General features: G+C 46.0%; 1 protein-coding gene across 1 annotated transcript; it reads left to right on the plus strand.

Moving 5' to 3' along the window:
• The first annotated feature begins 24,612 nt into the window (after positions 1 to 24,612).
• Positions 24,613 to 79,622, plus strand: LOC146830202 (lymphocyte antigen 6E-like). Its single transcript, XM_085604032.1, has 4 exons — positions 24,613 to 25,000; positions 47,290 to 47,406; positions 65,635 to 65,826; positions 78,067 to 79,622. Exons 1-3 carry the CDS (start codon positions 24,949 to 24,951, stop codon positions 65,823 to 65,825), a joined length of 360 nt encoding a protein of 119 aa, XP_085460158.1. The 5' UTR covers positions 24,613 to 24,948; the 3' UTR covers position 65,826; positions 78,067 to 79,622.
• The last annotated feature ends 64,557 nt before the right edge of the window (positions 79,623 to 144,179 follow it).

Raw genomic sequence — 144,179 nt, forward strand, 5'->3', positions numbered from 1 at the left:
TGGACATTGTTGGAGTTGCGTCATACTTGCGACACTACTCCAGCAAAGCACCCCCCTAATGCCATCAGATGCAACACACATCTGTCTATCCCTGCGCCACAGTGCACCGCATTGTAAATGTGACGCATCCGCGGTTGCACAAGAGTTGGATTGCGTGTCGCATTGTTACTGGCGCATCTCTGCTGATATTTGTCAATTGCTACTTAGCAGGCTTGTGTATTACTGCAACAGTACAGTGCCCATGTTTTCTAAAGTGGGGGAGGGATTTGCCATTTCCATTGCTAAGGATTGTGGGACTTGTGGTGCTACATACAGAGGGTGACACATGAGTCTCTGACTGACTATAATTTTTATATACACTTTGGACTACTTCCTTATTCACAATGACAGTGCAACACAGACAATCTTTTCATGCACTTTTTCTTTTCATCCCACTTACCTGGTACCACGTAGCAGATGCCACTAACAGGCAGCCCATGGACCAAGTGGGGGTGTATTGTGGTCAGGATATCCTCCTCCAGTGGGGTGAGGCGGATGCGGGGTCCAGAGTACGCAGCAGGGAGGATCCGATTTAATTCGATTCTGGAGTATTTCTCCTTCATCCTCTGCCTCTCATCCTGCCACATTTTCTTGATGTCCTGGACTGTGCACCTCTCCTCCCCCAATGCTGTGACAGCAGTGGCTAATTGCTGCCATAGGGCTGCCTTCTGTGCCCCACTGGGGCAGTAGGGTGGGAGTCCATAGAGGCGTTTGTGGTGCCTCACTATAAACTCCACAAGCATGGTGGTCTCCTCTGCAGTGAAATTCCTCTTCCTCCTTAATAGCTCCATTGTTCTCTGCCAGTGTCAGCGTTGTGAACACAAACTCTCTGTGGCCAAACCTGTTCCTTCACTGTGTGCTGCTTTTAAATGTTTTTTGCTGCTGGTCAATTAGTGTTAATTGGCTTCAGCTGGAGCATGGTGGGGGATCGTAAGCACTTGCAACATCATGGCAAACTGGAGCTGTTGGCTGGGATTGGCTGGAGTGTGTCAGCTGATGCATGGAGGGACTTTGACAAGTTTTTACCCTTGGCTCAAATGATCAATGGCCACAGTTAATGTATTCTGGCCCTAAATCTGAGCTTCTGGCCCGAGAGAGGACTTTCCGGCCCGAGAGCGGAGTTTCCAGCCCAAAATCAGAGCTTCCGGCCACCAAGCGGAATTTCCGCTTTGGAGGTGGAAATTCCGGCCCGAGTGCGGACGTAAAGTTAGTAGTCGTAAATCCATTCTGTGAATAGAAAAAGTAGTAAGTTCATTCTGTGAATGCCAAAAGTAGTAAGTGCATTCTGTGAATACCAGAAGTAGTAAGTGCATTCTGTGAATACCAAAATGGTAGTAAGTTTAGGATTTTGTCTTTAGTTAGTTCTGTGAATTGGGCCCTTAGCCTGAAGGCTGCTCTCCATCGCTACCACTAGGATAGCTTTCAATAAAGGTTGTCTTTAAGCTATCATCAATAAGGGGTTGTTTGGACTGGTACAAGGTGCCCACTATAACTAGTGGACATCATATACCAGGCCAACTTCTCACAACAAGGGTCAAGGATACATCCATAGAATTACAACAGAAACTAGAGAGATGGCAGAGACTGCAGACAACATAGCGGATACTTTTCGGACTCTTTGGAGCACCTGTATAGTTCCCAAAATCGAGCTCTTCACAAGGATGCACAGAAAGTTTTGCAGGTATTCTGACACCAGTATTGGATATGGCAGATAGGACCTCACTGGAGGCCCCCAAATAGACAAAGGAGTTTCTAGACAACATGAACCAGATTGACAGTGGGAAGACCCCAGACATTGTGGAATATTTTGCACCACTTAAAGGTCGGAGACCTCCCAACAGACACTAGCTTGTTGGTATCTCCGATACCTTTCATGCACTATGTAGTGTCACCTGATTAGGTGTGCTGGGACCCTTGTGCTCCTGGGTTGAGTCAACAGAGGAAGTACGTAACTGACTGGGAGGTGTTAAGGTGTGACTATTAATGGTTATGATGTAATCAGAGAACAGAAAGTGATTGTATGCTGAGGAATAAAGACATACTTCACTTTAAATTCTCCCTGGCTGGGGAGAAAGCACCTGCCAGCTCTGCCAAAGTCAATATCGATATTGGCAGTCTAAAAACCGTCAGTGACAATTTCCAGCCACTGGTAGCATCACTTTACTGTGTTTGAAAATAAATTGGTTAATTAAACTTTCTAATTCTCATCGATGCAAGAAAGGAGAGCAGTGAACTATACTGTAAAGAATGGGCCCCAGCGTGGCCTAGAGGATGGCAAATATACATATCACAAGGAAAATATCTCACAGTCGAATTAAAGAGAGCTAATGTGAAAGAAGTCTCACTGACAATACTCAATCATTCTGAACAAACCCACCATTTTATAATAGAGAAAATCATTTGATAGAAAGACTGACAGGCTTAGTTCTTTATTTAAGCCTGACAGTTTTATAGTCTGCAGAAATTAGATTTATTTACACTCCTTCTTTCTTAATGCTTTTTCTCACTTGGAAGGTCAATGCACTGGCATTGCCATTATGTTTTTCATGATTGAGTGTGGCCACTGCATATTTGAAATCTTTGTTTTCAATGGCTCGAATATTTCAACAAACCTCATTTTTAACTGACAGATCGTGCTCCCAACATACAATTTGGAGCATGCACATTTGAACATATAAACCACAAATGTTGAAATACAAATAATAAATGAGTTTGCTCAGCTTTTTCATCATTGTCAAAATCAAAATATTTCAGAGTTTTTGAGCCATGCTTAAATACTTGCGATGGGCACAAGAAATAATCCCTTGTAGTAGTATTGGTAGCCACAAAGGGCCCGCTTTTCTATGGTTTAAATTTACAAAATGTTATTTTGTAAGTAGATCAGAAAGAGTGGGTACTTTACTGTAAGTGATCTGTGGTGTTTTCAGTGTATCCAAGGGTTTGATTATTATGATTCTTAGTTGCCTGTGACTTGTCCAGTATGTAGTGATAAGTGTACAATTATTAGATCCAGCAGTTTTAAGTTTCACTTTTCTCCAATTATTAAGTCAGTCCATCTCATTCCAAGGCTACAGCTCTAGGTTTACCCTGTGCTAATGCACCATGTCTGTATCCTCTTACCACAAATGTTTGCGTTACTTTATACATTTTCAATAAAAATAATTCCATTGTGCTGCAATCCTGCCTTCCTTGTACACACTCCATGAAAGGTGTACTTTTAATTAATGGGTAGGGTGACCAGAGTTAGCATACACTGGGGCATTTGCTGCTGTTGGCTTACAATGTGTGGTAGGAACAAAAGGATCCTCATGCACTTTAGCAGTGATATCCAGAAACACAGTTTCCTTCAGGCTGAATCTGACAGGATTATCTTTAAGAAATGTAGGATATTGGAGCAAATTTCTCCTGATCATCTTCCAAACAAAAAAGATCTCATCAATCAATCTGAGCTAGAGACAGACATGTTTATAATGTTGTACTCATGTTCTTCCTTTCACCATCTGATCATTACACAGGCGTACAAAGGCACAAATATACAGTCCATCGCCGTTCCACACTTCTGCAAAAAATATTTTTCATTGACTGTATCAAAGTTATGCTCAAGAACAAATGTAATCACATTAAGCACAAGTTGAGAATGCTCAGTAAAGCTACCTGATCTATCTGTGATAGCTCTTTGGTCATCTGAGTGGTTAATCAAGGTATACAAAGAGATGACATCTAGTGCCACCAGCCACATATTCTTCTCCCAAATCAAATCATTCATTTATTCTATTTAGAAAAGCAGTGACGTCTTTCAGATAAGATGTCAATTTCTGTAGATGAAGAGATTTACAGTTAAATTTCCACTCACCAAGACTAATGGTCTTCCATCGTTATGTGAATTCTTGCTATTTTCGGAGATTCACACTAAAGGAAATCGAATTCTCCTATCTCAGTCTAAATAGTGAGTACCTGCACTTCTATATTTCCATTTAAAGCACTGGTTTTGTCCAAGGTACATTTCAAAAGAGGCCACAATTCCTTTTGTAACTCTAAGATAGGATAATTTTCCAATTATAAATAAGTGTCCTTGTGAAGTAGTTATCTGTTTACTTCTTTTATATAGTCAATGGTATTTAAAATTAATATATTGATTTACTTATCTTGTCATATTTACTGTTCTTCGAATCCATAGGTCAAATGTCAGGCTATGTCTTCTGACAAATTGTTGCTTATTTTTTAGGTCTCGCTGAGCCCAGCGCATGCACTGGCTCGGAGAGACATTTTGTATGTGAGTTTTCAAAGTGCTGCTGGCTGGCCTAGCGCTTACGTTCACGCGACCGTGCACGCGCGAATCGCTAGCCTTCAGCAGCACTTTGAAAACACGTGCGCGATCACTTTCGCTTTCAGAGCGATCGCGATGACGCACGCTTTCAATGCTTGCTTAGACTTAACTTTTGAGTCTCTTTCCCCGTACAGCGGTACTGACGGAGGTAGTGTCAGAGACACAGTAACTTGTACGTTTTTCCTGTACTTTTTTACCTCCAGCTTGGATATTTTTAGTAACTGTCTACATTCAAAAAGTAGTTGTATTGAATTAGCGACAAAGACTTATTTTTCCTTGGCCGGACTCAAACCCAAGACGCTCATTAACGAATAAAGAGTATTTAAGACATTTCCCTCTGTGCGCGGAGGATGTGTAATAACTTCTTCCACACACAGGCATGAAAGCTCATGCTAACAGTTCAGAGATAGGTTCAAGTCTCCTCCTCAAGGTGAACCTGTTGATAAGGACAACCCTGCGCTATCTGCCTTTTGCCACAAGATTGGAATCAACCCGCTACACCGCTCTCTGTTGTACACACAATCATATTGTTTCCTTCCTTTTCCTGACAGTCTGTAGGCCCCTCTCCCTGCTCTGTGCAATGTGTTGTGGCTTCCAAGCTAGTTGTACCCTACAGAAATATCAATACCTCGAATATGTAAATACATGCACGTGACATCACAAGAACAGAGGCCGAGATGACATCACAAGGAGTGACATCACTCAGACCTCAACCCCAATAACATCAGAGGAAAGGTTTAAATAAGGCATTTCAAGTATTAAGGCATTAGATAACCACATCTCGCAGTATCACCCAAAAGAGGCATGGCAGGCTCAAGCAGGGGTGAGGGCTGACAGCAGGGGCCCTTGGTGGCCCCTACAAGGAGGTTACTGCATCAGTTACTGTGCCATGGAATGCTTGGCCATCATTTTCTTGCTGGCTCGAGTGAGGGTCGTGGTGGTGCACAAACAGGCTTTTTCGGTATATATTTTTGTAAAGTTTTAATATGCGTCAACTAATCTGCGGCTACGACTATGTTCACTCCACGGTGAGGGTCCAAGGCAGCGCGGGGTCTTCAGTTTCCTCGTCATAAGTCGTGTAAGAGATAGTGTATACAACCCTGTACAGTGTACACAGACCCTTTGACACCAAAGAGCCGTGTTTTCATGCAGCGCTGTGTTTTGATACCTCTGAGAGTGGCGTCACACACCCACGCTTTACCATGGTACCGGAAGCGTGTTCACAAATGAGTTTTTGTTTTTATTATTTCGTACGGTGTCCGCCTCTCTGAGCACCACGGGGGTAGGGGTGGGGGTGAGGATTTGCCACAGGCCCCCCTGCCAAGCCCAAAAGCAATTTCCTGTCTCCGTCAGCTCTAATCAATGCCCCTTCTATAAATAGCGCCGCAGCCTCGCCCGACACCCCCTGTGGAATCTTAACCGGGCGCTTTCCTCCTCCGCCCCGAGATCAATGCCTTGGCACAGACTGGCAGTGCACCGCGAGAAGAGGGCGGAGGTGGGTGGGCAGGCATGGCACCGTGACATAAACCTGACACTAGAAAACATAACCATCTGTCGTCGTCCTTCGTTCAACAGAGAAACGGGACCCAACACCAGCGGTCGAAGCGCATTAAACAAAGTTTGGAAACTGTGATACTGTGCGCAAAGGGGGCGGGATGAGTGAGAGTGTGGGGGGCGGGTCAAAGGTCAAGTTAATCAGTGGGAAATTCACCATTGTGCATCATGAAACTCTACTAGTTAATGCACTGCAGAGGTCTGTTTCTGTAACCAGAAAGCCATAGAACTGCACCCTGGTTGGTGCAATGGAGAACAGTGACTTGTGTATGGTTAGTGCTGCCAGGTCGCAATCTGTGACATAATGCACTGTGAATATGCAAGTCATTCTTTTAACAAGCATTGGCATAGCCAATAGGTCTCGCCTTTGTGACCTTATAAGTGTTTAGCCATGCAACACTTAATGTTGTTGCACCAAGGATATTGTGCTGAATAACTAAACACTTATAAGGTCCCAAAGGCGAGACCTATTGGGTATGCCAATGCTTGTTTAATGTGGTGATGGTGTTCACAAACTCCTCTCACATTGCAGCCAGAGAAAGAATAGTAAAATGAATTATATGACAGGTTTGCTAGAGTACTGGGAGTGTGAAAGGGAAGGTTGAGGGATGTCATGTTTTGCAGCACACAGGAAAAGGTAAATATGTGTAATAGAACTGTACATATTCAGCAGTTATGAAAACAAAAATCAAGCAATTTTTAGGGTAATTCGGAAGTGTGGTTAAAAGAAAGTTTTCAATACCATTAAAAAAAAAATCAAGGCACTTTATTTGATGATGCACAACTGATAAATATTCACTTAAGCCCAATTTCCACACATTATCATTTGTGTGCAGTATAGTTTTCTCAGTAAAACTGGATGTCTGTGCAAATGTAGTGGCAATTTCAATGGAAAAAGGGGTCTGTAAATGACCGTGCGCTACCACACACTGCTTTAGTTACGTTAGAAAATCACCCACATCATGTCCTATAAAGCAAGGTGAGTTGTGAAAGTTTCTTGTTCTAAAAAGTGAACCTTAATTCTAAAACGTTTGGGAAGCACCACTTTTTCCTTTCACAGTCAGCTGACTTCCTCTTCATGCATAGCAAACGACCTCAAATTAAAATGACTGAGCCACTGTATTTTAGTGTTTGGGATGTTTTCGGCCTTTAGATTTCTGGGGCCAGTTGTAATAGTTCAGGGAATGCAAAAGATTTCCAAAAAGGAAAGGTCCGCGTTTTCTGTGAGTGCCATTTTTTAAAACTTGGGCCTCATTTACAAGTGGCCTGCACCGCTGTTGTGTCAAAACGTTTGACGCGCCGGAGGTGTAAGCCATACTCCATATTTACAAGTAGACGCATGTGGCCAAATGCGTTAGTTGTTCTAGGCCTGCGTTGGAATACACTTGCGCCAGAACCAGCTGCACCACGCTGAAAATAATATAAACAAGTTATGCATTCCCACCTAATATCCACTGCAAAAGTGATGCATTGTCGGCAAGCGCTGCATTCAGCCTGACATGCCTCAAAATTCCAGCACGTCTGTAACCCAGGCTTAGGAAATGACGCATTGTGTGTTGTAAATGCAGACAAGGCACACAAAACACTTTGTCCAACTCAACTCCACAGTGAAGGTGCTCATTTTGCAGCTGGGAGTTGGAAAAAAGACAACCGCCCCCAATCCTCCACATCCTCTACTCCCCACTATGTCGGAAGCCCCAAGAAGGGAAAGCATTTACCATCTGCGGACTTCCATCATTATTCTCAGGGAGGAGGAGGTCATCACCTACTACCTGCTCAGGAGGAAGTCCATAGGCCAACTGCTACACCAGATAGCACCAAGGCTTCAGGCACAAACTCCCAGGGCCACCGACACTCCTCCCTAGGTGAAGCTCATGGCTGCTCTCCACATGATGGCATCCGGCTAATTCCAGATCACAACAGGCAGAGTGGCAAAAACCACGAAGGCCATTTTTCTCAGCCTCTCTACCCTCTGACTTGGATGCCATCATCCGCCTAACACCCCAGAACGTCCTCTTCCCTAACACGTAACGGCAGCTGGGGACCAAGCAAAGGTTCCATGCCATCACTGGTCTCCCATACGTACTGGGTGTCATGCACTGCACCCATGTGCAACTGGTTCCCCCTGCATCAACAATCCATCTCTAGAAGACCTAGAATTACACATACTCCATCAATGTCTAGACCATCGTTGACAGTCTGTGATGTTCATCAACACACTGGTCAAATACCCCAGGAGTGTGCAGGACGCATAGATCTTCAGGCATTCCATCATCAATGAGCACTTCCAGAATGGCAGCTATGGGAATGGCCTACTTGTTCGTAAGCAAAGCTTAAGTACCTAACAGACCTACTAACAGTCAGAAATGTATGACATAATAGCCATCTCTGTGCCTGTTGACACAGATAGGATCATATGTATGAGGTGTGTGCATTAGACAGGATCCATGCAGCATGGTATATGTGTGATGCAAACCCCCAAATAACACATGTTTACACATGCAGTGCCACTTTGTCTGCCTGTGAATGGCGTAAAGATACAGAGCAATGCATGGCTGGCCAAAATGCAGTGTAGCATCACCGTGTGCAAGGGAGGAGTTACATGAGCGGGTATGGGGGTGACTCCATGCCACTCCCATGGATCATGAGTCATGTCATGTATCCCTCCCCCGGAAAACTGTAACATGTGACATGTCAATTGGTCTCCCCAGGTGATTTGTAATGATCAATAAGAACTGAAGCCATCCAAGTCACACCCACTGGCACACATACACAGAAGATTATGTCTCTGAGACTGCACTCATGCACAAACACAATCCTGCATGCAATGCTCACCCCTAGCACATGTGGTGCAAGTGTGTATCTGTTTCTGCAATACAGCACATTGTGTATGAGTGTAGGCTGGATATTCCAGAAAGTATTGTATGGCCTAAATTCTCTGAACTACTGCCCTTAATCAGTGACACACTTCAAAATATCTGGGCCCATGTGTCATGTGTACATAGTGGGAGCAATTCACTGTTTACAATGAACTAATCTGTCAATGTCAGTAACTGTACAACGTCACTGAGTTGCAATGTGTCTGTTCACTCTGTGTGGATGGATTGAACCACTTTAACTGCACTGGCTAACAAATATAAACTTTAATCATGTGAAATGACATACAAGTCAATTATGAGTACTAACACAACACCACAGAAAGGTCTGAGCTGAGCGTCTCCTCAATGATATACCAACTCTTCATAACAGTCACAGGTCAACAAGATCAGTGAGGTGAGAACAGGTACTGTGTAAATCAGCAAGCGCATTACACATGGCAGTATGGTTGTATGTTGACCAAAGTTACAGGAGCAACACAAGAAGAAGTAAGTTGAAATGCCTGGTGTGGCATGCCTTGTCACTGTAGGGTCCAGATGAATCTCTATCTCAATCATGTATAACAGTGTGAAACCAACAGTACCAAACACATATATGTCCCAGCAAAACTGACTGTGTTCATTCCCAAATACAGGTTAGCGGACAGAGGCATTGATGGATGTCAGCAATGTGATGGTTCACCTTTACTACTTAGGCAGTAGCCCAAATAAAAAAAATATTAAACCAGCACTGTCCAACTCATAAAGTCTAGCAGATTGTTGCCAAACATGTCATACATCAGGCATCCACATAGAAAATATCCAACCTGGACAAGGCTACACAGTGTAGTCAGGATACCAAAATTATGAATCCTTGTCCACAGCAATGAGGTTAAATCAAGGCATACAACTACACAATCCCCTACAAGTGACACTCCTACACATTCATGTTAAAAAAGAGACAATATGTGCCACATGAACGGGACCCTCATTGCAATATATATGTGTAAAGCAAATTGCACCATGATAACTTATCTGCCCAAAACAAATGTGGAAGGATGCCAATGTATCGCAATATAATTTATGTAAAATGTGTGAACTACTGCAAATGTATGAGCCCAATTTGCATGGTCAAGTAAGTGTACTATGCAACGGCTGTGCCTATGTTATGTAGCCCACCAACCATATCTGTGGTTTACCATGAACATATGCATGTGTGAGTGCATTACATGTTGACTATGTCAGAACCTACCGCGGGAAGAGCAACTAGTCAATTATCTGATCACCAATCTGTCAGTTTACTCATATAGTGAGAACACATAACATAGAGAGGTTAGGACCATCTCCAAATAGCCATCACAGAAAGCTCCTGGATCAACATTGAAGTCAAGCTGTAGCAGTGTAAAAATTATCAGGCCATGCTCAGCATTTTCCATTACACAGAGTAATGGAAGAGACATGTGTAAAACGATTGCCAACTGTATGAGTAACACATATTGTGGTATACCATAAGAAATGTGCATGACTAATTCACTACATATAACACATGTGTACAGGAATTACTCTGTAACAGTGAGCATAAGCATTGACAGTTCTCCTTGTCTGTTTTTTACTTTCAGCGGACTAAGAATATGGGGCTCGATTCACAGAACTAACTTAAGAAAAAATCCTAAACTTACTACCATTTTGGTATTCACAGAAGGCACTTACTCATTTTGGTATTCACAGAAGGCACTTACTCATTTCGGTATTCACAGAAGTTAGGACTCTTAACTTTAGGACTCCTAAATGCCTTCTGTGAATACCGAAAGTCTTAAAATTTGGATTTTTCTCAGTTTAGTAGTAGTAAAGTTAGGACTCCTAACTTTAGGACTTCTAAATGCCTTCTGTGAATACCGAAAGTCTTAAAATTAGGATTTTTCTCAGTTTAGGAGTAGTAAAGTTAGGAGTCCTAACTTTACTACTCCTAAACTGAAAAAAATCCTAATTTTGAGACTTTCGGTATTCACAGAAGGCATTTAGGAGTCCTAAAGTTAGGAGTCCTAACTTTACTACTCCTAAACTGAGAAAAATCCTAAATTTAAGACTTTCAGTATTCACAGAAGGCATTTAGGGGTCCTAAAGTTAGTTAGGAGTCCTAACTTTACTACTCCTAAACTGAGAAAAATCCTAATTTTAAGACTTTCGGTATTCACAGAAGGCATTTAGGAGTCCTAAAGTTAGGACTCCTAACTTCTGTGAATACCGAAATGAGTTAAGTGCCTTCTGTGAATACCAAAATGGGTAAGTGCCTTCTGTGAATACCAAAATGGTAGTAAATTTAGGATTTTGTCTTAAGTTAGTTCTGTGAATCTGGCCCATGGTCTCCAGCCATGGGTCATGACCCCATATGCACATTCCCACACTGAGCCGGAGAGAAACTACAATCATGAACTCTGCAAGATCCACAATATTGTCGAGAGAACCTTCAGTCTGCCCAAGGTCAGGTTCAGATGTCTGGACATGTAAGGGGGTAGATTGCTCTACTCCCTCCCTATAGTATGCAAGATGATACCTGTCTGTGCCATCACACACAACATCTGTTTGTATGATTAATGTCCCATAGGATGGGGAACATCAAGAGCAAGACCCAATGGAGAAGGAGGATGATGAGGATGGTGGTGACATCCAGACTACAGTGTCTGACACTAGGCGACGCACACACATTGCCCAACATGTCTTCGCCTGACACACATGTACTGTGATAGAGCATGAACTAACATAATATAAAGGTTCAACATACAAATAAAAGTGTGACTCCAGCATTTGTTTTTGCATTTATGTAACAATCTGAGTAAACATCAATTCACCCACATCTTGCCAACTAAAAGTAGGCCTTAAAATGTAATAATCATGTCATCAGACCAGTTGAGCAACATGGGGCCATGCCTGATATCTAGCAATTTCACAAATGCAAAAATGGTGTGTGAAGCTGAGTAATGCATTTAAGGGATAGGCCAGCTCTGCAAAATGACAATATCCATTTTGTTCCTCACTCTTACCTTGCACGTGAGCAGTGCAGAGCTGCACAACTAGCAGCCTTGATGTGCTGTGAATCAGCAAAGTGTACAACACATGGCACTCAGTGGATTTTGTGCAACTCAACAAAACAACCGACAGACCTGAGAATAAGCACACCATATAGTGTGTCTTACAAAGGAAGGAGCATGGTGAATCACAGCATGTTGCTGGAACTAACGTAGGTGCTGATACTATCTTTGACATTGAGTGAAAGTTGTCATGGACTGAGGCCTACTGTCATGCAGGATCTTCCAGATGGCCCTCCCAGCCTTGGATTGCCAGATCCTCACACTTCTTAATAATTCCCTGGCCACCGGCCAGGTACCATCCAATTTGAAGGAGGCTAGAGTCATCCCCTTTTTGAAAAAGCCAGGAGCTGACAGGGCTGAGCTGAAAAACTATCGGCCTATCTCGCAACTCCCTTTCTTAGCTAAGGTCATGGAGCAGCATTTCTTGAAAGTACTATCCGGTTTTCTTGAAAATTCTGAGCTACTCCACCCACGCCAGGCCGGCTTCAGAGCCCACCACAGCACGGAGCTAGTTATGTTATCTGTTCTTGATGACCTCAGATTAAAGGCTGATAACAGAGAGCCGAACGCCCTGATACTCTTAGACCTCTCCGCAGCATTCGACACGGTCAGTCATTCTATTCTACTGACTCGCCTGAGGAAATATGAATTTTATGATCAGTTATGTCCCCTATCTTAGACCCCAACGGCTCCATGTACATGCTACAAGTACATGTATGTTCCCTCCAGTTCCAGCTATGAAGACGCAAATCCATGTGCGTCCACCGTCAACATGTCCTCTTTCAGATCCGCCATGAATGGGTCGGATATTCCGTTCCTAAGTATGATTGGCCACCGACTTTGTGTGGTTCACTTTCCACGTTTTACAGTTCAGGCAAGTAGGCCCCGAATTCTGCCATCAAGCCTTTTCCTGCCTTCTGCCTCTGAAAGCTCCAGCCTGAGCTCGCATCTGTATCCATGAACTCTGTCCTACTCCCTGCGCGGCTAACGGTGCCTGACACGGCCTGTTGCCTGCCAAAAACTGTATTCAGCCTTCAAGTTATCTGCTCCGCTCCTCATCTAATGCATTCCTGTCTAGCAGTTTAGGTAAACATCCTTCCAGCTACCGAGCAAAGGGCCCGGCTTCACTGTCTTCATGCAAGTAATTCATAGCCCCTGTTACCATGGAAGATTCCTGCCCCTTCGCATCTCATGTAGACACTTAGACGCTTGTACACGCACTAACAGTCAGTATAGAATAGATTCTGTCCGAGAGACCTTTCCTTTTGGATAATACAGTTCCTTAAACATAAGATATTAGATATGATTTGGGATTAGGTTGACCTGACCCCCCAGACTTCTGTCTCCACATGTAGAGCTAAATGTCAAGTTCCCTTCACCCTCTAGTTGCACGTCAATCACACATCATGCGGCTACGCGCGCATCTCTGCCAAGTATTTCTGCTGACATTGCAGGATTCTCTTATGGATCCACCCATTTGTGACATCATTTTCAATGACGTTTCTAGTATACGCCTATTGTTACGCCTTTTTTCATTACGTATGTGTATTCTTATCTGTATTATCAGCTGTTACGCCTCCTGCATCTGTCTCAATGTAATGCTTTTCTTATATATGTCTTTACTTGTCAATAATGTATTGCCTATCCCTTCCTGAACCTTCGTGGTGATGGAATAAGATGCCATGGTTCGAACCATTAAGCCTTTCAGAACCTCTAATACCACGGATTCTGCCTCTTATTTTTACTGAGTTATTCTTACTAGACTTTACCGCATAAAAAATAGTACAGGTAATTTAAATATTTACCACATAAATTGGCGCCCGAACAGGGACACTTTCCCATCTCACGCGCCGGAGGTGCGTTGCAGGCCCGGTCTCCTGCCACAGCTGGACGGACAACTACGCGTACCCGCAGGATTTCCTGTATCTCCCTCCGGCCAAGCGGGGGTGACTGAGGCTGCGATCAACACCCAGACGAGGCGGTGAGAAGTGCGAAGTATCCCGACCAGAGCCTAGCTGAGAGAGCAAGATCCGAGGTATATAGAGGCCCACCAGGTTCCGAAGTTCCGAGTCGAGTCGAGTCCAGTCCGGTCCAGTCCAGTTCAGCTCCGTTCCGAGGCCTTCCGTTCCGTGCTACCCGGTGAGTACCGTTGCTGGGGAGGCGTTTAGACGTGCACATTAGTTTGTGCCGGTCAAGACGGGTTTGGGTACACAGATCCGGTCTGCACTGTTTCAGCAGTGTATCTGTACTGTTTAGCAGTATATCTAGTAAGTCTTGTGTATAAACCAGTATTATCTAGTATTAGGGTTATGTCAGTAACTAGTTTTCTTCTAATTATCATTGTTCGTTAAATGTTAAATGTTAAATGTTTTAAAATGTTCTAGAATTTGTGGTATGAATGAGTGTTCATTATTGTGTTTATTGTATTAATTGTGTTCAACATCAAGTAGCAAGATTTAAAGATGCCGCTCTTTTCAAAATTAAGACAGATCAAGACTAGAAAAGGGGTACTCGAAGAAGCTGTTCCCATTCCACCTAGGGACACCCCAGGGTACTTTATGTACCATAAGCATGGCCTAGATGCCGTATTATTTCTTGATTTATGGGTGGACTACACCAAAGATCTAGCAGAAAGTCAGAGGTGGCCCGCAGCTGGGACATGGGATGCAGATTGCATCATGAGAGTAGAAGAAGAATTATGGAAAAAGAAAGCCAGGCAGTCACAGAAAGATGCCATTGAATTATGGCGTAAAGAATCGCATAGACGCACAGAGAAAGCGCTCAGACAAGAAGAGAAAAGTAGGGAGAATTCAAATAAAGCCCGAGAAAATCTATTAATTGAGGAAGGTACCCGAGTAAAAGCAGAACAAGTAGACAGACAACGAAACACTCTTATGAATGGTATGTATCCTCTTCTGGCCGAAGGTTTACCTAAGGCCACCCCGGAAATACCGAAAGACCTGCCACCTCCATTACTCCCGATAAAAGCACATCCCAAGACCGCAAAAGATGTTTTCCTTTCTTCCTATCTAGACGATGTAGCTCCCGAATATGTTAATGTTCCACCACACGCACCACCCGTCGATGGTGCTCAACGCCAAGATCATCCGTCCCTACCTCCGCAACAACAAACTCCTCCGCATATTCCCACAGGCCCATCTGTTTCTACCGCTTTTCCTGCATCTACAGTTTCTATCTTACATCCAACAAATCCTTTCGTGCCTAGCACCCCAGACGGTGCGACAGGAGGTGCGACAGCAATTTTTGCCACGCCACCGCGAGGAAATAAATTGTCCCTTAGAGATTTAGCATGCCAACGTACACCCCAACTAGCAACTTCCGACATGTTTAAAGAACATCTTGTGGATTGTAGATATGATCCAGTGCCCGGTAAACAGGACAGAATGCTACTGTCATCACTACGTATACGACGAGCTACGATGTATTTAACGACGCTACCAGGAATGGTTGAGCATCTAGACAATATATATCACTTTGTCCAATCAGGGCGAGGCCCTGAAAGTATTGACGAAGCCATGGAATACCAGAAAGTGGATGTACAGAGACAACTGTTACGCTTCTTCATAAACTGCGTGATCAGAAACCAAGACAGACCTGGGGTAGATCAGGATGAAATGCAAATACTTACCAGATGGGGTCAGAATATATCAGAAGGGAAACATGATAAACAGACGTGTATAGTAGTTATGAACCGAAAGATCCGCAAAGAAGTAGAACGAACACATAAAGACAGATTAGAGACAGACAAACCGGAATCAGAGGGAGAGGAGGAGGAAGAATCAGAAATGCCCACAGGACAATTAGAAACGATGGCTTATGTAGGTAGAGGAAGATCTTTTAATAATACCAGATGCTTTAATGATCCAATACGTCCGATACGTCCAGAATGTAACAGAAATTTCCAAGCCCCTATGTTAAATACAAGGTCTCCTGAACACTTATTCCAGGCTGCTGATAAATTACTCCGAGACCGAAGGGGGTATCATATGCTCGATTCCATGGATGAACAAGAATTAGCCAGGTCAGCAGTACAATGGGCGGACAGTCCGGGAAAATACAGTGATGATGCACTAGCACATACGTTTTTAAATCTTACCCCAGACGAACAGCGATTAGCTGGTATATACATGATTCAACACCTCCTTATATTATATAAAAGCCAACACTCCGATCCTGGTCCCCTACCTGACATATTGACAGAATTACTCACGAATAGATGGAGAGGTTCAGGTACTGATTTAATTAAAGAAATTCTAGAATTTCGAAACCAATATATTGTTTTCGTATGCCCAGAACATGTTTCAGTTCCCATCAAGGAAAGAACAACGTATTACATAGACAGACAGAATCCCTTACGCGAAGTACACCCAATCAAAGGGGATGACAATAATTTTAAACGCGTGTTTGTGTACACGCCCATAACTAAAATTGAATTATTAGAAATGAAGAAAGTAGTACCTAGCCATGACAAAGACCCAGCAGGTTTCCACCGTGAGATAAAAGATATGTTACTCATGGGAGAGTATACCTACCCCGACATTATGAAAATATTAAAAGTATTATTGCCTGCCGGTATTTACGAGAAACTCAAGGAAAAGGAATGGGAGGTGGGAGAGCAAAAGATAGATTGGACAGCATTGGAAAACGAAGAGAAGGCCCGAGCTCCAGGTTCAGGGCTTGGGGAAAGGACTACAGCATTACCAGGATTACTAGTGCAAGTACTGCCACGTTTATTAACTACGAAAAAGGAAGACTGGGGTGCAATCTCAGCCTGTAAACAAAAACAAGATGAAGACACTAGTGATTTCTATTCCCGATTTGAAAAATGTTTTGGTATTAATAGTGGCATAAAAGCAAGTAGCGAGTCGTATCCACATCTGTTTGTGACAAAATTAGTTGAAAATTCCTTGCCCCAAGTTAAGAATAGAGTATTAAAATTTGAGAGTACCTGGCAAGGTAACACCCCGTCACAAATGTTACAAATGTTACAATATCACCACAATAGAATTAGAGAAGAACAAGAACACGAACAAAGACGTATGAAAGACACGAAAATGAAAATGCTTGTTGCCCAGTCAGTTCCAGCTGACGGTCATAGAAAGGGTATGCCACAGTCCAATGATTCAGCGGGTCCTGTAAAAGGGACATGCAACTATTGTAAACAGCCAAGTCAATATATACACAGATTCACGTTATGCATTCGGAGTCGTTCATGACTTCGGCGTGCTATGGCGAGAGAGAGGTTATTTAACTTCTCACGGTGCCCACATCCAACACGGACCCCTCATTCAAGCTTTATTAGATGCAATTCATCTACCTACTACAATATCGATTATGAAGTGCAAGGCCCATACGAAAGTGACTGACATTATTTCCCAGGGTAACGACCTAGCTGACAGAACTGCTAAACAGACTGCTCAGAATCAGACTCATACAACTGACACGACAAAGACAATAGTTCCGACACCAACACATTGCATGACAGTTAAGGATCCCGCTCTTGATGTAATTGACATACAGACACATGCTACACCAGAAGAAATAAAGAAATGGACTGAATTAGGAGGGATCCAAACGGATCAAGGATGGATGACGAAGGGAAAATCTATATGGTTTCTCCCCGACTCCATGGTTCAAGTCATCATTAACACAATACATAGTCCAGCGCACCTAGGAGAGAAATCTATGCTAGATAGTATTCAACACATTTGGTTCAACAAACACTTGCGAGCAGCAGCTAAACAAAAAGTACGTACCTGTATGATATGTTGTCAGTTCAATCCAGGTAAAAGCATTCCCGTAGAGCAAGGTGGATTTCAACCTCCCGATCACCCTTTTGAAGTCCTCCAGATGGATTATATCCAGATGGAACGATGTCGAGGATTCAAATATGTTCTCGTAGTTGTCTGTGCTCTTTCCCGTTGGACAGAAGCCTACCCGGTGTCAGATTACACTGCCCCGACTACTGCCAAACAGTTAGTTCGAGAATTCTTCCCACGGTACGGTTTGCCCCGTGTTGTGTACTCAGATAACGGCCAGCCATTCTCATCCGAGCTAATGAAACACGTTTCACTTCTGTTAGGTTATCAATGGAAATTCCACTGTGTCCGACATCCCGAGGCAGCAGGTCTCGTGGAACGCCATAATCAAACTCTGAAAATTAGATTGTCCAAAGTATGTAGAGAAAAAGGTGTCGACTGGATAGTAGCTTTACCAGTTGCGCTCTTTTACATGAGAATGGTAGCGCACTCTCGAACAGGGCTATCCCCGTATGAGGTGATATTCGGTAGACCACCAAATATGTGGGGGACGCCTATACCTCGTAAAATCACTGATGTTGATTGTAATATGCTGACAGATTACCTGGCTTCCTTGATGTCTGCACTACAATCTTGTCGTTCACAGGTAGCTGCAGCTTTTCCCGATAACACTGAGGTGAAGCCGCATGAAGTGGTTCCCGGAGATCTCGTGCTTGTCAGGAACTTCGACAGAAGGAGCCAGCTGGAGCCTAGGTGGCAGTCGTCCAAGCTCGTCTTACTGACCACGAGGACAGCCGTGAAGATTGAGGGACGTAAAGGGTGGTTGCACTCGAGCCATATCAAAAAATTTTATGGACTACCGTCCGATGTGAACACTCAGCCCTGCATTCCCTCACAGACTGACTCAAAACTCCCCCTGGTTGAAAAGACAGAGAGTGAACTTTATAAACTGAAATTAAGGTCTAGCAAGTCAGACAATTTGATTGTTTAAGTCCTCTCCAAGGTGAATCGGTTGAATTTGTCTCTGACATGTATCCTCTAGACCGAAATAGAGAGAGAAATAGACAGAAACAGCTCAAGAAACATGCGTATTGTAAATCACTTCGTAGTCATTGCATAGTGACATTATTAATTATGTTTTTTCTAAGTCTTCTAATCATCGCTGCAAGTATACTGTTACACATGTATTACCCTATTTCCAAGCGTGCTTTCAATGCTACTGCCGAACATTCTTTTAGCGAATTACCCCCGCATGAGTATGTTACATCATTCCCATCAGACCAGCAATGCTACAAATTGTTGGATATGTGGCCGACTCCCTCCCTATCAGAACTACAAGGGAGTTCTGCCTCTCTTTCCGTATCCATTCACACACAATGGCTCCTGTGGAGCATGGTTTAGTTTGATTAATTCCCTAGATTCAAATTCAGTAGTTTATCAAGACAACTGGGTATGGGGAAACCTGAACCTAGTTTTACTTAAAGTCTGCTACCCTAACAAGGAGGGACTTCCCAAAAGAACAGGAACTGATCTAGAAAATGAAGTATATGGATTAGGTAACTTTACACTTAACCTCATGATTCTGAATGTTGAATCCGAAACTGTACCAGTCTTGCCCGCTATGTCAGTATTTCCAGTTAAAGGTGAATTATGTGTAAGAAAGAATGGTTCATTACACATGGGCCATAGTAAATGTACCACTGTAATCGAATTCAGTGATCAAGGCAAGTCTACATTTAGAGCTTCGCGCCATTCCTACTTCATATGTGGCCAGACCGCATATATACGTTTACCTCTAGATTGGGATGGTACCTGTTACATTGCATTCCTTTTGCCACCTGTTTTCCTAGCCCCTCCTGATTATCACAGAAATACCCATTTAGTACACAATAGACAGCAGAGAGATCTCCCAATTGTCGACTATACTGAAACGGCATGGGAACAATACACAGATTTCAATAAAGGTTTCTTTCCCTATATAGGTACAGTCACTAATAGTAAGCTGATACATAGATTAACTAGAACCCTTGAAGCAGTAGTGAATGAAACTACTTCCGCCTTAGGCAACTTAACAGAGGAGCAGTCTGCCATGCGGATTGTTGTTCTTCAAAATCGTCTTGTCCTTGACGTCATCCTGGCCGATAGGGGCGGAGCTTGTAGGGTCATCGGATCAAGTTGCTGCGTTTTCATACCAGAAAACTCGCCGTCAGTATATAAAGCCATAACTCGCCTTCATAAGATTGTAAGCCAGATACACCAGAATCCAGGCACCTGGACTTGGTCCGGTTGGTTCTGGAGCGTGTTGTCAGCCTGGGGATGGAGAATCCTATCCTTCCTAGGTATTGGCTTTCTCATACTATTCAGTTGCTGCTTGTGTCTACAATGTGGGCCAGCGATTTGTGGTCTGTGTGCCACATCGTGTATTCCGCCTTCAAGTTTTCACTCAAGATCCCGGAAGAAGAAAGAAGAACAGATGATGCTATATGAACAGATTGATGGATTGCTAAAGATCGATATTTCATGAAGGGTCCGTAGGGGACAAGGAGGGAATGAGGAAATATGAATTTTATGATCAGTTATGTCCCCTATCTTAGACCCCAACGGCTCCATGTACATGCTACAAGTACATGTATGTTCCCTCCAGTTCCAGCTATGAAGACGCAAATACATGTGCGTCCACCGTCAACATGTCCTCTTTCAGATCCGCCATGAATGGGTCGGATATTCCGTTCCTAAGTATGATTGGCCACCGACTTTGTGTGGTTCACTTTCCACGTTTTACAGTTCAGGCAAGTAGGCCCCGAATTCTGCCATCAAGCCTTTTCCTGCCTTCTGCCTCTGAAAGCTCCAGCCTGAGCTCGCATCTGTATCCATGAACTCTGTCCTACTCCCTGCGCGGCTAACGGTGCCTGACACGGCCTGTTGCCTGCCAAAAACTGTATTCAGCCTTCAAGTTATCTGCTCCGCTCCTCATCTAATGCATTCCTGTCTAGCAGTTTAGGTAAACATCCTTCCAGCTACCGAGCAAAGGGCCCGGCTTCACTGTCTTCATGCAAGTAATTCATAGCCCCTGTTACCATGGAAGATTCCTGCCCCTTCGCATCTCATGTAGACACTTAGACGCTTGTACACGCACTAACAGTCAGTATAGAATAGATTCTGTCCGAGAGACCTTTCCTTTTGGATAATACAGTTCCTTAAACATAAGATATTAGATATGATTTGGGATTAGGTTGACCTGACCCCCCAGACTTCTGTCTCCACATGTAGAGCTAAATGTCAAGTTCCCTTCACCCTCTAGTTGCACGTCAATCACACGTCATGCGGCTACGCGCGCATCTCTGCCAAGTATTTCTGCTGACATTGCAGGATTCTCTTATGGATCCACCCATGTGTGACATCATTTTCAATGACGTTTCTAGTATACGCCTATTGTTACGCCTTTTTTCATTACGTATGTGTATTCTTATCTGTATTATCAGCTGTTACGCCTCCTGCATCTGTCTCAATGTAATGCTTTTCTTATATATGTCTTTACTTGTCAATAATGTATTGCCTATCCCTTCCTGAACCTTCGTGGTGATGGAATAAGATGCCATGGTTCGAACCATAATTCCTTGTAAGGAATAAAGCCTTTCAGAACCTCTAATACCACGGATTCTGCCTCTTATTTTTACTGAGTTATTCTTACTAGACTTTACCGCATAAAAAATAGTACAGGTAATTTAAATATTTACCACACGCCTGGCGGATTTGGGATTTAGGGGTGCTGTCTAAAATTGGCTAAAGTCCTTCTTATCGGGACGATCGCAAAGGGTTCAACTCGGCGATTATAATTCAAACAGGGGTGATATTCCCTGTGGCGTGCCTCAGGGCTCTGCATTATCCCCTCTGCTTTTCAATATATACTTGCAGCCCCTAGTGACTGCACTGTCCAATCTGGATTGCCGAGTTTTTAACTATGCAGACGACACTCAACTTATCCTGAGTATTGACAACTCGGCCCAAGCTCAAGAGACAGTTCAAAATATCCTAAGATTCACCACTAACTGGATGACGGTTAATTCCTTGAAAATTAACCCTGACAAAACGGAGGTCCTCGTCATTCCAGCAAATAACAACCTCTGGAGTGGCTTGTTTTGGCCCAAAGAACTCGGGGCCCCTCCATGTCCGTCACCAGTCGTGAAAAGTCTGGGAATCAAGATCGATTCGGAACTCTCCTTGAGTTACCAGGTCTACTCAGTGGTGGGCATCTGCACCGGCGTCCTGAGACAACTGAGAAACTGGTCCCCCTCCTATCAGTTTCCTTTATGAAATCTATAGTCTCAGCTACTGTTCTATCGCGCCTCGATTATGGGAATGCGCTCTATCTAGGACTCCGTCTGAAACTTATGAATCGACTGCAGGTTGTACAGAACGACGCCGCCAGGCTGATTTTTAGCCTTCCTAGGAGGACCCATGCTTCACCCTTGCTGCACAAGCTACACTGGTTGCCTGTCAGACAGCGCGCAAAATTCAAAGGCCTGTGCATTGCTCACAAAACCCTCTATGGCCACGCCCCCGGCTACATAAGGGAACGTTTAGTTAAATACGTGCCAGGGCGAGTACTTCGCTCTACAGATGCCTCCCAGTTAGTCTGCCCTCAGAGCAATTTGGCTACCAAGGGTGGACGAGCTATCTCAGTTATTCTGCCACGACTCTGGAACCAACTGCCGGATACTTTACGAAAGGAACCGGGTTTGCTTCCTTTCCGGAAGCTGCTATAAACTCTGTTATTTAAAGACACCTTTTAACCTAATTCACCACCAGGACTGTCCGTACCGGCTTGAATGCAACCTCTTTTCTGTCAAGCGCTAAGAGACCTGTTGGTATATATGCGCTATATAAATAAACATACAAATACAAATACAAACATGTTAAAGCTGTCACGTGTACCAAGCATATACATGCATGTGTGGGTCTCCACAAAACACACTACATGTAATAAATTATTTGGCTACATACTCATAACCCACATCATGCAACAGTAGATAAAGGACACATTTCTCATGCATAGCAATCAATCAATCAATCACTGCATTTGTAAAGCGCGCTATATACCCGAGAGGGTCTCAAGGCGCTGGGGAGGGTGCTACAACAATGCAATGAGGCCCACAGGCATGTGAAATCCAATTATGAGCAAATGTACAGTCAATAACTAGGCAGAGTGGTATTCATTTACATTATACAATTGCAGTCATTTATGGTTACACTCACGATCAATGAATGTGCTACTGAGGGCTCTCAGTAGCACAGGAACGCATTGACATGACATATACCAGTTTACATATCTACACCATTTGTCAGTTCACACATGAACAAAATCACTTTGTCATTACAGCTTCCAAGGTGTGGCACTGTACTTCAAGATCCTACAGTGGCATCGATTTGAGGCTATAAAGGTGGAATCTGGGCATTCATGTTGGCCTTTTCTCAGTGGATGCCTTATGATGGCACTCACACGTAAACCTCTGTTTGAGCTTTATTAAGTCTGGCATATATGCACGATGACAATGTCATGATATCTACAGATGTGTGAGCATGCGTTGGTGCGTCACAGGCACAATTAATCCAGTTCAGTTATTGTGTGATTAGTTGGCTTATTTTGCTGTGTGGCACTGAAGGTAGCTAAGCTCAGTGTCACCATGCAAGCGATGGGGTGATGTGGTCGAAGCATCTAGCCCCTGTTACCAGTCTCGCTGCCGCATTAAAGGTTGTTTTGAGTGGAGCTGTTCTCGCTTTGGGTAGCCCTGACAGGGTCGCGGAGCCATATTCTAGTCTGGAGACCACAAGTGCTTGTACTGCTTGTTTGAAGTCCGAAGGTGGAAGAAATGGTCTCAATGTATTCAGTATGCTGAGTTGGAATGTCGCACTGCGTGTGGTCGCACTGATGTGAACTTTCATATTTAAATTCTTGTCCAGTGTTATGCCAAGGGATTTAGTGAGGTTAATGATGGCAGGTCTATGATGTCACTTCCTGTGATGTCACGCAAGGTGATGTCACGCGTGGTGATGTCCCACCCATTTTGCCTAACTTGAGGAGTCCCAGCACTTCTGTTTTTTACGACTTGTGCTCTGTGCTCTGCATGCACTGATGCAGTAAACTTGTGCAAAAAGGATGTTGGTATTGCTGTGCTTGCATGGCTCCCCACATTAAACCCAGACCTATCACGTTGAAAATGCTTGTTTTCTCTTTTTCACTTTTAATTTAGTGTTATATCGTGGGTGGTCGCATGTGCACACATCACAGTCAGGCATACACACATATCAATGCACCCATCTCAACATGCATAATCTTCACGACACGTGCATTTCAGCCATCTTGTCGGAATTCGTTTTCTTTAAAAAATTCATATTTGCCGTCAATGCAGGTCCACATTTGTTTGGTAACAGGGATTACCTAAATTAAAGATGGAACCTATTGACTTTGCCAAAGCTTGTTTATCTAGGTAGGCAGTAGCATGGATTTATCCAATGTGTGAACCCTTCGAATGATATAGGAACAGTGGCAAGAGCTTGGTGAGATGGTAATCGGCGACACTCTCACACAATTGTTTCTGCGTTATCGCTTACATGCAGTGTGATCCTCTGCATGTCAGCCATTATCATACTATGGCAGGGTGGACCCCACCAAGCTCTCGAGGGATGAATGCGAGAAAGCATGTGTGTGGACCCAAGCGCGCATGATGCTGGTCCGAGCCTAACTGAGGGGAAAACAGGAGCTTCTGACTTCGAATTGGTGTTTAATGTGTAAAATCTTCTAGCTAAATGAATGCTGAGGCGAGCAGTAATACATTAAAAGTGCTTGGAGTCCTGTAAATTCCTGTGTGAAGTAGTGGCGCGAGCTGCATTGCTGGAATAGCTGGGCAAGCCCGCCCTCTATGGGAAATGCGTCTTCCGAGCAAAGGGATTGCAGCTGAAAAACCGGACTCTCTGGTCCCAGCGCCTGTCAACAAAAGAAGCAGGAAACACACACTGAGAGGCTCAAAACCCGGCAGACAGGCATCGAGCTCAAGCAGTCACACTAGCGGATACACAACATCACACACCGAGGCTGCAGCCTCGCGATACATCACCATTTCACAAAGACGTCACACGCAGGAGTCACAAACAGACTTCACACACAGGCATCACACACAAGCATCACACCAAAGGTCAAATAGACACTGTCACATACAGATATCACACACACACGTCACACACAGGCATCACACACAGACACACACATATCTCTCATAATTCCACAGCTCCATCAGGCTGCAGAGATGACGGCTGCTTTGGTCTCCCTCCTGGCTGCTGCCCTCCTCGTTGACACAGGTGAGACTTTCATTATATTGTATAGTGTGTGTGTGTGTGTGTGTGTGTTCATCAGTGCAGGGCTTGTCTCTGTGACAGTGCACTGTGGAGTAGCTGTGTGTCTGTCATTGCGGGGCTAATCTCCCTGACAGTGCACTGTGGTGTAGCTGTGTGTGTGTGTCAGTGTGGGGCTTTTCTCTGTGATGGTGCAATGTGGGTGTAGCTGTGTGTGTATCAGTGCAGGGCTTGTCTCCAGGACAGTGCACTGTGGTGTGTCAGTGCCGGCCACTGTAGTGTAGCTGTGTGTGTCAGTGCATTGATTGCCTCTATAATGGTGCACTGTGGTGTAGTTGTGTATGTGTCAGTTCAGGGCTTGTCTCTGTGACAGTTCACTGTGGGTGTAGCTGTGTGTGTGTGTGTATGTGAGTGTGGGGCTTGTCTCTGTGACAGTGCACTGTGGTGTAGGTATGTGTGTGTCAGTGCAGGGCTTATCTCCATAACAGTGCACTGTGGTGTAGTTGTGTGTGTGTATATGTGTCAATGAGGGGCTTGCCTCTGTGACAGTACACTGTGGTGTAGCTGTATGTGTGTCAATGGGGGGCTTGTCTATAAGACAGTGTACTGTGGTGTACCTGTATGTGTGTGTCTGTGGGGGGGCTTGTCTCTGTGACAGTGCACTGTGGGTGTAGCTGTGTGTGTGTCAATGCGGGGCTTGTCTACATGACAGTGTACTGTGGTGTACCTGTATGTGTGTGTCTGTGGGGGGCTTGTCTCCGTGACAGTGCACTGTGGGTGTAGCTGTGTGTGTGTCAATGCAGGGCATGTCTCTGTGACAGTGCACTGTGGAGTAGCTGTGTGTGTGTCAATGCAGGGCATGTCTCTGTGACAGTGCACTGTGGTGTAGCTGTATGCGTGTGTCAGTGTGGGGGTTGTATTTGTAACAGTGCACTGTGGTGTAGCTGTATGTGTGTGTCAGTGCGGGACGTGTCTCTGTAACAGTGCACTGTGGATGTAGCTGTGTATCAATGTGGGGCTTGTTTCCATGAGAGTGCACTGTGGTGTAGCTGTGTGTGTGTGTCAAGTCAAAACCACTTTATTCGATTTGTTAAAATCATAAAAGTATGCTAAAACAGATATATATAAAATTTCACAAATCACAGTTACACAGTTAAAAATATTTCCATAAAATTTCATCGCCGACCATAATCAACTTGGTTACTTAAAGCAGAAATAGTTTCCTAGTGTTGGATGAGATCCACGTCTTGTGATAGTTTTAGTCTAGCCCTTCTATCTCTAACAGCGGCTACTAAAAAACTAGCAACACAAAACATAATTAATGGACATTCAAGCAGGCTTAAAAACAGTAAAGCTGGCTTATACTGAGTAAAATTCCTACTTTTTAACAAAGGAATGATAAACTTTTTCCTGGCAGATTTGAAAAACGGACAAAAAAGCATAAAGTGCGTAGTGTCTTGTGGCGAAAGATCGTCACACTTACAAGGGGCAACATCTTCTAATCTATGCCAACCAACCACATCCCAGAGAACTAAATGTAGCTGTTTGAACCGCAATTTGGTCAACAACCATCTATGAAACGGGTTGGATACTATTGAAAGATATGGTGACAACCCTGAGGACTGGGAAAACAGGACGTGTTCCCTTACTGAGGATTTATGGAGTTCATCTTCCTCACGTTTGGCCTCCCTGAGTTTCATAAAATTGGTTTTTACCCACTCAAGATCTGCCTTACATAGCGTTTCAGGGTTTAAAAAGATTTCTGGTCTCCCAATGTAGGCAGATAACGACTCTATATTAGACAACCAAGGAATTTTGTTCATGTTGTCAAGTCGAGTACAGTCCTTTAAGATTTTTTGATTTAGAGTAAGATTTGGGTTTAGCCATATTTTAATCCATAGCAGCAGAGGGGCTAATTTGATCATGTCTGCTATATAGCCAATCCCAAGTTCCAAATGGACTGAGTAAGAAGCGGTTGATTGGGGGAGGCCAAGGAGGGAGCGCAAGAATTTGTTTTCCTCCGTTTGGATCACGTCATGTTTAATATAACCCCAGATTGACGCCCCGTACCTTGCAATAGAAATAGTTTTAGCTTTATAGATAGTTAGTATTGCCTCTATCGGCTTTCCTCCCAGCCTTTTAGCAAAGCCAAGTACTGCCGCAGAAGAATTTCTCACGGAGTTTACCTTAATGGAGAGCTGGGGGGCCCATGAGCCTTTGTCATCAAAGACAACTCCCATGTAAGTGAAAACCTTCACTCTTGAGATTACAGCTCCCCTACAGAAAAAAGGCTTTACTTTATTTTTTGCTTGTCCTAACGACATAACATGGGATTTGCCGTTATTAACCACCAAATCCAAGCTATGCATGAAGTCCCCAAATGAGTCCAGCAATCGTTGCAAAGCCAGGGGGGTCCTGGCCAACAAGACAGCATCATCCGCGTTAAGGAGGACCGTGATCGGGGTACCTCCCATACGCGGAACATCCCGTGTTGCTGTCAGCAAGTCTTGCTCCAAGGCATTTATGTATAGGGAAAACAGCATGGGAGCTAGGATGCATCCCTGACGTACCCCTCTACTAGACTTAAAGCTGGACGTACACTTTCCTTCGGTCGTCATCCTTATCGAGGCATTCAGATCTTTGTGGAGCTCTGAGAGAAAATACACGAGGGGTGGGTCAAGTCCCATCTCTAGGAGCATTGACCACAGCTTTGACCTGTTTACAAGATCAAAAGCCGTGGACAAATCCATGAATCCCAGATAGATGGACCCCCCAGTCGCCCCGGTGTATTTAGCTATTGTTAAGAGGAGGTTCAAACATTGATCCTCCGTGCTCCGACCGGCTCTAAACCCATATTGTACGTCTGACAGAATGTTATTATCAGAAGCCCAGTTCGTAATCCGAGCTAGTACAACCTTCCCCAAGATTTTTACGGAGGAATCTATCAGAGATATGGGCCTGTAGCATCTGGGGTCAGCTCGTTGACCTTTCTTGAATACCGGGATTATAGTAGAGCGAGACCAGGATTTAGGAAAACCCACGCATGCCGAGGTGTTAAATACATTAGTCAATATGTTGGCCCAGAACACCGGATTGGCCTTGTACAAATCGGTGGGAACTCCGTCAGGGCCAGGAGCCTTCTTTCCAGCCGAGTCTTCAATTGCTTTAGTAACCTCTCCTATGTGAAACTTAACTGGAGACAGGGAGGAGACCAAGGCTTGCCCAGGAAAAGTTTCTAGATCGAGGTGGCTACCATATATATTTTTAAAATGACTCAACCAGTCCTCCTCTGCAATATTAGTTTCCAACACATTATTATTAACGTTGGAAAAAAGAGGAGTATTAATAATTGACCAGAATTTCGCACTGTCTTTTAAGGTTGCTTTGTCCATAAGATCGGCCCAGGCGTTTTGTTTAATTTCTTTTTTCCGGGACAGCAGTGCTTTTTTGTAATTACTTCTTAACTGCGATACCTGGGTTTTATTCCTCGGGTAGGCCAGAAGCGCCTTTTTAAGATTATTATGGGCTTTGCTACAATTATGGTCAAACCAGCCAGTAGCTACATTCTTAGGAGCTGGTCTACTTTTGCTAGTCAGGTCCTTAGCCACTATAGTGCAAATAGCTTCAAACGAGGAAATAACTTTCTTCCCCGTGGAATGTTGGTCGCCACAGATTTCCAGATCCAGGGCCGCCTTTAGCCTAATTAATTCAAAAAACTCCTCCGGAATTACCTTAGACCAGTTTAGCCTCCTCCCCTGGTCCTTTGCCTTAACTTCAATGTCCGTCATATGTGGGGTTGAGATGTTTAGGAAGGAAAAACCATCCAACAATTCAATTACCACTGGATTATGATCGCTAAATAAAGACTCTATAGCATTATAAAAACATACATATTTTAAAAGACCAGAAGAAAGAAATATGTAGTCAATTATTGTGTTACTGTCCCTTCCTGTAAATGTGGGAACCCGTGAATTTAGATCATAGAAGCCTGGATCATACAATTGATTTTCGGATAAAAGTTGTTCCAGTGCTTCCCCCTTACTTGAGTGCTCAAAATGTTGGGGGGATGTTAGATCTGGACCATCAATATCATTTAGGCAACAGTCATGACTACATAAGTGTACATTAAAATCACCTAACAGTATAATATGGCAAAAAGTGGTTTGCTTCAAATTATAAGTTCTTAAAAAGTCCGTCAGCCATAACAAATGTACATTCGGCGAATCACCTTGCTGAGAATTATAACAATTTACCATTAGTAATTTCGTATTATTGGTAAGTTTAAATTCCAAAATTAGGAAGTTGTTACTTTGGCAGGTTATCCTGCTAACTGATCCATTTAGTGTCACCGAAAGCAAGATCATTAAACCTCCTATAGCCCTTCCAGAAGGTGATTTTAGAGCTGGCACAAAAAAGGACGTATAACCGTCTAACCAAAAGTCACAATCAATTTCCCAGGTCTCTTGAAAAGCCAGAATGTCATAATCTTTCAAAAAAGTTAACCAGGATGTGTTGTCTCTCTTGGAGCGTAAGCCGGCAATGTTCCACGTTAACATTTTAATAGAAACCCCCTTGCAGTTGTCAACAATCAAGTGATTTACATTAGTACATACGGGGGGATCTAGAGGTTGTTTATCCTCATTAGAGTCCTGAACGCGTCCCCCCCACAACTACCCACCTCCTGTCAATCACACGTATCCAATAGAGAGAGTGCCTCAAATCGATTACGCGTAGGGATATGAAACCCACCCATGAACTGATAGTCAACACCTGCACCCTGATGGGGAAACGGAGCCAATTCTGTCACTGGAAAGTGGTTCCTCCGGTTTATCAGGTGAAAGCTATCTCTAGATGGGGGGTGGGGGTAAAAATAGCCCAGAGGACGCGCCTGGATGTTATTTACCTCTTGTGGCAAGGATGCAGCCCTCAGTAGGACAGTAGCCGCATGTTGAGTGTGTCTAAAATTGACTATGACACACTCACCAATAGATGTTTTTATGGAAGGCCCGATCCAATTTACTCTTCGAGTACTTAGGATATCATTAGCAAAATTAAGAGGGAACCCACACTTCCTATGTAACCACGAGACTGCTTTTAGCTTGAGGGAGTCATGCGATTCCTTTTGCAAAGGGACTAAATGCCTGTCCTGGGGTGGTACATTGGTTAGAATCACGACATAAGGGGAACATGCCGGAGGTAGATTTATAGTTCTTCTTTTCATTTCCACCTCATCTTTATGCACCAGGACCGACTCCTTTACTACGGGGATTACTGGTTTTGGGGCTAAAGTGGTCACTGGGAAAGTTGACGTAACTATATCATTGGTATTAGAGGGCTGAGATGGTGACTGTTGAAAATCAACTCTATCTGTGTTCAATTGTCCAACTACACTCTGGGCCTTCCTTTTATTATAGTCTACCCAGTTAGAATGATTTGATAATAATCCACCCAACCTCTTAACCTCATCAGCGACCTTATCTAATTTCTGTACTAGAGGTTGCATTAGTAGTTCCAATTTAGTGTCAAGTAAAACCTCAAAGGAGCTGAGTAATAGAGAGAGTTGGTCAGGGGGTAATAGGGTCTTTGCAACGCAGCTGCTGTTTAGAGGCTCGTCTAAATCAATCTGTACATTTTCCAGAGTCTTGACCCTTTTTTTATCCTTTGTATAAGCCCCCCCCTTTTTACATTGTTGCTTTCTACAATTCCTGACGGGTCTTGAAACAGGAAAAACCTCGTCAATATCTTCACCCGCCATATTTGAGTCTGAGGCCAAAGGATCCATGTGAATCTGCACGGAGGCCTTGACCGTTGCATTGACAGGGGGGGGGGGTCACAAGTACCTTCGACCGTCGTACCCATCACTGCATTAGAGGGGTTTAGGAGACTATCTTGGGGGCTATCCATCCCCAAAGAGGCCCTTCGATCGCTATTGATTTTGTTGATCTTTTTCACAAGATAATTATCGAGAGGTCCAATCCCCGAAACACTTAGTTCCTTCTAGCTTGTGGACATTTTTAAAAGCAATCACAGAATTACAACTCTCGATACCAACGGGTTAATCACTAGTTTGGTAACAGTACTGTGCAAAATACCAAAATTTCAAATTTACCAGTGTAGATGGCTTCGCGGCCCTAGTAATCCCGAACACGGTTGTAAGGGGTATGGCCCAGCCCAGCCTCAGACAGTCCCGGACTGTCACAGACTGTCCGCCCTTTGTCCGGGCTTCGTCCGGCGCGTCCCGCTCGCGTACCGCGTAGCGGGTGGCGCTATCGGTTAAGTAGGGCGTTTTTCACCGGTCAGGGGCTGGTGGGCGGGACGAAGCACAGGTGCAGCTCCACACGGACTCCTGGGATACGGAGTCCCGTGTAGTTCCTTTGACCCGCGGTGGCGCCTCCAGGCGCAGCAGGGATACAGACGACCCCCTCCTTAGGTGGTGACAGGCGAGGAAACCAACGAGAAATCACCAGGCAGGACTTGCGGCGATGCGGGACCCGCGCCAGCGGGTTCCGCGAGGTCTTTTCACCGGTCAGGGGCTGGTGGGCGGGACGAAGCACAGGTGCAGCTCCACACGGACTCCTGGGATACGGAGTCCCGTGTAGTTCCTTTGACCCGCGGTGGCGCCTCCAGGCGCAGCAGGGATACAGACGACCCCCTCCTTAGGTGGTGACAGGCGAGGAAACCAACGAGAAATCACCAGGCAGGACTTGCGGCGATGCGGGACCCGCGCCAGCGGGTTCCGCGAGGTCTTTTCACCGGTCAGGGGCTGGTGGGCGGGACGAAGCACAGGTGCAGCTCCACACGGACTCCTGGGATACGGAGTCCCGTGTAGTTCCTTTGACCCGCGGTGGCGCCTCCAGGCGCAGCAGGGATACAGACGACCCCCTCCTTAGGTGGTGACAGGCGAGGAAACCAACGAGAAATCACCAGGCAGGACTTGCGGCGATGCGGTGTGTGTGTGTCAGTGTGGGGCTTTTCTCTGTGATGGTGCAATGTGGGTGTAGCTGTGTGTGTATCAGTGCAGGGCTTGTCTCCAGGACAGTGCACTGTGGTGTGTCAGTGCCGGCCTTGTTTCTGTGAGAGTGCACTGTAGTGTAGCTGTGTGTGTCAGTGCATTGATTGCCTCTATAATGGTGCACTGTGGTGTAGTTGTGTATGTGTCAGTTCAGGGCTTGTCTCTGTGACAGTTCACTGTGGGTGTAGCTGTGTGTGTGTGTATGTGAGTGTGGGGCTTGTCTCTGTGACAGTGCACTGTGGTGTAGGTATGTGTGTTTCAGTGCAGGGCTTATCTCCATAACAGTGCACTGTGGTGTAGTTGTGTGTGTGTATATGTGTCAATGAGGGGCTTGCCTCTGTGACAGTACACTGTGGTGTAGCTGTATGTGTGTCAATGGGGGGCTTGTCTATATGACAGTGTACTGTGGTGTACCTGTATGTGTGTGTCTGTGGGGGGCTTGTCTCTGTGACAGTGCACTGTGGGTGTAGCTGTGTGTGTGTCAATGCGGGGCTTGTCTACATGACAGTGTACTGTGGTGTACCTGTATGTGTGTGTCTGTGGGGGGCTTGTCTCCGTGACAGTGCACTGTGGGTGTAGCTGTGTGTGTGTCAATGCAGGGCATGTCTCTATGACAGTGCACTGTGGAGTAGCTGTGTGTGTGTCAATGCAGGGCATGTCTCTGTGACAGTGCACGGTAGTGTAGCTGTGTGTGTGTTTGTGTCAATGCGGGGCTTGTCTCTGTGACAGTGCACTGTGGTGTAGCTGTATGCGTGTGTCAGTGTGGGGCTTGTATTTGTGACAGTGCTCTGTGGTGTAGCTGTATGTGTGTGTCAGTGCGGGACGTGTCTCTGTAACAGTGCACTGTGGATGTAGCTGTGTATCAATGTAGGGCTTGTTTCCATGAGAGTGCACTGTGGAGTAGCTGTGTGTGTGTGTCAATGCAGGGCTTGTCTCTGTGACAGTGCACTGTAGTGTATCTGTGTGTGTATGTGTGTGTGTGTCAATGCAGGGCTTGTCTCTGTGGCAGTGCACTGTGGTGTAGCTGTGTGTGTGTCAGTTCAGGGCTTGTCTCTGTGACAGTGCACTGTAGTGTAGCTGTGTGTGTGTGTGTGTGTCAATGCAGGGATTGTCTCTGTGGCAGTGCACTGTGGATGTAGCTGTGTATCAATGTGGGGCTTGTTTCCATGAGACTGCACTGTGGAGTAGCTGTGTGTGTGTGTCAATGCAGGGCTTGTTTCTGTGACAGTGCACTGTAGTGTATCTGTGTGTGTATGTGTGTGTGTGTCAATGCAGGGCTTGTCTCTGTGGCAGTGCACTGTGGAGTAGCTGTGTGTGTGTCAGTTCAGGGCTTGTCTCTGTGACAGTGCACTGTAGTGTAGCTGTGTGTGTGTGTGTCAATTCAGGGCTTGTCTCTGTGGCAGTGCACTGTGGATGTAGCTGTGTATCAATGTGGGGCTTGTTTCCATGAGAGTGCAAGGTGGAGTAGCTGTGTGTGTGTGTCAATGCAGGGCTTGTTTCTGTGACAGTGCACTGTAGTGTAGCTGTGTGTGTGTGTGTGTGTCAATGCAGGACTTGTCTCTGTGGCAGTGCACTGTGGATGTAGCTGTGTATCAATGTGTGGCTTGTTTCCATGAGACTGCACTGTGGAGTAGCTGTGTGTGTGTGTCAATGCAAGGCTTGTCTCTGTGACAGTGCACTGTAGTGTAGCTGTGTGTGTGTGTCAATGCAGGGCTTGTCTCTGTGGCAGTGCACTGTGGTGTAGCGGTGTGTGTGTCAATGCAGGGCTTGTCTCTGTGACAGTGCACTGTAGTGTAGCTGTGTGTGTGTGTGTGTCAATGTAGGGCTTGTCTCCGTGACAGTGCACTGTGGGTGTAGCTGTGTGTGTGTCAATGCAGGGCATGTCTCTGTGACAGTGCACTGTGGAGTAGCTGTGTGTGTGTCAATGCAGGGCATGTCTCTGTGACAGTGCACTGTGGTGTAGCTGTATGCGTGTGTCAGTGTGGGGGTTGTATTTGTAACAGTGCACTGTGGTGTAGCTGTATGTGTGTGTCAGTGCGGGACGTGTCTCTGTAACAGTGCACTGTGGATGTAGCTGTGTATCAATGTGGGGCTTGTTTCCATGAGAGTGCACTGTGGAGTAGCTGTGTTTGCGTGTCAATGCAGGGCTTGTCTCTGTGACAGTGCACTGTGTGTAGCTGTGTGTGTGTCAGTTCAGGGGATGGCTCTGTGGCAGTGCACTGTGGGTGTAGCTGTGTGTGTGTCAATTCAGGGCTTGTCTCTGTGACAGTGCACTGTAGTGTAGCTGTGTGTGTGTGTCAATGCAGGGCTTGTCTCTGTGGCAGTGCACTGTGGATGTAGCTGTGTATCAATGTGGGGCTTGTTTCCATGAGAGTGCACTGTGGAGTAGCTGTGTGTGCGTGTCAATGCAGGGCTGGTCTCTGTGGCAGTGCACTGTGTGTAGCTGTGTGTGTGTCAGTTCAGGGGATGGCTCTGTGGCAGTGCACTGTGGGTGTAGCTGTGTGTGTGTCAGTTCAGGGCATGGCTCTGTGGCAGTGCACTGTGGGTGTAGCTGTGTGTGTGTTACTCCAGGGCTTGTCTCCGTGAGAGTGCACTGCGGATGTAGCTGTGTGTCTGTGAAAATCCATTAATTTACAGAAATAATGTTTTAGTCATGTAGAGTACTTTCTGCAGCAGCAAAGCTATGATGGACAAATACCCATAACCAAGTCTATTTTGAAAAATGCGTACATGTGTAAAATGCTATAAAAATATTTCTAAAGCAGCTATAGATCTCATTTTAGTACACATTATTGTTTTGTCTTTTGTGTTTATATTGTAAAGTAAAATTATTATATATTTTTAAAAATTACATTTTCACGACAAATGTCATTTCGCCCTTTGTTCCCTAAACACACAAAATAGAGTTCAACTCAATTAGTAACTATGAAAAAGTTAAGAATAACTTAACACACCTGGGGCCAGATGTAGGTGGCTAAATACCGGTCGGTAACGGCGAAATTCTGTAAATTTCAGAGTTACCGACCGGTATTTAGCCATGTGCGATGTAGGTAAGGAATCGGTAAATAAGGAATCGGTAAATACCGATTCCTTAAAAGCAGTGTAGGAAGAACTGAAAACAGTGCACCTCAGCCTTAAGGAATCGCTATTTACCACCAACTTCAAGTTGGCCGTAAGTAGAAATTTCCTTACAAAAAGCACTTTTTTGCTTTTTTTTAATGTGCCATGTGGCACACATCCATGCCCTTAGGGCATGTATGTGCGCCACATGTGCACACATTCACATTTCAGGGGTGCAACAGGGTGTCCCTTGGACACCCTGGCCCCCTTGAAATACCTCCCGCTAATAATGATTCGGTAATACCGAATCGCTAATAGTGAATGTCTTCACATTCATTACTATGGGCCTCCAATCCCATAGAAATGAATGGGTAGGTATTCCTTATTACCGGATCTCAATTACCGGTTCGGTAATAAGGAATATTAAGGATTCAGTATTTTTTACTGAATCTTTACCTACATAGGAAATACCGATTTCTTAATATCGAATCGGTAAAATTCGGTATTAAGGAATCGGTATTTCACATTTACCTACATCTGGCCCCTGATCTCCTTCCTGATAGAGTCCGGATGACCTCCCAAGCCAATTTACCAAAGGAATGTTTAGAAGCGCTTTGTATACAAACAACTGAACACATTTACACAAAATTTGGCAGAAAGATATATCTTTACATAGAAAGCGTAATCTTGGTGATTTTGTGTAAATCTTGTCAGCAGTGTTTGAGGAAATTATGGTTCAAAAGTTAGTGATACCTCGATGGTTGGTGCCACAGTATGCCCCCGATACTGTAAATTTAATAACTAGAGTAGTCTGATTGTCTGAAAGGGCATTTTATCCTGTCGGTCATCTTGGTATCACGGGACCGGTTCCGGGCCCACAATACTGGTCCAGTGGTACAGGGTAATCAATTTGGCTCTAAGCAATATCTAAGGAAAGTTTGCGGCCGCCACTGCAGAATAAAGGAAATTGGTGCCCATGTCTTGAGGGCCTTATTTATGAGGCCTTGCGACAGTTTTGCGCTTCGTTGCATCACTTTTTGTGATGCATCAGCGGCGTAAAACATGCCTCCTGTTGCGCCCTATTTACAAAGTGACGCATCTAAGCAGATGCGTCACTTTATAAACCCCAGTGCTACATTATACCTGGGTCAGGTATAATGTATGCAGGGTGGGCGTTCCCACGTAAGTAAGCCTTGTAGAAGTGATGCAGTGAAATCTACGAGATTTCACTGTGCCACTTCTAGGGTGCAAATGAGTCAATATCTTACGCCTGCCTCACAGCAGGAGTAAGACTGACGCAGGCTCTTTCACATGGGGCTTGCCCCATGTGTGAGGACACATTGCTGGAGTTGCGTCACTTTTGTGACACATTGCTGGAGTTGCGTCACTTTTGTCTTTTGTGACACACTCCAGCAATGCGTCACTTTTGCGCCTACAGATACGTCCGAAATACGGCCGTAACAGTAACTCCTTACAACATGATGCGTCATACAATAAATATGATGCAGCCATCATGTCGCAAGGAGGGCACACTGAGAAGTGACGCATCGCTGCTTTCACGCAGTGATGCGTCACTTCTCATAAATGAGGCCCTGAATTTTCAAAAAGGAAAGATAGAAGGGGGTAGGTTTGTGGTACCCTGGCTCTTGCAGGGTGGACCAGAGGGATCCCTCTGATGCCAAAACATTATTTTTCTTTCCTTGTGTTCACGTAAGGCTCCCATGACTTTTAGCAGGACTCCTGCTTGACACAATGTGACCCTCCTCTATGAGCCCACTTGAGTAACTAGAAGCAGAAAATACCTAGGCAATTAACTGGACATACAAAGACCTATGTTATACTCATTGATATATGAAACGACTCCGTGTACTACTCATTTATATTTAAAATATAAATGTTATTGTTATAAATTCATGATAAGAACAATCTGAGCCCACTTGAGTACCCTGGTGCTATAAATAAAAAAAAAGTAAGAGGTATATGTCTGTGGAGAGTTGCACAACTGTGGTGTGTTGTCCAACATTGGGATGTTTGCCACTTGTGGGGGAAGGAACTGGGTGCCCATTAAGGACTTTGCCTGGATGCAAGACCCACATCACTCACTGCAAAAGGCTGTGCGCTGTTGAGGGTTGGACTCAGATGCTGGCTACAGGCCAGGCACTGCATGTATCCCTCTACTGCGCATGGTAAAAAGGTATGCTCAGTGAAGGAGCTGTATGAATATGAAAAAAATCAAAGGTTAAGTATGATAATAAGATCTCACTTCACTTTAAAAGAAAACCTTGGAAATTCACTGACACCAAATGTTAAATTTGCATTATAGTTAGACCTTGGATTAATATAAAAAACTATTATTTTATAACAAAAAACACTGAAATTTGCGAATTATAGTATACTGGGCTAACTATAACTTTTTATCTGCCATGTAATGCTTATGACCTTACGCATTACTTCGCTCATGACATGTTCAATAACATCAATGATGATATCAGATATGAAATTAGAACAATAATTTTTTGTTCTAAAATTTTAAAACAGTTGTATATTATTGCAAGGCTTACTTGTAAACCGAGATTTTTGATGTTATTATCTTTGCTCCCGTTTGACGAAACCCCATGAAACTTTGGAGATATATAGCTTTTTCTACATTGGCAGTAGATGGAATATTTTGTGGTGATTGGTTAAGGGTGTTCAATGAAAAAGGAGGGTCCAAAAGGCATTTTAACTCCAATGCATTTTTTATAGACATTTGTGTCGGACGTAGCGGCCAAACGCCCAGTGAAATTGAGATAAATTTGGCAGGATCTTAGAGGAGGATGTTTAGATGATCCTTTTTGTAATAGACATAAGTAGGGTAAGTATTTTAAACTTTAAAAGGCAATAAAACCCTGTGGGCCCAATTCACAGAACAAACTTAAGACAAAATCCTAAACTTAGTACCATTTTGGTATTCACAGAATGCACTTACTACTTCTGGTATTCACAGAATGAACTTACTACTTTTGCGATTCACAGAATAAACTTACTACTTTTGCTATTCACAGAATGGATTTAAGACTACTAACTTTACGTCCGCACTCGGGCCGGAAATTCCGGCCCGGAGGCGGAGCTTCCGGCCCGGAGGCGGAGCTTCCGGCCCGGAGGCGGGGCTTCCGGGCCGGAGGTGGAGCTTCCGGCCCAGAGGTGGAGTTAAATCTCCACCACTGGCCGGAATACCCGCCTCCGGCCCGGAAGCTCCGCCTCCGGCCCGGAAGCCCCGCCTCTGGGCCAGAAGCTCCGCCTCCGGGCCGGAATTTCCGGCCCGAGTGCGGACGTAAAGTTAGTAGTCTTAAATCCATTCTGTGAATAGCAAAAGTAGTAAGTTTATTCTGTGAATCGCAAAAGTAGTAAGTTCATTCTGTGAATACCAGAAGTAGTAAGTGCATTCTGTGAATACCAAAATGGTACTAAGTTTAGGATTTTGTCTTAAGTTTGTTCTGTGAATCGGGCCCTCAGATATCTCGTCACTAAGGGGCATATTATCAAGAAACGGTGTTAACATTATCACCGCTTTAGCAGCAGAAAACTGCCGCTAAAGCGGCGATAATGGGCTTGATAATATGCCCTTGAGATTTCGCATAGAAGCCCATGTTCTGGTGTCAACATGGGCTTCTATTGGAATTCTCTGCTGCATATTATCAAGCCCATTATCGCCGCTTTAGCTGCAGTTTTCTGCCGCTAAAGCGGCGATAATGTTAACGCCGTGCTCGATAATATGCCCCTAAGTTTTGCGAAAGTGAAGTGGTACATGGCGATGACTAATCATTATGCGATTGGCTAATGATTGCCTTTACAAAAGTTAAAGGCAGCTGTGGTATTTTAAGCACACGTTGGCTGTGTTCTGAGTTAGGGTTTAACATGATTTGCCTACATATTACCACTTTGTTAAAGTGGTAAGAGGTTTGGAAAATTACAAACATGTTTAAATATATTTAAATAATCATTACAGAGTACCACGATAGTACGTGGAAAGTATTGTGGTACTTAAATAACAAAAGTAACATTTTTACACTATTATGTTTCACAAAAGTAGTTTACTACAGTGTATTTTCAAGCTTTTATCCTATTTATTTCTTCACAAAAAAGTCTATGAAGTACCACTGAAACCCCTACAAAATGCCACACTACTTAAAAACACTTATTATAAATATTACCTTTGTTAAAGTAACACGGTATTTGCTAGTTACTAGAGCAGACGTCTGTAAACTTGTAAAAAATATATATAAAAATATAAATACATTTTCTTACTTCAATATAAAGTGGTAACATGCAGGGAACAACAATAAAAACTACTACCTACCTCTAATCTAGGGGCCTAACTCAGAACACAGTCAAAGTGTAGTAAAAACCACGGTATACCGCAGAGTTAGAGAGGTATACCAAAGCCTAATTTTTAACTAATTGCCATATTTCTCACTGTATTGCGTTACAATTTCATCATGCATGGAGACACATGGGCAAAACAATACTTTATTAAGATTTACCGAGCAACGCAAGGTCACAATGCCTGGGCCTGTGTTGCTTAGAAGATATGGAAAAATTCAAGGGAGGGCAAGTCCCTGCTTTACGTTACTCTGCCATCCTTCGAGGTTTGAGTTGTCCTCTCATCGAGTTGAGGCCAGCATCCCTTGTACAATGCGCTGCAACCAAACCCCTGTGCACCTTGTCTCTGTATCCCTTCATCACCCGGTAACCGCATCGGTTACCATGACAGACTCGTATCAATGGAGTCAGACGCATCAAAAGGTTCTGTTGATGAGTCAGTCCCCTCTACCGTACCGACTCGGTTGGTTGGACGGACAGATTCTGTTCTCTTCAGCATCACGGTGGCTCGGGCAGAGCTACCGATTCAGTGTACCGGCACTTGAAGCCTCTTTATTAAATGACCTTTTCATTGAACTTGAGTGGCCTTCATCCTTCATGCCTCCTGGATGTCCCAGAGTGGCATAGACTCCGTCCCCTCTGCTTCCAGGTACTGTTCGACACAAACCTGCGTCCGGGTTCCAACAGTCTCGTTCATCCTTTCATCCTTCTGCAACAGAGGTCTCATCCTGAAGTCCTCGATTGTGCTCAACAGTGGTTGTAGGTTTCATGATTCCGAGGGTATCCACAGATGGGGTGGCTCCTCAACCTTCTGTCTTCCATGGGGTCCACTGGGAAGTGTTGTGTTTATATGGCTGGTCTCCCCTTGGGGACAACTGTGTATTGGTGCTACTGACTGTTCTATGATCAAAGTATTCTGTGCATGGTGTATATCTCCGGGTAGGAGATACCGTAAAGTATTAGTGAGTGATTGTAATAAGTATCTATTTTTATAAGTGCACTGTGTGGTTCTTTTTCATTTAGCCTATACTAAATGATTAGAGACTAGTAAACCAAGCTGCTTTGCACTCCTCCTAGTTTAAGCCTGAAGGGTGATTTTCAAAGCTACCACTTATAGAGCTTTCTATGGTTATCTAAACCCCTAAAATCACCATTAGGGTCGCCTGGGTTAGTGTAGGGTGCTACACTTACATAAGTGAGCGCTGCATACTGACCCGGCATCTCACACTATAACTTTCTAATTTCTAGTGGTTGTCTAGTATAAGATGGGTTTATATATACCCTGCAGAATGGGCACACTTTCAACATCAGAGATATGTGGCCTGACAGTCTTTGAGCAAGCGCCCCTCCCTTTTATGGATAAGGAGCACAAGTAATATTCACTCAGAGGTTCTCATACTCGATTGTCTATTTTGCACATTTGAAATGTGTAGTATTTTCCTAATCCACGTTATACTTTTGAAAAACAGTTTGGTTGTCTAACAATTATACAGGGTCATACAGAGTGCACAGCAGCAGTGTCCTCTAAGTGATCTGGGATGCTGAGGAGAGCACCCTGGACGTTGAATGTGTTAATACATCACATCAGTGCAAGCTCACATGGGGACCGCCTTGTACCTTGGATGTGTGAATACATCACATCAGTGTAGGTCAGCACGTGGAGCACCATTGCAGTGTAAAACCTTACAGTGATGTAAGTAATGTGCAGTACCTTAAACAACTCTTTTATGAGAAAATGAGCTTTGCTGGGCGAGGTTACTTGCCAAAAATAAATGAATTCTGGTTGCTATGTTTCCTTTTAAGTTGCTGCTTTATGGCCCACGCTGCCATCCTGCATCAGTTGCTCCGTCTTCGTTGGGTGTCTGATGTTTGAGGACAGCATGTGTGTGGGCCCCTTATTTATCACCTTGTACTGCACAAAATAAATTATTTTGCTTGGCTCCTGACGTCTCTATGCAACATTTGGCAACGATTTATCAATAATTTTTGTGACAGTCCGGAATTTGGAACCTACAGCGTACTCTGGATAACCCACACCATCATCTGCATCATCTTACACAGCTGTTTCTCAGATGAGCCGTGGCTCAAGTGAATTTGGCAATACTTACTGACTTCTCAGAACTGTGTCATTACCAGTATCAACTCTTCATTGGTTGGTGGCATCTTAAACAATTATTTTCAAGGGCTTCTAGCAATTTAGATCAGATTTTTTCAACTTCCTGGTAAGCCGTTGATTAAGTGGAATGCTTGATTGAGATCTTTTGAGAATTCTTTAATTGCAGTAGGAGCAGATGGCTTTGAATCTAAAAGAAAGACTGCTATTTTGTTTGGTCATTTGGGAAATGAAGGGCAGCAAGATAATTTACCTCCAGATGCTACAGTATCTGGAAAATCCAGAGATTCTAATGACTACTCTGAAGTGATTACAAGAGTTAGGGGTCGATTATGATGCTGGAACATTCCGACCGAATTGGACTCCAAATGGTTTCTGACTGAATCGGATCCGGGGAGTCCGACGGGCCGATTTTGATGCATCCGGATGCTTCTGGAAACGAGTTGGTCAGACTCCCATTGACTTCAATGGGAGCCTATGTTCCGACTGAATACATAGGCTCCCATTGAAGAATGGGATGGCTGGAGAGAATCGGGCACCCTGTGGCGGGCACCCCCTGGTACCTGCCACACCGTGCATGGTTGGAAAGAGGAGATCCATGGGTATTCCCACGGGCCCGATTAGGAGGGATCCTGGTGAAGTCAGCTTCCGACAGCCGATCCGGAACAACTGATTCGGAATCCCGAGGTCAGAAACTCGGCCCATAGACCTGTACGTGTTGGCTCTGAACGACTCGGTTACTAAGAATGCCGTCCGGTTCATATTTGGTTCTGAGTTGGAAAGTCCGACCGCTTTCTGATCATCCTAATCGGTTATTCAGAAGGGTTTCTGAATCAGTAGGAAACAAGGCTTCAGAATCCGATTCGGACGACCTGATTCTGATTCGGAGCTCTTCATTCAATAAAGAAAAGAAAACAAGTGCTAATATGCACACATTGTCATTTCAGCATATCTTGCCCCATGACCGCCGTACATGTATTTTCGTCAACATGACTTGTTCATAATAACCATACTTATGATTGCAAACATCAGCATAAACAATGGACTACACATTACTTTAAAGTGAAAGGCTATCGGCCATATTAATCTGGGCACGTTGCATATTATAGTGGTTCTTGCACATAAGAAAAAAAAAGGGGGTTAATATACACACACTATCCCTAAATAAAGTTCTAGTGATTATAGTTCCATTCCATTCACAGCTCATTTGAGATGTCATGAGTGATATCATGAGTGATGTCGCTGACTATGTCATGAATGGTGTAATGTCTGAGGTCATAAGCAATGCATTGCAGGAGCGTAAGTTATAGTTAGCTCAGATAACTATAACTGCTGAATTTCACTGGTTTTGTACAAGTGAAATATGAGTTCAACTAGAACGTCCCTGTAATCTTTGTTTTTTCAGCGAATTCAGCCTATTACAGTGGGTGGTAGGGGGGTTGGAAGCAGGACCTGGCCTGGCATTGTGCTGCCCCCACCCAAGCTGCTGCTCCTGCCTCCCCTCCTCCTTGCCATCCATTGTCCAAGTCCATGCACCTGCTCCTTGTGGCAGTTGTTCTGCCACTGGCCTTCCCGCCTTCTCTGAACAGTTAGCTTGCTACCCCATCCACCTCCTCCCTATCCTCTGTTGTCTGAATCCATGGACTAGCCTCCTCCCTCCTGCCATGCATAGTCTGATGTGCTGCCACTGCCCTCTATTTAGCATGATGTCCCAGTCCACTCCTCCTGAACTCCATTGCCCAATTCTATGCCCCATCATTGCCCTCCTGCTTACCCTCTGTGCTTAGCTTGTGGCCTCTACTCTCCTTTCCCCTGCCCTCCGATGTCTGTGTGCATGCCCCTGATCCATCCTTTTTGCCCACCATGTTCCATGGACCTGCTCCTCCTATCTACTCTGAGTTTTCTGTTGAGCTGCCACTCCCCTCCCACCTGCCTAGCATTTTCAGATGACTGTAACTTCTCCCTGCCACCTCCACACTGCCTGCCCACGTTCCATGCCCCTATCCCCTTCCTCCTGTCCTCCATGGTCGATTTTACTGCCACAACCTTCTGCCCTCCCTGGTCTGTTGTGCTGCAACTGCTCCTCCCACCTGACCCACGTGGTCTGTTGTGAGGCCCCTTCCCCTGAACTCTCTTGTCTGTGCCCAGCTCCTACCTCTCCCTTCTATCCACCATGGTCCTTTGTGCATGCCCCTGCCCCCTCCTTCTTGCCCATCATGGCCATTGTGCTGCCACTAACCCTCTCACATGCCATATGCATGGTCTTCTGTGCTGCCCCAGCCCCTCCCACCTTCCCTGTGTGGTCAGCTAGCTACCCCTGACCCCCTCCCACCTTCCCTCCATGGTCTGTGTGTATGCCATTATAGTCTCACCTTTGCTCTCCATGGTGTGTTGTGCTTCTAGTGCCCATCCTGCCTGACCTCCATGGTCAGCTTGCTGCTCCTGCCCTTCCCCCTTGCCCCCTGCCCTTAGTCTTCCATATGCAGACCCCTATCCCCTCCCTCCTGGCTTGTCTGTTCGATTGTAATGCCCTCGATTGCTCCCTCCTGCCCTTTATGGTCCGTTATGCTGCAGCTTTCTCTCTTGTCTGTCTAGTATGGTCAGCTTGCTGCCATTGCCTCTTTCCCCTCTCTTCTCTGTTGTCCATGTGCATGGTCCTATCCCCTCCATATTGCTTTCCATGGTTTGTTGTGCTACACTGCCGCCCGCTTGCCCTGTGTGGTGTATTGTGCTGCTGCAAACCCCGATGCCTGTCCTGTAAGGTCAGTTTGGTGCACCTGTCCATGTCCCTCCTATCCTCTGTTATCCAAGTCCATTTCCTATCCCAATTCCTCCGGCCTTCCATGATCCAATGTACCATACTTGTTAACATTTTGAACTTGGTAAGAGGGATATTTTGTAAAAAAAAATAACTGGGGAATTGATGTTCCCCATTGACTTACATTGCAAAAGAGGAGATTGTAGACAAGAGACAGATGAAATAAAGCCCTTTTGGGCTTGAAAACATTGGGCGTTTTCTGCCTGAATCTGTTGTCATGTATGGTTGTACTACCACTGCCTCTTCCTTCTGCCCTCATTGGTCTATTATATTGCCACAGCCTCTCTTGCCTATCCTGCATTGTTGGTTTGTTGCCCGTGCCCACCTTTCCACTGCCCTCCATGTTGTGCTGCCACTGCCCTTCCTGCCTGCCCAGTGTGGTCAAATTGTTGCCTCGGCACCCTCCTACCTGCCTTCCATTTTCCGAGTCCGTGCCCCTAACCTCTGCCTCCTAACAGTATCCTAATGAACAACTAGATTGCTAACATTCTATATTTATTACAAAGGTGTGACACGCCTGACGTCATCAAAACTGTAATACCTAGAGCATTTCCTTTAGAAATTATAGAAATTAGAGGGTCTTATTTGCAAAGAAATTATGGTTAGTGCTCTAGAAAACTAAAGGGAGGACATATTTTCTCAAATAGCGACAAAGCACTTCTAAATTATTTGTTATCTTAATGGTTTTTTATCCAGTTGACCACTTGATTAAATGTTACTCTTAGGGGAGAGGATGTGGTGTTACTTCCAGAGCTGCAGACTTTGCAACTGGGGAACCAGTTTGGAGCTTCTGCTTCAGCTCGATATTCTGTGATTTTAGTCAAATCACTAAATCTCCCCATGCCTACAACCAAAATAAGTTTGTTCTTGTGTGATGTAATCAATGCTCATGTAAAGCATTCCAATACCTGACCAGCCTGCACTATATAAAGCTGCAAAAAAGCTAAAAATAAAATGTGTTTTCCACACTTCTGTCATTGGCCTATATGTGGGCTACATCTGGGTGATATCTGTGCTACATTTGGGCACCTTTTTCTCTGGTGGACATCTTCGGAGACTTCAATTCAATCAATAAACTTTATTCGATCTGATTTAGAAACATATATCATAAAAGTGTACATAAAAACAGTAAATCCTCTTTCTTATTACAATACAATGAGAATTAATTAAAACCAGTAGGTAAAAACGGGTGTTACAAAGCCCGGCTCAGAGCAAATTCATGTTAACAGAATAGTAAAGTTCGATGTTTTGCAGGATCAATCTCAAGTACTTTGTGCAAAATAAGCAATAAGGGTTCAAGGTAAGATTCAACGCTCCAAATACCTGACCAGTCTTCACTATATAAAACTGCAAAAAAATAAAAAGTGTTTTGCACAATTCTGTCATTGGGCTATATGTGGGCAACATCTGGGTGATATTTGTGCTACACATGGGCTCTTTTTTCTCTGGTGGCCATCTTTGGAGACTTATTTGTTATGAAGTTTACTAATTTCCTCATTTACTGCAGTCTCCTCAGTAGGAAATGCTTTTGGTGTTTCACTTTCATTCCATCAAGAAGGCATTCAGATGTGTCACACATTTGCCATAAATTCAGCATGTTAGCACTCCAGTTGCTCATTAGATCACTGTAGTAAAGCTACTGCTCATCAGGGAGTTAACTGATAGTCTTCTTCTGGTATTGAAAGTGCATGTTTCAGTCTGCATGTCAGAATTTGTTAATGAAATAGAAGAGGATTTGAGAAGTCACTCAAAATGTGCCCTAATGTTTCTTTCTACAGCACTAATCATAATTTCTATGGCAAAATGAACCCCCTCATGTTGTTCCTTTTTAAATTAAATGTTTTAAGTGTTACCAGTATATTCCAATCAAGATGGCTTCAGTTGTGCAATACGTTTGTCCTAGGTAAGGCTATTAGCTCTCTAGTTGTTATTTAGAACACTCTGGGAAGCTGCAGTAGAACACAGATGAATAAGCTTACAGTCTCTCCTCTTGTTGGATGTACATGTTTTACTAACAATGTCAGACTTAATTCTCACATGACTGAGAAAGATAATGTGAATTTACAGAAGATATGCTCTCATTTTAGCTTCTGTAGCACCTTGCAAACCTCCATGGTGAAAAGCATGAGAAAATAGTTTTCTCTCAAACATGATTCATGATATCCCAGCAGAAGGCTTTTTCACAGGGTAAAATCACCTTAGAACACACCACAATTCCTAGCCAGTTTTATCTCCACTTCCTTCGCATTTACTTTTTGCTTTGCGCTGCACCCTCACTCACACTGTTCTCTTCATATGTGGATTTAGAACGTTCCACCAATATCTGAAAACATCCCTGAGCTCCTCCCTCTCAGAGAGGGGGTTGTAGCCCTCAAAGGAACTAGGGTCTTCCTTTGGGAGGAGAATCCCATATGATGAAGCATGTCACCTTTGGTGAGTGAGGGATTTTGTCCTGAAAAGAGAAGTGCCCACAGTCTATGCTGTGGTGCATAGCCATTGGTTCTGTGTTGATAGACCTGTTAATTTCCAGTAGTGGTTTGCCACACACTCACAACGTTCTCTGTATAGACCCAAGGATTTCGTACTGTTTATTTACATGAGAAGCACCCTGCACCTTGCAAGTTCTTAGTACATCACATGAGTACAGGTTCACATGAGGAGTGCCCTGTACCTTGAATGTGTTAATATATCACATCAGTGCAGGTTCACATGAGGGCCACCCTCAGTATCTTTCTTATCTAGAGGCTCTTAGGGTGATGTATCTTCTTCAGCATAACCCCGTCATATGCTGATCCCATGTATACAGGAGATTAATGGGTTGATATTAAAAAGACCACCCTGTGGATAGACTGCATGGAACTTGAGAGTAAGGGTCATGGGCATGAGTTTACATTTTTTAAATATTTTTTCTTTTTGTTTTCCTCTTTCAGCCCATTCTTTGCAGTGCTACACATGCAGGAGTGCACCAAACACTACGGCCTGCAACACTGTCACAACGTGCTCTACAGATGCAAGTGGGTTCTGCATGAAAGTTGTGGACGAAGGAGGTGAGCCCGGACAGACTATGGCATACAAACATTGTCAACCTTTAAATTTGTGGAATTTCACTTTTTTAATTTTGCAAGTTCAAAATGGCGCAAGGTACATGATGAGGGAAACAATGACATCTAAGACATATCTCAAAGGTCAGGTCTCATAAGGTTCATTGCACTTGAGATATCCTGTCTCTTGATGTGTTTTGCAGACCATGCCTGGGGAAATCCCAATTATGACTTATTTAAAAGTTAGAAAGTTCAAGGATTTCGCAGTCCGCAAACTTAATGAAATTACTCAAAGTTATGCACTAGACCACTTTGTGTGATGTTTTTTACGTAAGTTTGCATCTCCCATTAAAAGCCTTGCATAATGCTAGAAGGAGACTGGCTAGGACAAAACATCTCTCAACACAACATGTGTTCTACTCAACCAGTCTCCTGTCTGGATCTCACAAGCATTTTTAACATGAGATGACCACTCAGATGAAATAAAATGCTGCAAGATGCTGACAAAACACATTTCAGCGGGGCGTGGCCAGGCTGGCAATGGCGTGAGACGTGCGCTGCCGGGGCTCCGGGCCGCCGCCGAAAGAAATCGCACCAGAAAGGATCCCAACGGCAGGGGCGACGCCTCCAGTGGGGGCGAGAAGGTGACAGAGGGGTGCGGGCTGCCTCCGGTTGACTCGAGGAGCCCCGGGCTGCGTTTCGGCGGCGATCGCGGCAGTGGCCGCGGGGAGGTCCCAGCTGCAGCGGGAGCGCCCGCCATTTTGAGTGCCCGGGGAGAGCGGAGCAGAGCGGCCGAGGGTCGGACCCAGCTGGCGGAGAAGCCCTGAGGCCCTGGGTGACGACGCGGGAGCCGAGAAGCGGCGGTGGTGGGACGGCCTGTCTGATGAGTCCGAGCCCGCCATTTTGAGACCCCGGGCCTGCTGAGCGGTGGAGGAGGCGGCCTGGGCTGCCGGGAGCTGGGGCCTCCAGAGTTGCAGGGCGAGCGGCAAAACTGAGGTGAGGAGGACAACGGATGCCTGAGCCCCGAGATCACCCTTAGGCGGCTTGCTGGAAGGTCAGCAGAGGTAGGGACAACCGTGACTGCCGCTGTGGTGGGGCCTGCCCTGGCGACTTGGGGGGCGCTGCCTGCTGAGGGGCATTGTCAGCGGGTTCTACGGCATCGGGGATTCTATGCCAGCGGCTGGCGGAGACGGAGCCCTTCTGGCGCGGTGACTGGCGGCGCCCACGCTTCTGAGGCGGCCCCTGCGGGTGTGTCCTGTGCCGCCCGCCCTGGGGCCCACGCACTGCGGCCCTTCGACCTAGGCCGCTGGCCACCGGACGCAGAGCAGAGGGTGGGCGTTGGACCGCGAGCCGATTCCCCTCAGAGCCATTGGGGGTTGGCTGGCCTGTACGGTGGCTGTGGTGGAGTGACCGGGCCTTGAGCAGACCGGGCGGGCTGTGGTGGCGGATCCCCTGTCGAGGAGGTGTGGAGCCGCAGAATGACACGCACTAAGCCAGGGAGAGAGCCGCCGGCGGCCCCCAAGGACGCAACGGTGAAGGACCTTTGGACCAAGCCTGGTGCGGCGCCGGCGGGCCCCTCGTCAACGGGGGCCGGGGCCTCGGCTGAGCCAGTGACGCAGTCCTTCATGGCACTCTTCATGCAAGACCTCAAGTCTGAGATTGGCTCCCTGCGCACGGAGGTACAGGCGTGTGTGAAGGAGCTCCGAAGAGATGTGGGTGAGCTTGGGGACAGGGTGGATGATATGGAACAGACCCTCGACGCTCGCACGGAGGATCAAGAGCGCCTGTGGCAGCGGATTGCGACCCTGGAGGAGCAGCATGTGGAACTCCAGGTCCGACAGGAGGATTTGGAAAACAGGGGGAGGCGCAACAACATACGCATACGAGGCGTCCCGATCGGAGCGGAGGGTAATGATATCATGGCCTTCGTGGCGGACCTCCTCCATGAACTTCGGGGGGACGATGACGCCTCGCCGCCGACCCTGGACCGGGCGCATAGGGTCTCTGGGCCGCCTGGGAGGCCTGGCCTAATACCTGATATCCTGACGCGGGTCCACTTCTTCGTCGAAAAGGAGGCCATCCTGAAGGCGACCCGGGACAAACCCGACATCAGGTACAACGGTGCCTCAATCCAATTATTCCACGATTTGGCCCCCACGACCCTCCGCCGTAGGAGAGACTTCAGACCGATCACCGATAAGCTGAGGGACCTTAACATCCGCTACCAGTGGGGCCACCCCTTCGCCCTCATATTCCAATGGGAGTCCAGACGCCGGGTATTGCGATCCTACCGAGAAGCGGCACAGTTGCTCCAGATCCCGGACACCCCGCCGGTCAGCCCCTCACGCCGCACTGCGGGGCCGCGTGTCCCGCTCAAGCCCAACTGGTCCAGGGTGCGCCGCCCAGGGAAATCTCTCTCTCCTGCGGCTAGTAGATCATCGCGGGACAAGCAGGACATCATACAGCACATTCGATCCCTGGAGGGGGGCTCATCGCCGGTGGGATCGCAGGAGTCTGCCCCCAAATGATTCAGTAGGTCTCCGAGACTGCTCTTACTGCGGGCCCCCGAGCCGGGGGGGCTCGCTGCCTGTTCGCCCAGTCCGTTATCTGCTTTGACCCCCACTTCAATGACATGTCCACCCCAGGTGGAGTGGGCGTGACGCCTGCCTCTTTCTGACACGGCGACTTCACCTATGGGGCGGTGGCCCGGAGTTACCCCTGGTGTCCTTGATGTACAGTGATGGTGCCGATGGACCCCCGCTCCTATTCTTGGGAGAGTGACATCTCCGGGATAGCCTGTGCCACTGTGCCTGGCAACTCCCTTGACTGGAATAGGCCTCGTTGGCCATGTTGGCTGTATTGCTGTTATGCTGTTTCTGTTCTTTCCCCCGACCTTACCCTTCACCTTTCCTCCCTACCTCCCCTTCTCCTACCCTTCAGGTGGGGGGGGTCCCTGGGGGCCTGGGGGACTTTGGCGATCGTGCTTGCGCTGGCTGATCAATAACCATGTCCACTGTACCTTCCTGGAAGGTTGTCTCCCTGAATGTGAAGGGGCTTAACTCGCCTAGCAAACGGCACCAGATTTGGAGATATTTGCTATTGCAAAGCCCGGACATAATTTTCCTGCAGGAGACACACCTCCTTAAGGCTGATGTTGCTCGTATGGCCCACCCGCGTTTCCCCCATAGGTTTTGGTCTACAGCACTCACCAAGACAGCAGGGGTGGCCATTTTTTGTCGGGCGGGCTTCCCACAGGGGGATGTAAAGGTGGTCAGGGACACTGAGGGCCGATTCCTGAAGGTTGAGCTAGCGAGAGGCCATCGCACACTTACACTTTGCAATCTTTACGCCCCCAACCAGGGCCAAGATGCCTTTCTGCGCAGGATAATCCGGGACTACCTTGAGCCGGTGAGATCGGACCTCATTGTGGGCGGTGACTTCAACCTGGTGTGGGACGCGGCACTGGATCGCTGTGGAGGAGCCTTCCATGGGGTGGGGGCTATGTCCGCAGCAGTGAAAAAATCCCTCACCGCCTTAAACCTGGTAGATATCTGGCGGTACCACTCCCCGGGGCTGACGGATTACACGTATTACTCCCATGCACACCGCTCCTACTCACGCATCGACATGCTCTTTGTCTCCCATCCCCTGCTTAGGGACACGATATCGGCGTCCCACTCGAGTATCTCGGTCTCGGACCATGCTCACGTGGAACTACTGCTCCATGAGCGCTTGACGCGCTCACCCTGTACGCGTCGCTGGCGGTTCCCAGACCACGTCTTGCGGGACCCGGTCGATAGGGAAGAAATACGGGAGGCCATTCAGGAGTATTTCGCTAACAATGATATACCGGAAACCCCCCTCCCCCTGGTATTGGATGCCTTCAAGGCCTCGATACGGGGAACTCTCACCGCTATAGCCGCCGCTCGTGCGCGGGAGACCCGACTATACGAAATAAAGCTTGAACGCGAAATTAAGACGTTGGAAAAGATGGACCAGGACAGACCTCTGGCGGCACATCGGAGGCGACTGGCGGTCCTCCGAGGACAGCTCCGCGTACATAGGACGAACAAGGCTAAACGGGCGCTTCTTGCTCTTCGACAGCGATTTTATGAGGGAGGTGACAAAGTGGGTGCTGTCCTAGCGAGGCGCCTGCGCACGCGGGCAGCCAAGGCCCATATATCGAAGCTGAAGGGGGCTGGGGGAACCTGGGTGACTACCGAAGCTACCAAGCTCCAGGCATTTCATGACTATTACTCTTCCCTGTATGCGGAAGAGCCCCCGGAGCCCGCACTGATTTCGGCGGCCTTGAGCGAGTGTGACTGGGAGCCATTGAGTAAACACCACTCCGAGCTTCTGGAGGAGTCTATCACTCCGGAGGAAGTAGTGGGCGCACTGGGAGACCTCCCGTTAGGCAAAACGCCCGGGCCGGACGGGCTCCCGGTGGCGTTCTTTCGAGCCTTCCTGCCGCAGTTGCAACCATACCTCCTGCGTCTCTTTAACTCCTTTGCGGAGGCTGGGGGCCGTCTCCGGATATGGCGATGGCGGAGATAGCCCTTATCGCGAAGCCAGGGAAAGACCACACTCTTTGCTCCTCTTACCGGCCCATAGCCCTGCTAAACACTGATCTTAAGCTGTACACTAAAGTACTGGCCAAACGGCTCTGCGTTCATTTGCCCACCCTTATTGAACCGGACCAGGTGGGGTTTATCCACCAACGTCAGGGTGCAGCCAACGTACGTCGCATAGCCCACATCGTGGGGAAGGCCAGACATTGGGGAATTCCGGCCTGCCTCCTGTCGCTCGACGCTGAAAAAGCGTTTGATCGGGTGGACTGGGCGTTCCTCCGCGCAGTTCTACAGAAGATAGGGCTCGGACCTAAAATGGAGGCGCGCATCATGGCCCCCTACCTCTCTCCCGCAGCTAGAGTGCGAGTGAACGGTCAACTAACACAGCCTTTCCCTATCTGCAGGGGCACCCGACAGGGGTGCCCCTTTTCGTCCATTCTGTTTGCCCTAGTGGTGGAGCCGCTCGCTATCCTAATTCGCCAGTCCCCGGCCATCACGGGCATCTCCTTGCGGGGCCGTGACCACAAGATCGCGCTCTTCGCTGACGACCTCCTCCTCACGTTATCCGACCCCTTACGCTCACTCCCGGCGGCGCACTCGCTGCTTCAAACTTATGAGCGTGCATCCGGGCTTAAAATTAATCATTCTAAATCCTGGGCGCTTAATCTCACGATTCCGGAGGAGGAGATCGCGGCGCTGCGGGCCTGTGCCCCATACCAATGGGCTAGCGGGTCGGTAAAATATCTCGGCCTCAACATGACCCCGGACTTGGCCACCTGGACGCAGGCTAACTGGCAGGAGTGCAAACGCTCTGTCTCGGACGACTTGCGCTCTTGGAAGGCCTTACCGCTTTCCTGGCTCGGCCGCCTCAACGCAATCAAGATGTCCATATTGCCAAAGATCCTCTACCTTTTTCAAACTTTGCCGACGCCCATTCCGGAACACCAAATTCAGGGGCTGCAGCGTGACCTGGTCTCATTTATTTGGGGGGGTAAGAAGCCGAGATTTTCTAATAAAATTTTGAAGCTCCCTCGGGATAGGGGGGGTCTTGCTTGCCCCAACCTCCTGGAGTACTACTGGGCGTCGCACCTCCGCTTCATTCTTGAATGGGGAGCGTGGGAAAGCGAGAAAGTTTGGTTCCACATGGACAGGGCAGTTACATGTCGCCCGATCTGGGATCACGCTTGGCTGCCTCGAGCGGCGCGTCACCGCAGTGCGTACATGGCGATCCCCACTAAGACGGTTCTGGAGATATGGGACAGGGTGGCGGTCCGTAGGGGACTCACTACTTTTCCCTCCCCTCACACCCCTATTGCACGCAACCCACAGTTTCCGCCGGCATGCCGTCCGCCCTACTTCGAGAACTGGACCGAATCCGGTTGCAGGACAATCCGAGATCTGTTTACAGGGGCAGAGTTCAAAACATTTGCCCAATGCCAACGGGAATTTGGGCTAGCGGACAAGGACAAATTCCAATACATACAACTTCGACATTGGGTGCAGGGATCTGCCTTGACGAGGGGCGGCCACAAGACCGCTCACTCCGTTCGAGCACTTAGCGCGCACGTTTGGCACCTACAAGGGGTTAATCTCCCGCATATACAAAGTGCTCCAGCACGCACAGCCTCTCGGCCCTCACCCATACCAGTTGCGGTGGCAGAATCTCTCCGGCTCAGGGGTCACTCCCACACAGTGGACAAGGCTTTGGCGAGATATCCCCAGAACGTTCCGTAGCATCCCCCAACAGGAATCGGCCTACAAGGTGATGACCCAGTGGTACTACACCCCTGCGCGACTTCAGAAGATGTTCCCCAGTGTCTCCCCGCTTTGCTGGCGCTGTACTCAAGAGCTGAGGGACTTTATCCACATTTGGTGGACGTGTCCACTTTTGACTACATATTGGAAGGAAGTCCTCAGCCACATTAAACGGATGCTGGGATACCCCCTGCCGGAGGACCCTCTTACTGTTGTGCTGGGCCTCCGACCTACGTCTAGGCGAGCCATGACGGGCCGTGACTGGCACTTGAGCCTCCACATGCTGGGCGCAGCTAGGCAAACAGTAGCGATCTATTGGAAAAAGGCAGAAACACCTTCTGTCAATGTGTGGTTCGCCCGGTTGTGGCAGGTGGTGGCGATGGAGCTGCTCACGGCACGCCTTCAATTTAGAGACACTGGGCCCGATTCACAGAACAAACTTAAGACAAAATCCTAAACTTAGTACCATTTTGGTATTCACAGAATGCACTTACTACTTCTGGTATTCACAGAATGAACTTACTATTTTTGCGATTCACAGAATAAACTTACTACTTTTGCTATTCACAGAATGGATTTACGACTCCTAACTTTACGTCCGCACTCGGGCCGGAAATTCCGGCCCGGAGGCGGAGCTTCCGGGCCGGAGGCGGAGCTTCCGGCCCGGAGGCAGAGCCTCCGGGCCAGAGGCGGGGCTTCCGGGCCGGAGGCGGAGCTTCCGGCCCGGAGGTGGGGATTCCGGCCAGCGCCACTGGCCGGAAGCCCCACCTCCGGGCCGGAAGCCCCGCCTCCGGCCCGGAAGCCCCGCCTCCGGGCCGGAAGCTCCACCTCCGGGCCGGAAGCTCCACCTCCGGGCCGGAATTTCCGGCCCGAGTGCGGACGTAAAGTTAGGAGTCATAAATCCATTCTGTGAATAGCAAAAGTAGTAAGTTTATTCTGTGAATCGCAAAAATAGTAAGTTCATTCTGTGAATACCAGAAGTAGTAAGTGCATTCTGTGAATACCAAAATGGTACTAAGTTTAGGATTTTGTCTTAAGTTTGTTCTGTGAATCGGGCCCACTAAGTTTAGGACTCTTTGGAAGCCCCTGGTAGATCACCTAGGGAGGATAGAACATGCTAGGCTGCAGCCGCCGCGACTAAGGGCCCTTAAACTGTTTGATGATGAACTCTGCCCGCCTAATCCGGGAGCACACTTGGGGTTCACAGAGCAATTGCCCTCCCCAACAAGGGGTCACAAGCTCTAGAGGTGAGCGCTATGGTCCTACCCCCCCGCTACGGCCCCGCGCGTCATTATACCTGTACTAGGGGCCCCCAGGGGACAGCACAGATTGATTGGGAGAGGGAAACGGAATATGGGTAGAGAGGTCCTGTAGTTCCTGCCCACTAGCCAGATCCATTCTTCCTTCCCCCGGCATTCCCCCCCCCCCCCCCCCGCCCTCCCTGCCCCCAGTTATTGTTTTTTTTTTTCAGGGTTTAGGGAGGTGGAACGGGATACCACTGTCAAGATAACATCGAACAGCTGTGTCCTATCCGAAGCCCCGGACTCTGAGAGGGATATGGGGTTAACAGGGAGCGTATATTGCTGGCCCTATGATACGCGGTGCAGGAGCTCTGCTTTATCCTCTTGTATTTGTATTATACAGCTATGGTTTTTGCTGCCGGCCTCAGTGGTTGTAGGCGTACAGCTGTGTAATTTGCCTGACTGTCCCTCCCTACCAATCAATAAAAAGTTGGTTACAAAAAAAACACATTTCAGCGCTGAAGTGTAATTTGGTGAAATTTTAATGAATTTTAACAAGATGTTGCTGAAGAAAACAGATGGGATTCAGCCCTGCCTTAGTATAGTCCAGTGTTTGCATATGTGCTTGTGTGTGCATGTGAGTGTCTGCATGTGTTTTTGTTAATCTGTTTAAATCGTTGGCACGTGTATGTGTTCTTGAATATATCAATGTAAATGTGTTTCTATTTGCATGTATTTGTGTGTGTCTGTGCATGTTTGTGTGCTTACACATTCCTATGATTGTGTCTGGGTGTGTACCTTTGCCTAGCCATTTATTTGTATGTGAATGGGTTTATGTTTTTTGGCATGTTTGTGCACATAACGTTTGCGTGCCGCTCTTCTTGTGTTCGAGTGGCACTGGGCTCCATCTGAAGCCTTCATCACTTCTCTCTGCTAGTTGAACAGCAACAATGAGCTCCTCGAAGCTTCAATCTCTTCCCTGTTCTAGGTGCACAGCAGCAATGGGCTCCTTGAAGCCTCCCTCTCTTCTGTGTGCTAGATGTACAGCAGCAATGGGCTCCTATAAGCCTCCATCTCTTCTCTGGGCTATATGTACAGCAGCACTGGGCACCTCAAAGCCTTGATCTCTTCTCTGTGCTAGGTGTACTGCAGCAATGGGCTCCTTGACCCCTCTGTTTCTTCTCTGTGCTCGATGTACAGCAGCAATGGGCTCCTCAAAGCCTCCATCTCTTCTCTGTGCTAGATGTGCCGTAGCAATCGGCTCTTTGAAGCCTCCATCTCTTCTCGGTGTTAGATGTGCCGTAGCAATCGGCTCCTAAAAGCCTCCATCTCTTCTCTGTGCTAGATGTGCAGCAGCAATGGGCTCCTCGAAGGCTCTATGTCATCTCTGTGCTAGATGCACAGCTGCATTGGGCTCCTCAAAGCCTCCGTCTCTTCAGAGTGCAGGATATACAGCAGCAATGGGCTCCTCGAAGCCTCCATCTTGTCTCTGTGTTGTGTTATGTTATGTTATATCTGATTTATATGGCGCACGTACACCGGATTGGTTTCTTGGCGCTGCTTGGGTAGGTAAAGGGTGGTGAGATGAATCAAGTGGTTACTCGAATGCCTGTTTTTTGCAGTTTGCGGAAGGTCGTGAGATCTGTGCAAGATTTGATCTCTAGGGGCATAGAGTTCCAGTACCTAGGACCCAATGTGGCGAACCTAGAGCCGCCAAATCGGTTCTGTTTAAAGGAGGGTGTTACCAGGAGGTGCATGTGGGTGGATCTCAGGTTCCGGTTTGGGATATATCTGTTAATCAAGCTATTGATAAATTTGGGGTTTTTGCCGTTCAGAGATTAAAAAATGATGCAGCCCATCTTAAAGGCGCATCTTTGTGATATAGGGAGCCAGTGCAGTCTCCTCAGAAGGGGGGAGACGTGTTGGCGTTTGTTTTCCTGCAGGATCAGCATAGCCACCTGGTTCTGTATCAGTTGGAGACGGTAGGTAAGATAGGCTGGGATACCGAAGTATAAGGAGTTAGCATAATCAATGTGCGGGATCACCATGGCGAGGATTGCTTGCAATTTTGCTTCCTGAGTCTGTGCTAGATGTACAGCAGCAGTGGGCTCCTGGAAGCCTCCATCTTGTCTCTGTGCTAGATGTACAGCAGTAATGGGCTCCCCAAAGCCTCCATCTTGTCTCTGTGCTAGATGTACAGCAGTAATAGGCTCCTCGAAGCCTCCATCTTGTCTCTGTGCTAGATGTACAGCAGTAATGGGCTCCTCGAAGCCTCCATCGTGTCTCTGTGCTAGATGTACAGTAGTAATGGGCTCCTAGAAGCCTCCATCTTGTCTCTGTGCTATATGTACAGCAGTAATGGGCTCCTCGAAGCCTCCATATTGTCTCTGTGCTAGATGTACAACAGTAATGCGCTCCTTTAAGCCTCCATCTCTTCTCTGTGCTAGATGTACAGCAGCACTCGGCACCTCAAAGCCTCGATCTCTTCTCTGTGCTAGGTGTACTGCAGCAATGGACTCCTTGAAGCCTCCGTTTCTTCTCTGTGCTAGATGTACAGCAGCAATGGTCTCCTCAAGCCTGCCTCTCTTCTCTGTGCCAGATGGACAATAATCCGCTCCTAGAAGCCTCCATTTCTTGTCTATACTAGATGTCCAGCAGCACTGGGCTCCTCCAAAACCTCCCTCTTTTCTCTGTGCTAGATGTACAGCAGCAATTTGCTCCTCAAAGCCTCCCTCTTTTCTCTGTATGAGATGTACAGCAGCAATGGGCTCCTCAAAGCCTCCCTCTTTTCTCTGTGCGAGACTTACAGCAGCAATAGGCTCCTGGAAGCCTCATCTTGTCTCTGTGCCAGACGTACAGCAGCAATGGGCTCCTGGAAGCCTCATCTTGTCTCTGTGCTAGATGTACAGCAGCAATGGGCTCCTCGAATCCTCCATCTTGTCTCTGTGCTAGATGTAAAGCAGCAGTGGGCACCTCAAAGCCTCTGTCTCTTCTCTATGCTAGACGTACAGCAGCAATGGGCTCCTCAAAGCCTCGGTCTCTTCTCTATGCTAGATGTACAGCAGCAATGGGCTCTGGGAAGCCTCATCTTGTCTCTGTGCTAGATGTACAGCAGCAATGGGCTCCCCAAAGTCTCCATCTGGTCTCTGTGCTAGATGTACAGCAGTAATGGGCTCCTCAAAGCCTCCATCTTGTCTCTGTGCTAGATGTACAGCAGCAATGGGCACCTCAAAGCCTCCCTCTTTTCTCTGTGCCAGATGTACAGCAGCAATGGGCTCATGGAAGCCTCACCTTGTCTCTGTGCTAGATGTACAGCAGCAATGGGCTCCTCGAAGCCTCCCTCTTTTCTCTGTTCCAGATGTACAGCAGCAATGGGCTCATGGAAGCCTCATCTTGTCGCTGTGCTAGATATCCAGCAGCAATGGGCTCCTCGAAGCCTCCATCTTGTCTCTGTGCTAGATGTACAGCAGCAATGGGCTCATCAAAGCCTCCATCTTGTCTCTCTGCTAGATGTACAGCAACAGCGGGCTCCTGGAAGCCACCATCTTGTCTCTGTGTTAGATGTACAGCAGTAATGGGCTCCTTAAAACCTCCATCTTGTCTCTGTGCTAGATGTACAGCAGTAATGGGCTCCTTAAAGCCTCCATCGTGTCTCTGTGCTAGATGTACAGCAGTAATGGGCTCCCCAAAGCCTCCATCTTGAATCTGTGCTAGATGTATAGCCGCAATGGGCTCCTCGAAGCCTCCATCTCTTCTCTGTGCTAGATGTACAGCAGTAATGGCCACCTTGAAGCCTCCATCTTGTCTCTGTGCTAGATGTACAGCAGCAATGGGCTCCAGGAAACCTCCATCTTGTCTCTGTGCTAGATATACAGCAGCAATGGGCTCCGGGAAACCTCATCTTGTCTCTCTGCTAGACGTACAGCAGCAATGGGCTCCTCAAAGCCTCCGTCTCTTCTCTATGCTAGATGTACAGCAGCAACTGGCTCCAGGAAGACTAATCTTGTCTTTGTGCTAGATGTACAGTAGCAATGGGCTCCTCAAAGCCTTCATCGTGTCTCTGTGCTAGATGTACAGCAGCAATGGGCTCCTGGAAGCCTCCATCTTGTCTCTGTGCTAGATGTACAGCAGTAATGGGCTCCTCGAAGCCTCCATCTTGTCTCTGTGCTGGATGTACAGCAGCAATGGGCTCCTGGAAGCCTCCATTTTCTCTCTGTGCTAGATGTACAGCAGTAATGGGCTACTCAAAGCCTCCATCTTGTCTCTGAGCTAGATGTATAGCAGTAATGGGCACCTCGAAGCCTTCATGTTGTCTCTGTGCTAGATGAACAGCAGCAATGGGCTCCTGGAAGCCTCCATCTTGTCTCTGTGCTTGATGAACAGCACTAATGGGCACCTTGAAGCCTCCATATTGTCTCTGTGCTAGATGTACAGCAGCAATGGGCTCCTGGAAGCCTCCATCTTGTCTCTGTGCTAGATGTACAGCAGCAATTGGTTCCGAGAAGCCTCATCTTGTATCTGTGCTAGATGTACAGCAGAAATGGGCTCTGGGAAGCCTCATCTTGTCTCTTTGCTAGATGTACAGCAGCAATGGGGTCCTCGAAGCCTCCATCTTGTCTCTGTGCTAGATGTACAGCAGCAATGGGCACATCAAAGCCTCCCTCTTTTCTCTGTGCCAGATGTACAGCGGTAATGGGCTCATGAAAGCCTCATCTTGTCTCTGTGCCAGATATACAGCAGCAATGGGCTCATGGAAGCCTCATCTTGTCTCTGTGCCAGATGTACAGCAGCAATGCGCTCATGGAAGCCTCATCTTGTCTCTGTGCTAGATGTACAGCAGCAATTGGCTCTTCAAAGCCTCCATCTTGTCTCTGTGCTAGATATACAGCAGCAGTGGGCACCTTGAAGCCTCCGTCTCTTCTCTATGCTAGACGTACAGCAGCAATGGGCTCCTCAAAGCCTCCGTCTCTTCTCTATGCTTGATGTACAGCAGCAATGGGCTCCGGGAAGCCTCATCTTGTCTCTGTGCTAGATGTACAGCAGCAATGGGCTCCGGGGAGCCTCATCTTGTCTCTCTGCTAGATGTACAGCAGCAATGGGGTCCTGGAAGCCTCATCTTGTCTCTCTGCTAGATGTACAGCAGTAATGGGCTCCTTGATGCCTCCATTAGATCCTTGTGTTATATTCACATGAGAAATGGGCTGCTCTAAAGCTTTGCCTCACCCCTGTCCTACATGTGTAGCAGGAATGAGATTCACTGAAGGTTTTGTCTCTTCTTGGAATAAACCTGCCGTGTCAACGGGCTTCTGTAAAGGGCTCATCTCTTTGCTGTGTTGTTTATACAACAGCAATGATCCTTAAAGGCTTTCCTTCTTTCTTTACAAGATTTTTGCTGCGATTGCCCCCGATGTTTCATTTTCCTTTCCTGAGGCTTGGGCACATCTTTGAGTTTGATCAGCAGCAATTGACTTCTCAGTGTACTGGAAAAATACAGCAGCTGCAATGATCTGGCCCTGGTTGGAAGCTAAACAATCTAACCAAAAAGAAATGGTGAAATTAGTGGTGATCACAGAGGCTGAGTACTGGAAGATTGACAGGGATCGCTATGATCTGATTGGTGTGCTTTGTTTATGGAATATTCCATAAATGTTTTAATTTGTATCAGTTCTGGAGAACTCTACCTCTGGGAACCCTCTCATGGGCATTCCTGTATGATATGGGTGGCTAAGAATGCCACTGTGGGAGGGCCCTAAAATCCAGGTCCCCAACAGATGTTTTCCTGATGGCTGCACCAATGAGAAGATTCACCATCCTCAGGAGGAGCAAAGAACTGAGGATGGAGAAACGTTGTTAGAGCTTAATGCTAACTATTCCTGTGCAGGCACATGATGAACTCTCTCTCAACCCTACCAGCAATTCTGTAACCCCTGAGGAGCTTGAATAATAACCATTACATGGTTTACCCCTACTCGCCGCATCAAATGAAAGGGATTATGTAATCTCTAACCCTACAGTGTAATTCTAATATTCTGAAACTAAAGGTAATCATTGATTAGTAATGAATCTACATTATTTCAAGAATACCTATAGGCAACCATTCTATATCTATTTTTTTCTTTTTAGGTACAACCTGTAGATAATGCAAGAGAGTTAATGGAGACTGTGAACCATTTACGCTAAGGGTAGAATACAGTTATACAACAAACATAGCAAAGCATGCATGTGGCCTCTGAAGTACTCAGTTACACGTTACAGCAACCCATAGTTGTATAGCCACACCAGAACACACCTGGACAACTGTTCTTGTTAGCGCAGCAGTGCCAACATTTCAGGCTCTTCAACCCCAGACGACCACAAAGCCATCATATAGACTGGTGGTAACACAAACTCATAGCTACCCTTCTCTGCAAAGCCCCCCAAATCAACAAAATCATTGAATCTTAGATAAATGCATTATGTAGGATAGACATTTTTATATGTGTACCTAAATACATGTTTACATGTGTACCTAAATATATTTTACCAAGTGTACCTAAATACATTTTTACATGTGTACCTAAGTACATTGTTACTTGTGTACCTATATACATTGTTACATGTGTATCTAAATGCATTTTTACATGTGTACCAACTACATTGTTACATGTGTATCTAAATACATTTTTACATGTGTACCTAAGTACATTTTTACATGTGTACCTAAGTACATTTTTACATGTGTGCCTAAATACATATTAACATGTGTACCTAAAAAAATATTTACATGAGAACCTAAATACATTTTTACGTGTACCTAAATACATTTTTATGTGTGTACCTTAATACATTTTACATGTGTACCTTAATACATTTTTTACGTGTGTCCCTAAACACGTTTACATGTGTACCTATATACATTTTTAAATGTGTACCTAAATAAATTTTTACATGTGTACCTAAAAACATTTTTACATGTGTACCTGAAAACATTTTTAAGTGTACGATAAGCTTCCACAATTTTTGTCCCATTGAAATGCTTTGTAGTGAATGCCTGGTGGACAGTGTCACAAAATACGAGCAAATTTAGCAATAACAGCAGATTTTACACAGAATAGAAATATTTTGTTGTTGGTATCAGGCTAATTTTAGGAATTGTTGACTTCTAAGTTGATTTTACCCTTTGACAAATGCCGATCGTCTGCTGGGATTTGATGAACCATGTTTGAGAGAAAACAGTTTTCTCTTATAATTTTTTAATAAAAGTAATTAAAGATTTTCCAGAAGCCGAAATGTAGGGCCAGATGTACGACGGGATTTTGCATGCGCAAATGGGGTTGTGACCCGTTGGCACATGCAAAAAACCTGTGGGCAATGTACTAACACTAATTTTGTGAGTCGCAAATAAATTGCGACTCGCAAAATAGTGTTTAGCGACTTGCTATTAGGAAGGGCATTCCCTTCCTAATAGCAACCCCACAAGCCATGTACAAATGTTTTAACACTCGCGATTTTCTGCCCTCTTCAAGAGGGTGGTAATGCAGTTGCAACTAGGAAGGGATCCCCAGGGGACCCCTTCCCCTTTGCAAATGCAGGGGAAAATATTTTTTAGGGGCAGGCAGTGGTCCTGCCCTTAAAAAATGAAACAAAAACGTTTCATTTTTCTTTTTTTAAATGCATCTCGTTTTCCTATAAAACGGGCTACAAAAAAAAAAACAGCTTTATTTAAAAGCAGTTACAATCACTGGAGGGTAACTGTTCCTAAGAGAAAAAAGCAGGCCTACTAGGTCGCTGAAAGGACTGGTGAGAGGAAGTCTTTCAGAGGATAGGTTGGTTATGATAGTCTCAGAGGGGGGAATTCCTCCTTGTTGAAGAAGTGCCCTCACACACCCAAGCGGGTGTCATGCTTCATCATTGGGCATTGCTCCTCGGGGGGGGGGGGTGCTGCTGTTCCCCACAGGCCCCACGAGAGGGCTCTTTATCAGAGATCTTTTGGAGGAACACTGCAGTGGTGAGTGCGAGTGTGTGGGGAGTGATGTGAGTGAGTAAAAAATACTGCACTGGTACCCTTAGAAAGTTTTATTCAGGGGTCCATGTGGTATGGTTAAAAACTGGAGCCAAGAGTAATACTCTTGATCTAATAGTCAGAAGTGTGAGTATTTTCCTTCTTCTAATCTTGGTGCTAATGGAGATGAAAGTTGATGTTTCTCGGTCAACATGTTTCACGGCTCTAGAGGTCCCTAGTGGATCCTACGGCATTTTTTCAGGACCTTGAAAAGTGCAAGGAGTGAAGTACTGGGGTCTGAGATGGTGCCACTCAGTACACCCTGTAATACCTATATTCAGGTGTGATCAGGGTGCCTCTGCACCCACAAGGATATGACCACGTAAGTTTCTAAATCCAACCCCAACAAGTAGTTAAGGGAAGCCTCATCAGCGTTGAGTGCAACATGGAGAAGTGTCTATTGACATCATCAAGATAACAGCTGCCCTTCGCTGCTCAAATGCTAGTCATTTATTTAAAGGCAGTCCCAGATATGGAGGTCTGCTGAGCCTAGCAGGCCACCATACCTGGGAGGGCCAGCCATTCCTAATGGTGTCGCAAATTGCGAGTGCCTCATTAATATGCATGAGGCATGCAATTTGAGACCCCATTAGGAATCACTAAAAGTGTCTCTGACACTGTTGTACATTTGACATTGCGACTCGCAAATTGCGACACGCTGTTTAATGCAATTTAGGAGTCGCAATTTCAAATGGTTGTACATCTGGCCCATAGTCCTCAGCCAGGTGGCTCAATAATCTGACTCGCTCAGTAAAAAGTGTACTTCCGCCAGCAGCGGCAGCATGTGCCAGGGGATTCACCAGTGTTTTAAAGCAGCTTCACCATAGCATTCTAATGGGCAACTACAGCAAAAACATTCAGTTTTCCTGACTGCAACGAGGCACTTCTGAAGAACCTGCTGCTGGAACAAGAGCTGCAGAACTCAATAAATTTACTATGGCAGAGACCGCAGTAAATAACAAAATGGAGGTTTCATTTTGTCATAGTAATTATGGTTAGTGTTCAAGAATCTAAAATGAGGACACAGTTTCTAATAATTCTTAAATATCTTCTTCCTCCATGGCAGAAAAAAGGAGCCAGGGAATATTTAAAAAAAAAAATATGGATGAAATGCTTAATTAATCTAAGCCACTGGTAATGATTCAGGGACACATCTCACCCTTTATTTTTTGCCCACCATCTCACCTCAGATAAGACCCAACCATATGTAAATGAGATTTGGTCCTAATCCAATAAGAACAGTGCAGCCCTAACTGTCAAGTGAAGTCCTCCTGCACTGGAACACCAGCATGCCAAGACAGGTTTCACCCTAATTGGGTCTCTTAAGTCAGTGCAGCTCGGTTCCAGTGGCACAGTGAGCACAGGACTCATATATGGGCAAACCTGTTACACTTGGGAATACAAAAAAGTGATGGATGGAAAGCTTGAATTAATCTCAGCAGCTGGTAATTCCCTGTGGCCACGTCCCAGTGCACTGGGTCTGCTGAAACATTGCTCACTTTACTACTGGAATATTGGCTGCACAACCTTGGCAAAGCAAAACTTTAATACCTTAAAACTTTGGGTGAGATTCTAGTATTAGCTCTTCCTGCTATGAATATAACAATCAATGTCAATAATGTGTACTGCACAAAGTCACTCTGTGTTAATGTGTCCTTAAACAGCAGATTACTAAGTGCAGTCACATAGCCCTAGTCTCCCCACCGATCTTATATAATGTACCATGTGACTTGGGGGCGCTGCATCTATTAATGGATGGCCAACAGTAGACTAGAGCATGTTCAGAGCAGAGAGGTGTCCATTTTGTTTTGACAATTTGGTGGCTGTTTGGAATAGGTGGGATAAAATAATAGAGAGGAAATTATAAAGTGAAAGTAGGCTAGTGTATTGTGTGTGTGTGTGCGTGTGTGTGTGGGTGTGCGTGTGTGTGTATGTGTGTGTGTGTGCGTGTGTGTGAGAGAGAGTGTGCGTGTGTGTGTGATGGCATGTGTGTGTGAGTTTTGTAGTATTATTTGTGCATATGTGTATATGTGAATGGCCACCAATGTGAACATGGGTGCGTGTGTGGCAACTTACTGTGCTGCATTGCTTGACAAAGAGAGAACAGGAATGTGCCAAACCCACTAAGTTATTGGCCACGTTTCCTCTCCAACTGCGCAGAGCATTGTGTGCTTTCTAGAGCCAATGCAGACACCCTTGCACCATGGCACGAGGGTGCCTGAATTACCTACAGGATATGTTGGTGCGGAATGCATCACAAATGAAAGTGGAAGTAACAAGGAGAAATAAAGTTTTTGTAAATCATGATTTATGTCAAATTACATGGGTGGAACCCCCATGCACCACCCATGTAATACCTACTTGATGCCTAGTAGCTATGCTGTGGGCTGCATTACTTCCTATTTACTAAACCATGCAAAGCACCTTTGCATGGCTTAGCATTGCCAAAAAAAGATTGTGTGTTAAAGCTAGGCCTTAAAAGTTATACCCCATGCAAAATCTTAGTAAATGTGGGCCCTAGTTTTTTTCGCAAGGACGGGGAGTGGTGTTCAGAAAGTAGTGAATTATACCAGAACTCTTTGGCTTCTAAGACCTTTCTGAATAACCTTTCTTTGTTTCTGCTGTACAGCGACCACAACTGTAAGCAAGAGCTGTGAAGCGCTGTGTAGGAACGTCTCTGGAACTACTGGAAAGATTTACAGTTCTTCTTACTGCTGCACTACTAACCTGTGCAACAAAGCAAGCAGTATGCCACTCAGCAGCGCAATGCTCTCCCTAGCAGCAGGTGTTGGATGTCTACTGCTCATAGTCTGGCTATAAGGTAAGAAGGGGTCAGTAGGACATGCCACCTTTGCTTAGGATTCTGCTTGTAACCAAGTGAGGTTTAGACCCTGAAGAGACTGAAGAGCACCGGATGGTCTCGGAGGTCTAAGAAAGCTTCTTTTCATTGACTTAGTGCTCTACCCATGGATTCCACTGATAAATGCGTTCCTCTTGCAGAAACTGAACACATATTTGTAGAAGAAAATCTCTGTGTTCTTAGATAGTAAGTGCACTTCCAGTCAAGCTGTCCATAGAGAAAAGAGTGGTGCAAAGACTGATTCTTATCTTATCTTATCTTAAATGCAACTTGTAAAGCGCGCTGACACCAAAGGCTTCCTGGCGCTGTTAAGACAGAAAGAGCGAGAGACGAGTAAGGCGAGAGTCACTTAGGTTAGACTCAAAGAGTGAAGAGGTGAGTTTTTAGTAACTTCCTGAAGTTCAAGAGGGAGGGAGTGGATTTGATGAAGAGAGGAAGAGGGTTCCAGAGACTGGGAGCCAAGTGAGAAAAGCGGCGGCCACCGAATTTCTTTGTTTTAATTTTAGGGGTGACAAGTAGGTGGCGATAAGCAGATCGAAGGTTGCGTGTTGGGTGATGAGGGATGATTAAAGATTTGAGGAACGCGGGGCCGGGACAATGGAGAGCTTTGAATGTGAGGCAGGCCACCTTAAAGGCTACTCTCTGGCCTATTGGTAGCCAGTGTAATTTATGAAGTAAAGGTTTGGCCGCTTGATTCTGAGCTACCTGAAGCCGATGTAACAGAGATTGAGGGAGGCCATGATAGAGGGAATTCGAGAAGTCCAGCCGGGAAAGCACAAGTGAAATGACGACTTGGGTGAGTGCGGCAGGTGGAAGTAGATGACGAACTTTACGAATCTTCCGGAGCTGATACATGCATGATGAAATGACCGCCCCCACTTGATTTTTGAGGGATAATTCGGAGTCAATAATCACTCCCAGGCTCTTCACTGATTTGACCGGGGCTGGAGGGAGACCAAGCTCCGAAGGCCAAAACTGTGGGCCCCAGTGGATGTGACTGAGTCCAGGGAGGAGAAGCTCAGTTTTTCCGGGATTTAGCTTCAATTGATTCTGGTTCATCCAGGATTGAATATGAATCATCACGGAATGAAATGTTTTGATGTCGTGGGGGGAATTAAGAGAAAAGATAATCTGAAGATCATCGGCATAGTTGTAGACAACTGCGTCCCATTTCTGAAGGGATTGAATCAGGGGCCTAAGGTATAAATTAAACAAGAGCGGTGAGAGGGAGGAGCCCTGAGGGACTCCACAAACCACGGGCGTTTTGGTTGCAGTGTAAGGGCCTAAGCGGACGGCCTGAGTTCTGCCAGTCAGAAAGGACTCAACCCACTTAAGGGCGGAGCCCTGGATGCCCGCTTGCCTGACACGGTGGAGAAGGATGTCATGGTCCACCGTGTCAAATGCGGCGGACAGATCCAGAAGTACAAGGGCCTGAGAGACTCCTGCATCTGCGTTCCTCCTGAGAGTCTCCAAGACTGCCAAAATGACAGCCTCAGTAGAGTGGGCAGGCCTGAAGCCGGCCTGGTTAGGCGCAAGATAACCAGAGGATTCAATAAAATTGGAGAGGCAGCAAGTGACATGAGCCTCCAAGAGTTTTGAGAAATAGGGGAGAAGGGAAATGGGACGATAGTTCGACGGTTGTGCAGAATCAGCACCGGGTTTCTTAAGGAGGGGCAAGAGGGTAGCCTCCTTAAAAGAACTGGGGACAATGCCTCTGTTGAGCGAGCCATTTAGCAGGGGTAAAACACAGTCAGGTAAGCTGAGACAGATACTCCGCAATACGGAAGGTGGACATCTGTCGTTAGGAGAACCTGATTTCACACGGATGGCGAGTTCCGCCAGTGAGGGTGCGTCCAAGGTAGGGAAAGTAGAGAACGTGAGGGAATTGTCCGAGGGAAAGTTCAATGTGAGTGACTTGGGTGGAGAAGGTATAGAGTTTTTAATTTTTTCGATCTTTTCCCAAAAATAGATATTGAGGGTGTCACAGGCATCTTGTGTGGGGGTTTGGGCTGGGAGAGTCCTGTCGTCGGTAGTGAGTTCGTTCATTACCTTGAACACCTCTTTTGATTTATTTACTGCGGACGAAATCCTGATAGAGAAGTGTTCTGTTTTTGCTGCAATGATGGCCGATATATATTCCCTACGTGCAGTCATATAGGACTGCCTGGCTGCGTTGGAATAATCACGTCTCCAGATACGTTCCAGCTGACGGGTTTTTGTTTTCTGTTGCTTGAGGTCAACAGAAAACCACCGGTGGGAATTGTGATGTCTAGTGGGGGGGAATTTGGTTAAGGGGGCATAAAGGTCACTGGCTGACTTCAGCCAGGAACCGATGTCTTGTTCTATTCCTTCGATGTTATCAGGGGAGTTAAAAGCTGGCCGAGTGTCGGCCAAGGTTGTGAGAAAGCCCTGAGAGTCAAAGGTACTCCATTTGCGTGAGGAGCCGCCGGCCATCAGGGGAGCAAGAGTCTGGCCAGCAATAGTAATGATGGTATTTACTAAGTGGTGATCTGACCAAACACAAGAAGAAATAACTGGCTGGGACAGGGCCAGATTACAAGTCCAGATCTGATCCAAAATATGGCCCTTAATATGGGTGGATTGGGTGACCTGTTGGGTGAGGTTTAGGCTAGTAAGAGTCTCAAAAAGCTCTAAAGCATGAGGTCCGGCACTGATGTCATTGAACCAGTAATTTAGGTCACCTAGAAGGGCAAAACTGGAATGCTCCGTTAAGAGGTTGGAGAGGTGTTCACTCAGAATAGTGGAGAAAAATGGCATAGGGTGTGGAGGCCGGTATAACAGGAGAAAAGTGAAGGCACCAGTACCGGTTTCCACGCTAATAAGTAGATTGTCTACCTCTGGGAGTGGGAGGGAAAGGGATGAGATGGTGTCCAAACGCTTAGATATAATGGCTGCCACCCCGCCGCCGGGCCGGCCATCGGGGCGGTCGGCATGATGGATATAATAATCAGGGGGGAGGGCGGCCAAGATATCAGGGAGAGACTCAGACGTGAGCCACGTTTCTGTAAGCAGAAGTATATCGGGTCTATTATCCGTCAACAAGATAAAAATATCTTCAGCATGTTTCACTAAGGAACGAGTGTTCAAATAGGACATACTGATAGATGTAACATTTTTAGCCGGATTTGCTGTGTTTGTGTCTCGACCTGGAGAAGGTAGACCAGGGCGCATGAGGCCGGCAGTATGTGCACGACGGCTAGTGGTAGGGGACAGTGGGGGGGCAAAAGGCTGTAATTTTTTAAGCTCGTCGAGCGAGTACGTAATAAGGTGACTAGCGAGGTGTGCCCTAGGGCCCGGCCTGGCGCGGACGGGCTTACCTTGGGCGCACCTTCGGCGCGCAGACGGCGCGCCCGCTGCGCTCGTCCGCTGCGCGTCCGGGGAATGCACATTATATAGGGGCGTGAAGGGGCGGCGTCAGGGGCGTCGCCTCAGAAAGGGGCGTGGCCTCCGTCCTCGCCGGGATGGCGGAATGAGCAAGTTTGCAGGTTCTCGGTCAGCGGCAGCGCTGTGGCAACAGCGTGACAGCAGGTAAGCACCAAGAGTGCGAGTACAACACAATTAGTAAAATTACAATACAAGTGTTTTTTAAAAAGTCGAACACAAGACGCTCTCGGCTTCCGCCTCAAGAGCTCAGGTCTGTCTAACGCGCGGTGCTGGTTGGCAGTATTATTTATAGGGGCGGCGTCAGGGGCGTCGCCTCAGAAAGGGGCGTGGCCTCCGTCCTCGCCGGGATGGCGGAATGAGCAAGTTTGCAGGTTCTCGGTCAGCGGCAGCGCTGTGGCAACAGCGTGACAGCAGGTAAGCACCAAGAGTGCGAGTACAACACAATTAGTAAAATTACAATACAAGTGTTTTTTAAAAAGTCGAACACAAGACGCTCTCGGCTTCCGCCTCAAGAGCTCAGGTCTGTCTGATTGCAGATTGAAGGGAGTAGCTTTGCTTTGGCAAGCCTTCAGAGCTGTTTCAGAATGACAATGAGCACTGCTTGTTTTTAGTCAACAATCACAGAGGTTCCCATGTTCAGACCTGCTCTCAATGCCTCCCTGAGACCATCAATCACCGAAGCAAGCCAGGAACCGAGTGGGTTACCCTTCCAGGCCTATGCAAAAAGCTTTCTTCTCTGAGAAAGAGAATCTTAGAGCCTGATTTATGAAGGACTTGCGTTGATATTGTGTCATGCAAGGTGAGGCAAGGCATTGCAAGCCCTTACATTAGATGTACTATGCCATACGGAACCACCTTGCAATGCTCTATGTGGCATAGTGAATCTGGAGTCATGCAAGGCAGCAGTAGTCTCTGCCATGCATTACTCTGCAATGGGAAGGCTTTCCATGGGTGGATTATGTGTGTTCTTTAGTGCATTCCAAGATTTACTATCCATAGTAAACTTAGGAAGCCGTTAAAATGAAACTTCTTCCTAAGTGTGGCCTAACAAAGAGAAATATCTTTATTTCTCCTTGTTACTTCCTCTTTCTATGAATGATACATTTTGCAGCATACATGGAATGAGGAAAATGCCTCAGTGATTGTTTTTATGCAGGAAGGTGCTCAATCCTATGCTTTCAACAAGGAAATGAAGATGGATATTGATGCCAGATCACCCTCCAAATCATCATACATTCAAAACACCAAAGATCTGGCAGTAACAGGCACCCTCATAAATGTTATATATAGGATTTGATATAGGCGGATATCCTTATCTTCACCCAAATTCAGATGCTCATTTACACAGTCTGAACGAATCCTCTGTGCCTACTTAGTTAATTTTAAAACAAGAACAGAGAATAGAAGTAGTCAGTCAAGTTACTCAACAAACACCATACCCGTTCTAATGCAATGTATGTGTACGACAAAGAAAAAATGTGTGGAGAAATGAGAAAGTATCTCACGTGAGCACCACCAGAAGAGCTACTGGCAGGTTCTCACCAGCATGCCCATGTTTTTGTCATCATCGATAACTTTGTCATATAGCTCATTTACACAGTCTGAACGAATCCTCTGTGCCTACTTAGTTAATTTTAAAACAAGAACAGAGAATAGAAGTAGTCAGTCAAGTTACTCAACAAACACCATACCCGTTCTAATGCAATGTATGTGTACGACAAAGAAAAAATGTGTGGAGAAATGAGAAAGTATCTCACGTGAGCACCACCAGAAGAGCTACTGGCAGGTTCTCACCAGCATGCCCATGTTTTTGTCATCATCGATAACTTTGTCATATAGAAAAAAATGTGTGTCCAGTGAAAAAAAGGTGTAGAGACCGGAAATTGAATAAAGACCCTGTGAAAAACGAGACAGGAGAAGTCTCTAATAAAATTGAGCTAAACTCACACACATACTTGTAACTTTTTAATCCAAAACGTGAGTTAGCGCAGCATTAAAAACACGGCATGTTGTGAACCACTTCAAGGACGGGCAACATGTTTCATTGCCTATAATGTATTGGCGGCAAATTCGTCAGGGCAACCTAGGTCAGTAATCACCTCCCTAGACATCTAACGTTAAATGAAGAGTGACTGACAAACATACAGAAAAGTAATTAATTTTTTTTAAAGGAAAACACCTTCAGTTTCAGCTTATTTCAGTTCAGGTAGCAATAACAACTGAGACTGGACTTCAATATAGCACCAAGTCATGTCTTGTAGAGATCGTAATATTTACCTAGTGAGAGCCATGGGCCCACATACCAGCTACCACTTAGTCGTAAGGGTGTATATCATTTATACTTTTGATCCCTTTTAACAGCACGTTCGTTACTTATAGGTTCATCTGTGGAAATAGACATATCTCATTAGATGCTCCTAAATAATGCCCCTAGAAATGGCACACCATCATTAATATTAATTTCATAGACCGTGGACTCCACCTCGATTTTACTCCCAAGTGCGCCCCGGTATTTGACTTTAGGTATGCACTCAATTTTAAAACAATCTCACATAGCATCATCTATGCCGATCTGCATCGTCTGCTTCGTTTTTAGCAATGCCCGAGCACTTCCAAGCGGCCCGTGGACTCCACCTCGATTTTGCTCTCAAGTGCGCCCCGGTATCTGACTCAATATTTGACTTAAGGCATGCACTCAATTTTAAAACAATCTCACATAGCATCATCTATGCCGATCTGCATCGTCTGCTTAGTTTTTAGCAATGCCCGAGCGCTTCCGACCGGCCCAGCCCACATGCCTGGACAGGGTGTCACTTTCTTCGTTAAAAGCTCATACCCACCCTTGTATTCCTTTTTCAAAACTGCATCACTCATACAGCCATCTTGTCATCATGCATGCCCTTACTGCTATCCAGAAACCTTCATGCGGCAACTCAACCCAGGGTGCTGCTCACGAGGCGTTTCCTTCTATTTCAACAAGTCGCGTTCAACCTACTCAAGCGTCATGACATATATAGGATTGATATAGACTTGTTACAGTCACATGGTCGCCATTACGTATTCACTATGAATACTCGTATTTTGTGCGCCATCTTTGAATTCCCAATGCTCAATACAATCATATGTGTAGGTCCCTTGATATTCCTCACATGGTGCGCTATTGCGAAAAATTGTATCGCAATGTGGCGCAGCCACGATAGTTTTACTTCTTGCCTACTTCAACAGAGCGCCATCAGCATATTCAGGCGTCCTGATGTTCTTGCTGTCACGTGATCACTATAATGCGCTCACTATACTACAACTGATTCGGGCACCATCTTTGGATGTCCAAATGATCGGAAATACTATGTACAACTCCCTGGATCTGCCCCATGAGGTGTACCAATAGAAAAGGCATCACAATGTTTTGGGCGCCACAACACCCCTGCCTCTCGCCTAATACATCACGGCTCACCCAGTGCAAGACCCACAGATCACCTCCGCCAAATCATGCAGCATGAAAACATATGCGCCAATTTTGGCAATTCAAATCTACACACAAGCCTTCCTAGGCACCTCCAAACCACACTCACATCAACCACGGTGCAACAAGATGCTCAATGGAAAAATTCTGTCCTTCGTCCACAGGGTGCATACTACTGGACCATGTATGGGGGTGTTCACATTCACAGACTGCCAATACCTCTGACTGTATCACATTGACGCACCCCTCAATTTCATAAAGGATGTGTATAGTAGTATTCACATTCACGGGCTGCCACTACCCCTGAATATATTGACACCAGACCATTACCACATCCCTAACACTCATAAAGGGTGTGTGTGTCCTGACTCTGCCTAAAGCAGACCCCCTGCTTCCTACATGACCGAGTAGTGTAAATTCAGTTTTATTTAAACAAAATGTGTTCATAATCACTGCCAATAAGACACCAGCCTTTCTTCACTTAGTTCTTAGATCATCTCTGTGTCACTATTTTCTGATCTTGTTCCACTCAATTTGGTCATTAAGACCAACCTGGTCTGCTTTCTCGGAAAATATCCAGCGTGCTTCTTTGGTAGCAAGTATCTTATCCAAGTTACTTGATTCACCCTCCACCTTCTCTAGAACCACCCATTTTAATGCTCTGTGGTAATGTTGATGTTCTCGATAGTGTTGTACCAAATGTGTGGTCAGTTGCCCGGTTTTGATCGTGCTAATATTCTCCTGCACACGAACCTTGATTTTGCGAGACGTCAGACCAATGTAATGCAACCCACATTGACATGTCAATCTGTAAGTCACATTCACTGAATTACAGTTGCTGAATCTGTGTATATGCGAAGTCCTTCCCTTCAACAACTGAACACTTGTCGTCTTTTCTGTTAAATCACAAACTGAGAAACAACCACATGGGCGGTGCCCAGACAGGATAGAGCTGTTCACAGTGCGCTGCATTGGTCTTGTATGGACAAGCCTGTCCTTAAGGTCCGCAAACATTGGTTGCGGCATTTGATACTCCGTGGTGGATAATAAAGACCAGTGCTTTCTTATGGCCTGTCGGATTTTTGTGGACAAGGGATCAAAAGTCAGCACGACTGGCAGACAATCATTAGATTCTTAAGTGTTCCTTTCATGCAGTGCCTCCCGAGGAGTGTTATGAGCCCTTTTGCGAGCTCTGTTGACAATCCTCCTTGGATAAGCCCACTGTACTAGTTTCTCAGTTAAACTTTCAGACTGTTGCAGGTAATCATAGGTGGAAGAACAGTTCCTACGGTAAATAAGGAACTGGCCCACTGGGAGCTTATCCCTGAGGGCTCTCGGGTAGAACGACTGGTAGTGCAACAGCGAGCTCTTATCCTCTGGTTTTTGATGCACACTTGGGCTTAGCTTGTTATTAGTTACTCCAATATCCAAGTCAAGATAAGTAGCGCTTTAATTGCTTATGTTCCATGTGAACCTCAAGCATTCGCCACGACCATGAAGCCAGTCCAAAAACTTGCGAAGCTGACTTTCCGGTCCAGACCAAACACACAGAACATCATCAATATACCTCTTCCAGAGGCAAATATGCCTCTGGAAGGGGTTTGATGGATGATACAGGTGATGTTCTTCAAACTGGCCTACATATATGCAGGCCAGACTGGGCGCAAAAGTTGCGCCCATAGAAGTATCGGATACTTGCAAGAACAAATCGTTCTTGTAGCAAAAATAGTTATGAGTCAGGGCTAACTCAACGCATTGCATCACATAAGACTGTGGGGTGTCATAGAACCACTCCTGAGACCCAAGAGTGCGAGCTGCTGCCACCAGCGTCACCTCTTGGGGTATGCTAGTGTACAAAGACTCAATGTCAAATGTAACTAAAAACTGTTATAAAGGCTCAAAGTCCATGTCCTCAAGAGTTTTCAGAATGTTGGTGGTGTCCTGGACATAGGACGGTTGTTTTAACAACGACTCTCTTCGAAAAAAGTCTGCAAATTGCAACAGAGGTTCTAAAACAGAGGAAATGCCCGAGACTATCGGGCGCCATAGCGGTGGACGTTGGGCCTTATGAATTTTAGGCACAATATAAAACGCCGGTGTTCTGGGCTTTACACTAATTTAAAAATCTGCCTCTTTACTGGTTATCCACTTTTTTTTTTTTTGCTTGTCAAACCATAGCTCTGATCATGTTTAGAAGTTCATCTGCCGGATCTCTGGGAAGAGGTTGATAATTCTTCCTTTCTTGTAATAGCCTCATGACCTCAACTTCGTAATCACATGTGTTCATTAAGATCACAGCACCGCCTTTATCGGCGGACTTTATGGTTATTGTGGCATTGTCCTGTAGCTTTTTAATTGCCTGCCAATCACTCCGACTCATATTGTTAAAAGTATGTTGTTTCTGTGACTCTTCCAACAACTTTACTTCATCGAGCACTTTCCTCTCAAATACTAACACTTCTGGACCCACTGATGAACTAGGCAGGCAGAATTGAGACGGGCGATGGAGATTAGTTGAGAATACAGACGGAGGATCTTGTTCCTTGTTAGCAAATAATTTTTTTATCTTAATCTTTCTCATGATTTCTTGTATTTCCATTCTACATTTAAATGGATCATGGCAGGGGGTGGTAACATACCCAAAACCTTTATTAAGGACTCTTAACTCACATGCTGTTAGCTGGTGAGCAGAGAGGTTAACCACTATATTATTCATATCGGGGTCCTTCCCCGACGCGGGTCACACGTGGTGACTACATCTGCCATGTCTGGGCCTGGGCTTGGTTCTGACGGGCCCTGACTCTGCCCCTCGGGCCTCCCCCTCCATTTTCCCGCTGAGTCTGGCCTAAAAAAGAGTGTAATAACGCTCCCAAGTACTGACTTGACTGTACTTGGGGGTTGAACCTAACCCTCCCTTGATCTAATGTTTGTGCTCCCTCTTCTTCTTCGCTTGACGTGTTGTCAAAAGTCCAATTTTGTGGTGTTCGTCTCGTTTGCTGTCGACCTCTGGTGTTGCTCACTTGAGATACTTTCTCATTCCTCTACACATTTTTTCTTTGTTGTACACATACACTTAATTAGAATGGGTATGGTGTTTGTTGAGTGACTTGACTGACTACTTCTATTTTCTGTTCTTGTTTTAAAATTAACTAAGTAGGCACAGAGGATTAGTTCAGACTGTGTAAATGAGCATCTGAATTTGGGTGAAGATAAGGATATCCGCGTATATCAAAACCTATATATAACATTTATGAGGGTGCCTGTTACTGCCAGATCTTTGGTGTTTTGAAAGCCTAAAACAATCCTGTCTGTAACACAGGTATGTTTGCACCATAGCACAAGGGTGGCTGCATTGAGTGCACCAGCACAGAGGGAGAGCAGGAACGCGCCATTTCAAGTTGTCTTGCTGCATTGCATGAGTTTTTAGTAAATCTGGCCCTTAGTGTGTACTCCTCTCTACAGCTCGCTGCTTTGCCCCACTGAACACTCTATCTTCTCTAGAACTCTTCAAGAAATGTTCTATGTCTGAAGGTAACCCTTAGATCAGGGAAAGAAAGGTTCCTGTAGCCACCCCATGCTCCATAGCTCACACGAGTCCAAATGACTGGAGTTGGCACTTTGTTTGTTTTGGTGCTACTTTTCAATGAAAACTTTCAACAATAATAACTCTGTTATTACTGATCTGACAATTCTTTTTGTGTCATTCCATTCATTAAAATGTACTTGATTTTTCTAAATTGGTAGTAGGCTTTTCTTTTGTAGTGTTGTCAGTTTATTACAGTTTGAGTGCTGATTGACTCTAGTTGAGCCTGACTACTTTTGTGCCACGCTACCAGAGGGTGGAGCGCGGGTTATTTAGGGCCTCATGTAGGTAGCATACCAGTTACCACTTCTAAAATACCGAACGATACCGAATCGGTATTTTAGAAGTGGTAACTCGTATGTAGGTAATGAGTCGGTATTTTTTACCGAATCGTTACTAGTCGGTAATTACCGAATCGGTATTTACCGAATCGGTAATGAGGCATACCTTCCCATTGATGGGAAGGTATGCCTCATTACCGATTCGGTAAATACCGATTCGGTAATGGGGGGAACACATACAAGGGTGGCAGGGTGTCACATTGACACCCTGTTGCACCCCTGATTCGGCCATGTGTGCACATGTGGCACACATACATGCCCTAAGGGCATGTATGTATGCCACATTGCACACTGCTACGCGCGTAAAAATGCATTTACACATACATTCATTATTTACCACCAACTATAAGTTGGTGGTAAATACCGACTCAGAAACACACACACACACTCCCCCTACATCTCGATTTTGCTTTCGGAATTTACCGAATCGGTAAAATTACCGATTCGGAAAAGTTACCGATTCGGTAACATTACCGACTCGGTATTATTACCGAATCGGTAATTTTACCGATTCGGTAAATTCCGAAAGCAAACTTTGTCCCCCTACATACCAATGGCCAGAATACCGGTCGGTAACGGTATAATTACCGAAAATCGGCCGTTACCGACCGGTATTTGGCTACCTACATGAGGCCCTTAGTGACTTTCGGTGGCTCACACTGACAAGGACTGTGCTTATTATTTGAGTGGGTCTTCCCCCCTCAACTAATAACCCAATTTCTTACATTAGCTTTCTCTTGTTAGCACTTGTCATTTTCTATTGTTTTCTTTCCTTTCTCAGTTTTCCCTCTCTGTTCTTCCTCTCATTTCGCACACTCTCTTTGCCTCACCTTTTTCTCCCTTCCCACTCTCTTCTCTCCATCCCTTTCACACATAAACATGGACATACTCACATTAATTCTTTTTGTCTCTGTCTCTCTTTTTCTCTCTTTTTTTCTCCTTCTTCCTGGAGGTTCTGTATGAATTGGAACCAGGTAAAGATACAGATTAGGGACACGTTATTTTGCTATAAATATTCAACAAATATTGTGAGTCCACTTCCCAAATACTTTACTCTGGCTTATTTTTGTAATACTCCTAGACACATTGTTCACAGGTTTCAGTCAGGGGTCTTCCTGCATCTGGGATATGAGAACAGAGATAAAGGCAGAAGAGAGAGACAAAAGGGTGGAGGGAAAGAGGAAAGCAGCGACAAAGGGAGGAAGAAGTACAAAGAGAAAAATAGGAGGAAAGCAGCAATGAAACAGAGTCAACAAGAGTGGGAAAAGGGCCTGGAAATGAATGTTGGTAGGACTTGTGGAAAGAAGGACTATTTTCTTTTAATGGTTTTAAAAATAAGATGACTTTAGGAGAGTAAACATGTTTTAGTTATCTTGAAAGTCAATATATCCTGCCTTTTTTCACTCTAGATGGACTTCCTTCCTGAAAGGTACTTTATCCTTGATACATTTTGCAAGAACGGTTCCAGAGAATACTAATTCCACTCAGCGTCCCAGGATGAATGACCACTACTTGTCAATCAAATAAATACTGTTTAAAAAAAGCATTAGTATGGCGTTCTCCCTTTTGCCAATGCAGCATAAACATGTCTTTTTAGCTAAGGCTCTTCCTAGCACAATCCTAGATCTTCTCTATACATTGTAAAAAAAACTATCACTAATATCTCACTTTAAGAGTAGGCAGTCAATCGACTGCAGAATGATGAAATGCTAAGTTTGCGCTGCAGGACTCCTGTCTGGGTCTGGCTGAGGAATGTTACCAGCACGGATGACCTTTGAAACAAAAGTCCAGATTCTCTCCACCTCTGTAAGAGAAAGAATAACAATATTATATTTGACATCACTCTGTGTAATATATAGACAACCCTAACTTTGCAATTTCTAAATAAAATAGACACCTCTAAAGATGAAATCGATAAATACACGTGAAAAATGATTATTTGATTTAATAAATATTTATAAAGATGGAATTCTCTCTTCGCAGGCAGTCTTTTGTTCTTTTCTAGGCTGATTACCTTGGAAGCAAAACCTGGGCCAGATTTATCAAGTCCTTTGGCTGCTGGAAATGTCTTGCACTGGACAGTGACCTTAAACTAATGTTCACTACATTTTTTTAGCAGGCATCCAATGGGTTACACGTGGGCGCTCCCATGCAACCACCTATGGATTTTAATGCACAAATCTATCTTTTTAAAGTAGGTAGACCAGTTTTATGTCACATGTGAAATATTAGAGAAAAGTGTTCTCTCCTCAAACCATGTAAATTACAACACACACACACACAGTGCAAAAGATTTTACACTAGCATGCTATGTAGTACTGGAAGGGCAGCTTCGCACTACAGAACCATGCTGGACGTCACACACCCTCCCTTGCACTATGTTGCTGTAAATGTTGTTTCATCTTTTATGCTTATAAAAATGCTTGAAATCAAAGTTGCACTATCATACCGAAGATGTACTCACTTCCATCTTGAAATGATGCTGTAACATGTGATTGTTGCTGTTGTTATTTCTCAGCTCTTATTAAAGAATTGCAAGCTTCACACTTGAAGGCGGTGAGCCTTCCCCGAGTCTTCTCACCACACTATACCTGATGAAGGACATCTCAACTTTCTCAGATTATCATTTATCTAAAGTGTCTATTATTGTAATTGAATAAACTGTGAGAGCAACTGAATTCAGAGCAATAGTAATATGAGAGAATCCTCGAATGTATTCTGTTCCTTCTTGGTCGTTCCTCACTGGTGCATATCCTGAGGACCATGTACATGTGTAGTATTGTATGATATCCTTTGTCTAAATTCCTATACAAGGGTGTACTTTTCCTCTGTAACCAGGAACCCATTCCCCACTTTGTTAGGCAAATACATGCTGGATTTTGCATTGAACTTTACTGAGTTCTTTGTACCTTTGACTTGCATTCTTCATTGCTAATCATGCTTATGATATAATTCATGTATTTTGTTTACTAACTCTTTATATAAACTTCTCAAAAGGTTGACCCGTGTCTGTCATTCTTACTGAGAAGGTCACAACTGCAATTATTGATTTGAGATCCAATCGAGGAGCACAATAGCTTGTATAGGGACTACACCACTGCTGAGCCAAACTGTTGGCATGCACTAGGTAAGATGATGAGAATCTGGTGCCTGCCACAAGGTGCAGGGATCAACAGGGGGGCATTCAGTGCCCAACCGGAGGTCCAATACAGAAGGGGGCCTTGCCAGACGCCCCCAGACATGCTTTCCAACAGGGTTTCCATGTCGCAGAGGCGAGCATGGAAACCCTGCCGGAAACCATGCATCGTAATCCAGAAGGCAGAAATGCCTTTCATTTGGATTACGGCTTCCTGCAGCCTGTTGGAAGCCAGCCAGAATGACCGTCTGGTTTCAACTCCAACCAGCTGTTTTATAATCAGGCATCGACCGACATCGTAATCAGGCCAAGGTAAGCAGCGGACGTGCTCAGCTGGGCATGCCGCTTGCGCACTGAAGGTGCCAAAGCAGTAGAGCTCTGGGACCTTCTCAGCACACTCTCGCCAGACGTCGCCTTCCTCAGCAAACATGGACCAACCCCACCTCCGACCCCCCAACATCACCACCGCCATCCCAGACGGATACAAGATCCAGAGGAAGGGCCACCCCAACTGCCTAAGAGGAGGACTCGCCATCGCACACAAGAGCTCCCTCCGACTCACCACCTCCAGCACTAGTGACTCCACGTCCATCACCGAACACCTCTATTTCCAGATCCAGAGCAGGCTCAGAATGACCCTACAAGGCACCCTCTCCTACAGACCTCCCCGACCTTGAACCACGTTCACCATTACCATTGCCCACTTCATCGCTCCCCACGCCATCACCTCCATGGACTACATACTCATCGGAGACCTCAACTTCCACCTCGACAACCTAGGCGACCCCAACTCCGCCACTCTCCTGGACAACCTCACCAACCTTGGACTCAAACAGCTTGTCACCACCCCTACCCAAAAGGCAGGACAAACCCTTGACCCCATCTTCACAGGAAGTAACATCATACATTTCATCCACACCATGCAATCCACCTGGAAGGACCACCACTGTTTACACTTCCACATCGACAAACCCACCACCCCCAAACCTGCACCCCACCCTCCGCAAAGGAACTGGAGCAAGGTCACCAAGAGCACCTCAACTCCACCCTCAACCGCGAAGCCCCCCCACCTCGACCGACGCCAACTCTGCAGCCAAAGAACTTCACAGATGGATCACCAACTCTACAGACGAGCTCGCCCCCTCTGCAACTCCAGCAGACAGCAGCCCAGGAAGGCCACCTGGTTCACTGCTGACGTCCAAGAATCCAGACACACCTGCAGACATGTCAATAAGAATTGGAGAAACAGCAAAACTTTGGAAGACCGCTCTACATACAAGAACGCCATGACAGAATACCACCAACTCATCAGATCCACCATGAGGATCTTCATCTGAAACAAAGTCCACGCCAACGCCAGCAACTCCAAGGAACTCTTCACCATCATTCAGGAATTCACCAAGCCCCCTAGCGAAGCCATGGATGTCACACCCTCCCAGGACCTCTGCAACAACCTTGGCTCCTACTTCCACCTGAAAATAAAATCCATCTACGACAACTTCAACATACAGACACCGGACACCGAACCCACTCCTCCCTCAGCAACGACAGACACTGCATCAACCATGAAAGGCATTCACTCAGAAGCCCCCACTGACCCCTGCCCTCCGCACATCTTCCACAGAGCTACCGACACCATTGCACCGGAGCTGTGACGCATCATCAATGCCTCCTTCAAAGCCAGCACATTCCCAGATGATAGGAAACATACAGAAGTCAAGCCACTCCTCAAGAAGCCCTCAGCAGATCCAACGGACCTCACGAACTACCGACCCATCTCTCTTCCCCCTTTCGCAGCCAAAGTCACTGAAAAGATCATCAACATCCAACTAACGAAACTCATCAAAGAGGACTCCATCCTTGACCACTCCCAATCCAAATTCCACAGCAACCACAGCACCGAGACAGCCCTACTCGTCGCTGCAGATGATATCGGCAGTCTCCTCGACCAAGGCCACACCATGACCCTGATCCTGCTCAACCCCTCTGCAGCCTTTGAAACCGTCTTCCACTCTCGCCACCAGACTCCACAACGCCGGCAAACAGGGATCCCCCCTTGACTGGCTCCGCTCCTTCCTTACTGGCAGAACCCAAAAAATAAGATTTCCTCCCTTTCTCTTCAAACCCACAAAGATCAGCTGCCCAGTACCCCTAAGGATCGTCGCTCAGCCCCACGCTCTTCAACATCTACATGATCCCCTTGCCGCCATCGTCAGATAGCATAGGCTCAGCATAGTATCCTACACCAACGACACCCAGCTCATCCTCTGCCTCACTAAGGTCCCCCTTACCACCAGACTCAGCTTCCAGGAAGGAATAAAGGATGTCGCATTCTGAATGAGCAACAGATGCCTGAAGCTCAACTTGGAGAAGACAGAGGTCCTCATCCTCGGACCCTCCCCCACTGCATGGGACAACACCTGGTGGCCCACTGCCCTCGACAACCCCCCACCCCCAAGGACCACACCCAGAACCTCGGCATCAGACTCAACTCCTCCCTCACCATGACTCGACAGATCAACGCTGTTGCCTCCACCTGCTTCAACACCCTCCGCATTCTTCGCAAGACTCATAACCAGCAGATTGGAAAATGCCCTCTACGCCGGGATCAACAAATCTCAGCTCTGCAAGCTCCAGACCATACAAAACACTGCAGCCAGACTCGTCCTCGGCATCCCTCAACATAAATACATCGCCCAACACCTGCAAGACCTCCACTAGCTCCCCGTCGAGAAGAGAGTAAACTTCAAGATACTCCCCCACACATACAAATGCCTCTACAACACCAGACTCCAATATCGGAACAAAAGAATAGCCTTCCACGTACCCAATAGAAACCTCAGATCCACGGACCTCACCCTTGCTGAAACCCCACACAATCACAGATCCAGAACAGGTGGAAGAGCCTTCTCCTTCATCGCGGAGAAGACACGGAACGAGCTCCCAATCAACATCAGACGTGCCCCCACTCTGTACATCTTCAGGAAGACCCTAAAGACCAGGCTCTTTGACTGACTGGAGCTGCTCCCCCCCCCCCAGCGCCTTGAGACCCTTACGGGTGAAAAGCGTGCTTCACATTTCACTGATTGGTTGATTGATTGAATCAGGCCCTTTATTTTACCCATGTAACGAGGAGTTCCAGACAAATTCTGCCAAGCTCAGTGTGACAGGTTTTTTTTGCACATGGCTCGCTAACAGTAAGTTGCCAATCATGAGCAAGAATTGGCATCCCATAGCACAATTTTCAGGTGCTAGGAGGGCACCTGTTCGAGTACAAAATCTACTCATGTAGCACCAAAGAAGCAGCACCTTCTGGCATGCAGTGGGGTGCAGTTCGCATTGATCATGCAGTGTGGAACAAGCGCTTGGAGTTAAAGTCAGAGCGAGGAGCGTGACTTGACGATTTCTGCCAGTTCGCGGAACTCCGCAAAATCTCGTGGAGTTTTCATGTAACATCGCAGATGTGGGAGCCGGCCTCGTGGCGTGGTCCTGTTCCCCCCTCGCCAAGCCGCACGAGGTCCCATGCACCTCGGGGCTCCTCCATTTTGGACTAGACGTCACGCCACGTGACCACCTGCGTGACCCCGCTTCACCCGGCCTCTGTCCCAGCGAGGCCCGACATCAAGGCGCCAACCCCTGGCCCGGGGGATACCACGTGAACCCTTCCCACTCCCGGCGGAGGGCAGTATCAATGGGACCCCCAACCGTCCTTCCACACCTCGGTGCGATCGCCCCACAGCTCTCTGGGGCCTGGCGCCTTTCCTGCTGGGCGTCTGGCCGCTCCCTACCTGGCCTCTCCGCCCCCTCCGGGCGCAAGGGTCCGGACATCAAAGGGCTCCAGTCCTATATCTGGGGCGACCCGACAGCAGGCCGGTAGTTGTATCCTGGAGTCAAGAGCCCTGCTGATCGGATCGCGGCTGACCCTACGGAAGAAGACTCATCCTGAAACCCACCCTCTGAGCCCTGCTGACGACGTCGCGGCTCCATCGTGCTTAAAGACCTTCACGAACCTTTGGGGCCCTGCTGACGCTGTCGCGGCCTGACCTTGTTGAACTTTACCACCAGAGCCCAGCTGACCTCGTCGCGGCTCGACCGAAGCGGACCTACCACCGGAGCCCTGCAGACGCCGTCGCGGCTCTCCTCGTCCGAGCCGCTCCGAGACCAGCACTCAAGGTCTGGCGCAGAGCCTTCCCGTACCTGGCTGGTACTAAGACTGTCCCGCTACCTTACCCCTCTAAAGACATTGAGACTCTTATTGGATCCCTCGATCCCACTGTAAATATTGAACGTACTACTGTTGATAAAGAACCAAGTTAAGCAACTAATACTGAGTCCTGTGTGGTGGTATTACTGGGCCTAGTACGAACATAGGAGAAGGACCTCCCCTAGGGGGCTTCTCAGCGGCGCTCGGCTATAACTTTGCGGTAGGAAGGTGCCCCGGAGTAGTCTCTCCGACGCCCCGGTGGTCCTCCCTCCAACAGCAGAATTCTGCGCACACCTCTGGCCCGATTCTGATCTTGTTTGGAAAGCATTGTGATCAAATCGGTTCAGGAATGCTTTCCGGACGATTCGGATTGGGGTAGTCCAACCGAGCAAGTACAATGCATCCGGATGCTTCTAGATACGATTTGGTCGTGCTCCCTATGACTTCAATGGGAGCCTGTGTTCCGAATGCGAACAAAGGATCCCATTAAATAAAGAGGTAGTTAGGGATAAGCATTCACCCTTTGGTGGGCACCTATACCACACTGTGCATGGGTGGGAAAAGGGGACCCATGGGTACCCCCACGAGTCCGATTCGGAGGCCCCCTGGTGAAGGGGGGCCTGCTATGGGCCCCCAAAGACCAATTCTGGCAGCCGATTAATTCTGGTCAAACCAAATCAGAAAGGCTGTCTGAATCATTCATCATACTCACTCGTTCAAAAAACCAAGTCCATAGAGCTGTACGAATTGGATCCGGAAGGCTCGTCCTGTTCGAATGCCTTACGGAACCGATTTGGTCAGCGCTAACGGTTTCCAGGCATCGTACTTGGTTGTTTTGAACTGGTAACGAGTAAGTCATAAACAAGGGCTCTGGATCAGATTTGGCAAACCCAAATCCAATTCAAAGCCCTTCCGAACGACATCGGAATTGACCCCCTAGTCTGGTAGTTCTGCCCACCCCTAGTCCTGATGTAAGGGATTTTGGATCCTGAAGATGCTTGAAGATGCTCAAGCTGCTGGAGATGCTAAGACCGTGAGGTGGTACTTCATGTGGCCACCCGTTGGTCCTCAATTTAGGGGAGACAACTTTGGCCCCAGGGGGCGATCTCCCAGGTAAAGTCCAGTGCAGGACCTCTTGCCACTGGTCTAATGATCTCCAGTTACAGCAATCTCAGCAGTTAATTGGCAATGACTTTAATGCTGGGTGACCAATGATGACTCTCCTGTGTCCAGCAAACTCGATCATGACTTAGTCTCCCATGCTGCACCTCAGTATCAAGTAGTGATCAGGCTACTTGGTACTCGGCAAAAACTAAAGTGTACAGGCTTCTCTGTTTTTATGGCTATTTGGCAGAAACAGGGAGTCCATCAACTTCTTGGAGACATTTCCACTGTTTGGCACATATGGGCAAGTTTCACATGAGAAGGGCACCACAGGCACAGTCCTTTCTTTGCCAGTCCAAAGGTGTGCCAAGTTGTCCAGTCTTCGGTTCAAATGCTAAACCCGTGACAGCGGTGGTCACCCACTGTCAGCAAAATGAAAGTGACACTTGGTGAGCCTCTCCAGGTCATTGGACAATTCCAGGACTTGATTTATGTCAGGGACACAAGTAAATCTCTGCACATGTAATATTAATGTGAGCCTAGAGCCAAAACCAAACACTGGTATGCAAAACAGTCACAGGTGGGCACTCAGAACATGACAACATGACTCCCAACCTGCAGCAACGTCACAGAGACAAGTCCCGCACTGACACACACACAGCCACACCCACAGTGCACTGTCACAGAGACAAGCCACACAGTGACATGCACACATCTACTCCACGGTGCACTGTCCTGGAGAAAATCCCCACAGTGATGCACACACTGGTGCACCCACAGTACACTGTCACAGAGGCAAGAATGACACTGACACACACAGCTACACCACAGTGCACTGCAATGGAGACAAGCCCCACACTGACACACACACAGGTACATCACTGTGCACTGTCACTGAGACAAGCCCTGCACTGACACACACACAGTTACACAAGAGTGCACTGTTGTGGAGACAAGCGCCACACTGATACATACACAGCTACACCCATAGTGCACTGTCACGGAGAAAAGCCCTGCACTCACACACACACACACACACATAGCTATAATACATTGAACTGTCACAGAAACAAACTGACACCCACACATCTACACCACAGTGCACCATCACTGAGACAACCCCTGCACTAGCACACCCACAGCTACACCACTGAACTGCCAAGGAAATAATCCCTGCACCACAGTACACTGTCTGAGACACAAACCTTGCACTGACACACACATAGCTGCACCCACAATGCACTGTTATTTAGAAAAACTCTGCACGACACACACACAGCTACACCCACAGTCCGCAATATAATGAAAGTCCCGCCTGTGCCAACGGGAAGGGCAGCAGCCAGGAGGGAGACCAATGCAGCCTTCATCTGCAGCATGGGATTTAAGTGTGTGCCTGTATGTGACACCTGTGTTTAATATTTGTATGTGATGGATGTGATGTCTGAGTGATGCCTGTGTGATGATGTCTGTGAGAATATCAGTGAGTGCCCGTGCAAGATACATCTATGTGAGGTTTGTGTGTGATGCCTGTGTATGATGCCTGTGTGTGAGGTTTGTATGTGGCTCCTGTGTGTGATGCTTGTGTGCTGTGTCTGTGTGAAGTATCAGTGTGCAATGACCGTGGGTGAGGATAGGGTGTGACGTCTGGATGTGATGTCAGTGCTTGATGTCAATGTGTAATTTTAGTCGGTGAATCCATGATATATGTGTAATGGGACTGTGACTATTGTATGCAATGGCAATGTATAATGTGCGTGCAACCTCAGTGTGTGATGCTGTGTGTAAAGTTGTGGGCTCTAGGCCCACATACTTCACACACAACTGACATGGACACTTAACTATAGTACTTGGAACTGGCTCAAGCACCTGCACTTGGGCTCTTTTATTGGCAGGGTCATCTGACGGGTGACGCCTGTGTTTAATGACTGTGGGGTGGGTGTAAAGACCAGTCCTCGTGGGAGTGGCTGGTAAAACACTAAACAGCCAGACACAACATTCCTCCCAAATTTTATTAAAAACAAAAATAAGGCCAGTTTGTGGGGAGGCATGAAAATCAACTTTGGGGCCATTTTCGAGCCACCTCCGTGGTGCTGGTGGTGGCGGAAAATGTCATTTTCTGCGCTCCAGCAGTGGTCCTTCCACCCACCATATTACGATGGCGGTGGGTACCGTGAAGGAGTGAAAGTCTGTCTGCCGCTTTTCCACTAGTAGCAATCGTCATGATTGCCTGCCGGGGCAGTCAGCATGCTCATAATGTCGGCGGAGCCTAGCATGCTGCACCGGCACAATTATGATGGCGGCGGAAGCCATCCTTTCCATGGCGGTTGAACCGCCATTGAAAGGCTGGCGGAGAATGTCTACCAGGGCCCATAGCGGGTCCCCCTTGTGTTGGCGGGAGGTGTGGGTACACTGGGGGGTACCCATGGTACCCCCCCTACATTTCACTGCACCAAGTGGCAGGCACAGTGTACTGTCAGCAGCCACCACCGCAATGTTAAAGGTGCGGAGTCCGACCGCAGCGGTGGTGGTCCCATCATAATTCAATAGGGCGGGACCGCCGCTCACATGGCGGTCGGACAGAATCACTGCTACGGTGGCTGTCGGATCAAATCTGACCGCCATCGTAATGAGCCCCTTAGTCTCACAGCCTCGAGAGGCAGTCTCCAGGACAGTAGTGGACAGGTGCAGCTAGGAGCACCAGGCCATTTCGACATGCATCCATAATGTAACCAGGTACCTTTGGGCACGAACATAGTGCTGATGAAGTCCGGATCCCTCTGCATCATGTCAGTTGATGACTCTCCTGTGTCCAGCAAACTCGATCATGACTTAGTCTCCCATGCTGCACCTCAGTATCAAGTAGTGATCAGGCTACTTGGTACTCGGCAAAAACTAAAGTGTACAGGCTTCTCTGTTTTTATGGCTATTTGGCAGAAACAGGGAGTCCATCAACTTCTTGGAGACATTTCCACTGTTTGGCACATATGGGCAAGTTTCACATGAGAAGGGCACCACAGGCACAGTCCTTTCTTTGCCAGTCCAAAGGTGTGCCAAGTTGTCCAGTCTTCGGTTCAAATGCTAAACCCGTGACAGCGGTGGTTACCCACTGTCAGCAAAATGAAAGTGACACTTGGTGAGCCTCTCCAGGTCATTGGACAATTCCAGGACTTGATTTATGTCAGGGACACAAGTAAATCTCTGCACATGTAATATTAATGTGAGCCTAGAGCCAAAACCAAACACTGGTATGCAAAACAGTCACAGGTGGGCACTCAGAACATGACAACATGACTCCCAACCTGCAGCAACGTCACAGAGACAAGTCCCGCACTGACACACACACAGCCACACCCACAGTGCACTGTCACAGAGACAAGCCACACAGTGACATGCACACATCTACTCCACGGTGCACTGTCCTGGAGAAAATCCCCACAGTGATGCACACACTGGTGCACCCACAGTACACTGTCACAGAGGCAAGAATGACACTGACACACACAGCTACACCACAGTGCACTGCAATGGAGACAAGCCCCACACTGACACACACACAGGTACATCACTGTGCACTGTCACTGAGACAAGCCCTGCACTGACACACACACAGTTACACCAGAGTGCACTGTTGTGGAGACAAGCGCCACACTGATACATACACAGCTACACCCATAGTGCACTGTCACGGAGAAAAGCCCTGCACTCACACACACACACACACACATAGCTATAATACATTGAACTGTCACAGAAACAAACTGACACCCACACATCTACACCACAGTGCACCATCACTGAGACAACCCCTGCACTAGCACACCCACAGCTACACCACTGAACTGCCAAGGAAATAATCCCTGCACCACAGTACACTGTCTGAGACACAAACCTTGCACTGACACACACATAGCTGCACCCACAATGCACTGTTATTTAGAAAAACTCTGCACGACACACACACAGCTACACCCACAGTCCGCAATATAATGAAAGTCCCGCCTGTGCCAACGGGAAGGGCAGCAGCCAGGAGGGAGACCAATGCAGCCTTCATCTGCAGCATGGGATTTAAGTGTGTGCCTGTATGTGACACCTGTGTTTAATATTTGTATGTGATGGATGTGATGTCTGAGTGATGCCTGTGTGATGATGTCTGTGAGAATATCAGTGAGTGCCCGTGCAAGATACATCTATGTGAGGTTTGTGTGTGATGCCTGTGTATGATGCCTGTGTGTGAGGTTTGTATGTGGCTCCTGTGTGTGATGCTTGTGTGCTGTGTCTGTGTGAAGTATCAGTGTGCAATGACCGTGGGTGAGGATAGGGTGTGACGTCTGGATGTGATGTCAGTGCTTGATGTCAATGTGTAATTTTAGTCGGTGAATCCATGATATATGTGTAATGGGACTGTGACTATTGTATGCAATGGCAATGTATAATGTGCGTGCAACCTCAGTGTGTGATGCTGTGTGTAAAGTTGTGGGCTCTAGGCCCACATACTTCACACACAACTGACATGGACACTTAACTATAGTACTTGGAACTGGCTCAAGCACCTGCACTTGGGCTCTTTTATTGGCAGGGTCATCTGACGGGTGACGCCTGTGTTTAATGACTGTGGGGTGGGTGTAAAGACCAGTCCTCGTGGGAGTGGCTGGTAAAACACTAAACAGCCAGACACAACATTCCTCCCAAATTTTATTAAAAACAAAAATAAGGCCAGTTTGTGGGGAGGCATGAAAATCAACTTTGGGGCCATTTTCGAGCCACCTCCGTGGTGCCGGTGGTGGCGGAAAATGTCATTTTCTGCGCTCCAGCAGTGGTCCTTCCACCCGCCATATTACGATGGCGGTGGGTACCGTGAAGGAGTGAAAGTCTGTCTGCCGCTTTTCCACTAGTAGCAATCGTCATGATTGCCTGCCGGGGCAGTCAGCATGCTCATAATGTCGGCGGAGCCTAGCATGCTGCACCGGCACAATTATGATGGCGGCGGAAGCCATCCTTTCCATGGCGGTTGAACCGCCATTGAAAGGCTGGCGGAGAATGTCTACCAGGGCCCATAGCGGGTCCCCCTTGTGTTGGCGGGAGGTGTGGGTACACTGGGGGGTACCCATGGTACCCCCCCTACATTTCACTGCACCAAGTGGCAGGCACAGTGTACTGTCAGCAGCCACCACCGCAATGTTAAAGGTGCGGAGTCCGACCGCAGCGGTGGTGGTCCCATCATAATTCAATAGGGCGGGACCGCCGCTCACATGGCGGTCGGACAGAATCACTGCTACGGTGGCTGTCGGATCAAATCTGACCGCCATCGTAATGAGCCCCTTAGTCTCACAGCCTCGAGAGGCAGTCTCCAGGTCAGTAGTGGACAGGTGCAGCTAGGAGCACCAGGCCATTTCGACATGCATCCATAATGTAACCAGGTACCTTTGGGCACGAACATAGTGCTGATGAAGTCCGGATCCCTCTGCATCATGTCAGTTGGGTGACAGTCCACCTATGTGATATTGATCAGTCCAGCGTGCTCTCTCTGTGATGCAAGTGATGTTTTACAGTAAGAACTTGGGGGCATATTTACAACAACCGGCGATAATTATCGCAAAGCGCACTTAGCGCTAGGATAATTATCGCCGGCTAGCGCGGATTATTATCGCTGAGATAGCGTGCTATTAGCAACGCTTATCTCAATAGCGATAAAAATCCTAGCGCTAACTGGCTAACGTGAGATTATCGCTAGAAACCCAGCGATAATCTCACGTTAGCTTGTTGATAGGGACTCACAAACTTAGCCATGATATCCACCTTCCATAGGATATCATGGCTAAGTCAGTCCTGAAGCAGGTGTTAGGAAAGTAGTGATAACAGGAGTTATCGCTACTTTTCCTGACGCTATGCTTCATAGCGTGGGGCTTGATGATAGGAGAAATGTCGCTTAGCGACATTTCTCCTGTCAGGTCAGGAACGCACACTTTGCATCTCATTAGAGATGCAAAGCTGGGCGTTAGGAACCCCCACGCTAAAGCAAGGTTTCACGCGTTAGCGTGACCTTGCTAATATAGCGATAAAATTATCACCGCTTTTCGGCCAAAAACGGCCGCTAAAGTGGCGATAATTTATTATCGCCTCGTTGTAAATATGCCACTCGGTGCACAAAGAGCATCAGTGAAGTCCATTGCAAAAGTTTCACAATGGTGTTGCTTGATCCACTGAAGGCAGTCTTGGCGTTTTATGAAGTCTCCCCTACACGGCTTGGCTGCCTCCTGAAATCCAATGGTGGGGCAAATTTAAGCCCATCTCTCATGCTTGGGGGAGGCCCCTTGGTTTGGTTGCCATGGGACTGCCTGTGGGCAGCACTGGGGCTGCATATGTGCCTACATCTGGCCATCCTCAAAATTACCTCGGTGGTGCAGAGACAGCATATCGAGTAAAAAATATGGAGTTGCACAAATATCGAATAAATAATATCGTGGGTCAGAAATATCGACAGCAAGAATATCGTGGTCAAGAATATTGACTTAATGTAAGTAATATCGATTTTAAAATTATCGAAGTTTATTAATGTTATGTATTTTAGTTTATATTTTATATGTACATGATGTATGTTTTTTTGTATAAGAAGTGTTTGTATTTTTAATACATGTGTTACATTTTTGGTAGTTATTAATTTTTTTATTTGAATTTAGCGTTTTAGTTCTGTAGCGGGTTGTAGAGTTGTAGGGGAATGGGGTGGGAAGTAATTTAATTATATTAAATATATTGATTAGTTTGTATTTATTTATCTTTGTTTAATTGAGACGTTATAGTGTTAAATGTGTAAAGCAATTTATTATTAATTAATTAATAATTGGTTGTTGATTAATTTTAATTAATTAATTGGTAACTAATTATGGTCATTGTGTAATTAGTTTTAGGTATGTGTTGTGGTGTGTATAGGTGTAGAGGGTGGGAAGTAATTTCTTTTTAATTTATGAATTCAATCATTTGTTGTTAATTAATTTTCATTAATTAATTGGTAATTAATTTTGGTAATAGCATACTTTATTGTAGGCGTGTGTTGTGGTGTTTATAGGTGTAAAGGTTGGGAAGGGTGGGAAGTAATTTTTATTTGTAATTGATGAATTATTAATTGATTGTTAATTAATTTGCATTAATTAATTGGTAATTAATTATGGCTATTGTGTATTTAATGTGTTGTGGTGTTTATAGGAGTGTTTAATTAATTAATATGTTGTTGGTAGTTAATGTTCATTATATGATATGTATTTTGGGTAATTGTTTATTTTTGTGTGTGTTTTTTTAATTTTAAAAGGGGGTATTAAATCCATTTTAATTATTTAAATATTCGTTTTCAATAGTAATGGTTTTAATTTAAAAATAAGTTTTAAGGATATGTCCCCCTTTGTGAGTCCCAGCAATCTGGGCAAATACAGGCACAGCCTTTAACCCCTTCGGTGCTCATGACGGAACGGTTCCGTCATGAGCCACGGTTGAGCTGTGCTCATGACGGAACCGTTCCGTCATGACCACGCCCGCGCAAGAAACCGTCAGCACAGCGGCGGAATTTGCGCAGCATGGAAGGGGTTAATAAATGGAGTAGGCATTCAGGGACACAGGAGCAAGTGTCAAAATGGTGACAAAAGATATTGTGGAACCTGGATTATACTTGGTGAAATGTACCAAGTGACCAATGTTAGCAATGTCAGAACAGACCATTCTCTGGCAGTTGTTAACTTCTCCTGGCGAGGGGTAACTGGCCTTCAGAAGGTTGTGGCAAATGCAGACCTACTAGTACAGTGCTTGCTTAGCAATGATCTAGAGACTTCAGCTTGGACTGAAGTGGAGCTCAGGACACATGCAGAAATGTTAGGGATCCGTGCTCATGTCTTTGCTGTGACTAGGTCACAGGCCAAAATGTCTAAAGCTGGACAGGCCCTGGAATCTGGAAAAATGGACCAGGTGCCTCACAAGAGCAGTAGGGTTAAGGGAGATGATCTTGAGCCTCAAGAAGGAACTGTCCCAGAGGAGCTTGAACCTGACCAGGTTGAATTCTTGGGGACAGGGGGCCCTTCCAGGTCTGATCTGAGCCAGGAGCAGAAAACCTGCCCCTCTCTTGAACCCCTCAGAAAGCAAGCTGCTGATGAGGCTGCTGGGAATGCTAGTGGCACCCATAAAGTTTATTGGGATGATGGACTCCTTTACTCAGAGAGTAGAGACCCCAAGCCTGGTGCATTCAGGAGGTTGGTTATACCTCTGAAGTTTCGGGGCTTCCTATTGACACTAGCCCATGATATTCCCCTAGCAGGACACCTGGGCCAGAACAAGACTTGGGACAGAATTGTCCCTCACTTTCACTGGCCCCACATGTCTGAAGACACTAATGAGTTTTGTCGCTCCTGTGTGACCTGCCAAGCCAGTGGCAAGGCAGGTGGAACCCCATAGCCCCCCTTGATACCACCACCTGTGGTGGGGGTCCCTTTGAGAGGGAGGGGATTGACATTGTTGGTCCCATGGATCCTCAAACAGCATCTGGGCACAGATTTATACTGGTGGTGGTGGATCATGCCACCAGGTACCCCGAGGCAATTCCCCTAAGGACGACCACAGCACCTGTGGTGGCAAGAGCTCTCTTGGGTGTATTCTCAAGAGTAGGCTTTCCTAAGGAGGTAGTATCTGACAGGGATACAAACTTCATGTCTAGTTACTTGACAGCTATGTGGAAGGAGTGTGGAGTGAACTACAAGTTCATCACACCCTATCACCCACAATGCAATGGTTTAGGTGAGAGATTCAACAAAACCTTAAAGGGCATGATTAAAGGACTCCCAGAAAAGCTTAGGCGAAGATGGGACATACTCTTGCCCTGCCTTTTATTTGCATACAGGGAGGTGCCTCAAAAGGGGGCTGGTTACAGCCCTTTTGAACTTTTGTTTGGTCGCCCTGTCAAGGGTCCATTGCGTCTGGTTAAGGAAGGATGGGAGTTACCTCTCAAGCCCCCCAAACAGGACATAATGGACTATGTACTTGGTCTGCGCTCTAGGATGGCTGAGTATATGAAAAAGGCAACCAAAAACCTTGAGGCTAGCCAGGAATTACAAAAAGCCTGGCATGACCAAAAGGCTGTGCTGACTGTCTACCAGCCAGGACAGAAAGTGTGGGTGTTGGAGCCTGTGGCCCCAGCAGCCCTCCAGGACAAATGGAGTGGCCCCCATACAATTGTTGAGCAGAAAGGGGAGGTTACCTGCTTGGTAGACCTTGGAACCCCTAGGAGTCCCCATAGGGGACTTCATGTCAACAGACTTAAACCATATGTTGCCCGGGTAGACATGGGCTTGCTCATGGCTACTGAGGAAGGACAGGAGGAAGAGAGTGACCCACTCCCTGACCTGCTTTCTCAGAACCCTGATGATGGGTCAATTGATGGTGTAGCCTTGGCAGGCAGCCTCACTGCCCAGCAGCAAACTGACTGCAGAAACCTTCTCAGCCAGTTCAGACATTTGTTTTCTCTGACTCCAAGTCAGACGACCTGGTGCACTCATGAAGTGGACACTGGGGACAGTCTGCCTGTGTAGAATAAGATCTACAGGTGACCTGACCATGTCAGGACTGTGTAAGGACAGAAGTCCAAAATATGTTGGATTTGGGAGGGATTGAACCCTCAGTTAGCCCTTGGGCTAGTCCAGTAGTCCTGGTACCTAAACCTCACACCACAGATGGCAAGAGAGAAATGAGGTTTTGTGTAGACTACAGGGATCTCAATGCAGTCACTAGGACTGATGCCCATCCCATCCCAGGGCAGATGAGCTAATAGATACTTTGGCCTCAGCCAAGTTTCTAAGCACATTTGACCTGACAGCTGGCTACTGGCAAATCAGACTAGCTGATGATGCAAAGCCAAAGATAGCATTTTCTACCCCTAGTGGGCATTATCAGTTTGTGGTAATGCCCTTTGGTTTGAAGAATGCACCTTCCACTTTCCTAAGGTTGGTGAATCAAGTCCTTACAGGCCTGGAAGACTATAGTGCAGCATATCTAGATGATATTGCTGTCTTTAGCTCCACCTGGAAGGATCACCTGGTCCACCTAAGGAATGTTTTGGAGGCCCTGCAAAAAGCAGGCCTAACGATCAAAGGCTACTAAGTGCCAGATAGGGCAGAGTCAGGTTGTGTACCTGGGCCACCTTGTAGGTGGAGGCCAGGTTCAACCATTACAGAGCAAAATCCAGACCATAATGGACTGGGTTGCTCCAACTACCCAGACCCAGGTGAGAGCCGTCTTAGGCCTGACTGGGTACTATAGGAGATTTGTCAAAGGGTATGGATCAATAGTGACACCCCTGAATGACTTAACTTCTAACAAGTTGCCCAAAAAGGTTCAGTGGACAGCTAGCTGTCAAAAGGCATTTGATGACCTGAAGCAGGCCATGTGCACTGCTCCCAGTCTGCAGAGTCCTGACTACTCCAAGAAGTTCATTGTCCAAACAGATGCATCTGAATTGGGGGTAGGGGCTGTACTGTCACAATTGAATGATGAAGGTCAGGATCAGCCAGTAGCTTTCATAAGCAGAAGGCTGACCCCTAGAGAGAAACGTTGGTCAGCCATTGAGAGGTAGGCCTTTGCTGTGGTTTGGGCTCTGAAGAAGTTGAGGCCATACTTGTTTGGTACTCACTTCCTTGTTCAGACAGACCATAAGCCCCTCTTATGGCTAAAACAAATGAAGGGTGAAAAACCCAAACTGCTTAGGTGGTCCATTTCCCTACAGGGGATGGACTTTACAGTGGAACATAGACCTGGGAGTTACCATGCCAATGCATATAGACTCTCTAGGTATTTCCACTTAGAACATGAAGACTCAACTGGTCAAGGTTAGTTTAATGTCCCTGCGTTTGGGGGAGGTGTTGTGTAGGAGAGTAGGATCTGCTTCACATGGGTACCCTCACTTTTTGCTGGTGTTTCACTGTTTTTCGACCTTATTCTGACTGTGGCCCTGCTAATCAGGACCCCAGCCTAGCTGCTTCCTCTCTAAAATGGTATCCATGTACATTAGGTACATTTCTAATTGGATTCTGGAGTGCCTTAGAAGCCCCTAGTATATGGTATACTATGTACCTAGGGCATAGGTACCTCAGAGGCTTACCGGGGGCTTTAGCATGTATTATGCCACCCCTGGGAAGCACTCCAAAATGAAACCACAGGTCTGCTACTGCAGCCTGGGTAAGGTGGTGCCTGCACCACTTACAGAGGTATAGGCTACCTATATCACTACCATTGCACACACATATAAAACCTATAAGTCACTCCTAGGCAGGCCTTAACAATCCTGAAGGCAAAGTGCTTGGTTTTTATGTGAGAGGGTGCCCCTGCATGAGCAGGGCCCCTCTGCAGCGTTCGGAGTACCTCCTCTAATGCTGTTTGTGGTGCAGCCTGACCATATACTCTTAAGTGGTAAATGCTAACTTTGGGATGGCTGCACGGAAAGATGTCGTGTTTGGTGTCAAACGCTTTGGAATACTACCCCCCCCCCCATTCCACCCTTCTAGAGGGAGAGACATGTTCACACTGGTCTAACCCGGTAGGACTTTCTACAGCCCTGGCATCAGAAAATGGATGCCACTGCCACAGACATGGGTCTGGCCTCCTGCTGCTGACCGAAACTCCGGGAGGGGAGGCCTGGACAATAGGTTTCCTGTCCCAGGGAGGTGTAACCACCTCCCCAGACAGGCAGATGTGTATTGGGGCTGGGCGGGAGCACTCTCTGGTGCTTTGAAGTCCTGCACTGAGGGCACACTTGGTGTCCCTGTGCATAGTCTAGTTAAAACCGGTTGCAGGGGCTACCTGCCCCTGCTCTGGCGCGAAACTGGACAAAGGAACTGGGTGTAACCCCCCCCTCTTTGCAAACCCTCCCATAGGTGGGTCCAGAGAGTATGTCCAACCCCCAAACTTAGTATAAGTATGGGAACCCAGTCCTTGCGACTTTAGATAACCCTGGATGAAACTCTGCAACATATACCCTGGACCTTCGATGTTCTACTTTAACTAGAAGACTGAAGAAATCTCCCTTGGGGTCAAGGAGTGACTCCCCTGCTTGGCAGGCACCAAAGAAGCAACTGACTGGTCTGCATCACTGAAGCTCCCGCCGGACGCCGAAGTCTTTGCATCACCAGAACTGGATTTCCAGACTTCTCCAAGGCTGCCCTGAGTCCACAGCAAAGCTGAGGCCCATGGCTGTCGTGGGTGACGTTGAACCGTGACCCCTGGACACCATGAACTTTTGCAGCACCATCATCTTCCTGGTCTTCCTCGAAGTTGTGCTTTGGGCTCCGAGTAGCCCCAGCCTTGAGCATCTCCTGCACCAAAGATGCTACGGCCCAGTATGGCTAATCAGTCATCACTGGCTTCAGTCACAGGGGCAGTACATCCAAAAAAAAAAACAGTCTGCACTGTGTCACAATCATTAACATTTTTGGGAATGTAAGCCCTGCAGCTGTCAAGTGCACATGTTCCCCCACTGCTACCCACATCTTAAGGCATCTGATGATCAAACGTAATACAAATGCAACAGTTGAGTGACTGCAAGCACCAATCTTTAAACATGATAACATCACAGCCTGGTGAGAACGAATTGAGGCTGCCTGCACTTTACTGTATAATACAACATTATGCACCGTCAAGTGATTACACACCTATGTCTTACCTGATTGTGATGATCCATTAACCACACCTCATCTAGGAGCCCAAACCAAAATGCCCAACACCACAAGAGTCTAAGAGGCTAGGCCACTCCACAATGACACCGAGGCAGACACCATGTTGCACATTTCAAAATGTACTAAATGTAGGCTGACCCACAGGAGTAGAAGAACAGAGTGTACTTCATGTCTGGAGTAGGCATACCTGTCCAGGTCCATGTGTAACATGGGATTACCCTGAACACCAGGCATGTGTTCATGCATGTGTGACATACATGATGTACATTCTTCTGAGGCCAGAACATTGTCGTACCTGCTGCATGGCTGTGTGGTAAATACCCCAGGCGCATATGGTGAGCCAAAGCATCATTCGGAACACATATCAATTGCCCACACAGAGTACATGTCTGATTTCTGGCAATGTGCAGACACATAACAATCAATTGCCTCACTCATGAAGACAAAACAATGCACCGGTAGCAGATGCTGTTTACAACCTTAAGTTTGGACAACAGCATGGACACACAACCCAAGTGACACAAGTCACAGACTGAAAGGGCCACATCTGTGTATCAGATGAGGATGGTCCATGACCTAATTTGGGCACATGACTCCTGTTCAAGCAGACAGGAGATCTGTGGGAGTGTAACCAGAATGAAGGAGTGCAAAGAGCATGTGAGACATAGTACACAGAAAAGGCATGCACTTACCCCCTCCTTGCTGCTGTCTGGCCTTTAACTGCCCATCCAGGTCAGGGAAGACCACCGCCAGAATCCGGTGCATGTGGGGGTCTGTGTCCGTCGTTCGCCCCTTCTGAAAGGAGGCGACAGCTTCAGCTGGACTCTTGTGCTCCTCCGGTCCAGCCACAAAGGTCCTGCCACCTCTTCTGGCAGTTGTGGATGCGGCGTCTGTAGACCCCCACAGATCATACAGCTTGGGCAATGTTCAGCCAGATCTCCTGCTTCTGATGGGCATCAACCTGTGGGGATGAAAAGGATAAAAGTCCATTACCACACATGCCACATGTTTGTGCATCACACAGTTGGATATACATGTCTTTATCGCAAGAGCATATGAGGTACACAGGTAGTGCAACTATGGTGATTGACAGCTGTCCTGTATTTACAACATGGAAACATTGCCTGAGTATTAAAACCGTGTGAAAATGCACTTTTCTTGCACAGTACCTGTCCACTACAGGTACCTACACACTTTGGGGCTAACAACTACTCAGTGAGCATGCTAGACACTGGTGTACACCACGTCATTAGTGCCAGTCAGACAACACGCACAATGAAAAAGGGATGTGGACTGCACACTCACCTGCTCCCCTGGTTTCCCATACAGCTTGCTGTACTGTGGAAGGAGGCTGTCCAGCAGGGCCTGGTTCTCCTCCTCAGTGAAGGCTGGGGCCCTCTCCACAGTACGTGCCATTCTTGGAGCCAGAGGATGCAGCAGTGGTAGCAGAGATGTCAATCTGGAGCATGTAGTGCAGGCAAGTGAGCTCTCAGGGAAAAGACAGCCTTACTCCTGTGCTGCAGAGACAGATTCTGTCCCATGCGATAGGTCCGAAACAATTGCATCCTAAGAATCTTGCCAATCCATCGCATTTCACGCCTCTTACACATCTTCCGCATCGTTTGAAAAATTCAAATCCATTACACCAACGAGTCTCATACATTGTTGTAGGGAGCCAACGGATTTTCAAGAACACGAATCGTACAAGGGTCAAATCCGCGTCAGTCCCCATTGCAGTCAATGTGCATGTGTGCAAGGCGTGCGTGTGACTCCTTCCCTAGGTGTCCGACGCGTCTTTTGAATTGGTCACCCGCGTCAGTCCCCATTGCAGTCAATGTGCAAGGTGTGTGTGCAAGGCGTGCGTGCGACTCCTTCTCAAGGTGTCCAACGCGTCATTTGAATTGTTCACCCAGGTCAGTCCCCATTGCAGTCAATGTGCAAGGCGTGTGTGCAAGGCATGTGTGTGACTCCTTCCCTAGGTGTCCGACACGTCTTTTGAATTGGTCACCCACGTCAGGCCCCATTGCAGTCAATGTGCAAGGCATGTGTGCAAGGCATGCGTGCAACTCCTTCCCTAGGTGTCCGACGCGTCTTTTGAATTGGTCATCCACGTCAGGCCCCATTGCAGTCAATGTGCTAAGTATGCCATCCACCATAGCTTGCCAGGGACCCATGGGCACACCAACAACACTACAGCCTGTGACACAGTATATCAAATGGCATGTTGTGCTGCATTACCTGTGTGTGTATGTGGGTAAACATGTGATTTTGGTATGTGGCACTTAGTGGCACCCACTCCCAGGCAGGGCAAGGTGTAATGGGGACAGATACCTTTGTGTGTTGGACACATAACCACTATGATTGACAACTCTACAGTTCGGAGCATGAGGCATGTACACAGTTCTAGGTGTACATTGTGTATGTCATGTGACATACACCCTGACTCTTTGGTGGAGTGGTATGTGTGTTACAGTGTGTCACATCACAGTGCCACAAATGTGATGTTCATCCACAGTATGTGTGTATTTCCCTGCGGAGATGACTCTGATTTCATGTGCTCAATGTCAAACGGTCACCACATCCATGTGTATTGTCAATGTGAGTTAATGTTGCGTCTGTGAGTCACAGACATCCATGTGTGAACTGGCAAGAAATCAGGCGGCACTTCATGTGTGTGTGATGTGTGTGTTGTGGTGTGTATATGAGATGCTACATCGTGATGGTGTTCTTGTGGCGACACAAGGTCCCTGTGTGTGTCTGTCAAAAACCTGTGATGTGGGGTAGACATCTGTCCTCACTGTGGTGTGTGTCTGGTATGTGACTCTCGTACTGATGTACTCTGACAGAGTCCATTGATTGGTCACAGCACAACATGGACCTTGTTGTGTGGACCTGTAGAGCTGATATGTCAGATGGTGGGCATGTATCTGACATGTGTGCCCATACCCAACAGCACACACATCATGTCCTTGTGTCCTGTCATGTTGTTTCATGTGCTATTTAGCATGTACACTGGCAGATATATAGGGGAACTGACAACTGTCTTTGCTCATCTATGTACTGCAGGAGACCAGCTGTCCATAGACCGTTCCCTGACCTTGCAACCATGGTTAAACGTGACTGCATGCGATGGTACCGCTTCACTAGGCCACTGATTGAAGAACTGGTGGAGCAGTTGGCCTCACACTTGCAACCTGGCCTGACATACCCTACAGCGCTGACCCCCAAGGTGAAAGTGATGACAACCCTACACTTTTTTGCCACCGGTACGTTCCAACACACTGTCGCTACTGCTGGTGGGACGTCACAGACCATGTTCAGCCATGTGCTTCGAGATGTGTTGGAGGCATATGTTGCATTTCCTCAACCAGTACATCCATTTCCCAAAACCACAATGACTTGCTGACATCAAGGATGACTTCTATGCCCTGGGCAGGATGCCACATGTTATTGGCTCCTTTGATGGGACACATGTTGCTTTGGTACCACCACAGGCACATGAGCAGACATACCGGAACAGGAAACATTTCCACTCAATAAATGCTCTGGTGGTATGTTTGGGGGACATGACCATTTCACATGTGTTTGCACGTTTCCTGGGTTCAGCGCACAACGATTACATAATGAGGAGTAGTTGCAGCCCAACGATGATGTCACAGATTTAGTACCAGCAGTCCTGGCTTGTCGGTGTGTACTGACGGTTTACCATTGTGTGTGTTTGCTAAAGTTGATTAGCACCCTCTTTTCAGACTCATGTAATGTGCAATTGTCTTTATGTAGGTGACTCTGGATACCCCAACATGCCGTTGTTGCTGACACCCCTCAGGAACCCTGTGACACCAGCGGAGATGCTCTACAATGAAGCACATGGTCAGACCAGGAGAGTGATCGAGTAGACATTTGGACTCCTGAAAAACAGATTCCGCTGCCTGGACAAGACAGGAGGGGCCCTCCCATATGCACCTGCAAATGTGTGCAGAATCATCATAGTGTGCTGCCTGCTACACAACCTGCCAGTGAGGAAGCAGTTGCCTTTCATCCAAGATGACGATGACCAACCTCTGCCAGCCGTGGAGGATCTTGTCCTGGGGAATGATGCCAGTGATGTTGCGGGTGATGGTGATGTTCGGAGCCAGCTGATTCACAACTTCTTCACATGAATGTCAGTATACAGGTATGTGTTGTCAAAGTATTGTGTTTGCCTGATAAATGTTGGTGGTGCACTGGTGCTGCTTGGGTGTGGCTGTGTGCTACTTGTCAGGATGCTTGCTGTGATGTGGCCTTTCAGGTAGTCTGTACTCCCAAACAGTTTTTACCTGATTGATAGGTTGTGTCTACGTAGTTTGGGTTTTGTTTTGGCCATGTATATTGTTGTTGTATGCTGGTAACCTGTGTTTTTGATTGTGTTTTCCGTCTGTCCTTCACAGGGTACTTTGGCTGCTGTATGGTGAGGTCTGAACCCCAACACCCAGATCCTTGTTCCAGAGTGCAAGTAGTCGTTGTCCCAACCAATGATGTGCCACACACCCCTGGACTTTCATTGTTTACCACTTGTTTAATTTTTGATCATTGTCACATGAGGTTAACTTGCATCAGTTGTGGAATTCTCACGTTGTGAATCGTTAATAAACCTGTGCTTCACTTTGGGATGTGCTCCGTGTGTATCCACACATCTGACAGTCATTAGCATCCTGTACCTGTCGGCTGCTTGCCACTGACCCAGGATGGGTGTTGTGTATGTGGATTCCACTGTATTTCCTGTTAACGTCAGTGTTTACGATGAGTTAGATGGACTTGTTGAGTATGTGTTGTGTTGCCCTAGTGGTGTGTCTCCCTCATATGTGTCACATTCCCATGACTCACATAACGGTGTTTACATTGCTGTAGTAGTTTGCATGCACAGTGTTCCTTAGCAGATCATCATCGCCATGGCACAAGCCAAGTATAAATCACAACAGAGGCAAGTGTTGTGTGATTGTGATTTTATTTCCAGACATGTGTAAGGATGGTGATCGGAATTTGAAGTGCTGTACAACGTGATGGTAATCCAAAGTTCACAGGTGAGTTGGTAGTCTTGGGAGATGAAATGTCCAGAGTAGAATCCACAGTCATTTGGTGCATTATCACAACTTTGACCCGCCATGTCAAGTGGGTGATTTGGACGTAAGTCAACAAGGTTTAATGGTTTGCACACAACGGATGATATCAACACCAGGTGTTGAGTACCTGGGGGATATGCATGGCCATCAGCGTCTCGATTGCCCTTCGGACGACCCCTCTTCTTTCTCGGAGGACCCTAATGTGCAGACTGCTGTGGTGCTGAGGACTCTCTGCTAGAGTCCTCCTTCCTCCCTGTGGCTGTTGCGGATGTTGTGGCAAAAGATGTTGTGGGTGCACAGGGAGGTGTGGTCATGTTGGTGCTGATCTGGCAGAGGCATGTCAGTATGTCCCTATGCACCGATGTTCGTTCATCCAATTTGTCCCACTTGGACTATACCCGGGACATGTGGGAGTCCAAGTGGGCATGATGGGCAGCCTGCTGTTCTTTGAGTTCCTTGAGGATCCCCAATACATGTCCAAACCCTCCGGTGCTTTCCTGGTACCCATCTATGATGCGTCCCAGGTGTGGCTCATCATGCATCATGCAGTCCAGCCCCCTCTGCAGGCCGTGTCCTCTGCCTGCCCACCCTCCCACCACCCCTACCCACGCGGGCAGAACCGGCCGTGGTCGACACAGGCGACACTGGGCCCCCTTGAGTGTTGGCGCCGGTGATGTTGTCCCTTGCTTCCAGGGTGCCCTGTGTACCTGTTCCGTTGTTATTCTGTGGCCTCGGCCTGTCTGTGTTGGCAGGGGTACTCTGTCTGGTGTCAGATGTGGCAGGAGTGGTTGCCAGGGGTGCTGATGTTACTGCCGCTGGGGCTGCACGATAACTCACACCGGAGGTGCCAGGTCATTCAGGGTCGTCGTCCGAAGAGGACAGAGACTGATCCACACTGGGGAGCTCAGGGTCTGCCAGAGTCTGGGACTGGGACTCTTCTTCAGGTCCTGCTGTGTCCCCAGCATTCCCTGTGGTTGGAGCAGATACACAATGTATGTTATGTTTCTACCGACATCAATGTTTCACACACATGGCAGTTACCACTGGACATCATTATGAGAGTCTGTACATTGCATTGTCCTAAGTTGTGACAGACAGTGGTTGATAAAGTTGACGCACTTTGTAATGGCAACCTGAAGCATTTCGATGTGCACGTCAAGCTGTGTGCATGACCAGCTCCTGTATGGATCAATTGTCTGTAGATGGCCATTGCTGCTCAGGTTCCATGACATGCCTGACACAGCTGTTTTATCCCTGTCCACATTTGTGTTTTAACGAAGACATACGTACAATTACACTTAGGGGATGTAGCAAGCTTGGGGCATGTGTTGTGTGATTCTTTTCTTTCCTCTGTGCGTCACATTGGTGTATCTGTTCAACCTGGTCACAGTCCGGTATACCTGAGATTCAATGTGAGATAATAATTTGTTTTCTGTGTTCCTAGTTCACATTTCATTTCATAGAAGACATGGTATTAGCATAGCTAATGATGTTGTTGCTGAGTTTTGTAAGTGCTAACGTCTTCTATCTTGTCAATTTCCTCCATAGTGAGAGGGATTGGGCACAGCAGCTCTCTTGCTTTTCCATGCTCATGACAGTGATGGGCAGAGGTGTGTGTGTGTTACAGTTCAGCTGCTTTGAGTTGCATGCCTCCTCCGATGCAGTCCAGGTTAATCATTCTGTTTGGAGTGTCCGTGACAGTGAGTGATGTGTTGTGTGTATGATCCATACAACGCAGACCGATGTGGGATTGAAATGCAACTGACAACAGCACATGTTGTGAATGACACCATGCTACAGTGTCAACTATATGTGTGTGTCCATTCTAGTCACTGTCAGGTGTCCACTGTCAATGATGTATAGGTGACATTGTGTGTGCTTGGTGCTATGTACTATGCCTACATCTCCCCAATTGTCATCCACGAGACACACCTTCACAGCCAGGTCAGGGGACACCCAAGGAACACTGCATCTCCAGAGAGTGGGAGGATACCCACAGTTCCAATGGCTGTGAGTGTAAATGTGTTTGAGTTGGCCAGTGCGTAGGTGTGACTTGCAGCCATTTAATACATCAGGACCATGTTTCAGCCATCTTGCCAAGGCATTTACTTTTGGAGTGACTGGTCCCAAGGGTGCACTTTGTTCTGGATGAGAAGGTGTGTTTTGAGGCGGCCTTGATGGCATTTGGAGTCATTGCAGGACCTCCTTCACCCACAGAGGCCAGGTAATCCCCCATGTGGCATGCCTCCATTGCAGGGAGTCAAAATTTACGTTCAGTCTGTCAGGCAGTAGTGTCCTGTCGTTAGTTTGAGCCCAAGTCCCAGCAGGGCCTTGTGCTCCCCACAGCAGGGCCTAGTGTCAGCCATCTTGGCAGTACTTTTGCACTCCCTGTGAGGTGAGCATGGTTCAGTGTGAGCTTGCTGGGACATGTGGGTGGGGGACTGTTGGCTGTGACTGCAACTCCCATCATGCTTTTGGCTACACCCACCTTCCCACAATACCTGACCTTCCTTCTGTGATTCTGCTTCTGTGTGAGTGATTGAGACAGCAATGGCAAGATGACTGACAGTGGTATCCTGTTGTTTGTTTGTGCACAATTTCCCAGCAGGGCCTTGTGCTCCCCACAGCAGGGCCTAGTGTCAGCCATCTTGGCAGTACTTTTGCACTCCCTGTGAGGTGAGCATGGTTCAGTGTGAGCTTGCTGGGACATGTGGGTGGGGGACTGTTGGCTGTGACTGCAACTCCCATCATGCTTTTGGCTACACCCACCTTCCCACAATACCTGATCTTCCTTCTGTGATTATGCTTCTGTGTGAGTAATTGAGACAGCAATGGCAAGATGGCTGACAGTGGTATCCTGTTGTTTGTTTGTGCACAATTTCCCAGCAGGGCCTTGTGCTCCCCACAGCGGAGCCCATTGTCCGGGTTCTTGGTAAAGACTTTTCACTCACTCTCTTGTGGAGCATAATCCCAGGTGTGTATTTTGGTGTTAGTGGGAGGGGACTGTGTGACAGGGGCTGCTGGTAGATGTAGTCAGAGCAGGCGGTCCTTCTTCCCCCAGTCCAGATATCCCACCATGCAGCATGCTTCCATTGCAGGGAGTAGAAGCTACCTTTCAGGCTGTCAGGTATTGGTGTCTTGTTGTTAATTTGAGCCCAAGTCCCAGCAGGGTCTTGTGCTCCCCACAGCAGGGCCTAGTGTCAGCCATCTTGGCATTACTTTTGCACTCCTTGTGAGGTGAGCATGGTTCAGTGTGAGCTTGCTGGGACATGTGGGTGGGGGACTGTTGGCTGTGACTGCAGCTCCTATTGTGCTTTTGGCTCCACCCACCTTCCCACAATACATGATCTTCCTTCCTGTGAATCTTTTTCCCTATGTGGTGATGTGCCTGTGCTGACAAGTTGGCAGGCAGTGGTGTCCTGGTGTTTGTTTGCACACGAGTCCCAAGAAGCCCATGTGCTTTACACAGCAGAACCCAGTGCGGTAAATCTCTGTGGGATATTTAAATGGATTCTGAGGGAATGCATCATACCAGGTGGGTTGTGTGGAGTTTGTGTTAAGGGGGGGGTGTGCAAGGACATGCTGGTAGATGTAGTCAGAGCTGGCAGTCCTCCTCCCCCAGTCCAGAAATCCCACCATGCAGCATGCTTCCATTGCAGGGAGTAGAAGTTACCTTTCAGGCTGTCGGGCATTGGTGTCCTGTTGTTAGTTTGAGCCCAAGTCCCAGCAGGGCATTGTGCTCCCCACAGCAGGTCTTAGTGTCAGCCATCTTGGCAGTACTTTTGCACTCCCTGTGAGGTGAGCATGGTTCAGCGTGAGCTTGCTGGGACCTGTGGGTGGGGGACTGTTGGCTGTGACCCCAACTCCTATCATGCTTTCTGCTACATGCACATTCCCAGCAGCCCGACCTTCCTTCATTTTGACTCAGCTTTTCTGTGAGGTGGTGTGACAGTGGTGGAAAAATGGATGACAGTGTTTGTTGGTGATTTATGGTAATGACTTGCAATATTTGTCATTAGGTTTGTACATGTTATGTCGTAGTTCCATAAAACTGTGGGATGGCAAGTATTGTGTTTGTGTAACTGGCATACACGTCACAGGATACTTGCCTTTCTGTTGCTATGGCTTTGCTGGCAGTAATTGGTTTCACAGTCCCCTTGACAGTGCTATATGTGTATTGCCACACAAAATTTAGTAATTTGGTTGTGTACTGACCAGGCTCTGGTATTCCTATTAATCCATGGATGCTCTCCAGTGGTAGGATGGTCCGCACCTTCTCCTCCCAGGACCTGAAGTGCGTTGGTTTGGCAGGAGGGCAACCGCCAGTCAGCCTGCTCAGGGTGTGTTCCCTGTCGATGAGTTTCTTGACCCTCCTGCGCACATCATAATACCTATTCTGTATATCGTCCTTTGTGCGTAGACAAGGTGGTTGGGTATTGACCTTGTCGACAATCCTCTCCCACATCTTGGTCTTCTGTGACATGGGGGTCTGTTGGACCAATGTGCCAAACAACTGTGGCTCTACCCTGAGTATTTCGTCAATCATGACTTCCAACTCCCTATCTGTGAACTTTGGATTCTTCTTGGGGGGCATGGTGCTGGGTGGTTGTGGGGATTGATGTGTGTGTGAGGGTGTAAGTGACTGTGGTGGGTGTGAGTTTGTCAGTGAATATGTGATTTAGTTTTGAGTGGTGCAAATGGTGTAGCTGTTGTGTGTTGTGTGAGTTGTGGTGTGCCTCTGCAGTGTGGTGGTGTAGTCTGCTGTCCTATGCCTGTAGTTTGCAAAGGATCATGGTAGGGATTTCTTGCCTTTATATACGTCCGCGTACGGTTCGGTCATGCGGCTTGTGTTCCGTACGAGTGGGTTGTAAGTCACATGCACTGCGCGGGTCATACGGCACCGGTCCGTGTCGGTCAGTCTCCGTTCCCAGTCCGTGTCGGTCGGTACGTTTTATACCCAGAATCGGAATCGGCCCCACAGTGTTGGAATCACATCATTCATACTTGTAGACAACTTATGTTAAGAGTGAATGTTGTAAACAATGTATGTGAAGAGGAATTGTTCGGGATAAATACAGACAGGATATAAAATGAAAAGCAGTGATTGTGGTTCTAATAACAGTTTATTACCTCCCAAAGGAACCCTTTTTTGCAATCTTAGAATAATAACAGATTGAAAAAAGAACAAAAAAGTTCTACATCCATAACTTACAGTTGCATACAGCTCCTTGATGCTGGAAGATAGAGCAATGTGCTAATTCAGATTCACTGATCACTATTGTTTGTAAGAAGATCAGGAGAATTTGTTTCAGTACGTTTCAATTTCTCAATGAGAATCTGTAGTATCTTCATGTAAGGTTATTACTGTTCTCCTGTATCTTGTAACTAGCTGCTCAGCCAGTGTGAGAGTTCCATGTGGAATGTTGACGTGTTGACGTGACTGGAATGTTGGAGGTTGGTGTGGTGTGAGACAGTTGACATCAACCTATGGAACCAGGTCACTTCAGAATCCTAATGTCAGACTCAGCCTGAAGGAAACTGTGATTGTGGATATCACTGTTAAAGTACATTGGGGTCATCTTGTTCCTACCGCACACCACAAGACAACAGCAGCAAATGCCCCATAGCATGCTGTGAGAAGTTGGCCTGATATATGCTGTCAACTAATTATAGTGGGCACCTTGTATCAGTCCAAACAACCTCTTATGGTGACTAGGTTAAAGACAACCTTTATTGAAAGCTATCCTAGTGGCAGGTATGGAGAGCAGCCTTCAGGCTAAGTCTTGAAGGAATGTAAAGCAGCTTGTTTTACCAGTCTATAATCTCTCGAATGACCAAATGAAAGGACAACCACACCAGGTATATATTTAAAATATATGTATTTAAGATAAAACATGTCGTGTTTGGTGTCAAAAGCTTTGGAATACTTCCCCCCAGCCAGTTCTGGCGGCGGGGGTAGCATTCCACCCTTCTAGAGGTATAGACATGTTCACACTGGCTAAAGCCGGTAGGACTTTCCTGAGCCCTGGCATCACAAAATGGATGCCTCTGCCACAGACACGGGTGACCGAAACTCCGGCAGGGGAGGCCTGGACAATAGGTTTCCTGTCCAAGGGAGGTGTGACCACCTACCCAGACAGGCTGATGTGTATTGGGGCTGGGCGGGAGCACTCTCTGGTGCTTTGAAGTCCTGCACTGGGGGCACGTTTGCTGTCCCTGTGCATAGCCCAGTTCAAACCGGTTGCAGGGGCTACCTGCTCCTGCTCTGGCGCTAAACTGGACAAAGGAATTGGGTGTAACCACCCCTCTTTCCAGGCCCACCCATAGGTGGGGCCTTAGAGTTAGTCCATCCCCTAAATTTACTATAAGTATAGGAATCTAGTCCCAAGGACTTTAGCAACTCTGCAACATATTTCCTGGACCTTCGACGTTCTACTTTAACTAGAAGACTGAAGAAATCTCCCTTGGGGTCAAGGGGTGACTCCCCTGCTTGCCAGGCACCAAAGAAGTAACTGACCGGTCTGCATCGCTGAAGCTCCCGCCGGATGCTGAAGTCTTTGCATCACCAGAGGTGGATTTCCAGACTTATCGGAGGCTACCCTGAGTCCACAGCAAAGCTGAGGCCCGTGGCTATCGTGGGTGACGTGGAACCGTGACCCCTGGACACCGGGATCTTATGCAGCAACATTATCTTTCTGGACCTCCTTAAAGTTGTGCTTTGGTCTCCGAGTAGCCCCAGCCTCGAGCACCTCCTGCACCGAAGATTGTTGGCCTCCACTCCACGAGTGACCCGTGGGCCAGCTTCAAGTGCGACCGCTTGTGGCTCCTTCGTGATCACTAGCCCGTTAGCTAGCAGGTCCCCACAAAGGCAACTTCTTTTCTGATTGGGCGTTCCTGGTTGCTCCAGACGTGCCCTGACTTACTCTTGCTGGGTGAGTCCCTCAGACCTTACTGGTCTGCACCGCAGTCCTTTCTCTAAATTCCAGTGACTTGCCATTGCCAAGGCTTGTTGGGTCCATTCTGGTCGCCGACACTGCAGCACTCAACAGACTTCATGGGACAGCTCGAATCCGGCTCGTGGACTTCGTCGACACATCCTGGACCTCGTGGCTGAAGAGTCAAGACACCCATCAACTCACCTGAAGCACCCGACATCTGTGGGCATTGGTCCATCCTGCCCTTGGTCACTGGCTAGTGACCCAGACTCTGTCCCCTCTGCTTTCAGATTCCTTCCATCCCAGATCCAAGCTTGGATCTCTACGGACACTTCTCCTCTTCACGGCAGCAGCAGTTCTTTGCAGGCTCCCATTGAAATCGACGACGCGACCTGAACCCAAAAGTCACCTATGCACCCGGCTTCCCTGGGTGAGGTTGCTGGAGCGGGTGTTATTTTAAAATTTTTGTATACCCTCTCCATTTTGCATGTTTATATTAACAAGATTAATTAACTAATAGTAATCGTATTAATTGGTTTGCTGTGGAATTTAATCAACCTTACTAATGTAAAGAATACAAGTGGGAATTGCATTTGCATGGCCTAACTAATACGTAAACCATAATGTGTACGCATATTGATCATAGACAAATAGAATATTACATGTTATATGTTGCTTTCCTGATGTATTCGGGATTTGTTCTTTATTAATGTGAGTATAACCTGCATTAAGTGTTGCTTTTGCTAGATAAATACACACACATATGGGTATTAGCAAGGGGATAACATTTTATTAGTCATTTCCATGTATTAATTACGTTTTTGTGTCTCTTTGCTTAAGTTGGCCATTTGGAGTGGCCACAAAATGGCTGACATCCCTATTTGACGAGATGACTTCATTAAAAAGGTCTCTGGGTGGAGTGCGCATGCATCACCATCAGCAGCAGTGGCCTCTACGCGACCCTAACTCGACTGTGCCACTCAAGGACACTCTGGGCTACCAGCCAACTTCCCCTGAAAGAACAATTAAAAGATACATTTGTATACGGAAAATATGAACTACATCTAAAAGAGACATTTTCCGTATGGGAAAGTGGTGGAATGGATTTCGTCAACCAATCAAAAGCATTCAAAAATATCACTCGTTACTTTTGGAATGTAATTTTATTATAAAATGCCATAGATTAGAGAGGTTAGAGGCGAGACACTTCAGAAGATTCTCGATTTCCTGACGTTATGCTGACGGAGAGGACGGTGACACTGCAGGATAGCTGTTTCCTAAGACTCTGACAGTATGAACGGATGACCAAGATTTTGACTTAGAGGACAACTTTCAGCCAGAATAGGTAAATATGATGGTCTACTGCTTGATTAAACAAAGATTTGATTTTCAATTATTTAGATAAAGATTTAAGGTTTAATACAAGAACTGTGTTGGGTCGTTATTATGAAAAGTGTATTTATGTAAATAAATTAAGGATTTAGGGCCATATGTAGGTAGGCTGTGTTTTGCGATTCTCTAATTGCAATTTTTAGGGAATCGCAATTAGAGAATAGCAAAACGCTATGTAGGTAGGATTAGCAATTTTGTTTGCGAATCCCACCTATTCCTTATTTGCGATTCTCTAATTGAGAATCGCAAATAAGGAATACCTTGCCATTCATTCCTATGGGCTAAAAGGCCCATAGGAATGAATAGGAAGACATTCTCAATTTGCGATTCTCAATTAGAGAATCGCAAATTGAGAATGCAATTTCAAGGGTGCAAGGGTGTCAACATGACACCCTTTTGCACCCCTGTAATGTGCATGTGTGCACATGTGGCGCACATACATGCCCTAAGGGCATGTATGTGTGCCACATGGCACTTTGAATAATGCAAAAAACTGCATTATTGAAAGAAATCGCAAATTACCATCAACCTGAAGTTGGTGGTAATTTGCGATTCCTTAAGCCAAAATAGCACAACTTGGGTGCTTTCTACATTGCATTTAAGGAATCGCTATTTGGGATTCCTTAAATGCATTTGCAAAATAAGGAATCGCAAATTTTGCGATTCCTTATTTTGCATGCAGATTTGCCTTCCTACATCCCACTTAGCAAAATTGCGATCGCAAACGCCGAAATTTGGCGAATTTCGGCGTTTGCGATCGCAATTTTGCTTTCTACATATGGCCCTTAGTTATCACTTTAACCAGCAGCTAAGCTGATCCATGGCCTAATCCATGAGAGGAGAACAAAAAGGTGAAGTTTAGGCCTTAGTGAATAGGGAAGGGTATTTTCTCTCATTACAGCAAATGGAACAATCACCTCCTTAGAGAACAGATTAATAGTGAATGAATGTTGGTGTTATGGGCCCCACCAGCGAATGTATTAATTGAGTGTGATCTATGATCTGTGACGAAGAGAGGGATTTTGCATTCCGCGCTGCATCAGTTTTTCTTGGTAGCAGAGATATGGTTAGCTACTGTTTTGGTTTGGTGAACATTGCTTGTAAATAGCTTATTGATTTGGATTATTGATTGGTATTGGTTTATGTACTAACATTCTATGTTGAATCGCGTCGAGTTATATGTTGTTTGCACGGCTTCTGGGATGTAGGAAGTCGGAAGTTTGTAACAGTTCCGTAGCAGAGCAGAGGTAAGCACTGCTCTCGGAAAGACGGAATTGTTGTTGCCCTGTAGGTACACAGGGGAAACGTGTGACAATTGAAGTTGCACGGCGCATTGTCTGGGTTCGATTCGGTAGCATCGTCGTGTGTTGCCACTAGAAATATTTTCTGTGTAAAAGAAGTGTAAATGATAGTGAAGGTTACCTGTGAAATTTTGGTCTTTAAGTACCAGGAAACCAAATGGCATACCGATAACGCTTATCACTGAAAAGGTAGCAGGTATTCTCTGAGCTTGTTAGAAGGACAAAGTAGAGGTAAGCGCTGCTTTGTTAACGTATGTCATAATTCTGTAGTAGGACAGACTGTTCGCTGTTCTCGGGAAAGACAGGATTCTGTGTGAATGTACTATATTTTCTTGTGTGAAAGTGCGTGAACGAAATAGCATTCGGGTTAATTGTGAAACTCTGGTTTTATTTCTTAAATACTAGAGAAACGGTTAGCTAATGTTTGTTAGAATGGTAAGGTAGAGGGATGTGCTACTTTAGCAACGGAAGTAACGATTCCGTAGTCGGGCAGTGGTAAGCACTGCTCTCGGGAAAGACGGAATTCTCGTGAGAAAGGTCTATTGCTGTTCTTTGGTTAGCGGAGCGGACAATGGAGATGTTTTTGTGTTGTTACTAATAGAATTGTAAAAGTTGCAATAAAAGTTCACGGAGCGGACTTGTAAAGGAGGGGTAGACAGGAGCAGAGCTGCCGCAGCAGCTGCTGACGTCAGAGCGACCGCGCTGGGATTGGACAGTCGGTTAAAAGTGTAAAACGCTCCGGATTGGTGCGTTAGTGTAAAGCCACGCTAGGATTGAAGAAGTACAGGGTGATGTAAACACTTCCCATTGGTGCATTAGTGTAAGTCGTGCTGGGATTAGAGGACTGTGACAGTGACGTAGACGCTCCCGATTGGTGCGTTAGTGTGAGTCGCGCTGTGAGTGGACAGAATAGCGATACAGTTGTAGAGAGACTAGCGATACACGGAAACCAAGAAAATGTATTACCAGCCGCCAGACAAGGAGAAAAAGTCGTGGTTTGGTAAAATTAAAAAGTGGTTTAAGAAAGACAAATAGGTCAAGACTAGGGAAGGACAGCTACTTCCTCCACCGAAAACCCCCGCATCATTGATGATTGCGAAATATGGGTACCATACTTGTATTTGGTTAGACAATTGGGTAAAATACACCAAGGACAATGGAGTCTTGGCATTTCCAGAACATGGTTCCTTTAATTTGGCCGTTTTAAGAAATCTATGAGAAAAGATGATGTATTTAGAACCAAGACCTAGACCGACACAGTTTTGAGGCATTGACGGAATAGGAAGACGAAATGCATGAGCGAGAAAAGCAAAGAAATGGTAGAAGTTACAGATATCTGTTTGGCAGGTCATATGGACATGAAACACATGATGATCGAATGAAAAGATGGCGGAAACAAAAGGATAACGAACATTGCTTGACGGTACCTTACCGGCACCATAATTTGGTTGAGAGTTCAGAACAGAGACAAGTTGAGAATCCATGGGGACAGACAATAAATATGTTTGAACCAAGTGTTTCAAATAATCCATTTATAAATCAGAATTATGCTGAAAAGAGTAGAACGACAGTAGAAACATTATTGGAACCCCAGAGAAATCCAGAACAGGGTAGTATAGAAAACCCGGTAGGACCTTCTGTGGAAGAACTAAGTGAATGGTTAAGAGGGTTACAGAAACAAGATAAAGAATCCCAGTCAATAGATGTGGCTAAGTTGCGGATGGTATTGGAAGAATTAATTGTAGGAACTATACCTGTGGAAAAATTGAAAAATTATCAGGATGAGGAATTGTTATTTTTGTGTAAAAGTGTGACATGGAGAGCGAAAAACCTACATGAAAGACTAGGAGAAGTTGCTAATGAAATGGGTATAGATATTGATAAGGTAAAAGCCTTAAAGAAACCCTATCGAGTTGATTTTACTGAAAAGGACATTGAAAATCTGAACACCACATGACAGATAGGTCAGATTAAGGACATAATCATTTTGTTGAGAAAATGGGGAGATGTGGATAAATGGAGAAGTAAATGGTATAGAAAACGTAATGATGTCTCAGAAAAGTCAGTTTCGGCATTCCCTGTTAGAGAGAAAGAAAAGGAAGTAACCGAATACCTCATGAGGGAGATTCCAGGAGGAGGATATGTACACGTCCCATGGACAAGACAGGACATTTTGTCATTTACGAACGATTTCCCTCGACTACGCGAAAAGCCCGTCGAGTGGTACCGGCAGGTAGACAGATTTGTAAAATTGTCTAAAGTACTATGGATAGATTTGAATAGTCTATTTGATAATAGTACCGGCAGATTTATGGACAGAGTGCAAGTTGATGATCAACTGGCCAACTCAAGAGTACCCTAGGGATCCTAAGACAGGAGCTCCGGACCCTGAGGTAATGAAGTATGAACAGGTTTTGGTATTTTTGAAAAACAAAGTGCCCCCTAAAGAGACAGATTGGGTAAAAATTGATCGAACACATCAGGAAGGAAAAGAATCAGTACATGCATACTATGAGAGGCTAATTTAAGCTTTTAAGCAGTTTAGTGAAGATGAGAACCTGAGTGAAAAGGATTTGACTCATTTCGTATACAGATTTGTATATGGTTTACGCCCAGAAATTGGTGACATGATAAAACAACATACGGTTGATTGGCAGAATAAGAAAATAGATGAAGTATTGAGACATGCTAAATATTTCAGTGACGAAACTGAGGCCAAACAGCGAAAATTAAAAGAAAAGGCAATGTGGGCACAAGTAAATGTAGCTGAAAGGCAGGAAGCTCAGTTGGTCGAACAAGCAAATAACCCAGGAACTAGACCGAGATTTGGCCCAGGAAAAGGAAAAGGTAATATAGAAGAAGCTAAAAAGAAGTTCCCATGCCATAATTGCGGTAGGTTAGGGCATTGGAAATCCAAGTGTAAATTTCCTCCAAGCACTAATAAGGAAAATCCATCATTGAATCCGCAGGTGCAGAATGAGGTGAGTGGTCAACTGCAGCAACAGCAGCAGGTGGTTACCTCACAGAATCAGGTGCCAAAACAACCTTTCCCGCAGAGCAGAAACACACAGAAGTATAGTAATGAATCGGGATTCTACAATGAAGAACAGGTAAATAAACCGCAACGCGCTCGCCCTGTTTCGCAGTATTGGCTGCAACACGATGAGAGTGACTCAGAAGGAAGCTATTGACGGTGCCGAAGGGAGGAAGAAGAGTGCATACTTGGCGCAACTCTAGAAGTAGACCAGACAGGACCATTTTTAGATGGGAGGGTTAATGATGAAAATATCACTTTCCTAGTGGACACTGGTGCTACTCGATCAACTGTTAGATCAGCTGATGGTAAGAATCTTCCTCTTTCGGATGAAACAATCCAAGTAGTTGGTGTGTCCAACAGACAGATAAAGACATTTTTGACAGAACCAGTAAAAGTTAGTATAGGGAAATTTACAGAGATGCACCGCTTTGTTGTGTGCGGCACCAGTCCAGTAAATTTATTAGGTAGGGGCCTGTTGTGCAAAATGAATTGCACTATTTTCTGTACTCCAGATGGAACAGCATTTGAAACACCAGATGAGGATGTGCTGTATAAAATGACCATAGCTAACCGAGAAAGTGAGGTTACTGAGACCTATGCTGTATTCAACCCTGATGAATTACCAAAAGAACTGAGAAACTCTGTAAAGGCAGAGGTTTGGGATTTCACTGGAGAGGATGTAGGACTAATGAGAAATGTAGATCCAGTTAAAATAACAGTAAAAGAAGGAGTAACGTATCCAAATGTTTCACAGTACAGATTGACACCTGAAATAATTGAAGGAGTAACCCCAATAATTGAGAAAATGATCAAGCAAGGAATTTTAAGAGAAATAATAAGTAGTCCATGAAATTCACCGATAATGGGACCGAAAAAGCCTAATGGGAAATTCAGGATAGTGCAAGATTTGAGAAAGGTAAACAAAATTGTGGTATCATGTTGTCCCATTGTGCCAAATCCATCAGTGATTTTGTACCAGATTCCCCATGATGCGGAATGGTATACAGTAATTGATCTATGCCACGCTTTCTTTTCTATCCCATTACATCATGACAGTCAGCAAATTTTTGCATTTCGGTTTGGAGAGCGTATTTTGGCATGGTGCCGAATCCCACAGGGGTATACCGAAAGCCCCTCAATATTTAATCAATTGCTGAAGAAATCATTGGAAAGTCTGTAAATGCCCGAAAGCTCAGTACTAGTGCAGTATATCGACGACCTATTGGTGGCGTCGAAAACACGTGAAGCTTGTGAGGTAGATACTATAGCACTACTGAATCATTTGCCAGATGGAGGATTGAAAGTGTCACCAGCAAAATTGCAGTATTGTAAAAAGGAAGTACAGTATTTGGGACATAAAATTGAGAAAGGACTAAGGAAAATAACGATAGACAGGATGAGAATCATAAAAGGAATGAGAGCTCCCATGACTCAAAGAGAGGTGAGAATGTTTCTGGGAATGGTAGGGTACTGCCGTCAGTGGATTAGTAATTTTTCCCTGATCGCAAAGCCCTTGGTGCGTTTGACCAGGAGTGATGTGAAAGATCCCCTTGAATTGAACAAGGAAGAATTGGCAGCATTCAAACGATTGAAAGAGGGCTTGTGTGAAGCACCAGCACTAGGCATGCCTGATTATGAGAAAGAGTTTGAGTTGTATTGCAGTGAGAGAAATGGATGTGCACTTCCTGTGTTGATCCAGAAACATGGAAGGTTGAGGAGACCAATTGCGTACTTTTCATCAATGCTTGACCCAGTGGCTGCCGCTTTACCTGGGTGTTTGAAGGCAGTGGCTGCAACATGTCGAAGCCTGGAGCAGAGTGAAGGAATCGTGATGGGATATCCATTAAGAGTGTTTGTACCTCATGATGTGGTGATTCTTTTAACAAGGAGTCGTACTCAGTATATGACACATAGTCGGCTGACTAAGTATGAAAAGGTCATATTAGGTGCAACAAATATGAGCCTTGCGAGGTGTTTGAATGTGAATTCTGCAACTTTGTTACCAGATGCTGAGAATGTGGAAGTGAGAGATGAAGCAGATCATGATTGTTTGGACGTGCTTGAGTATTGCACAAAGCTACGACCAGATATAAAAGATGTACCTTTGCCAGAAAGTGATTTTGTGTTGTTTGTTGATGGGTCATGTTTGAGAACAGATGAAGAAGTACTAAGTGCAGCATATGCAGTATGCACGGTTGCAGCAGTGATGGAAGCATCTTACCTGAAAGGAGTGAGATCAGCTCAAGTAGCTGAACTTGTTGCTTTGACTAGAGCATGTAAAATTGGGAAGAGTGTGAGAGTGACTGTGATAACTGACAGCCAGTATGGCTTCGGGGTTGTCCATGATTTTGGCCAACTTTGGCTACAAAGAGGTTTCCTGACCTCAAGTGGAACCCCTATTAAGAATGCTGAAGTGGTTGGAAAATTGATTGAGGCGATACAGCTGCCTAAACAATTGGCTGTGGTGAAATGTGCTGCCCATGGTCAGGGTATACCGGCAATAGGCATGCTAATGATATGGCACAGTATTGCGCACGGAATCAGAATTCAGTCAATCGGGCAAAGGAAAAGGAAATGTTTTCTTGCTCAGTAATGTTTACTAACGTTGTGGGAACTTGGGAAGAAGTGAGGCAATTGCAGGAAGAGTCAGGAGATGAGGAAATGAAACAGTGGATAAAAGCAGGGTGTGCACCAAGAGAAAAGGACCGTGTGTGGGTCTATCGAGATGGAAGACCAGTAATGCCTGATAGCATGATGTCTACCATGGCACGGATGTATCATGGCCAGGGACACATGGGGAAAGACGCCATGATCAGGTCTTTTAAGCAGACCTGGTACAATCCAAAATTCAGACTTGTAGCAAAAAGTCTATGCCAGAGATGTCTAATATGTCAGCAATACAATCCTGGAAGAAAGACAGTGATGAGTCTAGGAACCATAGGCCGAGAAGGAGGGCCTTTCACTAGAATGCAGGTGGACTTCATTGAAATGCCTCCATGTAACAGATTGAGGTATGTTCTGGTCATAGTCTGCCTATTTTCCAGGTGGGTGAAAGCATTTCCAACAAGAAGAAATTATGGGATGACAGTGGCAAAGCTTCTTTTGAGAGAATTCATCCCCAGGTTTGGGTTTCCAGTGACTCTTGAATCAGACAGAGAAGGACATTTCCATAATGAGATCATAAAATTGATTAGTGAAGCATTGAATGTACAATAAAAACTACATTGTGCCTACCGACCAGAGGCGTCTGGTGTGGTTGAACAGATGAATGGTACAATCAAAAATAGGATTGGGAAAATGTTTTTAGCCACAGGTATGAAATGGCCTGATGTCTTGCCTCTAGTACTAATGACAATCAGGGCGATACCAGACAGAACTACAGGGTTAAGTCCACATGAAATAATTATGGGACGAGCAATGAGGCATGTGTACATTCCAGTCAACAAGCTGACGAGAATAACTGATGTAATGGTGTTGGAATACTGTAATAATACTTATAGGTAAAATATTGTTTCCATTAACATGTGTGATTTTCATATTACTAATATTAAGATTAGGTTGTATGTGTTGTAAAAACAAGAAAACTAAGAATACAATAAAAAGAGAAAAACTAAAAAGAAAAGCAAAGGATCCAGATAGAGATTTAGAAGAGATAACTTTAGAAGAGTGGAAGGAAAGCATGTATAAAAAGGCAAAAAGAGATGAAGAAGAAACTGAATTATAATAAGAGCAAGAATACATTTTGAATTTCCGTAAAAGGGGTAAATAAATTTAGTGTTGTTGTGGTGATAAAATCACCAAAGGGGGGATTACTGGAGCGGGTTTTATTTTAAAATGTTTGTATACCCTCTCCATTTTGCATGTTTATATTAACAAGATTAATTAACTAATAGTAATCGTATGAATTGGTTTGCTGTGGAATTTAATCAACCTTACTAATGTAAAGAATTCACGTGGGAATTGCATTTGCATGGCCTAACTAATACATAAACTAAAACGTGTACGCATATTGATCATAGACAAATAGAATATTACATGTTATATGTTGCTTTCGTGATGTATTCGGGATTTGTGCTTTATTAATGTGAGTATAACCTGTATTAAGTGTTGCTTTTGCTAGATAAATACACACACATATGGGTATTAGCAAGGGGATAACATTTTATTAGTCATTTCCATGTATTAATTATGTTTTTGTGTCTCTTTGCTTAAGTTGACCATTTGGAGTGGCCACAAAATGGCTGACATCCCTATTTGACGAGATGACTTCATTAAAAAGGTCTCTGGGTGGAGTGCGCATGCGTCACCATCAGCAGCAGTGGCGTCTACGCGACCCTAACTCGACTGTGCCACTCAAGAACACTCCGGGCTACCAGCCAACTTCCCCTGAAAGAACAATTAAAAGATACATTTGACCACAGAAAATATGAACTACATCTAAAAGAGACATTTTCCGTATGGGAAAGTGGTGGAATGGATTTCGTCAACCAATTAAAAGCATTAAAAAATATTACTCGTTACTTTTGGAATGTAATTTTATTATAAACGGCCATAGATTAGAGAGGTTAGAGGCGAGACACTTCAGAAGATTTTCGATTTCCTGACGTTATGCTGAGGGAGACGACGGTGACACTGCAGGACAGCTGTTTCCTAAGACTCTGACAGTATGAACGGATCACCAAGATTTTGACTTAGAGTAAGACTTTTAGCCAGAATAGGTAAATATGATGGTCTACTGCTTGATTAAACAAAGATTCGATTTTCAATTATTTAGATAAAGATTTAAGATTTAATACAAGAACTGTGTTGGGTCGTTATTATGAAAAGTGTATTTATGTAAATAAATTAAGGATTTAGTTATCACTTTAACCAGCAGCTAAGCTGATCCATGGCCTAATACATGAGAGGAGCACCAAAAGGTGAAGTTTAGGCCTTAGTGAATAGGGAAGGGTATTTTCTCTCATTACAGCGAATGGAACAATCACCTCCTTAGAGAACAGATTAATAGTGAATGAATGTTGGTGTTATGGGCCCCACCAGCGAATGTATTGATTGAGTGTGATCTATGATCTGTGACGAAGAGAGGGATTTTGCATTCCGCGCTGCATCAAGGTAACTCGAGTACTCCGGTGCTCACGTGGGTGCTAGCCCTAGAACTTCTTAAGTTCAAGAGGGTTTGGTCCTGACTCGTTTAGAAGTGTCCTAATCTTTAAATTTCCTACTGCGACATTGCCCATGGAAGATAATGGGAACCCGCGGTTGTGTTTACACACTGCACACGGCCCCCGTGGGTCCCCTGTGTCACTACCTTGGGTGCTTCCTTGGGGTCCCAGCGATTCTAGAGGCTATAGGCCTAGTGTCTATTCCAGTCGTGGTTCTTATACCACTTTTTTGGTATATTGTTTGGTACGCCCCTAGGGCCCAAACGTGTATTTGTGCTATTTCTGATAATTGCTGACTTGTAAACAAAGAACTTCGAACTCCAGTCTCATAAAGAGACTAGAGAGGTGTGTTTTATACTAAATACATATATTTTAAATATATACCTGGTGTGGTTGTCTTTTCATTTGATCATTCAAGAGATTTTTGACTGGTAAAACAAGCTGCTTTACATTCTTTCAAGACTTAGCCTGAAGGCTGCTCTCCATAGCTACCACTAGGATAGCTTTCAATAAAGGTTGTCTTTAACCTATTACCATAAGGGGTTGTTTTGACTGATACAAGGTGCCCACTAGAACTAGTGGACATCATATATCAGGCCAACTTCTCACAGGTGCGGGCAGTGACGCTACAAACCAGCTGAAGGGAGTGGCCCGCAACAGCCACTACTACGAAAAGGGATTTTGACTTGTGGCAACTCAAGTATTGTAAATATAGCTGAAATATTTGGACAATGATGAAAATCTATATCAACTAATTCATTATTTGTCTTTCAAGATTTGCGGTTTATGTGTTCAAATGTGCATGCTCCAAGATGAGTGTTCGCAGCACGATCCATCAGTTAAAAATATGGATTGCCGAACATTGTCGATCCACAGAAAACAACGTTTTCAAATATGCAGTGGCCACTCATAATCATGAAAAACATAATGACACTTCCAGAGGACTGACCTTCCAAGGCTTGGAGCATATCGAAGTGATACAGAAAAAGTGTTAGGACAGAAGGAATGTAAATACATCTCACTTCTGCAGAGTATAAAACCGTCAGTCATAAATAAACAACTAGGCCTGTCAGTCTTTCTATCAAGTCAGTCAGTCAGAATAACTTTATTTTGCCAACACAATGAAGGCATAAAAATTATACTACACTCAAACAAAAAAAAAACATTTCACAGCATTACAGTAAAATTTAAATATATTATAATATATAAGAAAATGATTTCATTAAAATATAAGTTCATATTATTTACACCGTACAATAAAATCAATTAATTGTTTCAGGATATAATTTTAAGAGATTGTTCATCTCTTTTTTTAAGCAGATAACAAAAAGGACGCCAAAGAAAAACAGGTGAAAGGGTCAGGTAATAATTGCAGGTAATAAAGGGCTACACGACACTGTTTGAAGTTCATTTTACGCATAATGGGAATAATAAATCGTTTCCTTTCATCACAATGAAATTTACAGAAGAACAAAAAGTGTATATCATTCTGTATAGATCGCTGATCTGATCACAGGGACAAAATGGGAGGTCAGAAGCAACATAAACGTTACGCGGAAAATCCAACATAAGAGGAATATAATTTAAACAAAATCTCACCAGGATGTAGCTGTACTGTAAATTAGTGACGAAGGATAGATATGTTGTATTTATGTCCATTTGCGTTATACTCGGAGAAGCCAAGTATGTTCTTACTGTCGGCAGATTAATATTTTTAGTCTCTCTTCTTATCTGCCTGTTAGAAAGCAATTGTGCTTTTAAGTCATTTTTAGAGATAGAACAACAAGTAGTAGGATCCAAAAAAAGATGATGTAGCCCAACTGCTTTCAATGTGGTTTCAACATAAGTGAACCAATTAATGTTACCTACCCCATCTAATTTCACAACATCCTTTATAATGTCTCTTGTTAAGGCCAAGGTCTCCTTTCTCCATGCCACATTGGAATCAGCGCCACTGCAATTTTGTCATTAATGTGGGGTGCTCTCAATTCCACGTGACACTTATAGTTGGCACATGACTTTGGTAAAGAAAGGACCCTTTTTAAACAATTATCTTCATTTGTCTATAATTTTGAACAATCTCTCATTCCCCAAACAGCTGCTCCGTAGGTGGCAGGAGAGACAGCCTTAGCCTAATACACTGTTTTTGTAACATCTATTGGTTTTGAGCCAGTTTTTTAAATAAATGTAGTTAGTGCCCCAATATTCTTTTCCATCTGGGACCCTCTATTAGCAGTCATCTTTTGCCAATTAGCTTGGGGATCAAACATAATCCCTAGATAGTTAAAAGAATCGACAACTACCAGTTTTCCCCCTTCAGTAATAATTTGCGGACGATTTCGCTGCTTAGTACCTGCTACTAGAATAAAAGACTTTGAATAGTTAACTTTCATATCAAGATTATTAATACATTTTGTGTATTCCAGGACTAGGCGGCACAGTGCATTACTAGTACGAGATAAAAGCACAGCATCGTCCGCATATAATAAAATTGGGACCTGTACTGAATTAATCTAAGGGACATCCAGAGTGGAACCTAACAGTGCAGATTCTACACCGTTGGTATACAGTGCAAATAAAAAGGGGCAAGAACACAGCCCTGCCTCACACCTCTTGCAATTTTAAAGGATCTGGTGCACTCTCCATCCCTTCCATAGCGAACACAGTATGAGGCACCTGAGTACAGGTCACGGATGATATTGATAGTATTCAAGTCAATTCCCATTGCCTACATGACGTGCCACAGCCTAGGCTGTGCCACACAGTCAAAGGCTGCGGACAGATCCATGAAGCCTAGATGGAGATGACCTTTTTTTTCAGCCGTGTATTTCGCTATAATTAGACTTAGGTTCAGACATTGATCCACAGTGCCTTTCCCTTTTCTAAAGCCAAACTGGCATGGGATAATAATATTTTTTTTCTAAGGCCAATCCTCTAGTCTATTTAAAATCAATCGACCTATTAACTTTGCAGTAGAATCTACCAGAGAGATAGGTCTATAGTTTTTTGCAATCGACCTTTCCCCCTTTTTGTATATTGGGACAATTACAGTTGTCTTCCACGATGGTGGTGCAGCTATTTGGGCAATTTTATTAAAAACTTTTGTCAAAAGTGAAGCCCAAAGATCTTGGTTATCTAAAAATAAATCAATAGGGACTCCATCCGGTCCCCGAGCCTTTGCTCGTTTGCATTGGTTTAGAGCATGCTTTGTTTCAGCAAGTGTAAAACTAGCAGAAGCCTCAACTCTTTCTAGAATTTGGAGAGTAGATTATAGAGTTGTCATTTTGCCCGCTCCGAAAAGACCTTCAAAGTGGGTCACCCATTCTTCCTGGTCAACGTTGGTATCTGTAGTAATAGCCTGCGCATCTTTTAAAAATGGAGCATTGATCAAAGACCAAAATGCTTGCAAACTTTTTAACATTGCAGACTTCTGCAGGTTTTCCCACCATTCTTCCTTCACGATCTTAAGCCTGGTGATTCTTGCTTTTTTATAAGCTTTACGCAAGAACTTGACTAATTTCGAGGTTTGGACTTCAAGGCTATATGTAGATTTTTTAGTGTTTTCTCACAGTCATCATCAAACCAACTATATTTGTTTCGTTGGCCATTGCGGATAACATGGGTTAAATTATTTTTAACATCAGATAAAATTAACTCAAAATCCGAAATCATGCTGTCATGTAAAAATGGCTCTAAACAGAGCATTATCTCCCCAAGACGGTTGGACACTAAATTGGTCAAAAATCTCCCAGTGTCTACCTTTTCCCACTTTAAAACAATCCCATTTTCTCTTGCAATTACGGGGTTTATAGGAAGTTTAAAGGCACAATCAACTTTCTTTACGGATTGCATAGAAAAGGTTATTGCAGCGTGGTCACTGAATGAGTAAAACACACTCTCAAAATGAGAAAAAAGGCCTTTTATAGAATCAGAGACCAACACATAATCAAGGGTAGAAGAAGAAAAATGATTTAAAAAAGTAAATTCTAACTGGCCATTTAAATTTTCAAAAGTATTTAAAAATATAAGGTTATTTATTGTTAATAATCTAGGCTGTTACCGTACTCCGTGTGACAAAAATGAGGGACACTCTCCCCATCATCATCCTGTATTCCACAAGCTGACACATTTATCTTGTCACATGGATGAATGTTGAAGTCCCCAAGCCAGATTATATTGCAGTGTTTGGTACATTTATCTTGCAAGTCATTGATGTCTTTTTCCAGCGGGGCCCGCACTTCTGCTTGATTACTTCCAAATGTATTATTATAAAAATGAATAAGAAGCCACCAATAATCCACACAGTATTCAATCAAAATAATATGATAGTATGGTGACATATTCGAGAAAGACTCCACTTTGAAAGGAAAAGCGTTAGAGAGTAGCGTCAACAAACCACCCAAGTGAGTTCCTTTATTATATAATGATGGGTGTAGTCAGAATGATTTAGCTAAGTATGCACAATGTCTTACACTTTAGCTCTGCCTAATTTGATTGTAAGATGTTTTCCTTCCCACATGTTTGTTTGACATCCACTAGACCATGCTGGAACCCATTCTTTACAATATAGTTCACTGCTCTACTTTCTCGAATCAATACAGTGAGAAGATTTAATTCATTCTAATTAACCAGTTTGTTTTCAAACAATAAAAAGTGATGCTACAATTGGCTGAAATTTGTAAACAAATATTTTGGGACTGCCAATATTGATATTAACATCGGCAGAGCTGGCGGGGTGCTACAAGAGAGAATAGTGTGTGGCATTCTACCCAACCCAGGAGCATTTAAAAAGAATACCCCACACATGGAGCTCTGAATTGTAGGTCTTCATTCCTCAGCATACAATCACTTTCTGTTCTCTGATTACCTCATAACTGTTAACAGCCACACCTTAACACCTCCCAGCAAGTTACATACGTCCTCTATTGAGTCTGCCTGGACCACAAGGGTCCTAGCACACAGTCTCACAACACTGTGTTGTATACATCCAACCAGGACCATCAGGTAAGTTGCAAATAATTACTTTATTTAACCAGTCTGGACAATGAGCCAAGGCTGTGTAGCTGCCTCAGGAGCACGCCAAGGGGATATGTACAAGGACTGGCAAAAACTATCTCTAACGTTAGTTAGCGGCAGTTTTCCTACCGCCATGTACACTGAAAACCATCGCCATGTTAGCGACATATTTACAAGCCGTCACTACATGGCGATAGTTTCAGTGATCGGCGTCGAAAACTGCCGCTAATAGAGGTTAGAGACAGTTTTTACATATGGCGATAAAAATATCGCCGCAAAACTGTCGGAAAAGTGCCGCTAAGGCAGCGTTGACTCCTTGTACTTATGCCCCCAACTGTCACTTGTAGAATGCTCCTAACGTGACCAACCCAGCAGAACTTCATGTGGCTTCATAGCATCGAGGAACAATCACCACATGATATTTCTTTTTTTCTTAAAACAAGCAATTCATTTTAACAGGAAAAAACAACACAACATGTATTGCAAATAAGATATTGAAAGGAAACAACATAGTTATAAATCTGATCTAAATATACCAAATTTAATAAACATCATACCAAGACAAAGTATACATCTATGAAATAATTTACTTCACAGACTCTCCTCAAACAGAAAAACTTTTAATACCCAATGAGAATATCTGACTCTGAAACTATATTGTTTCTTATCTGTATTTACAAGGTATGAATTTCTTCCAAGTAGAGCTCCAGAGATTAACATGTTTCTCACTATGCCTCTTCTGTTGTCCTGGGCTCCCAGTGTGGCATTTAGGGAATTATTCGATGCCTCTGATACTGGGCTTGGAGTTTTCCTAAAGTTCCTTTTCCATAGCCTTGACCTATTTTCCAACATTCCACCAATGACCTTCAGCAAGTCTTATGGCATTACCACATACTCATTCTACATACACTAGTTCTCCATAGCTGGCATCCATCTTTTTTTACAAAACTGTTTTTTTCACCCATACTACATCTCCAACCTGAATAAAATGAGGTTTGGTACATTGTCTGAGATCTCACGTGAGTTTTCGTTTACTTTTGAGCTTCACATATCCTTTTAAACATGGCTTTATGATCCACATATATGTTAGTCTTGTCAAAAATGTACCTACTAACCAAGCAGGATACAAAACACAAGTTGGCTGTCTTCCTCTAAGTAGCAGGAATGGAGACACCTTTGTAGTTGAATGTGGAGTTGTATGATAGAACTAAAACATGCACTCCACCACCCAATCAACATCATAACCGTTCTTCTTTGCCCACTTGATACATTCCACCACCTTTCTATTCATTCTCTATAACAACCCATTGATTTGGGGATGATACAACTGATTCTTTGCAGAAATGTCTCCATTTCCGCATTCACAAATTGTACACGATTGTCTGAAATTATACCCTCAGGAGTAAAGATGTCCTTCAGAAACATTATTGCATTGCTTGCAGTCGGAGCTGATAAAAAACCTACCTCTGGCCATTTGCTACGGCATGCCGTTAGTAAAAAAGCACAGTGTTAATGATGGGGTAGAAAATTAAAGGGCCCTACCATATCAATTCCTAACTTGACGGGAAACAGAGTTTACAACACTGGTAATACCACGTGGTTAGGTTACAACGCTGATGTTACATCACCCGTGTTGTTACCACTCATGGCATTACATTGCAAGTCGTTTCAACGACTTGCACTAGATAGCGCGCAACACCAGGGAATGTGTTGCGCTAACTGGAGAAGGAATAGTAATTTATACTATTCCTAAGTCCAGCGCACCCTCTAGCGCAAGTCGTAGAAACGACTTGCGATGTAAAGCCATGCGTGGTAACAACGCGAACGATGTAATGTCCGCGTTGTAACCTACTGCTAGGTAATAGATGGCATAGTAACGTCATACACTCTAACTTGACCCACGGTCTATCAGAGAGGTGAATCGGTTGTAATGGAGGCGTCATTACTTTTAACCCTTTCTCTTCACTGGTGCATAGGACACACACTTTCACTTCTGCATCAATATCTTTGTGTATTGCAGGCCACCAGAAAAAATCAGGAACTCTTCTTTTTGTCAGAGTAGGTCATTAACTTCCTTCATGGGTAGCTTTTATCAGTCGTGACCGAATAGCCACAGGCGGGATACAATTGTCAGCCCTTACCAGTAGGCCATCTTCAACAGAAAGTTCCTCCGCTATCTTAGGGAGAGTTCCTTTCCCCGGACCAACTATTTACTATGTATTCCTTGACCCGTACCATGACTGAATCCTATTGGCACGCATTTTTCCATTGAGCCGCTGGTCAAGCATTGATTTCCGCAACATCTACACTGGCAACACAACAACTATCTTCATCATACTCAAGATCCCCTTCTTTAACTGCCTGCAAAGATAACATAGATAACAAATCGGCTGTTACATAGTCCTTACTCGGCATGTATTTAACATCAAAGTCATACTGTCATCGTTTGGTGGTAAGACGAGCTATATACACTATGGCATATTTAACCCTTTCACCACTTCAGATGTATATGAGTGCTTTATGGTCAGTCTGGAGCTTAAACCTTCTGCCGCAAACATACGTCCTAAACTTTTCTGTAGCCCAGTAACAAGTCGATAACTCTTTCCATGTTACTGAATAATTCCGTGCTAGTTGACGGAGAACACTGGATGCACAGCTTGAAGTGACTTCTCCCTTTGTAGTGTTTTGAGTAAGCACAGCACCTAGCCCATATTTACTGGCATCTACTGTGATTGTAGAAGGAAAGTCATATGAACTCAATGCCCTAGCATTAGTCATTTCTAACTTCTCCATGTCAAACGTTTCGTGACAATTCTCATCACAGACAAAAGGCAGGTTTTTCCTCAGCATGTTAGATTCTTCATTTTAGTAGCATACCCAGGAAGAAAGTTTGCATAATGTTTACAGAGCCAAATGAATGAGTGCAGCTCATCCTTGCTTTTGGGGTTTGGGCATTCACGCACCCCATTAACAAGCCCAGGCCTTGGGAAAACGCCCTGCCCAGAGATACTGTGACCCAGGAATTCAATGTGTTTTTTCCAAAATTCAAAATTTTCCGTTTCCACCACAACTTCTTTCTCAGCAAAAATCTAAATAACTGATCAAAGTACTTTGCTGTGTTCCTCCAAGTGCTTCAAATAAGTCAACACATCATCCAGAAAAACAAGGACCCCAGTTGTCTTACCCAGCAGCTGTTGCATGATGATCTGACAAACAGAGACAATGGACACAAGGCCAAATGGTATCTGACAGAACTGAAACATATAAAACTGTGAATTAAAAGCAGTGTAATGTCTGGAGGATTCCTCTAGAACCACCTGAGAGTAGGCTTACCTGCAGGACTCCCTGTTTTTCTTTTATCATGTGTTTGAAATCTGCAATTTGTCCTGGGTCAAATGAAAAAAGGTTGGCAATTCAACAGAATTAGATGCTATCTACTCTTTAATCACAAGTGCTTGCTCACTGGTTCCAGGTTTGAGCACCAAACCAAAAAGTTGCTGATGAAACCATCCAAGTACATTGAGTCCCCCCCCCCCCCCTCTGCTACATATATTTTGCTTTGAATTTTTCACCCTTAAACTCTAACACATCTTCAATGAAGCCCTCAAAATCAATGTTTCTGCCTTGGTATGAAACTGGAGCTCTATCTGGAGGAAACAACTTCCTGTCATCCCACGTTGTATGGAACAACGCAGATGTTATCAGTGTAATTCTCGCACCTGAGTCTACCAACAGGTGTAATGTTTTATCCCCCACCAAATGTAAGGGTCAACATACTTGTTGGGATCCCCACTAACCACCTCATCTACAGACACTCCAAGAATCATATCCCGAACTCTTTCGTCACATGCTGGTCCACATCTTTAGAAGCATACTCTTACACTACACATCCCCCTTTAGGAACATTTGCCTGAGTAATTTGGCAAACCTTTGCAAAGTACCCGACTTTAGCACATGTGAGGCATGTAACATTCCTATCTGGGCACCCTTTACCTCCCCTTCCTTGGGGATTGTTGCTGCATCTGAAACAAATATTCATACATTTAAAAAAGAATGCTCGCTGTATGTCACATCACATACTTCCGTACTTTACTTTGGACTAAATTAACACACATTTACTGGTACGACTAAGCTCAATTCTTTCAATGACAATTATGCCAACTCAACACTTTTTGCCCCTAAATGACTTCATGTAATGATGCGTCACCCATTGATAGTAACTTTTGTTCAATATATTTGTCTTTTTTCTTCCCTGAAAAGTTATAGGCTAAAAGAAGCCAGGGATATTTGGTCTGAGGCAAACACTACGGACCACAGACACGTAAGTAAAAGGCTTACGTGTCGACAAAAAGGAGACCAAGAACAATGGTCTAGAAGTAATAATTGGACTTGTATAACCATCACATGGTCCTGATGAAGTTATAGACCCAGTTGGGCTTGAAACATGTTGACCATTTTTAATTGATGTCACATGACTACTTTTGAATGATGCTACGGTTAATTCACACTTCTTAGAACATCACCTTTCTTTTAATCTTACTGCAGTGTCTTCCCCTCATATTAAAGGAATTTTTGGAAGATACAGGAGGAGATTTTAGACATTATTAGATGGATCCCACCAGTATTTTCCCCTTTGAGGAGGGGGTACTCGCCTAGGGAAGCGAGTACCTAGGTGCGAAACTCAATGATGATGCCGCCCAAACAACAATACCACAAAGGTGATTGATCTACGCCATTTACGGCTAAGTTTGGTGAGGGATTAAATGACAAAATCCCATGGACTTTGGTGTGAACTGTGTGTCCACTTTACTGGAGTTTGTGTGTTTTTGAGACTCATACAGTATAGTGGTGATTGCATGATGGCCTTTGACTGTTCTAAAATTAAAAAAAGAATGTATGGTTCTATTGGCTGCATGAGAGTACATCTACGAAAGAGTGATTGTTGTAAATATGTCCTGTAGTAATTTTACTCTGACATATTTACAAAGATATTGGATAGACTATGCCATTATTTCCTGGCAGCGTGTGACTTTCAGAGCTGTCTGCCACTAAGTGGTTGTAGAAAGTGGTTGTAGAGATTGGGCCCCTTCCGTTCCCTTACACCTCGGCAGATACAATGTTCAGGTTGGCTCTATTGGTGTAGGTGTCATGCATTGAACCTCTTTTGTGTTGTTCATGAAGGAGATGTTCCATGCCTTTTTGAGCCGCTACCTGATTTTGCCGATGGGATATTTTGCTGATTGATCAAGCACTATCTGTGCTGTATGGGTTGTCCATGTATATTTACTCTTCCTGCCATCTGAAGGATGGCTAATCGAGTGAGATGCAGGATCACCCAAAATACATTTGTTTCCACCTCGGGACATCCAGAGAGTGTGAATGTTGTAAGGGTATTCTGTTTTGGGAGGTTTTATTTATCCGTTCCTGGTGATTAGTATGCGTGGAAAACATTACCGCTTCACGCATCCATTTACTATATTTTGGCCTGTATATAACGGGTCCCCACTCTTTTTGATTGCAGGGAGTGATACATATACATTTGACGGTCTGACCCTGGTTTGTAATGTTTGATGTACCCCTAAGCGATGGCTTGCATCGTCCCACAGTGATGAGGACCGCACATGAGCGGAAGACTAGTGTCCCATCCATGGCTAGAGTCACGTGAACTTTGAGTTTTGCAGCGCATGCTCAATAGGCATGGGGAAATGCTGTACACACTCTCGCGTATGATTTTTCGAACTGCGCATGCGCTTGAGACTAGCGTTTCGCTTTCGGCTCATGCCTACCTGAGATACTTGTTGATAGACACTAGACGATTGCTGACACCTGTGAAGGATCGTTCGTATCAGAGGGTGTATTTAAAGAAGCCTCCCCTTCCTGCCGTCACCTCCCAGACTGCGCGGAGTCCGGCTCGAGGTATCGACGGATAGGTAAGGAGAGGGAACTGTTCGACCTCGTAATGAGTAGATTTTGTTTCATGACCCTAGTTTTTGACATTCGGACTTGGGTAACAGTTAATGTGATGGTACCACTTCTGCTTAATAACTTAACCAAGGAGGGCCAGAACTTTGTTGGGTCTTGTGTTTGAGGATCTACAGAGTGAGGCTGTGGTTCTGGTTTCATAGGAAGGGTGCCCTTTAACTGCATGACATACATTTAAATATATAGGCACACTGGGAGAAAGACAGCTGTTTGGGTTGAAGGCGACATAATGCCAGTTTCCCAGACACCAGGCCTATCTTGACTTTTTAGGGTGGTTCTTTTAGAGTTATTACCTTGAATGGGGTTGTGGTGTTGAACGGAGAGTAGGGAATGAAGATAGACAAGTATCTATGTGCAACTTGTTGTGTCTTTTCCTACCTGTCAACAGAGCGGTGCCTCCTTCTCCGAGCAGTCAGCCGGGTGAGGTGAGGCTGTCCTCCCACAGAAAGCTATGTGAGTGGAATTTTTTACTATTTTGCTTTTTTTAAGAAGTAACCATGTTTCGGGTTTCAAGAGTTTGACAGTGTCTAATAGTCACTGTGGAAGCTGGTCATGGAAGCTGTTTTTCATTGTGTGTTGTACCTTTCTTTTGTGTGTTCCAGGAAAGAGGACCAAGTTCCTATACCCGAGCATAAAATTGCTTGCCCGGTAGGGTGGCTGTTGCCACAAACCTTATGTCTTCCTGTTTTTCACATTGTCTCATTTTGACATATCACTTTTTGCAGTAGTTCTAGTTCTATCGATATAGGTCCTGAAGAAAGCCGGGTCAGGTGACCACCTCGGCTGAAACATGTTGACCCTTTGAGACCAAATTGAGTTATAGTCTATTTTTTCAAGACTATTTGGTCCTTTTAGACATGACACCTGGTCAATCTCTATTAAAGAACATTTTTGCCCACGTAGTCATTTTTAGTACACTATCACATTTTTAGCACTGCACCTTTTCTCTTGAGTCTACACATTGTGTCAGGAGTTTCCACTATCGGGGATCATTTGGTCGGGCACTCAGTAGAGCCGGCTGGTTCGACATTGTTGGCCCAGACTTTTGACCCCGTAGAGTCTCAAATGACGATGCTCCGCCAATAAGAGTGGGCTGATGGACTCTTTGCTTCTGACACATTGATGTATTTACTAGTCTGAGAGGTCCTTTCACTTTGTTCATAGCTTCCTACTAGCTTCCTTTGCTTTGTGTTGTTTGACTTAGTACCTTTTCTTGTTGTTTCCATGTAGTTAGGGGTATTAGGGTACGTTAGTCGTTAAACTATTTCCCCGTGGACCCTTGTATATATGGTGTTTTCGGAAAACCAAGACAAGTCATTCTGACCACGACAACAGCTATGAAGTGTGCTGGACTGAAAAATTGGATCCATGCCAGCCATACCCTGAGAATACCAAATCCAGTGGATTGCAAGGAGAAAGAGTACTATGACGAATCAGAGTCAAGTACTGAATCAGACAACGACAAACCAAAAACATGTGGAAATCCTGAAAGGTGGGAAAACGAACCAAAACAGATTCTAGTCCCCAGAAGTGTCTCTCTAAGAAGAAGATTGCAGATTTCTGACAGCTCAGGTTCTGAAGACAAGCAGAGAAAGAAAGGTCCTAGAAATGAACCTAAAAAGAAGGAAGGGAAAGGCAATGAAAAGGCAGTAAAAAAAAATCGAGAGGAGGAAGCTTCAGATGAAAGACCAAGAGAAATTCCACCTGAAATAAGAGATCAAAGTGAAAAGGGGACAGGTACAGAGAGAGAGGGACAGATTGCGGAAGACCCCCGAGGAGGTGTAGGGAACTGCAACATCCAGCTAGGTGAATGGACAAGTAGTCAGCAGGAAGATTGCGTGTCGGAGACCCGAGGAGGGAAAGAAGTAGGGAAACCAGAACAGGTGGTGAATAAAGAGACTGGTGAAAGCGAAAAGCAAGTTGGGACAGAATCAGAAGGGAGTGAAAACGAGATACCTGAAGGCCGATTTCTGAGAAAGAGAGCTTGGAGAGAAGAGAAGAATGAAAAGAATGTCAAAGAAAGTAAATTGAAAAGAACTGTAAAACCAGAAGTTTGGCCGAACAAAATAAGGAGACTAAGATATCGATTGACTCAAGTGAAATCACCAAGAGTTGAACAGGTGAATGAAGTCACGAGTCAGGATAAATCAAAGGAAGGAGAAACAGTTGTAACCAAAGAGTCCGGAAGGACAAGAAAACCTAACCAGAAGTATAAGTCGCCGGAATGGACGTATGTGGCTCTGCCTGACGAACCCCAAGAGGCAGACAGTCAAGAAAATCCAGAGGAGGCTTTACTGAAATTGGTTAAAGAAGAAGAAGAATTAGAAATCCTGAGAGTTCTCTTGTCCGACATTGGAGAAGAAGAAGCGGAGAATCAGGAAATTCTGTATCGTGATTGGGAGAAGGAGGCAAAGGACGATGAGATGCCAAACTGAATAAACAAAAGAAGTTGTTGATGTTGAAAACAATAGTAAAAGAGAAGAAGTAGAAAACTAGTGAGATTAAGTAGAAGCTTAGAAGCTCTGGGTTAGAAACTGGTCACAAAGTAGAAGAGGCTAAGTCAAAAGACACAGTCTATTTTAGTAATGGCTAACACAGATGGTAGTAAAAGTAGATGTACATTCATGAAAAGATGGTGCAAAACATGCTGCTGTTGTACAGGATTATTAATGCTTTTATGGAGCATCCTAGCTCTTGTAATTTCATTTAAAGTCACAATAGATACGATAGAAGGACATGGTCAAAACAAAACTAACATAGGTAAAATTTCAAAGGTAGCACCGACTGTAGAAACAAACATTCACTTGCATAAAGATAGGTCTATTAACGATTTCTCTAATAATGTATTTTCAAAATTATTGTATGAATATGTAAAGACTATGGATGTAAGGGACTGCTACGTCTGCATGCAGTTACCTGCTTCTGTGGCAGAGGGAGTGACTTATCATCACCTTCCAGCTACTTATGGAATAACATGTAGTGTAATAGCTAGCTTATTTTATGAATTAGTGAAATTAGAGTATTATTTTTCAGATGTAGATAAAATTTTTGCATTAGTGCCGGCAAATAATAAGTTGAATAAGGTAAGACCTGCTAAAGTTTTAGGTGAATTTTTCCTAGAGACTAGCGAACTAACATTAGAAGCTGTGTTTAAATATAATTTGACATGCAGTTTGCAGAAAGAAGAAAAGACATTTTTGAATATGGTTGAGGAATGAAGGCAAAAGATGCACAAACAGGCATCAGAAGGAAAGGTTGAGAAAACGGCTTGGGATATAGAAATGGAGAAACATCTGACAAAAGGAGAGTCAACACCAACAATAGCTTTAGATAGGCCTCAGAAAGGAAAACTTTGTATAAGAAGGAATCAAACTGCATATGATAACATGTTTGTAGGTAATAGTGAGTGCCATGATACATACCGAATCATGGGTGGATGGGGATTTAAAGGTGGAAGAGATCCAGTATTTCCTGGAATACATTTTATCTGTGGGAGCAGGGCATATTATTGTTTGCCAGACCATTGGTATGGCACATGTTATGTAGGCCTGGTATTTCCGAAAATCTTTCACATGGACAGAGAAGAGGGTGTAAATAGTCATTTAGTGCGTAGAAAGAGAGAATCTTGGGCAGAAATTGTGGGTGACATATTTTATGCATTGATACCAGCAGTGGGAATTACTCTGAATGCAAATAAAATTAGAAAATTATCTACAGTAGTGGATCGCTTGTCAACAAGCACTGCTCATGGATTCTTGTTGGTTAATACTGAAATGGTTCCCATGCACGCTATGGTAATGCAAAATCGACTTGCCCTTGACATTCTATTGGCAAAAGAGGGTGGAGTCTGTGGAATGCTGAAAGTTCAACATTGTTGCACTTACATTCCAGACGAAAGTAAAGATCTAAAAGTTTACATTAAAAATATTACTGAATTGCACGATGAACTTGTACCACTTGAGGTTGAAGATGTATGGACAAGAATGGGAAAGAAAATAGCTGCTATTAAAAATTTCTTAGTTAAAATAGGTAGTACTGTTATAGGTAAAATTCTGTTTCCATTAACATGTGTGATAGTTGCAGTATTAGTGATAAGATTAGGGTGTATGTGTTGCAGGAAAAAGAAAACAAATAATAAAATAAAAAGAGAAAACATTAAGAGAAAAAGGAAAGATCCAGAAAAGGATTTTGAAGAGATAGCCTTAGATGAGTGGAAAGACAATATGTATAAGAAAGCAAAAAGAGATGAATCTAACGAAAATGAATTTTGAGCTATGAGTAAGAAGTAATTTCTAGTTTCCGTAAAAGGGTACTAAATTTGGGTGTTTTGTGGTGATAAAATCACCAAAGGGGGGATTGCTGGAGCGAGGTTTTTCTTAAGAATCGTATACCTCCTCCATTTTATCATTTTGAATTAACATGAATAATTGATTAACATTAATAGTATTAATGGTTTGCGGTGTGTTTAATTAATCAACATTATTAATTAGAAAATACACGTGGGAATCGCATTTGCATGGCCTGATTGATACGTAAACTAAATTTCGTACGCATATTAATGTCAGATATTTAGAATTTGCATGTTATATGTTATTTTTGTGATGTGATATGTGAATTGTGCTTTAAATTGTGAGTATAAATCCCAATTTGTGTTGCTTTTGCTAGATAAATACACACACATAAAGGGTTTAGTGTGGGAATAACATTTTAATAGTCATTTCCATGAATTAATTACGTTTTGTGTCTCTTTGCTTAAGTTGACCTTTCTGGAGTGGCCACAAAATGGCTGCCATCCCTATTTTGACGGACAGACGAGATACAGAAGTCACTGAGTGATGTGCGCCTGCGCTAAAAGATGAGAAACAATAACCTCGTCATGACCCCAGGCGGACTGTACTCGTGAAGGACACTCCGGGAGGAGTGCCAACCCTAAAACAAAGAACTTTCTTAAACTATGAACTGTTATAATTGATGACACCATGGACACAAACCCGTGTGGGAATGAACATACCCTGAATGGATTGGAAACTGTTTCAAATTCACTAATAAATTGAGAAACACATCTAATGAAACATTGAGTGTATGTGAACTAGGAAGAATGATCCTGGTTCAACCAATCAGATTTGTTCTAAAACATGTATTGTAACATTTGTTATCGAAATTTTACTATAAAAGTAGACTAGAGAGGGTACACACGCCATCACTTTACCAGATTGCCCGACAATATGCTGACGGAGAGGACGGTGACACTGCTGGACAGCTGTTTGCCAGAGACTCTGACGGACTGAGCAGATGCCCAATTGATTTGCGAACTGATTCTTTGATTTATGGGCACAGAGAAGAAAGATCTGAATTTGACATAGAGGACGCCATTTAGCCAGATTAGGTAAATATGCGAATCAGAATATTGAATGCTATATGATTTCCTTATGCTTTGATTGGATAAAACTTTAATTCATTAAGAACTGTGTCTGGTTATTATTTGAAGTATTTTGATATATATTGATTAGAAGAATAAGATGTCGTTTTTCCCAGCAACTAGCTGATCCATGGCCAATAGGATGGGAGGTACTGCTAGGTTATAAAGATATTAAGACCCTGGTGAGGTAGGAAGGGATAGGTGAACTTGTTGTTACTCATCAGGTGATTGGTGAAATCCTCCTCCCAATTTTTCCAGCACATGGAATAGAGAAAGGACTCCCCCTCTCTCTCGCAGGGACCATTGATCTGAGAGTAGAATGAATGATTGGTGTTATGGGCCCCACCAGTGAATGAGTGAATGAGATGTGGTTGTAAGAAGAAGATCTGTGGTGTGGTCTGTAGCGAGGGGATTTTTACACAAAACTGACGCTTGAGCAATAAATACTTATTGAGAACGTCCTAATCGCCATGCTGTGTATTTCCGGAGAGTAAGCAAGCACAAGTGACTGAGCGAAAAGTTCTGTGCTGTTTTCCACAATCCCTAAGGAATCATGGTTGTCATGTTCAGTGGTTGCCAGATACTACAGACACCACTGTAGAATACAGGGGAGTGGTAGTGGCACTGTAGCTGGTGTAATGGCAGACATATCCTGTGTGGGTGTCCAGAGTTGGTTTGGACACCTAAGTTTAGGTCATCCAAAATACGTAGGTAGTGGGGGATTCCTAGGAACTACACGACACTAGGGAATAGAGTCTACCCCATTTAGGGACAAGCTGGGAATAGGCAAACTCGAAACACTGCCCATAGTAATCATCAGTGTTGAGGTGCCCCATTACATATCTGGTATGTGCCTAATCTCCAAGCAATTAGCATTCGTGCCCAATAGAAGTATTCCTTTACCTCTGAAACACAAGGAATACAATGTAAGTCATTGCACAATTAGGGGTTGCCCCTTCCCTTCTAACCAAGTGTATCTACCCACCTCAACGGTCCAGATTTCCTGATAGGGGATAGTCATGCTCTCCTTCAATCCTCATTCCTGAGACTGATTTCTCTTACTATCCTCAAGCTGGGCAGCCCTACACAAGACTTCCATGTCCAGGGACCACTTAATGTTAAAGAAGACTGCCCCACATAGACTAAGGAGGCTAGTCAGTGCCCCCCTTTTTATCCCTACCTTTGCTGCCTAGTAGTGTCCGAGATCGGACTGACTGTTTCCCAGCAGGGTGCTTGCAGGGTTTGGAGCCTTCGCCAGTTGCTACGCTTGATCTGGGGGTGGGTGCATCCTGTGCCTTACCTTGGTCTGGAGTTGCAGTGGACATTTGGGAACCCTCTTCCTAGGGACTCCCATCTCTCGGACCACACCCTGCTTCCTCTCAGCGCACTTGGGCCTGTTGTCCCTAGTTGGTGACTAAGATCCCTATGGTTATGCATTGTTAGGACATGGCATGGTGAACAAGCTTTGGGAAAGTGGGATCGTTCGTAAAGCATGGAAGGCTGGCTACATCAGTATGTGTCTTTGTTCAGGATTTTCGGTCAAGAAATTGCAGCTGGGTGATAACGGAAACAAAAAACCCGGAGATCTATTTAGCCATTCTGGGATGTCTGGTCACTCTGGTGAATCTCCCCCCGCCCCCGCCACTGGAAGCTTGCACTCGACATCATGCAGATGCCTTGCCTCTTGCTGGCTCTTGGGTGTGCGATATAGAGTTTTGGGGTGCTATCCTCCAAGGTGCAAGAGAATCCTAGTTTCTGCCACTGAGGATAAATTTGTTTTAGACCTGAAAGGGGTCATCCTTTGGGCAGAGGCTTCTATCTCTTTGGACAAAGGATAGCTCAGCACACTTGTGAGTATTTAATACAAGCAATCCACAATCAAGTACATCTACAGTACAATTGTTTGCTCAAAAGGGGTCGATATGTTCTGTTGGTTCGGATTCTCTTCTTTTATTCACATATAAACTTTATTTTGCAACCGCCAACGCATTTCTTCCACAATTGGACTTCTTCAGGGCTCACAATGTATAACCTCTTTCCGGATCAGAATATTGAGTGAGCACGGGTGCACATCATCATCGATACATGCCTAACTTTCAGGCAAATACAGATGTACAGTGTCGTGGACAAATGTCCTTTTAAACATGTTCCGGTAGAAATTATGGGAAATGGATACTTGAACATACAGAAAAAGTATACATTGTGAGCCCTGAAGAAGTCCGATTGTGGACGAAAAGCGTTGGCGATTGCAAAATAAAGTTTATATGTGAATAAAAGATGAGATTCCGAACCAACAGAACATATCGACTCCTTTTTGAGCAAACAATTGTACTGTAGATGTACTTGATTGTGGATTGCTTGTATTCAATACTCACTAGTGTGCTGAGCTATCCTTTGTTTATGTTCTTAGAGAAACCAGTTAGGTTCTTTCTGGTCTCTCTATTTTTGGGACCTAGGGGATTGTGTCCCAGGCTCTTTTGCACCTTGTTTTATGGTTAAACTATAGATTGGTGCGTGTATCTATGCTTTGATCCCCATTTTTTCTGTGATTTCTATCTCTTTGGAGGTGCTTTTGGGACTACACGCCATTAAGGAAAAACTGGTCCTTTGCTGGATGCCCGATGTTGGAAGGCGGACCCCGAGGAGTCGGCGAGACCACTCAGGGGGGGGGCCCCCACACTGTACGAAGTAGCCGAGCGCTGCAGAGAAGCCTCCTGAGAGATCCTTCTCCTATTATGTACTAGCACAGTAACACCACCACACCGGACTCAAGGAGGTTGTCTCAAGATGAGCAATTCTTTATCAGCACTTCAAAAGGTTACGGGTTCAATATTACACAAAAAGGGGATCGAGGGATCCGCAAAAGTCTTAGTGTCTCTTTTAGGCGGGAAGGGGTAGCGGGACAGTCTTAGGCAGGAGCTTGGTACGAGGGTACCTGGGGCCCAGTTCTTATCCTCAAGCTGGAGGACCTCCTGGTCTCGGAGGGGTCGAGCCGCGACGGTGTCAGCAGGGCTCTGGCGTTCAGTTCGTGGAGAGCCGCGACCAGGTCAGCAGGGCTCTCAAGATGGTTTCTGCTCAGCTCGAGCCGCGACGTCGTCAGCAGGGCTCCGAGGGAGGTTTCAGCGAGGTTGGGCCGCGACAGCGTCAGCAGGGCCCCGATGTTCCGGGGGGGCTTCAAGGTTTCAGCAAGAAGGAGCCGCGACGCAGTCTGCAGGGCTCGTGGTAGTTTCAAGCAAGAGTTCTTCTCCGTAGGGTCGGCCGCGATTCAATCAGCAGGGCTCTCGACTCCGGGATACAACTGCCGGTCTGTGGCGGGGTCGCCCCAGATATAGGTCTGGAGCCCTTTGATGTCCGGACCCTTGCGCCCGGGGGGCGGAGAGGCCGGGTTGGGAGCGGCCAGACGCCCAGCAGGAGAGGCGCCCGGCCCAGGAGAGATGGAGGCCGATCGCACCTTGGTGTGTGGGGACGGTTGGGGGTCCCATCGATACCGCCCTCCGCCAGGGCGATGAGGTATTCACGTGACACCCCCTGGCCAGTTCTTGGTGCCTCAATGTCTGGGCCTGGCTGGGGCCGAGGCCGGGTTGAGCGGAGTCACGAGGACTGGTGCAGGGTCACGTGGCAGGTAACAAAATGGTGGAGCCCCGAGGTGTATGTGACCTCGTGCGGCCCGAACGGGTAGCTCGTGGAGGCTAGGGCGGGGAACGGTCCCAACCCCCGGGAAGTCAGGACCACGCCACGAGGCCGGGTCCAACAGGCGTCCCCCCCAGCCGAAGGCGGAGAGAGTCACCCATCTTCTTGGGGATTCTCCTCGTCAAGGCGGAAGAAGCGGGACAGGCCGTCCGCGTTGGCGTGGTCATTGCCGGGTCGGTGCTCAACCGAAAAGTCTATCCCTTGCAGGGCAATGGACCACCGCAGTAGCTTGGGATTCTCGCCTCTCATTTGCATTAACCACCGCAAGGGCCGGTGGTCGGTCTGGACCCGAAAGTGGGTACCGAAGAGATAGGGCCGGAGCTTCTTAAGGGCCCACACTACGGCGAAGGCCTCGCGCTCGATGGTGCTCCATCGTTGCTCCCGGGGCAGCAGCCGTCGGCTGATGAAGGCCACCGGGCGGTCGAGTCCCTTCTCATAAACCTGAGACAGGATGGCCCCGATCCCATATTCGGAGGCGTCTGTCTGTACGATGAACTCTTTACTGTAGTCAGGGGCCTGGAGTACAGGGGCAGTGCACATCGCTGCCTTGAGAGTCTCGAAAGCGGACTGGCAGCGGGGAGTCCAGTGCACCTTCTTGGGTTGTTTCTTCGAGGTGAGCTCTGTGAGAGGCCCAACAATGCTCCCATAGTCCCGGATGAACCGCCGGTAGTATCCAGTGAGGCCCAGGAAGGCCCGCACAGCGGTCTGGGTAGTGGGGGGCTCCCATGCCTGGATGGCATCGACTTTTGGCTGGAGAGGGGCCACCTGACCGCTCCCAACCTGATGGCCCAGGTAGGTCACTGATCCTTGGCCGATCTGGCATTTGCTGGCCTTGATCGTGAGCCCGGCCCTTTGGAGGGCGGCCAGGACGGCTTTGAGGTGAATTAGGTGCTCAGCCCAGTGGTTGCTGTACACGGCAATGTCATCCAAATAGGCCGCGCTGAAGGCCTCGAGCCCGGCCAGCACCTTGTTTACCAGTCTCTGAAAAGTGGCCGGGGCGTTCTTCATGCCGAAGGGCATCACCCGAAAGTGGTAATGCCCATCAGGGGTAGAAAAGGCGGATCTTTCTCGGGCGCCGGGGGTGAGCTGGATCTGCCAGTACCCGGCGGTGAGGTCCAGCGTGCTCAGGTAGCGGGCGGACCCCAAGCGGTCGATGAGTTCGTCGGCCCGGGGTATAGGATGGGCGTCCGTCTTGGTCACAGCATTCAGGGCTCGGTAGTCTACGCAAAATCGTAACTCCGGGGGATGGCCGGGGGCTGCGGCCTTTGGTACCAGGACGACAGGGCTGGCCCACGGGCTGTCGGAGGGCTCGATGACCCCCAGGGCCAACATTTTCGCTACTTCGGCCTGGATGCATGCCCGTACTCGGTCGGGTACCCTGTAGGCTCGGTGTCGCACGGGGGGGCTGTCCCCGGTGTCGACGTCGTGGACGCACCAGTGGGTCACCCCCGGGGTGAGGGAGAAGAGGGCTGCGTAGTCCTGCAGCAGTTGTTGACAGTCGATACGCTGTTCCGGGGTCAGGGAAGCGGCGAGTTGGACACCTTTGATGGATCCGTCGTGGACGTTGTTCTGCAAGAGGTCGGGTAGGGGCTCGGAGTCGTCCTCGCCCCCCTCGTCGGTCGCCAGCAGCAGGCTCAGTTCGGTCCGGGCAAAGTGGGGTTTGAGCCTGTTAGCATGTAGAACCCGGAGGGGGTTCCGGGGGGACTCTAGGTCGACTAGGTAGGTGACGGGGCTTTTCTTCTCCACCACCTTGAAGGGCCCGGTCCACTTGTCCTGGAGGGCGCAGGGCTCAACAGGGGCCATGACCCAGACTCTCTGGCCTGGCTCGAACTCGATGGTAGAGGTGTTCCGATCGTACCACCGCTTCATGTCCTCCTGGCTGGCCTCGAGGTTGGCTTCGGCCATGGCTCGGAACTTGCGGGTCTGGTTTCGTAGGGTCAGGAGGTATCGGTAGACGTCAGGAGGGGCGCCTTGGAGCTTCGTCTCCCAGCCCTCCTTGACCAGGCTGAGCGGCCCGCGGACCGGATGTCCGTACAATAGTTCAAACGGGCTGAACCCCAGGGACTTCTGCGGGACCTCCCGATAGGCGAACAGGAGGCATGGTAGTAGGACATCCCATCTCCGCCGGAGGGGCTCTTCCAAGCCCTGAATCATCCCCTTCAGGGATCTGTTAAAGCGCTCGACCAGCCCGTTCCCCTGAGGGTGATAGGGGGTTGTGAATTTGTACGTGACCCCGCACTGCTGCCACAGGGACCGCATGTACTTGGAGATGAAGTTTGTGCCCCTGTCGCTCACCACTTCGCGGGGAAATCCCACTCGGGAGAAGATCCCCATCAAGGCCCGGCCTACCACGGGGGCCGTTACAGTTCTTAGCGGGACCGCCTACGGGTACCTGGTGGCGTGGTCTACGAGGACCAGGATGAAGCGGTGGCCCAGGGCGGTCCGGGGGTCCAGGGGCCCCACAATGTCGATCCCGACCCGTTCGAACGGGGTGCTGACGGCTGGAAAGGGCTGGAGGGGGGCCTTGACCCGACCCCCCGTCTTCCCGCTGGCTTGGCAGGTCTGGCAGGACCGGCAGTGGTTGTCCACGTCTCTCCGCATCCGGGGCCAGTAGAAGTGGGTCACCAGACAGCTGTAAGTTTTGTCTTGCCCTAGGTGTCCGGCGAGGGGCACGTCATGTGCCAGGTTGAGAAGGAACTCCCGGAAGCGGAGGGGGACCACCAACACGCGGCTGGCCCCGAGTTCTGCCACTTTCTGTTCACTGTACAACAGGCCCTCGGCCCAGTAGACCCAGTGGGTGCCGGTCTGGTCCCCGTTGGCTTGTGCGGATGCTTGTTGTCGGACCCCTTCGAGAGAGGGACAGGACTGCTGTTCTTGCTGGAACTGCTCACGGGTGGGGCCCCCTTCGTGGCGCCATTGTGCAAGTTCTGGTAGGGCGCCGAGGGAAGCAATCTCTTCTGAGGAGGGTTCAGTAGCTCCAGTGTCAGTGTCCGCCTCCCCCTCGCTGCCGGCGGGGGGTGGTGCGAGCCCCTCGGGCTGGGCGGCACCGAGGGCCAAGGACGAGCGGGGGGCCTGGGCGGTCATGGACCGGGTGATGGCGCAGGCCCATTCGGATAGTCCCAGCATTCGGAGGTGCTCTCGTCGCTCCACTTGAGCCCAGGGGGAACTCTCCAGGTCGTTCCCCAGGAGGCAGTCTACTGGTGCGTCGTCGCGGACAGTCACTTTTAGTAGGCCTGTCACCCCTCCCCACTCGAAGGGGACCAGGGCCATCTGGCACAGGCTTTCGCTGTTGTCCGCCGTCCGGACGGGGCACAGCACATTGGGTAGGATCTGTTCGGGGGTCACCA

The sequence above is a fragment of the Triturus cristatus genome, chromosome 5_1, assembly GCF_964204655.1.
Source record: "Triturus cristatus chromosome 5_1, aTriCri1.1, whole genome shotgun sequence".
In the NCBI taxonomy this organism is placed as follows: domain Eukaryota; kingdom Metazoa; phylum Chordata; class Amphibia; order Caudata; family Salamandridae; genus Triturus; species Triturus cristatus.

Bases quoted from the DNA above. Each gene is read 5' to 3' on its own strand.
- LOC146830202 (XM_085604032.1), top strand. From the start codon at position 24,949: ATGACGGCTGCTTTGGTCTCCCTCCTGGCTGCTGCCCTCCTCGTTGAC. The intron at 25,001-47,289 runs GTGAGACTTTCA...TTCCTCTTTCAG, and splicing joins TGCCCTCCTCGTTGACACAG to CCCATTCTTTGCAGTGCTAC. The intron at 47,407-65,634 runs GTGAGCCCGGAC...TCTGCTGTACAG, and splicing joins GAAAGTTGTGGACGAAGGAG to CGACCACAACTGTAAGCAAG.